This window comes from Rhinoderma darwinii, chromosome 2 (assembly GCF_050947455.1).
Source record: "Rhinoderma darwinii isolate aRhiDar2 chromosome 2, aRhiDar2.hap1, whole genome shotgun sequence".
Classification (NCBI taxonomy): Eukaryota; Metazoa; Chordata; class Amphibia; order Anura; family Rhinodermatidae; genus Rhinoderma; species Rhinoderma darwinii.
This window is the reverse complement of record NC_134688.1, coordinates 403,025,205-403,169,383: the sequence shown is the minus strand read 5'-3', so window position 1 is coordinate 403,169,383 and position 144,179 is coordinate 403,025,205. Positions and strand designations below refer to the sequence as shown.

Genomic DNA, 144,179 nt, shown 5'->3' with positions numbered 1-144,179 from the left:
AATACTGTGTCCTTAAAGGGGTTATAATATATTATATTATTAAATACTGTTATTATAATACTGTATGGGGGACACTAAAGAGGAATTATATAGTCTGTGGGGCACTAAAGGGGCATTATACTGTGTGGGGGCATTATACTTTTTATGGGGCATTTTTTCTATGATGGCGTGGGGCACCAAAAGATAATTTTGCATGGGGTGTCATCTACCCTAAGACCGGCCCTGGATGCGGGTCCTAGCTCTATCTCCAGAACGGGCCCCTAAACCCCGTTCTACCTCTCTGTGTTCCGGCTGATTTCCGACCATAGTAGTGAATGGCAGTTACGGAAGCAGCGTAGCATGCGAGTTACGCTGTTTCCGTAACTACTATTCAGTTCTATGGGACTTACGGTAACAGCGTAGCTCAGCAAGCTACCCTGTTTTCTTTTTCATGGTCGGAAATCACAAGAGTCAGCCACAACACAAAGAGGCAGAACGGGGTTTAGGGGGCCCGTTCTAAAGATAGATCTGGGATCCAGAGGTGGGACCCGCATCTATCTGACATTTATGACATATCCTGTGAATATATCATAAATGTTCTTGATGAAAAAAAACACCTTTAAGTCACCTGACCTCAATTCATGCTTTTAGTACAGGTCCTATCCCATGTCTACACTACAGCTAAATCTCTACATTTAGGCCTCAGATAAGTTTCTAAGACCTCACTCAGACAGCTGTCGCTCTACTTGGCTCCGTCCACCCTTTTTCTGCTCCTAAATATGAGTGAGTAGGGCGGACAGAGTCAAGTAGCGGATGAAGTGGCAGCAGCACGGTCTGAGTGAGGTTGGGCCGGGCCAAATGATCTCGCGGGCCGGACTTTTCCCACCCCTGCACTAGAAGCTGCATCTTTCCACCAGCACTGGGCACATTGTGACACCCATGGCTGCGGACCGTCGGGATTACTCACCCCCCGATGGCTGTGTCCCGTAGGGTGCGCACACAAGCTCATGCTTGGCCTTAAAGGACCAGCGCGCACACCTGAAAGGTATGTCAAATTAGCCCATGATCACCCTGGACTATAAGAAGGGCCCTGCCCCTTCCTTCATTTCCTGAGCTTTGTTGTGTTTACCCGTGTTAGTCTTTGCAAATGGTACCTTAGTGTTTTCCAGTTCCCAGTGTTCCCGTACCTGCTACCTGTATCCTGTATCCCGTGTTACCTTGTTCTTGTGCCATAGAGAGTTGGAGTCATGTTGTGCCGTATATCACGCCTGCTGTGTTACACCGCGCCTGGTGTCTGCCTGCTGTCAAGGTCCCATCCGACCTTAACCATCGCTACTGTCTGAATTTCCACAGGTACCCCTATTCAAACTATAGACATTGACTTGGTATCCTGTTGGCCAGCTGCTATCCCACTATGGCGGTACGGCCCAGTGGATCCACACACCCACCGTGACACACATTACTAACAATCACTAACATCAGGTGGTGCCATAACAATTATGTAACAGCAATATCTAAACACATTTGAAAAATTGTTATGTTTTGTATGGTCTAACAGAGAAAAGTCATATTTAAACATGAGATAACCCCTTTAAATATCCAGAAATTAAACTGTACCACAGAAACAAAATATGAGATGGAAGCGAAAATGAACTAACAGAAGACATGAGACACAGGTCACCACAAGGGGCTGCTCTGGCTTTGCCGGTGGGTGACAGAGGTTGCAGAAATGAAAATGTAACTTTAAGTTTAAACGCTGTGTGTACTTTCGAAGCCTAATTCTATTGCTCTAATATATCTAAAATAAAAAATAAGAAACAGCCTTTCTTTTAAAAAAAAAAAATCAAATCATTTTGCATCTACAGCAACCATGCAGACCTAGGTGTCTCCATGGTTACAGACTACATATTAACCCGGAGTGCAGTGTTCATCTTAGGGCTTATTCAGACAAACGTGTAATACGTCCGTGCTACGCGTGTGATTTTCACGCGCGTCGCAATGACCTATGTTAGTCTATGGGGCCGTTCAGACTGTCAGTGATTTTCACGCAGCGTGTGTCCGCTGCGTAAAACTCACGACATGTCTTATCTTTGGCCGTTTTTCGCGCATCACGCACCCATTGAAGTCAATAAGAGCGTGAAAATCACGCGCAACACACGGAAGCACTTCCGTGTGACGCGTGTGATTCGCGCAACAGCAGTAAAACCTATGAATGAAAACAGAAAAGCACCACGTGCTTTTCTGTTTACATACATACAGAGTGTCATAATGATGGGGGCTGCGCGAAAACCACGCAGCCACGCATCATATGCTGCTGACATAAGGAGCTGTTATGTATCTTTTGCGCACGCAAAACGCAGCGTTTTTTGCGTGCACAAAACGCACACGCTCGTGTGAATCCGGACTTATAGTCATGTCTTAGTCACTTCTTTCTGCCCCTTATTCTTCTGTCCGTTGGAAGACATATGGAGAGGCAAATGTCTGCAGAATCATACTTTGCAAGTTTTAATTTTTTTTTAATCAAGACTATTTGCAAATTAGCTTACATTTTTATTTAATGCAAAAGTGTACATTCCCTTTAAGGAATTTTTGGACTAAAAATACTGATGAAGACACTAGCTTATTCTCCCCAGCAAACTGAGCTTAGAGAATTTGACTGGGACAAAGAATTATTTGTGAATTATTTAAGATTAATGAGACTCCAGCTTGTTAATTAAAGGGTTATTCCCACCTTTAAAGTGACGATATATGTGTCAGATATGCCATAACTTTATAATTGGTGGAGATTTGATCTCTTAGACCCACACCAATCATGAGAATGAGGGGGTCTTAGCGCTGCCTTAGCACTGTGGCCCTTTCACTGTTTTTCCCCACTCATCGCCACCCAGCCACTCACTGTGCAGGGAACTGAAGCATGCCCCCTGCAGCATGCCCCATTCAAGTAAATGAAGCCGGCTGCAGTACCTTATACAGCTGGGTGGCTGGGAGCACCACTGTAGATAGAAAATTTGAAAGGGGATGCAGTGGTAAATCAGCTGCAGCCTCTTCATTTATCCAGCTAGAGATATGCAATCACTTTAAAAGATGGGAATAACCCTTTACAAACTGATCATTGTAATGCCAACAGTAACATTAACCCCTTCGCACACCACAATGTAACTGTACGTCTTGGTGAGGACAAGCTTCTCGCACCTCGACGTACAGTTACGTTGTAGCAATGTCGCAGTCACAGAAACAGTGCCCACGCCATCAGCAGCGGCTGCCGATGGTTGTCATAGCAGTTGGGTGCCTAACAACGGTCCCCAGGCCGTTTATGCCAAAGGTACGGCCTAATAGATTGCCTGTCCGTTTTACACGGACAGGCAATAATACTTTGGTATACTCAGTATACCAAAGCATTATAGTAGTGATCAAAAAATCACATAGTGAAGTACCTTAGTTGGATTTAAAAATAATTAAATAAAGTTTTAAAAAGTTAATTAAGAAAAAAAAAAGTGTTCACAGTAAAAATGAAATAAAACCATTTTTGTTCCATAAAGATATATCTACTTGGATATATAGATCCAAGTAGATTAAAGCTACAGATGTAGTAGTCGCCACCTTGACTGCCGTGGCTCGCTATGAAGGTATAGTAGCGTGCCTATGCTATTTGCATAGTGCGCCATTCATTCATTTTAAATTAAAACGGCCACGCTACGAAAATAGCGAAAAGTGTTGTTGCTTGCTACGCTATTAACGTAATGCACCTGTAGTCAATTTGGTGGCTGCTATATCTGTAGCTAAAGCTAGTTACATTTACTTTTAGGTGTCTAGGACTTCTTTATTTTCAGTGCAATATAGTGGGATTGGTAAATGAAAGGCGGTTAATAATTTCTCACTGATCTTTAGAAAGTTTTTCTCCATAAATGTGTTTTTATAAAACTCAAGTTAATAAAGCCGACGTTAATCGGGAATGGCATGACGTGACTGCTACCAAGCTGGCTTTCCACGTCTTTGATGACTCATATGAGGCAGACTGTTTGCTATGGATATCCTGCCTAACAACCACAGTCTTTTATATAGGGATGTGGTTGTCAGGCAGGGTATCCCTAGCAACCGACCTGTCTCAGATCAAGAGCAAAATTGGCACTGAAGTGTAGACAGATAACCTGCAAGGAAGCTTAGCAGTTCTCAAACCAGGTATTTCTCTATCTCTTACTGCCATAAGAATCAGGTTAATGTAAATATAATTTAAAGGGGTTGTCTGAGATAAAATGACTATGTGTTAATGCTTGTAATTTATTAATGTAAATACATTTGTAATATACTTTAATTTTCCAAATTGGCCCCGTGTCCAGATGCTGCTGTGGGGTACTTGACGGGTGACGTCACTCTCTCGCCGCTGTGTTGATCTTCAATTCTCTTCCGGGTATACGACGCGTCACTTGTGAAGTGCCGTGTATGGGCTGTTCTGTTGTACCGCCCATAACGTGCATGCCTGGTCCCTGCTGTTAACTCGAGAACAGCAGGGACCGCGCATGAGCGTTACGGGCTATACAGCAGAACAGCCCATACACGGCACATCACAAGTGACGTATCACATACCCAGAAAAGAATTGAAGATCAACACATCGGCCAGAGAGTGACGTCACCCGTCAAGTACCCCACAGCAGCATCTGGACACGGGGCCACTTTGGAAAATGTGAGTATATTACAAATGTATTTATATGAATAAATTACAAGCATTAACACATAGTCATTTTATCTCGGACAACCCCTTTACGGTTGGAGAACTTTTTTTAGGCTTATTCACAGGACATTTTGCCGTGATGCCGTGGTAATTGACATTAAACCGCGATTTGACCTCTCTGTGTGAGTAAGCTTCTTGTCATCTTCCTCCTACTTCTCTCAATATGTGTTCAGGGCACAGGATTTAAAAAAGAACTTGCTATCCTGTCTGAGGTCAGTGCGAATTAAGGCCGTTTCGCAGGGGCGTTGCTAGCATGGAGCCATCGGGACCCTTTCCCCGGATCTTCGGCCCTGTGTCCCGGATCCCCGGGCGACTGCCACATTCAGTGGTGCAGCCAGGGCCGCCATCAGGGGGGTATTAGGGGTACTACTGTAGGGGGCCCGGCCAAACTTAATTGAAAGGGGGGCCCGGCAACTGCCGCGACTTGCCTTTGGTAGAAAAAAACAGGCCCCTGCAATGGGGCCTGTTCTTTTCACCAAAACAATGTCGTGAGCTGCGGGCTCCCCTCTCGTCAAACACCGCCGTGAGCTGCGGGCCCCCCTCTCGTAAAACACCGCCGTGAAACACTGCCCGTTTGCGCGCGTGCGCTCAACCACAAAGGACCGCAGGCGCGTGCCGTCACGCGAACGACCCGGGCGCGCCGGCGCGCAACCTGCTCGTGCTCGCCGGCAAGAGGGAAGCGGTGCGCCTGCACCACAAGACTGGCAAGGACAGCCACACAGGGAGAGCGGCGCACAGACTAGTTACCTGCTGGCCCGCCTCCTCCACCTCCTCCACATCCTCCTCCTCCTCCACCTCCTCCTCCTCCAGAGCGTAGCTGTGTAAGGAGAGGGAGAGGAGTCCAGTTGTTGCGCGGCGGCAGGAGTTCTACGATCCCCGCCATTTTCTGGAGCCTGGAGGTGAAGGACTGGACATCTGGACCGAAGACATCGCCTGACGAGGACTGGAGTGGGAGCCAGCAGTTCTTCTGACACAGTGAGTAAAGTGTCTCAAAGTGCTGTTTAAGTATGGCCCTGTTCACACAGAGTATTTTGCAGGCCGAAAAAATCTGATTTTGACCTGCCCACACTATCTTGCCGCGTTTTTTGCTGCGTTTTTTGCCTGCGGCGATTGAGGACAGCAGACAAAAAACGCAGCGAAAAATGCATTTTCTGCCTTCCATTGATTTCGATGGGAGGTCAGAGGCAGAACTGCGGCAAGAAAGGACGTGCTGCTTAATTCTTTTTTCCGCGACTGGCTCCCATTGATTTCAGATTAAATCAATGGGAGGCGGTTTTGGAAGTTTTTTGGTGCTGATTCTGACGCAGTGTCTGAGTCAATATCAAGGCCCAAAAACTCTGTGAACTGGGCCTTACTGTTAGGGCTTATTCAGACGAACGTGTAATACATCCGTGCAATGTGCGTGATTTTCACGCTCCTCGCACGGACCCATGTTACTCTATGGGGCGGCCGTGCAGACTGTCAGTGATTTTCACGCAGCGTGTGTCCGCTGCGTAAAACTCACGACATGTCCTATATTTGTGCGTTGTTCGAGCATCACGCACCCATTGAAGTCAATGGGTGCGTGAAAATCACGCCCAGCACTTCCGCAGCAGTATAAACTATGAATGAAAACAGAAAAGCACCACGTGCTTTTCTGTTTACAAACATACAAACAGAGTGTCATAATGATGGCGGCTGCGCGAAAATCACGCAGCCACGCATCATAAGCTGCTGCTGGTGGTGAATAAACCAACATCTCCCCAACATTGAAGTCCTGGTGCCGTTACTTGTTCTTTGTTCCTGCTATATATATATATATATATATATATATATATACACACACATACATACATACATATACACGTACATACACACACACACATTTTGTTTTGGGGGGGGTGGACATGTTAATATTAGTACAAGGTTACTTACTGCTGGGGCCCTATATCTAAGTCTATCAGATTTGATACTGTCTGCTGGGGCCATGTATCTAAGCCTATGATGTTTGATACTGTATGCTGAGATAATGCATCCAATTCTATCCAGCAGTGTAGCTATAGGAGACTTAGTCTTATAGATATGCTATCTCCGATATGTATGTTAACTATTTTTTTTTCAGGGGGGAATATATGTCTCGGGGCTTGTGCCCCATATCTTTTAAGACCCTAGCAATGCCCCTGCCATTTTGTAGTAACACTCGCTCTGGACCATTGCCATGTGTCCATCTCAAAAAGTTATTGTTTGTTGGCAGAACATCTCCCCGTGTATCCCGAGGATGTTCTGCCGACAAGATGCAAACTGTATGGGAACCAACGATTGTACTATCGGTTGTTCATGGGCTTGGGATGGCTGGCTGAGGAAAAGTCCAACTTCACATCTAGGAGTTTACAGAGGGCTCTCCAGAATTTCGAGTTAAACTGAACCCCCTGATCAGACACGATATGAAGGTGTAGGCCATGTAAATGGAAGATATGCTGGATGAAGAGCTTTGCCAGTTGAGGAGCAGAAGGTATGCTGGTCAGCGGGATGATAGTGGAGCACAAATTGGAACCAGGTGAAGAACAGCGACCACCTGGCTTGACGGGGGTTCAGCCGTTGTGCCCACTGGAGATATGTAAGGTTCTTGTGGTCGGTGTATATCAGGATGGGGTGGTCTGCGCCCTCTAGCAGATGTCTCCACACCTCCAGAGCCAATTTAATGGCCAGTAAATCCCGATCCCCAATAGAGTAATTGCGCTCTGCGGAGGAAAAAAGTCTTGAGTAATAGCCACATATCACTGCCTTTCCTTAGAGGCCTCTCTGGGACAGAAGTGCACTTGCCCCAACAGTGTAAGCGTCCACCTCCAACGAGAACTGTCGAGAGATGTCAGGATGATGGAGGCTTGAGGCTGAGGTAAAGGTATTCTTAAGGCTATTAAATGCAGATTCTGCCTCTGGAGTCCACACCTTGGCGTTCACACCCTTCTTGGTAAGGGTAGAGATGGGAGCCGTCAATGATGAAAAGTTTGGGATAAACTGCTGGTAGAAGTTGGTGAATCCCAAAAAACGCTGTATGGACCATAGGCCCTGAAGACATGGCCATTCCAGGACAGACTCTAATTTCTGAGGATCCAACTTGAGACCTTAATTCAAGATGATGTAGCCCAGGAAGGGCAGGGAGTTTTTTCAAAGACGCACTTCTCCAGCTTGTCATACAGACGATTCTCCCAGTAGAGCTTGACTAACATGCCTCCGATGAGTCGTCGGATCTGAAGAGAAAATCAGAATATCATCGAGATAGACCACAACACAGACATAGAGAAGATCTCGGAAGATATCATAGAAAAACTCCTGGAAGACCGCAGGAGCATTACACAGACAGAAGGGCATCACCAGGTATTCGTAGTGCCCGTCTCGAGTGTAAAACGCCGTTTTCCACTTGTGATCTTCACGGATTCGGATCAAATTGTAAGCCCCACGCAAGACTAGTTTAGAAAAAATCTTGGCTCCTCGTATGCAGTCAAATAGTTCGGAAATTAGTGCCAATGGATATTTGTTCTGGACCGTGATTTGATTGAGACCACGGTGGTCAATGCATGGCCGAAGAGATCCGTCTTTTTTCTTGACATAGAAGAACTCGGCCCCGGCCGGGGAGGAGGATATTTGTATGAAACTCCTCTCCAGATTCTCCTTGATATAAGCCGACATAGCATAGACTTAGTCTCTGGCAAGGAGAGACGGTATACACGTCCACAGGGAGAGGACGAATTTGGAACCAGTTCAATGGGGCAGTCATAAGCCTGGTGTGGAGGAAGCGTCTCAGCCTCCTTCTCGCTGAAGACATCCGCAAACTGAGAGAAATGAGGGGGTAATCCTGCCAATGACTGAGGCAGAGGAGGCTGGACAGGATGGATCTGTAACAGACAGTGGCTGCGACATTTGGAGCCCCATTGGAGAACTTCTCCGGATTCCAGTCCAGGACTAGGGCATGTAGTCGGAGTCAAGGCAGGCCCAGTAGGACAGGATTGATGGCTTTAGGCAAAACAAGAAACTAAATTAGTTCAGAATGAAGGGCTCCAACTTGTAGCTTCAGAGTCTTGGTTTCAGATACGATCGGGTCGGGCAGAGGCAGTCCATTCACCGAGGCAACAGCCAAAGACGTCTCCAGAGGGACTGTGGGCAACTGGAGAAGATCCACTAGGTCTTTTTGGATGAAGTTTGCTGCGGACCCTGAGTCCAGATAGGCAGAGACCGGTGCGTCTTTTCAACACACACTATGGTCACGGGAATGTACAGTTTCGAGGAAAACTTCCTATTTAGCACCATTCCACCTAGGGTTGTCTCTCCAACCAATCCTAGGCATTGGATTTTTTTTTTGCTTCTGAGGGCACAAACGCACAACATGGCCTCCAAGGCTGCAATACAGACAAAGTTCCGAACTGTGTCTGCAGTGTTTCTCCTCGGCAGACAGTTTGAGATGGACTATTTGCGTAGACTCCTCTGATTGGACAATCGCCTGGGCAATCTCCTGGCCCGGTGAATCTCTTGAGACCGTTCCTGGATCCTTATGTCAATTCAGGTGGCTAGAAGGATGGTCTGAAGGTCTGAAGCGGCAAGCTCGTCTTTGATATCGGAGGAAAGACCTTGCCAGAATGTAGCCACTAAGGCCACTAAGGCTGTGTCCACTAAGGGACACAGCAGAATGGAGCAGAAGTGAGTGCTGGCGTCTCCTAGGGATCCATGATCCATGGCTGCGGCCGTCGGGGGGTGAGTAATCCCGACGGTCCACGGCCGTGGACGCTGCAATGACCTGTAGTGGATTTGTCAGCTTGAAATGCTGCCCTATGTAAGGACAGGGTATTACAGCTACAGGTCTGTACTCCTAGTCAAAACTGCAGTCTACTGTATTCACAAGGAGAGCGCTCCCCCGCCCCTCTCTGTGGTTACTGACAGGCCGCGGTGTATGCAGGTATATACAGCAGCCTGTCACTCACCAGCCTGAAAGGCTGGGGGAGAGCTCTCTGAAATTAATATAATGGACTCATCACTATGATTCCGCTGTATTTTTCCAAAAAAATACTTATTTACCATTAGGAAAAAAGATACCCTGTTTTCCGGCTACATAAATAAGGTTGGTAATAAAATATAACTTTTATTGGATACTTATAAACTAACAATAACCACACAATTAAAAGTAGCCAACGCTAGCTGACAGTAACTAGTTAGTATGGCATGTTGCCAAAATACGCTTGGTCGGAAACGACCTGGTGTGCGAGTGTTAGGACAGCTGCTGTGGAACGCTGTGCTACCGCTGACTCTATATATATTGATTTCCGTCTAGATATCCGCTAAGCGTTGAAATTAAAATGAAAAGAAAGCACCCCCCCCCCCGACATGTTTCGCTATCAACGTAGCGTCTTCAGGGGTTTAAATGGGGCTAATGAGGCTATATTCAGAGCCGGCCTTAGGTTGGATGGCGCCCTGTGCGGGATTCTCTATTGCTGCCCCCCACAAAACAAAAAAATTAACCACACACACATATATATATATATATATATATATATATATATATATATATATATATATATATATATATATATATGTATATAGACACGCACATACTGGAACATATATACTATACATACATAGAGGAACATATTTAGACATACAGGCAAATATACATACATATATATATATATATATATATATATATATATATATACACACACACACACAAACACACGAGGCATGTATACACACATAATGGGTCTGATACAAATACATATAGGTAAATATATGGGCATACAGGCCCAAATATACCCATGCAGGCACATATATACACAGAACAGATAGTTACCTGCAGTCCTATGTAACACCACAGATAACAGTGATAACTCTCGGAGTATAAATAATGCAGTAGATGTTACCTGCAGTCCTATGTAACACCACAGATAACACTCTGAGTACAGATAATGTAGTAGTGTTACCTGCAGTCCTATGTAACACCACAGATAACACATAATGATAACTCTGATCAGAGGCGTTGCTAGGTTCTCCAGCATCGGGGCAAAGATTCAGTTTGGCGCCCCCCCCCCCAACCTCTGTCCCGACATCTCCTTCCCCCTCACCGTGTTTGCTTTATCTACCAATCGACGTGTCATTTCTTTTCCACATTTCTTTTTATGTAACACGAGCATAAAAACATTTGTACTGTAATGGCAGGGGGTAGGGAGATGGACAAGTGAGCCCTAATCTACCCGCCACTCTGTCCCTGCCTACTTGCAACGACCCGCCCTAGGCGACGGGGTACAACTGGGCGGCGGTCCCTGCGCTCAGTAAGTGCACGACAAACACGACAAACATACAAAGGAACACAAGCAAGGAAAAGGGGCAGTTGCCCACGGCAACACCGTGAGCAACCAGAGTGGTGAACGAGCCGAGTCAAGCCAGGAGTGTGCGAGGTACAAAACAAAAAGCAGAAGAGTAGTCGGTAAGCCAGGGTCTGTATGGAGCAGGATCAAAAATAGCAGGAGCTGTAGCTGGGCCAGGAAACCACAAGGAAAGAATCACAAGCACCGAGGGACAGGAAGGGCAGGCTTAAATAGACCGAGGGCGGGAGCTAGCTGAGTCTGGCCAGGTTACGATAGGCTCTCCCACTCCTAAGACTGCCAGCCTGAATGGTGGAAGCAGGAGTCAGTCTCAGGGAAGTATTCTCAGGTGCTGACTGATTAGTTCTGGGAGTTAACCCCGAAGCTGTGCCTGGCAGATCCTTTACAGTACCCCCCCTTTTATGAGGGGCCACCGGACCCTTTCTAAGTGGACCTGGCTTACTGGGGAAACGCAGGTGGAACCTCCTGACCAATACCCCAGCGTGAACATCCCGGGCGGGTAACCAAGTCCTCTCCTCGGGCCTGTATCCTCTCCAATGGACCAGGTACTGGAGGGAGCCTTGGACCATCTTGCTGTCCACAATCCTAGTCACCTCGAATTCCACCCCCTCAGGGGTGAGGACGGGAACAGGAGGTCTCCTCGAGGGAGCCAAGGACGGGGAGCAGCGTTTGAGGAGGGAGGCATGAAACACGTCGTGTATCCGAAAAGACGGGGGTAACTCCAGCCGGAAGGAGACAGGATTGAGGACCTCAATGACCTTATACGGCCCAATAAACCGGGGAGCAAACTTCTTGGACGGAACCTTGAGACGCAAGTTCCTAGACGACAACCACACCAGATCCCCGACCATAAACAGGGGGTTAGCAGAACGTTTTTTATCAGCCTGAGTTTTTTGTACGCTCTGGGACACCTCTAGGTTTTTCTGAACCTGGGCCCAGACTGTGCACAGTTCCCGATGAATGACCTCTACCTCGGGATTGTTGGAACTACCAGGTGAAACGGAGGAGAACCGTGGATTAAACCCAAAATTACAAAAAAAAGGGGAGACCCCTGACGAGTTACTGACCCGGTTATTAAGGGAAAATTCGGCGAGGGGAATAAAAGAGACCCAATCAAATTGACAGTCAGAGACAAAACACCTTAAGTATTGTTCTAGAGATTGATTAGTCCTCTCCGTTTGGCCATTGGTTTCAGGATGGAAGGCAGAGGAGAAGGACAGATCAATCCCCAACTTCATACAGAAGGCTCTCCAAAACAATGAAACAAATTGTACCCCTCTGTCTGAAACAATATTGACAGGGACCCCATGGAGACGCAGGATGTGTTTGACAAACAAGGTAGCCAACGTTTTGGCGTTGGGTAGTTTCTTGAGGGGCACAAAGTGGCACATCTTACTGAAGCGGTCCACCACCACCACCCACACCACCGACTTGCCTTGGGATGGAGGCAAATCGGTGATAAAATCCATGGAGATATGTGTCCAAGGTCTCTGGGGAATGGGCAGCGAACGCAGTAAGCCCGCTGGTCGGGACCTGGGAGTCTTGGACCTAGCACAAACCTCACAAGCGGCGACGTAGGCCTTAACGTCTTTAGGCAACCCAGGCCACCAATAATTTCTGGTAATGAGGTGTTTGGTACCCAGGATGCCTGGATGGCCAGATAGTGCGGAGTCATGATTTTCCCTAAGTACCCTTAGCCGGAATTGCAGGGGAACAAACAGCTTGTTCTCAGGAAGGTTCCCGGGAAATGCACCTTGATCAGCAGCAATATCCGAGACTAAATCAGAATCGATCGAGGAAATGATTATACCTGGAGGCAAAATACAAACAGGATCTTCCTCCGAAGGAGGGCTGGCCATGAAGCTACGCGACAGTGCATCAGCCTTAATATTTTTAGACCCAGCCCTATAGGTAACCAAAAAATTGAATCTGGTAAAAAATAACGCCCATCGAGCTTGTCTCGGGTTTAGCCTCCGGGCAGATTCTAGGAAAACCAGATTCTTGTGGTCGGTAAGGACCGTTACCTGGTGCCTAGCCCCCTCCAGGAAGTGGCGCCACTCTTCAAATACCCATTTAATGGCTAAGAGTTCGCGGTTGCCAATATCATAGTTACTTTCAGTTGGCGAAAACTTCCTGGAGAAGTAGGCACAGGGGCGGAGATGGGTGAGGGACCTGGTACCCTGGGACAAGACAGCCCCCACTCCCACCTCAGATGCGTCAACTTCCACGATAAATGGCTCCATTTGGTTGGGCTGAACCAGCACCGGGGCCGAGACAAAGCACTTCTTAAGGACCTCAAAAGCCTGGACAGCCTCAGGAGGCCAGTGGAGGAGATCAGCACCTTTGCGAGTGAGGTCCGTAAGGGGCTTAGCGATGACCGAGAAGTTAGCAATAAATCTCCTGTAATAATTAGCGAACCCCAAAAAACACTGTAACGCCTTCAGGGAGGCAGGTTGGACCCATTCCGCCACAGCCTGAACCTTGGCAGGGTCCATGCGGAATTCATGAGGAGTGAGGATTTGACCCAAAAATGGAATCTCCTGTACCCCAAACACACATTTTTTGGTTTTGGCAAACAGTTTGTTTTCCCGAAGGACCTGGAGCACCTTCCTGACATGCTCAATGTGGGAGGACCAGTCCTTGGAAAACACCAGAATGTCATCAAGGTACACTACCAGAAAAATCCCCAGGTAATTTCTCAAAATCTCATTTATGAAATTCTGGAAGACAGCAGGGGCATTACACAACCCAAAGGGCATGACGAGGTATTCGAAATGGCCTTCGGGAGTGTTAAACGCAGTCTTCCACTCATCCCCCTCTTTGATGCGAATAAGGTTATACGCCCCCCGTAGATCCAATTTAGAAAACCATTGGGTCCCCTGAACCTGATTAAAGAGATCAGGAATCAAAGGAAGGGGATACTGGTTCCTTACCGTGACCTTATTCAGGCTAAGGTAGTCAATGCATGGCCTAAGACCACCATCCTTCTTCCCCACGAAGAAGAAGCCAGCACCTACCGGAGAAGAAGAGGGACGAATGTAACCCTTGGCCAGGGATTCCTGGATATACACTCTCATAGCTTCACGTTCGGGACAAGAAAGATTAAATATCCTACCCTTAGGAAGCTTAGCTCCTGGTACCAATTCGATAGCGCAATCGTATTCTCTATGAGGAGGTAACACTTCGGAGGCCTCCCTAGAGAAAACATCAGCGAAGTCCTGAACAAACTCGGGTAGCGTATTCGCCTCCTTAGGGGGAGAAATAGAATTAACAGAAAAACATGACGTACAACATTCATTACCCAATTTGGTTAGCTCCCCAGTATTCCAGTCAAACGTGGGATTATGCAACTGCAACCAGGGAAGACCTAGAACCAAATCGTACGATAATCCCTGCATCAACAGTACAGAGCATTGCTCCAAATGCATGGAGCCAACAAGGAGTTCAAAAACAGGGGTATGCTGTGTAAAATAACCATTAGCAAGAGGAGTGGAGTTGATACCCACTACCGGGACAGGTTTAGGCAAATCAATCAGAGGCATAGCAAGGGACATAGCAAATTCCACAGACATGATATTAGTAGAGGACCCTGAATCCACGAAGGCACTGCCGGTAGCAGACCTACCACCAAAAGAGACCTGAAAGGGAAGCAAGATCTTAGTACGTTTCATATTTACGGGAAATACCTGTGCGCCCAAGTGACCTCCCCGATGATCACTTAGACGCGGAAGTTCTCTGGCTGCCATCTTACGCTTAGGACAGTTGTTCACTTGATGCTTGTCGTCCCCACAGTAGAAGCAGAGACCATTCTTCTTGCGGAATTCTCTACGTTGTTGGGGGAACACGGAGGCCCCGAGTTGCATAGGTATCTCTGAATCTTTCGGGGAGGAATGAAGCAACGGAGCTTCGGGAGGCATCATGGGGGAGTCGGAGGAGAAAACACATAAACGTTCACGTTGTCGTTCCCTGAGACGTCGGTCAAGTCGTACCGCTAAAGCCATAACCTGGTCTAGGGAGTCAGAAGAGGGATAGCTAACTAGCAGGTCTTTCATGGCATTCGACAGACCCAACCTAAACTGGCACCTTAAGGCAGGGTCATTCCACCGAGAAGCTACGCACCACTTCCGAAAGTCAGAGCAATACTCCTCAACAGGTCTCTTACCCTGACTTAAGGTCACCAGCTGACTCTCGGCAAAGGCAGTCCTGTCAGTCTCGTCATAAATAAGTCTGAGTGCAGAAAAGAAACAATCAATGGAGGAAAGTTCAGGGGCGTCAGGAGCCAAGGAGAAGGCCCACTCTTGGGGCCCTTCCTGGAGCCGGGACATAATTATACCCACCCGCTGGCTCTCAGAACCTGAGGAATGAGGCTTTAAACGAAAATAAAGCCTACAACTCTCCCGAAAGGAGAGAAAAGCCCTCCGGTCCCCTGAGAACTGGTAGGGCAACTTGAGGTGGGGTTCAAGAGGTGCGGTGAGGGGAACTACCAGGGTAGCATCAGGCTGGTTGACCCTCTGAGCCAGGGCCTGGACCTGTAGGGAGAGACCCTGCATTTGCTGAGCCAGGGTCTCACGGGGATCCATAGTGGTGTCAGGGACCAGGGGTAGATTAGGTATGGGCTTGTGATTATGTAATGGCAGGGGGTAGGGAGACGGACAAGTGAGCCCTAATCTACCCGCCACTCTGTCCCTGCCTACTTGCAACGACCCGCCCTAGGCGACGGGGTACAACTGGGCGGCGGTCCCTGCGCTCAGTAAGTGCACGACAAACACGACAAACATACAAAGGAACACAAGCAAGGAAAAGGGGCAGTTGCCCACGGCAACACCGTGAGCAACCAGAGTGGTGAACGAGCCGAGTCAAGCCAGGAGTGTGCGAGGTACAAAACAAAAAGCAGAAGAGTAGTCGGTAAGCCAGGGTCTGTATGGAGCAGGATCAAAAATAGCAGGAGCTGTAGCTGGGCCAGGAAACCACAAGGAAAGAATCACAAGCACTGAGGGACAGGAAGGGCAGGCTTAAATAGACCGAGGGCGGGAGCTAGCTGAGTCTGGCCAGGTTATGATAGGCTCTCCCACTCCTAAGCCTGCCAGCCTGAATGGTGGAAGCAGGAGTCAGTCTCAGGGAAGTATTCTCAGGTGCTGACTGATTAGTTCTGGGAGTTAACCCCGAAGCTGTGCCTGGCAGATCCTTTACATGTACATTTTACAAGCAATATAGTTCTATACACAACACCAGAACCAAGCTCAGTACATATATACAGCAACAGAACCAAACTCAGTACATAAATACAGCCCCAGCACAAATACAGCTCAATTTAGTGCAACCCCTGCCGTATAGGTATGTACGGCGTAAAACTACAGCTCCCAGCATGGCCCGAACAATGATAAGGATATGCTGGAAGTTGCTGTTTCACAAAAAATAAATCCTATCAATTATACCACCCATCATCTCGCTGCAGATCATACAGTGTCTACAGTGCTGATTAGAGGCAGAATGAACATTTACATTAAGTGACTCACCGGTGACGTCTCAGATTCTAGTTATTTTTCTCCATCCGGTCCAGACCTCTATGATGACTTCTCCCGGTCACAGACCATTTAGCCCACCCCTGTATATAGCCCCCTGTAGATATAGCCCAGCCCTGTATATAGTGCTCCACGTATAGCCCAACCCTGTATATAACCCCCTGTAGATATAGCCCACCCCTGTATATAGTGCTCCACAGATAGCCCACCCCCTGTATATAGCCCCCTGTAGATATAGCCTACCCCTGTATATAGTGCTCCACAGAGAGCCCAACCCTGTATGTAGCCCCCCTGTAGATATAGCCCACCCCTGTATATAGTGCTCCACATATAGTCCACCCCTGTATATAGTGCTCCACATATAGTACACCCCTGTATATAGTGTTTCACAGATAGCCCACCCCTGTATATAGCCCCCCTGTACATATAGTCCACCCCTGTATATAGTGCTCCACTAGATAGTCCACCCCTACAGCTAAAAATTGTTTAATAAGGCTCCGTTCACATGTGCGTCTGGGCTCCGTTCAGGCAATCCATCTGAGCTTTTCGTCAGAACGGAACCCTGACTGAATCAATATTCGACTGCGCTTTTGATTCCGTCAAAATGACGGAACCCTTGCACAACGGAGACAAACGCAAAACATTTGCACCGGATCCGTCACCATTGAAATCAATGGTGATGCAAACGGAAACGTATGGTTTCCGTTTGTTTCAGTCAGGGCTCCATTCTGACGGAAAGCTCAGATGGACCGCCTGAACGTAGCCCTGACGCAGATGTGAACGAAGCCTTAAATGTAATTACAAAGTTGCACCAAACACACTGATTTTTATAGAAAAAATAAATAAATTCAAAGGAGTACATAGCTTTTCACGTAATCTGAACAGGGTTTAAAAGGGCAACAAATGGTAAATGTGCACTATGAAGGCACTGAATTCTGTGCCCATTTGACATTTATTAACACTTTAGTGCCTATCAGTGCCACCATGGTGCTCATTTGCCACTTGTTTCCCCTTTAGCTTCCTTCTGTTTGGTGGCCCCTTGATGCCGATTTGCCATTTACTGCCCCTGTAGCCTTTAGCATCTTTTGTCACAGAAGAACAATAACAGGGCAACAAAATGGCAAATGGGCATCAAGGGGGCACTGAATAGAAGGACACTAAAGGGTCAATAAGTGACAAATGAGCACCAAGGTGGCACTGGCTCCTCTGTCAATTTGCTATTACTGCCCTTTTTAAAACCCCATCAGTTCCCACATTCAAACAAAGTCCAGTCAGTGACTTACCTGCTGGGCTTCCGGCAAACGATTCCTGCTGGAGCCGCCCTGGAGAAAACGTTCCCTTGGTGTGTCCACCAGCCCTGGAAACAGACAGGAAGTGCGGTGTCTCCTCCCTGTCCTGCGTCCTGAATGATGTCATCACGCCTGTCTCGTCATTCAGGACGCAGGACAGGGTGAGCGGACGAGCGGTGGCCAGGGCGCGGGGCAGCCAGTACGAGGTCAGTGCAGGAAGTGAGTGGCACCTGACCCGCTGGCATCCTGAGTAGTGGCCATGGCGCGGGGCATGTATTCCCGGTGGCGCCCCCCTTACAGTGCGGTGGGCGGCGCCCTGTGCGACCGCACTGGTCACACGTACCTAAGGCCGGCCATGGCTGTATTTTTCCAGCATAGTACCCAAACAGCACAAAATGTATTGTGTAATTTTGGCTACTAGGAGATCACACCTGTAGCTGTAATATTCTGCACTTATATAGGACAACATATTCAGCAGACAGAACTACTTTAGGCTTCGTTCACATCTGCGTCAGGGTTACGTTCTGACGTTCTAAAGCCGTAGTTTATTCCGTCAAACAACGGAACCCTTGCACAAATTGTTTTTTTTTTGCATTTTCAAAACAAGACCTCAAACAGCTACAGCGAAATCTAAAACATTTCTGTTGTGTTTAATCCCAAAATAGGCTCTGTTATACCCTCAACACAGAAGATGGGAGAATCCAATGTGCAACATTTCGGCTAGTGTTTTGTGTGTGCAGGGATGGGGAAGGTAGAGGGCAGCCGTCCACCAGACACATGTTCCCGATACTGGCGTTTTACACTGAATTTGCGTCAAAGTTTAAATTATAATATCTGTGAAATGCATGTGTTTTCAAAGAAGAGAGGGGAGTAAGCCGCTGCCAGACCCTTTTGTTGAAATACAACATGCTCGATCCTTATTTAACACAACATCTGCCGTCAGGGGAGAGTCAAGAAGCTCTCAAAAAATGTGTATGGGCACTTTAACTCAAGCTGCCCTCAGATACATTATAGAAAAGAAAAATCTCAACTGCATAAAGTAACATAGACATAAATAAATGGAAAAATATTGCTTTAATAATGACGAAAATCACAAACATAAAAGGAAAGCCAATGTAATCTGTAATCAGACATTAATCAAGTCAGTTCACTTGAAGAGAGTAATATGCACCATCCCCTGGAGCGTACAAAATCTATAAAGAATCTTAATTAACCCCTTTCCTTAAGGGAAATTGGTAGTGCTTTGAAAATATATGACTTTTAAGTCTTTGCTCACATGGTAAAATGTAATAAAACAGGTTGTTTTTCCAGTGCTACTCAGAATTGTTTGTGCCTACGAACAGTAACCACATTAGCCTCGGTTTCCATGTTAATTTTTGGGATTTTCAGATAGTCGTTTAGCAGTTTATAACATGTCTATTAAAACCCATTATTCCTAAAACACATATTTTACTATATTAACTCTTGGCATGGAAGACTATTATGACATTTAAATCAAACATGCCATATTGTTTTTTAACAAAGAAGAACCCCGCTCTGGCCGGGGATGAGGATTTACAAATGAAACCCTTCTCCAGGTTCTCCTTAATGTAGGCCAAAGAGAAAAGAACCACGGCGCCACTTGGTGTGGATCAAAGAAGGTGGAGGTGAGAAATGGAGGAGATATATATGCTCACCGTGAGGTTAGGAGAGTTCAACGCTGGGGTCCACGGGGTAGCTGCTTCCAGATCCGAGCCGGTTACCGAGGTGACCACTTGGGTACGAGAGATGCAGGTAAAAACAAAAGGATCTAAGTTGGCGCTGCTGCTTAATGTGGACAAGGTAAAGATCCAGAGGTCAGATTTGAGTTTTGTAAACTGTTTAATTGCAACGCGTTTCAACGCCGAACTGGCGTTTTCATCAGGCATAAGGATACAGAAAAAAGACACATGCTTATATATGGCCAGTTCAGACTAAACAATTAGGTAAAAAACCGCGAAAATACTTCAGCAGGTCAAAGTTCAGATGGAACGATCTAATGCAATGTAAGTAATAGTTTTAATGCATGAATAAAAGGACAATTAAAAGTATATAAGTAATAAAAGACGGGATGTCACATCAAAGGTTGATTTTGGAACGGAGTAGATTAAAACATTGTGTAGTGTATACGGGACAGGCACCATTCTATTGGTTGAATCGTTAGTTAGTGTCATCGGGAGAGAGGGGTGAGTAAATTGTATCTGATTTTATTATTTGTTTGTTATGTTAGTTGTGTATTGTGTTTGGAAAGTAAACGATTCAGTATGATGGTTATATTGTTTACACGTTGCCTCGGAAACCAACTGTGTTACGGAAGCCGAAGCGCTCCACACGAAGATGGAACGCATGGTGAACCGCATCGCGCGAGGGATCGTTGAACTGCTCAAAGGGGACCATGAACAGAAAACGTATCTGCTAAAAAGAAAAGAAAAGGGGAGATCGGGCGGAGGGTGAGTAAACCGAAGTACCATACGTGGATATGGACAAAATGCCTGGGTTAGTATGGTAATTTGTTACTTGTGGGTGTTAGTTTGAGGGAACGCTGACCAGTATTACGGGGTAAGGATGGTACTGTTACGGTGGTCCATACCTGTATTCTTTAAAGGTAGGTTTCGATTATAATTATGACTTGTGTACTTCTTACAGGGGGATTGAATTTGAGATAAAAAACCGCAAATGGACAAATGGATTAATGTATAGTTGTTGCTAAAAGGACAGGATGAAGATTATTAGGGTGCTATTAGGAGATAGGATGTCTTGATATACGTTGTGTACTAATATACAGACAATTTCATTGGTCTATGTGAAATTGTCTGTATATTAGTACACAACGTATATCAAGACATCCTATCTCCTAATAGCACCCTAATAATCTTCATCCTGTCCTTTTAGCAAAAACTATACATTAATCCATTTGTCCATTTGCGGTTTTTTATCTCAAATTCAATCCCCCTGTAAGAAGTACACAAGTCATAATTATAATCGAAACCTACCTTTAAAGAATACAGGTATGGACCACCGTAACAGTACCATCCTTACCCCGTAATACTGGTCAGCGTTCCCTCAAACTAACACCCACAAGTAACAAATTACCATACTAACCAAGGCATTTTGTCCATATCCACGTATGGTACTTCGGTTTACTCACCCTCCGCCCGATCTTCCCTTTTCTTTTCTTTTTAGCAGATACGTTTTCTGTTCATGGTCCCCTTTGAGCAGTTCAACGATCCCTCGCGCGATGCGATTCACCATGCGTTCCATCTTCGTGTGGAGCGCTTCGGCTTCCGTAACACAGTTGGTTTCCGAGGCAACGTGTAAACAATATAACCATCATACTGAATCGTTTACTTTCCAAACACAATACACAACTAACATAACAAACAAATAATAAAATCAGATGCAATTTACTCACCCCTCTCTCCCGATGACACTAACTAACGATTCAAGCAATAGAATGGTGCCTGTCCCGTATACACTACACAATGTTTTAATCTACTCCGTTCCAAAATCAACCTTTGATGTGACATCCCGTCTTTTATTACTTATATACTTTTAATTGTCCTTTTATTCATGCATTAAAACTATTACTTACATTGCATTAGATCGTTCCATCTGAACTTTGACCTGCTGAAGTATTTTCGCGGTTTTTTACCTAATTGTTTAGTCTGAACTGGCCATATATAAGCATGTGTCTTTTTTCTGTATCCTTATGCCTGATGAAAACGCCAGTTCGGCGTTGAAACGCGTTGCAATTAAACAGTTTACAAAACTCAAATCTGACCTCTGGATCTTTACCTTGTCCACATTAAGCAGCAGCGCCAACTTAGATCCTTTTGTTTTTACCTGCATCTCTCTTAATGTAGGCCGAGATGGACTGGGTCTCTGGCAAGGAGAGAGGGTACACTCTACCACGATGAGGAGACGATTCAGGAACCAGGTCGATCGGACAGTCATATTCCCGGTGTGGCGGCAAGGTCTCAGCCTCCTTTTTGTTGAAGACATCAGAGAACATGGAGAAACAAGAAAGCAACCCTGGTTACGGACACAACTGGATCAGGCAATGGCAGTCCATCCACCGAGGCAATGATCACCGGCCTTTCAAGCGGGATAGTAGGCAACTGAAGGAGATCCACAAGGTCCTGGCAGATGAAGTTGGCTGCAGAGCCAGAGTCCAGGTAGGCAGAGACCGGATGGGACCTCTCGCCAGCAATGATGGTTACGGGAATGAATAGTTTGGAAGAGAGTTCTTGATTCAATGTGTTGACGCCCAGGAACTGGGGTTTTTTGGCTTGTGAGGGCACAGACGCACAACATGGCCAGCGAGGCCGCAATATAAGCAAAGTCCAGAGGTGCGCCCGCTCTGTTTCTCCTGGATCGATAATTTTAGTCGGTCTACTTGCATCGGGATCTCGGGCAAAACAATAGAAGCAGGCAAGAGGGGTTGCTGAAAGTTGGGCGCCAGTCTAGGTCGCCCACGCTCCTGATGAACCTCGTGAGATCTCTCCCTCGGCCTTATGTCTACTCGAGTGGCAAGCAGAATCAAGTTGTCCAAGGCAGGAGGCAGGTCTCGAGCGGCCAGTTCATCCTTGATCTCGGACGACAGGCCATGCCAATAGGATGCCACCAAGGCTTCATTGTTCCAGGATAGCTCTCCTGCCAGAGTCCAGAACTGGATCGTATACTCACCCACGGAGGTGTCCTCTTGGCGAAGGTTGAAGATGGCAGTGACTGCCAATGAGACTCACCCAAGCACCTCAAAAACAGTTCGGAATATTCGCACGAACCCCTGGAAATCTTGGGTCTCGGGTCCCTGACGTTCCCAGATAGGATTAGCCCATGCCAGGTCCTTACCAGTCAGGAGGGATATGATGAATGCGATCTTGGCTCCGTCCGACGGAAATTCTTGAGAGTGCAGGGTAAAATGAATGTGGCATTGGTTCAGAAACCCCCGACAAGCACTGGCGTCTCCATCGAACCGAGAGGGCAATGGCAGCGAGAACCGAGGATCCGGACAGGAACTGCCAGGAGGAGTAACAGGAGGATCGGCTTGAAGGACTTGCATAGAGGCAGGAAGAGAAGCAACTAGCGTCCCTAGCTGCTGCGCCATAGAGTCCACTGCCACAAGGAGCTGATCCTGCCTAGCTCGGAGATCCAGCAGGTCCACCTGCATGGCTTGGGAGGGTGCCAAGCCCTTGAATTGACCAGCGGAGTCCATGGCCAGAGCATACTGTCACGAGGCGGGGTGTGGACCCACTGGGCCGTTCCACGTAGTGGGATGGCAGCTGGTCAAACAGGTAAGTACAGAGTTCAATAGTTCAGCGAGGATACCTGAGGCATTTCGTAGGCAGTAGCGAGGCAGGCACGTCCAGGACCAGGCGGCGGGAAGATGTCAGGAGAGGCATAGCAAGTCAAGCGAGACTGTAGTGCAGCATGGCAACAGCACAGCACGGCACTAGAACTGGGTAGCACGGAAACAGGATACGGATACAGGAACAAGGTACAATGGGAAACTGGAAGACACTGGGAGACCATTAGCACGACAAACGCTCTGGCAAAGAGCAAGAGGGCAGAGCCCTTTTTATAGCCCAGGGCATCCTGGTCTAGATTGCAGACTTCCTGCAAAATGCACGCACTGGCCCTTTAAGACCGTGCATGCGCGGGCGTACGCACCCGCCGGAGATAGTCTCGATGTCCGGAAGTGAGTGCCAACGCCTCACAGGAGGACGGCGCTGCAAGCAGGTAAGATGTCCATGGCCACGGCCATCGAGGTTTAAAGCAGAACGACGGACCGTGGCCATAGACGTTACAGTTGGCCTTGGGATAGATGGCGCCCCATGCGAAATTATCTTTTGCCACTCCACCACCGTTATAAAAAAAAAAATGCAACATAAAAAAGTATAATGCCCCCCCACAGTCTAATGCCCTATATATTGCCCCTAAAAAGTATAATGCCCCTTTAGTGCCCCCCCATACAGTATAATATTAATATTTAATAATATATTATAACACCTTCAAGGACACAGTATTTTGTCCTCTAATTGTGCCCACACAGTATTATGCCCCCTAAGTGCCACACACAGTATATTGCCCCCTGTAGTACTCCTACACAGTATAATGTCTGCTTAGTGGCCCCCACACAGTATAATGCCCTATCCCCTGGCTGCCACACACAGCCCCCACTTGTAGATAGTGCCCCCTGTAGATTGTGCCATGCTGCCTCCCTATAGAAAGTGCCATACAGCCCCCCATCTGCCACTTGTAGACAGTGCTCCCAAACAACAACAAAAAATTGTACTCACCTAGGCCCCGTTCCAACGAGGAACTGAGCTGCTCCACGACAAGATCCTTGCGTATGCCGGCATTTAACCTGTAGCCTAGTACAGATTTTCCCAACCTTTTCGGACCCGAAGCATCACTGGAAAAATAACATTTCCTCAGGGCACCCCTACCAAAAATTGTTTAGAGAAAGACAGAAAACGGCTAAAAACAAGAACTACACTCATAGGGTATGTTCTTTTTTTTTTTTTTTTTTTTTTTAAACTTGTTTTATTGAAGAATTGTAGTACAAATGCAATTATACCATGCACAAAATACAGAAAATAAGGCAGAGATTGTGTGAGACATAACATATCAACCTTTCAAATAAAGGAGAAATATATACAAATAATCAAACAGTTATCATGTATCCAATAGCAATAATAATACCATTTTATGAAACAAATAGATCCACATCCCATTAGCTTCAATTGTGTGTCAAGGACCTACGGAGGTCATTATACCTGTGCGGGGTGTATTGAGTCATCGCAGAGGTACACCATGCATCCCATATCTTATAGAATTTATCAATTCATCCTCTCCGTCTATACATTATCCTTTCATACGGAATAATAGAATTCACAAGTGATTTCCATTTAGCCGCAGTGTGAGGGCGTAGGTCAATCCAGTGTAAAGCAATTGTTTTTCGTGCCATAAACAGTATCTCCCGAAGGAATATTTTCAAATAATGAGGCCAATGTTCATCCTGTAGAATACCAAACAAACAAACTTGTGGACTAACTGGGACTGGAATATGCAGAATTCCAGTAGCTACCCTAACTACTTCTTCCTAAAAAGAGGAAATATGTGGACATGCCCATATCATGTGCCAGAAGTCTGACCTTGGGAACCGGCACCTATGACATTCCGTGCTCGGGTATCTACCCATTTTGTGTAATCTAATAGGAGTAAGATAACTTTAATGAACTATCGATATTTGTATCATCCTATTATTAGCGGCTGGAGACACAAATAGCGGAGAGGATAAGATCTCTTCCCAATCCCCCTCCGTAAGGTCAGGTATCTGTGTAGTCCATTTGTCTTTTACCTGCAGGGGTGTACGAGCTAATTTGGCCAATATGAGAGATGTGTATATGGCAGATATCAAGCCTCTGGGACCTTGGGATCTAAAAATTCGTATCAGTGGAAATTGTGAGAATGTCGTGTCAGAGGAAGGGTATTGGGCTGTGAGAGTATGGAGCAATTGTAGGTATCTATAGAAGGCAGTCCTAGGTAGTGCAAAGTCAGACTGCAACTGTGTAAATGATTTAAGAATATTATCCTCATGCATATCCCCAATAGTGCATACCCCATGCTGAATCCAAAAGGAGGGGGCCAGAACATCTGACAGCTGAGTGAGAAGAGGGTTAAACTATAACGGCATATCCGGTTGTACATCAGAGTATCCATAAATGCTCTTCGCAACTAGCCATACCCGAAACGCCACCTTATGAATGGGCAACAAGTTTTTAATGGCATTCAGGGGTCCCTCCAATACTGGCCAAAAAGTGGTAATTTGCAGATGAAATGCCAGATGGTGTTCCTTATTTGGCAATGTCAAGTTGGCGACCCATACCATCAAATATCTTAATTGTCCCGCCAGATAATATAGGAAGAGGTCCGGCAAGGCTGCGCCTCCTAATGTTTTCGGACGCTGTAAGGTAGTTAGGCTGAGATTAGATCAATTGGAACCCCAAATAAATGCTGGAAATAAGGCATGTAGTTGCCTGAAAAATGTTTTAAACACCGCTGCGTGTTCGAGGACATATAGACATTTGGGAAGAATGACCATTTTAATTAAGTTGATTCTGCCGGTCACTGCCAGAGGAAGAGTGCTCCAGATCCTGAACTTAACCTTTACATAGTCCAATAGCGGTAATATATTAGCGACATGATCGTTCCCATGATCCCGATTGATAATGATACCCAAGTATTTACATGAGGAAACCACCCGTAAGCCATGCACAGAATCTGGCCATCCCACCCCCTGTAAGGGCATAAAAAAGGACTTAGTCCAGTTAATACGGAGTCCAGAGAACCTCCCAAATATCTCCAGAGTAGTAATCGCCAGAGGTAACGTTACATTTGGCTGAGACATAAAAAGAACCATATCGTCTGCATACAGGCCAATTCTATCCTCCCTGCCCCCAAACATATCCCTATATACTCAGTGTGTTGTCTTATACGGATAGCTAACGGTTCAATAGCAAGAGCAAAGAGCAACGGGGAAAGGGGACATTCCTGCCTAGTACCTCTCTGTAACCGGAAATATGGGGATAATGCGCCATTTACCAGAATTTGTGCCCTCGGCACCTTATATAGGAGCGAAATCCAACTAAGGAACTGTGGACTGAACCCTCTTCAAAGTCTCCAGCAGGTATACCCATTCAATGGAATCAAAGGCTTTCGCGGCGTCTAAAGACGCCATAGGCCAATCAGGCTTCATAGCTCCCCTATCTGGGTAAGGATCTGCACCCTCCTGATGTTATCGGAGGTAGACTTCCCTGGCATAAAGCCGGACTTGTCCTCATGAATAACTTGGGAAATAACTTTGTTAAGTCTGTTTGCCAAAATTTTGGTAAGTATTTTGTAGTCATTGTTTAATAACGATATCGGGCGATAGGAACCACACTCCAGAGGGTCTTTGTCGGATTTTAACAAGACAATAATAGTGGCATCATACATGCTATCTGGTAACCGACCCACACCAAGGGTATAAGAAAACATAACACATAGTGAGGGGATAAGATGGTCTGAGTATTTGTGATATACCTCTATAGGGATCCCATCAGGACCCAAAGCTTTCCCCTTTGATATACTTTTCAAGGCTTCTCGTATCTCCTCCTCAGTCACATCAGCTTCCAGGGCAGCTCTACCTTCTACACTCAACAACAACAACAACTCACAACAGTGTTGGGAACTAAATACCATCCATATAGGACATAAACTCCGACATATCATAACTGGATTTAGAGGCATATAGCTCCCTGTAAAACTGCACAAATGCTTCGGCTATGCCTTGGGAGTCCGTCAAGCAATCCCCAGAGTTAGTTTGAACTTTGAGAATAGCCGGGCTTTTAGAGTTTTGAAGGATTAAGTGGGCCAGGAGCTTGCTGGACTGGTTACCCAACTCATAATATGATTGCTTCGCAAAAAATATCCTCCTATTGGCCTTTTCCTGTAGCAACAATAGGTATTTCCGCCCCGTTTGCAGCCAGAGATCTTTATTTATGTCAGTGGGATCAGCAATGTATTTACCCTCTAGAGCTGTGCATTGCGTCTCCAACTCTACCTCAATTCTGGAAGAGCCTTTTTTTAAATAGGAAATAGTGGACCGAAGACACCCTCTAAGAATAGGCCTTCAGAGTATCCCATGCAATGCCGGAATTTTCAAATGTGCGATGTTCTAAAGTAAATACCTCCAGTTGATCAGGAATACTATCCTGAGGGCCAATCAGGGTCAACCAAAAGGCACTCTAGATTTCTAAGAGACAGATTCAACCAAAGGCACAATGAGAGCATTACCCACCATATAGTCTATGCGGGATAAGGAGTTTCTACCTAGGGAGTGACATCAATACACCTTAGTTCTTGGGTGTTTATAACGGTAAAGATCCGTCCATCCCATCTCAGCAAACAGTAAACCCAGTACAGATATTACGGAGGGTACTCGGTCCTGTGCATAAGAAGTGCTAAACCTATCCATGCTGCAGTCCACAACCATGTTAAAATCTCCCATGCCCAACACTTTATCAGTCGGATATGTTGCAGCAAAGGTGGCCGCCATATGCAGAATCTTTAGAGATGCTGGCGGAGGAATGTACATGCCCAATAAAACATAAGGAACATTTTCTATGAGAGCATACAGAAATACATATCTGCCCTCATTATCGGTTTTAGTATGAATAGCTTCCCATCTCACAGATTTGTGCACCAAAATGGACACGCCCCTCGAGTACGATGTGTGATATGAGTGGCTAGACCACTGGACCCAAGGCCTAAGAACAGTTTTCATTTTAGCAGGCGTTAAATGCGTCTCTTGGAGGCACAATATATGAGGGTTAACCTTACGAACGTGTCCATACAATACTGCTCTCTTCTGTGGACTGCCCATACCCCTCACATTCCACGACATTACAGTTAAAGAAGACATACATAAAATACAACTTCCACATGTAGGAGAGATCCATAATGCCTTAAATACATCAACAATCCCGCCTGTCGCAGAAGCGACTGATAAGTATTCGATGCAGCCCTTATGCGATTACATTTCTACATTAGTGGCATCATAACTGCCGTCACCCCAGGCACATTCCAACATAGAACCCAAAAGAACAAATTGTAAACAGTATAACAATACCGGCAATGCATGGAGATGCATGTTACATTACCGGAGCATGCCCAAAAACGTGGCATTTAGGTATACGGGGTAATACCCGCGCCATACAGCAACTTGTTAAGCTTTCATCGGTAAGGGGACGTGCGGTAGCCTCCCTAGGTATGGCAATCCACAAATCAAAGGACACAATAATGCGTACTGGCCAGTCAGTAGGTCTAACCGATCTTTGTCAGACCTAGTTCAGGTCACCATCAGAATGGAATGTTCCCAATGTCCTACGATCCATCATGGAAGTCTGGTGATCCAGAATAGACTAACATCCTCAGTTATCCTCACATTAAACGCCATCTGAGTGATCAGGTAGATTTAGTTCCGTAGAGGGGGCGCTTATTTCTCACCCAGTCATCAGCATCCTGTGGGGAGTTGAAGAAGACAGATCTTTCTCCAACTACAATTCGCAACCTTGCCGGATATGACATGGAGTATGGAATACCCAAATCTCTCAGGCATCTCTTAACAGCAAGGAATGTCACACATCTCTTCTGTAATTCAGCCGAAAAGTCAGAGAATATAGAGACTTTTGCCCCGTTACAGGTAATCTCCGGGAGCTTGTGTGTCAGGCGTAGAATCGTATCCCGGTCATTGCAATTTAGCATGCGGGCGAGCAACGGTCTGTTGGGTGCCCCCGGGGGCGGCGGTCTCCCCGGCACTCTATGAGCTCTTTCAACAGCAAAGGCTTGAGAAAATGGCACATCAGGGAGAAGATCTTTAATCCACTGCAGGACGAAGGCACTCTGGTACTGACCTTCAACCCTCTCCGGCATGCCGATTATCCGTATGTTATTATGGCGGAGCCTGTTTTACAGGTCATCAGTCTTCTGTTTCCACAATTTGGCAGCCGACTCCAGCAATGGCGCCCGGCAAGGATGCTGTCCTGTCCTCCACACCGGATACTCTGTCCTCCACGGGGGTAAAGCGTTCCCTCATGGCCTGCATGTCCTGTCTCATAAGGCCAATGTCGATCTTCACTAGCTCCAGCTTACCAGTAAGCAAGGTTTTGCAGGCTGCAATAGCTGTTAGTAGCTGGGATGTCATTTCTGACAGTGTGGGCTCCGGAGTTTCCTCTGCGGCTGTTTCAAGGCTGCCTGAGGATTCTCCTCCTTTAGAGCGTTGAGGCAGAGGAGGGAGGCCGCCATCTTTTCCCCGTGCAAAGCCTTGCAGCTTCTCCGCGACCGACTAACCTCTGGTGGGACTCATACTGGCTCCGGTAGTCACCCTCGACGTCTAGATCTTTTAGACGGTATTTTGAAAGCCGTAGGATGTCTGCAGGATAATGTTGGCACGGGTTCACTGCGGAGCTCCTAGATCATGCGACTGCTCCCGCTGCGCGCTAAGCCACGCCCCCCACTCATAGGGTATGTTCACACAGTATTTTTTGTAAGGCAAATAAAATATCTGCAGATTTTGAACTGACAGCGTTGTTTGACCTTTTTTATTTTGCGGTTTTTTTCAAGCCATTGAAGCGAATGCAAAAGACACAGGCAAAAAAGCAACAAACGAGTGCCACAGGTATTTTCTGCCTCCTATTAATTTCAATTGGAGCTCAGAGGTGGAAAACACTTGAAGACAATTAGCCCCTCACTCACAGTAAAATAAACATCAGCCCCCCACTCACATTAAAATGGGCATCAGTCCAGCACTCACATAATATGACCATCAGCCTGCCACTCACAGATTCCCCCTGTAGATAGTGCCACACAGCCCCCTGTAGATAGTGCAATACAGCCCCCTTGTAGGTAGTGCCAAACAGCCCCCTTGTAGGTAGTGCCACACAGCCCACTTGTAGGTAGGGCCACGAAGCCCCCTGTAGATAGTGCCACACAGCCCCCTTGTAGGTAGTGCCGCACAGCCTCCTGGTAGGTAGTGCCACACAGCCCCCTTGAAGGTAGTGTCACACAGCCCCCTTGTAGGTAGTGCCACACAGCCCACAGCCCTCTTGTAAATAGCACCCCACCTTTCTGTAGCTCCCTGAAGGAGCCACTGTAGCTCCCTGAAGGAGCGGAATCCCCTTGTGGCAGGGGATTCCGCTTCTGGAGAGCTCCGCTTGATGTCTCTGTCCATATATGGAGAGTGACATCAGGGGCAACTCCTGAAGCAGAATCCCCGTCCACAGCGTTGCCGACGCTGTGACCGGGGATTCCACTTCAGGAGAAGCTCCTATCGTCTGTGACCATTTATTGACAGTGACGTCACTGGCTTCTCCTGGAGTGGAATCCCCGGTCACAGAGTCGGCAACGCTGTGGACGGGGATTCCGCTTCATGAGTAGCCTCTGATGTCACTGTCCATATATGGACAGAGACATCAAGCGCTCCTTCAGGGAACTACGTTGGCGCTAGTAGGTAGCAAAGCATGGAGATACCTCCCTGCTCTGCTATAGTGTTCAATAGTATCTGCGTCCTAAGTACAAAAAATACTATTAAATGTGGCGTCGCTATAGCTGCCCGGTGTCGCAGCTAGCAGCCGCCACGGCTGCTACAGCGGTAGCGACGCCACTGAATGAAGAAGGGCGCTTCTGAAACAAGCAGTGGAAGGCAGCCAGCGCAGCGCCTCCTTCCACCTGCTGGAGTGATGCGCCCTGTGCAATGGCACAGGTCGCACACCCATTAGGCCGGCCCTGGGAACTCTGCCAGTGTAAAAGGATTCTTAGCTATACCTAAACGATACATTGCTGAATTTACTACAAATATATGTTAGGTACCATTATGACTTTCTTTTATCATACATGCATTAAATCTATTTAATTCTCATTTCACTTTATGTTATATAATTATATTAATCATCACATCCTTGAAAGCAGTGACAGTGGTTGCAAAAATTTAATTAAAAAATATAATACAAAAACTAGTCACAACCTCATGTCATTATAAAAACATTTTACACTAGGCATTGTGAATCATGCAGTTACATAATTAAACAGAGATCCTGCTCATACAAATCTTAAATAGGACAGACAATGTGCCAAGATTTATATTTATTGTTCTGCATAATTCATTTTAAAAAGTCCGTGATTATATGGGTTTAATCTCCCCGTTGCAGCATCACGCCCAGACAGACAGTCCCAAATGCTAAGCCCCGTTTATGGACCTATGGCATGGAATCTGTCTCTGTCCCAACATGACAAACTACTGGAAGAGAGTGATAGATTTAATTTTTTCTTATGAAAGTGTAACGCCGGCAGTGGGCCCCGCATCTGCCAGCTGTCCCCGCCGCTAGGTCTCGTAACTCCCTCGGCGCTTTGTGTCTTCTGCGGCTCGCTGTGGATAGGGGATGCATGTCTTTTGTAGAACAAACTATAGGCCGTTTTTTTTGGGGGGGCTATATGGCGTTATCTACAGGGGGGTCTGTATGGCGTTATCTACAGGGGGGTCTGTATGGCGTTATCTACAGGGGGTTCTGTATGGTGCTATCTACAGGGGGAGTTCTGTATGGTGCTATCTACAGGGGGGGTCTGTATGGCGTTATCTACAGGGGGTTCTATATGGCATTATCTACAGGGGGACTGTATGGCATTATCTACAGGGGATCTGTATGGCGTTATCTACACGGGGTGGATGTATGGCGTTATCTACAGGGGGTTGCTGTATGGCATTATCTATAGGGAGGGGGCTGTATGGCGTTATTTACAGGGCGGGCTGTATGGCGTTATCTACAGGGGGCTGTATGGCGTTATCTACAGGGGGGCTGTATGGCGTTATCTACCGTGGTCTGCATGGCGTTATCTACAGGGGGGATTTGGGGCTGTAAGACGTTATCTACAGGGGGGGCTGTGAGGCGTTATCTACAGGGGGCTGTGTATGGCGCTATCTACAGGGGGCTGTGTATGGTGCTATCTATAGGGGGGTGCTGTGTGGTGGAATCTATAGGGAGGCACTATTTACAAGGGGGGGGGTTGTGTGATACCCAGCGGAGGGGGGGCCCTAGTCAAAAGTTTGCTATCGGGCGCAGTCTTTCCTAGTTACGCCCCTGATGCTATGGTTTGTGATTACGGTCTGTTACCTGCCTACTCTGCTCAGCATTGGTTGCACATGCATATATGTACTTTATTCCACTGCCATTCCTGTGCATTTAACTCCTTAGTGTCTGCCAATAACTTACCTTGCTCAGAACTTGCTGCCTATTGCGGCTTTCCATTTAATCTTGCAATTTTAAAAGATTTGTGATTTTCATATACAATAAAGTTGTAATTTTGTATATTGTAACCTTGTGTGCTCATAATTTTTGTAGGTTGTAAGTTAGAGCGGGAGCCTGTCTGTCCTTAGACACTCGAGCACCCACTCCACTCAACACGGACAACGTAAAAAGTCAGCGCTATGAAATCAAGCCTGTTAGGGTATGTTCACATGGCAGCGTCCAATACGCCTGAAATACGGAGCTGTTTCCAGGCGAAAACAGCTCCTGAATTTCAGACGTAATTGCTCATACTCGCGTTTTTCGCGGCGTCAATTACGGACGTAATTGGAGCTGTTTTTCAATGGAGTCAATGAAAAACGTCTCCAATTACATCTCAAGAAGTGACATGCACTTCTTTGACGCGGGCGTCCTTTTACGCGCCGTCTTTTGACAGCGGCGTGTAAAAAAAAGCCTGTGTGCACAGAACATCGTAACCCCATTGTTTTCAATGGGCAGATGTTTGCCGACGGTTTGGAGCCGTATTTTCGGACGTAATTCGAGGCGTAAAACGCCCGAATTACGTCCGTAAATAGGGTGTGTGAACATACCCTAAGAGGTTAAAGGTGTTTTACTGACACGTGACCGCTGCAAACATTTATTGGCCACAGTGGTCACCTACAAAACATACTAACATTGCGACTGCGTCCAGTGAATGGTTGAAGCGGTCATATGCCAGTATGGCACTTCATCGCTGTAGCAATGTAAACAGAGACTGGCAGGGGACCACGAAACTCTTGGCGCTAGCATTGAGGGATTGACGGGTAACTATATGCATAAATATTATTTCTCATCTGTCTGGGGGAAGAGGGGTACAGTACTGAGGTTAAACACTGCCACACCTGAAAAGAAAATTTTAATTAATTAAGATATTTCATACAGATGTCAGAAAACAAACACCAAAACAAGATATATAGGTGTATTATCAGAGAATATGGTTGTATTTAACAACCAAAATTTACTGTTACATAAAGGGTGCAGATGGTTTAAAGTTTGAGGACATACAGAAGTCAACAACACATTTGACTGTAAATACCTTTGATCTTTAGAAACCAGCAATTGCTGCTGAACAGATGCCCTTGGGCACAAGCTACTGAGCAAACAGAAATTTGTATTGTGTATTTTGTTGTGTTTGCCATTTGTGTTTTACATGGTTTAGATTTTTGGGTCTAAATTTGCGAAACCAACAAATGCACACATGGGATACATGTAAATCACTTGCAAAAAGTTAGAAAGGAGCCCCATTTATATACATTGATCATTTCTCTTTAGATAAAAAGTTGCTTTAGAGCAGCAAGTGTTTTTGTAGTTGTATAAATTACGGCTGTCACATTGCCAGAGGGTAGTGCAGCACAACAAACAGGTTTCGTAAATTGTCCACGGTAAAAAAAATGCTTTGAAGATTTATTTGTTGTTATCTTTTCCTGTGTTTTATTATCTGCTCAGTAAATAACTCTCCCATCTGACATGTCATGGGATGTTTATTATCTATTAATTCCAATTGCATCCATTTAAAGACTTTTCAGGCACTTTACATAAATTATTAGACAGGCAAAAAAACAGCAATTTCCCTATATATTCTTATTAACAAAATCACCCTTTTCGACAATGAGTGAAAATAGAACAGGACAGCCAATGAAATCGCATATTCCTCATGCCTTCCTTAGAAGACCATTACCATACTATGGACAGTTAAATGATAGTGTATAGCTTGTGTCCAATTTCCAGAACAAAGTCTGTCGTAAATGGTGGACTATAGCTTGATGACATAAATTCAGGTCAATGTAGATAAATGTAAATTTATGCACCTGGGTACGAACAACCTGCATGCATCATATGTCCTAGGGGGAGCTACACTGGGGGAGTCACTTGTTGAGAAGGATCTAGGTGTACTTGTAGATCATAAACTAAATAACAGCATGCAGTGTCAATCAGCTGCTTCAAAGGCCAGCAAGATATTGTCATGTATTAAAAGAGGCATGGACGTAATATTACCACTGTACAAAGCATTAGTGAGGCCTCATCTAGAATATGCAGTTCAGTTCTGGGCTCCAGTTCATAGAAAGGATGCCCTAGAGTTGGAAAAAACACAAAGAAGAGCAACGAAGCTAATAAGGGGCATGGAGAATCTAAGTTATGAGGAAAGATTAAAAGAATTAAACCTATTTAGCCTTGAAAAAAGACCACTAAGGGGGGAAATGATTAATTTATATAAAAAATATTAATGGCACACACAAAAAATATGATGAAATCCTGTTCCATGTAAAACCCCCTCAAAAAACAAGGGGGCACTCCCTCCGTCTGGAGAAAAAAAAGGTTCAACCTGCGGAGGCAACAAGCCATCTTTACTGTGAGAACTGTGAATCTATGGAATAGTCACCGCAGGAGCTGGTCACAGCAGGGACAGTAGATGGCTTTAAAAAAGGCTTAGATAATTTCCTAGAACAAAAAAATATTAGCTCCTATGTGTAGAATTTTTTTTTACTTCCCCATCCCTTGGTTGAACTTGATGGACATGTGTCTTTTTTCAACCGTACAAACTATGTAACTATGTAACTATGTAACTATGTAACTATGTAACTATGTAACTATGTAACTATGTAACTGCAGGGAATCTGGAATAACCCTGTTCAATTTTCCGATTGCTTCCTTTCTTAGGGCACACTCACACTGCAAGGCATACCCTGGCCATCCCTCCTTTGCATGTACAGGTCCAGTCCCAGATTCCACTTGGCTTGTGGGATCAGTGGCGGCTGACGAATGGCAAGGAAAAACTTACCATGCTCATCCCTCCCCTGTCTGCCTAGACTTACCATGCCAGTCACCCCTTGTGGGACCAGCAGCCGCTGCCGAATGGCAAGGCAAGTCAAGGAACACCTGGCTCGTTCCTCCCTCACCTGCTCATGTCCATTCCCAGGTCCAAATCGATATAGCTCCAAAAACAAGTTTTACATTTATCTTATACTGTAGGCTTTACACACTGTCTCTGCACAGGAGTGATAATCATACAGGTAGAAAATAAACAAAAATGACCAGGGATATTTTTGGGTAGGACCCCTAACTTTCCCCTCATTTTATTATTACAATAATATTAATAATAATTATTAATATTATCATAATTAGAATAATAACTATTATTACTATTGTTGTTGTTATTACAGTGGTCCCTCAACATACAATATTAATTGGTCCCGGGACAACCATTATATGTTGAAACCAAAACCCTATGGAAAACTGGTAATTGCTGTCGAAGCCCCCACAATGTCCATTCGAAACGATAAAAAAGGTGGATTGAAGACAAATAAGCACAAAAATACAAATAAAGCATGTATTGTAAGTAATATAACAGCAAGAGGGAACAATGGAAACTGGATAATAATTGTCGAAACACGTTTTATTGGTGATACATTACATATAATGCAAAAAGATTTTCAAGAAAGGTAAAAATCTCAATAGATTGGCACGCAGGCCCCAGCATCTTAGTAACATAGCCTTAAAAATCATAGCCATCACAACAATCAAACTAAGAAACATTGGGGGTGTGTGAAGCAGTGTCGTATCTAAACTCTTAGGGGTTTAGGGTATCATGCACTGATTGGCTGAAAGGTAACATCCAATCAGCGCTTGTCCTGCCTGCACAGTACAAGGCACAAGCTTAAAGAGGCTCTGTCACCACATTATAAGTGGCCTATATTGTACATGATGTGATCGGCGCTGTAATGTAGATTACAGCAGTGTTTTTTTATTTAGAGTTAAGACTTATATTAGCTTTATGCTAATGAGTTTCTCAATGGACAACTGGGCGTGTTTTACTATATGACCAAGTGGGCGTTGTGGAGAGAAGTGTATGACGCTGACCAATCAGTGACCAATCAGTGTCATACACTTCTCTCCATTCATTTACACTGCAGATCGCAATATAGCTATATCGCTATGTGCAGTCACATAAACACACTATAACGCTACTCATGTGTCATGACAATGAATATACATTACCTCCAGCCAGGACGTGATGTGTATTCAGAATCCTGACCACTTCTGTAGCGTCTCTGTGATTTACAGCACAGTGAGATCTCGCTGTGAATGACAGCTTACACCACTCAAACGATGGAAAAATATAAGTTATGGCTCTCAGAATGTGGTGAAACTGAACAAATTATTTTTTTTTAACCAATAGTTTTTTCTTTGTAAAACAAGTAAAATATGAAATTTTTTCCTATTTTCTGTTGTCTAAAACCAGGGTGCGTCTTATAGTCAGGTGTGTCCTATAGTCTGAAAAATATGGGGGTTCTTTTGTACAACCAACTGGTTATGTCCAAGTTGCCAATAATGATGTAGTTGCCGGGGTCCAATTAGTGCTTTCCTTTACTGCATTGCTGAACCTCCTAAGGAGTGAAAGTGGGAAGAGATAGATAGATAGATAGATAGATAGATAGATAGATAGATAGATAGATAGATAGATAGATAGATAGATAGATAGATAGATAGATAGATAGATAGATACAGTGAAGGAAATAAGTATTTGATCCCTTGCTGATTTTGTAAGTTTGCCCACTGTCAAAGACATGAACAGTCTAGAATTTTTAGGCTAGGATAATTTTACCAGTGAGAGATAGATTATATATATAAAAAAAACAAAAAACTGAAAATCACATTGTCAAAATTATATACAGTGAAGGAAATAAGTATTTCATCCCTTGCTGATTTTGTAAGTTTGCCCACTGTCAAAGACATGAACAGTCTAAGATTTTTAGGCTAGGTTAATTTTACCAGTGAGAGATAGATTATCTAAAAAAAAAAAAAATGAAAATCACATAGTCAAAATTATATATATTTATTTGCATTGTGCACAGAGAAATAAGTATTTCATCCCTTTGGCAAACAAGACTTAATACTTGGTGGCAAAACCCTTGTTGGCAAGCACAGCAGTCAGACGTTTTTTGTAGTTGATGATGAGGTTTGCACACATGTTAGATGGAATTTTGGCCCACTCCTCTTTGCAGATCATCTGTAAATCATTAAGATTTTGAGGCTGCCGCTTGGCAACTCGGATCTTCAGCTCCCTCCATAAGTTTTCGATGGGATTAAGGTCTGGAGACTGGCTAGGCCACTCCATGACCTTAATGTGCTTCTTTTTGAGCCACTCCTTTGTTGCCTTGGCTCTATGTTTCGGGTCATTGTCGTGCTGGAAGACCCAGCCACGAGCCATTTTTAATGTCCTGGTGGAGGGAAGGAGGTTGTCACTCAGGATTTGATGGTACATGGCTCCATCCATTCTCCCATTGATGCGGTGAAGTAGTCCTGTGCCCTTAGCAGAGAAACACCCCCAAAACATAATGTTTCCACCTCCATGCTTGACAGTGGGGACGGTGTTCTTTGGGTCATAGACAGCATTTCTCTTCCTCCAAACACGGTGAGTTGAGTTAATGCCAAAGAGCTCAATTTTAGTCTCATCTGACCACAGCACCTTCTCCCAATCTCTCAGAATCATCCAGATGCTCATTTTCAAACTTCAGACGGGCCTGTACATGTGCCTTCTTGAGCAGGGGGACCTTGCGGGCACTGCAGGATTTTAATCCATTACAGCGTAATGTGTTACCAATGGTTTTCTTGGTAACTGTGGTCCCAGCTGCCTTGAGATCATTAACAAGCTCCCCCGTGTAGTTTTCGGCTGAGCTCTTACCTTCCTCAGGATCAAGGATACCCCACGAGGTGATATTTTGCATGGAGCCCCAGATCGATGTCGATTGACAGTCATTTTGTATGTCTTCCATTTTCTTACTATTGCACCAGTTGTCTCCTTCTCACCCAGCCTCTTACTTATGGTTTTGTAGCCCATTCCAGCCTTGTGCAGGTCTATGATCTTGTCCCTGACATCCTTAGAAATCTCTTTGGTCTTGCCCATGTTGTAGAGGTTAGAGTCAGACTGATTAATTGAGTCTGTGGACAGGAGTCTTTTATACAGGTGACCATATAAGACAGCTGTGTTTAATGCAGGCACCAAGTTGATTTGGAGCGTGTAACTGGTCTGGAGGAGGCTGAACTCTTAATGGTTGGTAGGGGATCAAATACTTATTTCTCTGTGCACAATGCAAATAAATATATATAATTTTGACTATGTGATTTTCTGTTTTTTTTTTATATAATCTATCTCTCACTGGTAAAATTAACCTAGCCTAAAAATTCTAGACTGTTCATGACTTTGACAGTGGGCAAACTTACAAAATCAGCAAGGGATCAAATACTTATTTCCTTCACTGTAGATAGATAGATAGATAGATAGATAGATAGATAGATAGATAGATAGATAGATAGATAGATAGATAGATAGATAGATAGATAGGAGATCAAAAAAAATAGGCAGCACTCCGTAGAATTAAAGCTACATTCTGGCGAGCGTGTCTGATTTGCGCGCGTAAAAAACGCAGCATTTTTCCTGAATTTCTTGTCCATGTGCTTTGCGTGTGGCATGCATTTTTCACGTCTGTGCAAGCACTTAATTTTTAAAATTTTTTTCATTTCTCTGCTTTTCAATGTATTTGATGCGTGAAACACGGACAGCGCACAGATGTCGTCAGTATGCTGTTCGTGGTTTTCATGCACCCATAGACTTCAAAGGGCGACTAAGTGCGTGAAAACACACCAATATAGGACATGCAGTGAGTTTCACACAACGGACACAAACTGCGTGAAAAACAACGCATGTGTGAATGGCCCCATTGAATTGCATGGATCTGTGTGCTGTGCGTGATTTCAACGCACAGCACACGGACGAGTATTATGTTCGCCGTAAGTGAAAAAAATCAAGGGTATTTTATTACCCTCAGTGCAACGTTTCAGCTCTGTCCACTAGAGCCTTTCTCAAGTTTGAAAAAGGTCCTATAGCAGGACGGAAACGTTGCAGCTGTTGACTGAATAAAACTACACGCTTTTTTGAACCATTGGAGTGCTGTGGGATTTCTTCTACTTATCTCTCATAATCCACGGATCTGGATTACCTGCTTGCACCCATTACCGTGGTGGAATTTGGTGCAGGGTGCTGCTTATCTCGATAGATAGATAGATAGATTAGATAGATAGATAGATAGATAGATAGATAGATAGATAGATAGATAGATAGATAGATAGATAGATAGATAGATAGATAGATAGATAGATAGATAGATAGATAGATAGATAGATAGATAGATAGATATGAGATAGATAGATAGATAGATAGATAGATAGATAGATAGATAGATAGATATAGATAGATAGATAGATGTGCTGATCAAACTTTTGTATTGTTTATGTGATTCATATATGTGGGGTTAGTGATTGCCTCCATTTTTTGATCTTGCACTCCTCCCATTCTGCCCTGGGTGATTTTAATTAGTTTAATGCTGGTTCCTACCATCCCCAGTTCTGGGTGTATGTGCAGCGTAGGTTCCCACCTCATAGAGGTCGCCTTGTCGTGGCAGGTGGGCTCACACAATTTAATAAAAATGTGCGCTAAGAACCTCACTATTTGTAAGTAGATTTAATAGTAATGCATATTTATTTATATTTAGTGGCTTAGGTGGCATTAGTGTTCGCAGTGTGCTGTCGCCATTTTCTTGTGTGCTAGATGCCTATACTGAGACAACCACTTTAATTTAGCTCCACACCAGAGCTTAACTTTAGTTGTATTTTATCATAAGACAGATGTGAAAACTTATTTGAAACTGCATCTCCACTAAAAAATTAAATTGTGCCGGTATTTAGGTTAGCTTTGGATTTGATGAACTGCTACGCTGTTTACATAAGGACGAAACATCTTTAAGAAAAATCAGAAGCTGCTGATGTTTAAACAGTCTTCTAGCCCGCACACGTTTTTTCCTTATATTTGAACTGGCGCAGCATTGTAAGTCATAGTGATCCTATTGTTGAGGCTTTCCCTGATGTAATTGCAGGAATCTTAACATTCCGCAGAGTCTTGCTGTGAAATTACTGGATACAGTTCCATTATTAAACTATCTCACTTTAGGTCTGTTAACTGTTCGGTATCAGAAGACCCCTAAAGCAAAGCAGGGACTATTTAAAGAAGCGTCTATCCATCCTATTCTTATAAATAATACTGGTTCTTAGGGATTGTAGGAATCCCACAAAGACCCAGTGTTTGTGTGTGGTACAAAAGCTCTAGAACAGCTGCTTAAAGCCACAGGATTGATGCCCTGTTCTTTTGATGTTCATGATACAGCATTAGTCCCCATTCACACCCGCATTTTGATTCATTTTATTGAGCCCAGGAAAACTGCTTGAGAATTTCCAGTTTCTTAAGATTATTGCGCTTTGTCTAAGCCTATTAAATGACTTATCCTTTATTGGTATAATAATATTAACACAATACCAAGTCATTTACAATTACCACTTCTATCAGTCTCAGAAAAGCTTTCAGTTTTAAGTGCAAATTTACATGGGTCCTCCTTTCTGAGATAGTTGTGTGTTTTAAAGAAAGAAAATTAAAACGGCAGTTTCCTATTGAAATCAATAAGGGAAAGAAGCCACCATAAACCAGGGATCGTGCACGCAAATGTTAAAAACACTCACCGTATGGGCAAAAACGCACTGTGGCTACAGCTCTAAACAAATGGGAATTCATAGCACTCTGTTAATTTATGTATAACATCTAACGTCTGATATATGTTATATGTAAAATAATGCACCAGACTAATGTCACCCAAATGCTGTGTGAACCACATCTAAATACCCTTTCACACAAGCACGCCCTAAGGTCACTTCTATCAGAAGTATGTGAGAGGAAACTGGATCACCTAATAGAAGCACATTCCAGGCAACACTGATAGGTCGAATTCATACGAACGTGGGGAAACTCGAATGTGTAAAAATGGCCGTTATTCATGTCCGAGTTGTCCCCGTGCAGGTCCCGTTTTCATGGATGCCCATAGTCTTGAATCTATCGAGAGATCGGTGAAAACTGAACAAAATAGGACACGTTCTATTTTTCAACGGACCCTTCACACGGTCTGTTGAAACAACAGCCGTATAAACGGCCCCATTGAAATACATGCGTGTGACGGCCATTGTTTTAACGGCCGTCACACGGACGTATGCCACGGTCGCCTGAATTCGGCCACACACTGTGTTATGTCTAGTGCAGGGCCTGAGGGGGCAGTGCATGACTTTTTGTTGTTTGAATCTCCACCTATTGCTCAGACCCCGCACGAGGCATAACACAGTGTATGGTTTCTACGGGTTATAATATTTGTGTGTGTATATATATATATATATATATATATATATATATATATATATAAATAAATGTGTGTGTTTGCATTTATATCCCTATTCTTTTAACTGAACATTATTTTTTTATATTCGCAAATTGCTTTTAACTCATATTGGCTGTATGAATGGTGTTTCTCCAGATTGTCCTGTCTTATTGGTAATGATTCTGCGTCGGAGGCTCCGTTACTTCCATCAAAGATTCCATTGTTTTTGTTGGACAAAATAGTGCAATCCATGAATGAGACTGAATGGAACCCTGATGGGCGCCGTTGGTTTCTGTCATGTAATGGTTCCAGAGCTCCTATGACATAGCAGAACACAGATGTTAATTATTCATTTATTAATATTTAAATCTAATCAATTACAATTTGACTTCCAAAAATGTCATACTTTTCCATATATTTCCATAACTTCATTTCTTGATTGGTTGGCTGCCAAACTGTGCGTGTATGATATAAAATTGACACCCATTCTTGATTAACGCAAATACATTTTAAAACTTTTCATTATTTGGTACCTTCATAATACATGGCTTTACACAAGTGTTTCAAGGAAAATTCTTTATTGTTCCAACCTGAGCCGATCATGCCACATTGCACTTGTTTATGTAGCCGTGTCATGGATGGGCTACTTTTCTTTCTAGACATGCAGTTGTGAAGTGTTGAACCACTTTAGTGAGGTCGAAAGGGATAGTGTGTGGTTTATAGGGTGGCTCCCTGTGCTGCTGAAGACAAACACTGACCTTTGTAGACTCACTGTGAGGTTAGAGGTTACTTGCAAAGCATTAGCCCCATTATCATAGCTATGTCAAAGGATTGGAACAGCTGAATTCCTGACCCTTGACATCTGCTTGATCCCTATCCTGATTAAAGTTAACACGGGGAAAGGGAGAGAAAATTATTTTGTCCCAGGCTGGAACAAAGCATATGAATGATGAATTATGGACTTCTATTGTCCTATAGATATGGTTAATTTTAGGGCATAGTAATTAGAAATGATATACAATGTGTTATTGTTATTATAATAAAGACTATTGTAAAGGGTTTTCAGCCATTTGTGTTATCTTTATAATCTGACACTTGTAAGGAAGTGAACTGTAGTTTACCTGGGGACATAAACCAGCTTGCCTTCACCCATCATGGTCAATCATCTACAACAGCCAAGGCTTCTCTTTCATGTTTCCTGCACTTGTCCAGTCAGGATGTTTACAGATAAACTGGACATGTGGCTCACTTCCATACTAAGGCCAATTTTTTGACGGCCCGGTAAACCTATTTTGGGCCGTTCTCCCAGCTGCACGGCTTCCTTAGAAGTCTACCGGCCCGTGTTAACCACGACTGTCACTTGGATGTGATCCGAGTGATGGTCGTGCTTTCTGCCGCTTGCTCGCTCTCTTCTCCTCTTCCTCACAGTGCAAAGTGCACGTGAGAAGGAGGAGATTTTTTTTGCTCCCTATAGGAGTGGAATCCCTAATCCCCAGCCACAGCGTTGCCGAAGCTGTGGCCGGGGATTCCTCACCAGGAGAAGTCCCTGACTTCACTGTCTATATATGGACAGTTACGTCAGGGACTTCAGAAGTGGAATCCCCAGTCACAGCCATCCCTGACACAGCTGTGGCCGGTGATTCCACTCCAGGAGAAGTCCCTAACGTCACTATATGGACAGTGACATCAGGGACTTCTCCTGGAGCGGAATCACGGGCCACTGTGGCCGGGGATTCCTCTTCAGGAGCAGGGGACCGCTCCAGGAGAAGTCCCTGACGTCACTGTCCATATATGGATAGTGAAGTCAGGAACTTCTCCTGGAGCGGTCCCCTACAGAGGCGCAATCTACAGGAAGGGGGGGTGCGATCTACGGAGAGGTGCCATATACGGGAGCTGTGCCACCTACAGGGGTGCTATGTACAAAGGGGCTGTGTGGCACTACCTACAGGGGGGCTGTGTGACACTACTTAGAGGGTGGCTGTGTGGCACTACCTAAGGGGGCTGTGGCTGTAACTACACAGGGCAGTGTGTGGCATTATCTACAGAGGGCAGTTTGTGGCAGTATCTACAGGGGGCTGTGGCAGTATCTACTGGGGGCTGTGTGGCATTATCTACAGAGGGCAGTGTGTGGCATTATCTACAGGGGGCTGTGGCAATATCTACCATGGTTGTGTCGCATTATCTACAGAGGGCTGTGTGTGTCATTATCTACAGAGGGAAGAGTGTGTCAAAAAATTGGTAAAAGAATTTAATTCGTTTTTAAAACGGACAGGGAAAAAAACTGATGCAAAACGGGTCAAAATTGTCTGTTAAAAACGGAAACACAGCCCGGAACGGAAAAAATGCCAAATGGATGCAAAATGGCCCAGAAAAACTGACCAAAACGGGCGTCTTTATCGGCTGACACTCGGACCCTGTCGTGTGTATAGAGCCTAATTTGATAGAAACTATGTACATCCTGTCCTACGACTGCCCATACACACTAAATTAATGTTGGCAAATCCCACCAAAATCGACCAGTGACAGGGGAAGCAAGGATCGGACACGTTGGATTCCTACATGCCTGATCCTTTGTTTTGCCGGGATAAGACACTTCTGGGGGGATAGCTCTCAGCCAAACAAACGTTCAGTCATTAGTTATCCTACGTGTATAGCGTTATATCAGAAAATTATCGGAGAACTTGCACAAACTCAATTTTTGGTGTTTTAATGGTCCTGAAGTTTAGACCATGATTTTGTATAAGGATCTACATTTTACCTCAGTGAAGGGGAAATGGGAATCTAGAAGACCTTCCCAGGCTAACTCCATTCCACTTCACTGCCATGTGAGGTGATATCTTATCCAGAATAACTGTTTAGTGGGTTCAGTTTTTAAAGAAGTCTTGAAAGGGATTTCCCACAAAGCACATTATCGCCTTTCCACATTTATCACCTATGTGGGCCCCATAAACATTGAATAACACGGCAGCGCACATGCGTGTCCACCACTCCATTCAAAAACCTTCTTACTGCGATGGTGCAGTGAGGTAGAATGGGACAACAATTCTAGTGATCGGTGGGGATCCCAGTAGTGGGCCCTCCTCAGTGATCATGCATTTATCACCTATTTGTTGGATTAGTGATAAATAAACATAGTGGGAAAACCCCTTTTAAGATATTCAGATTTAAAGGGATGTGTCATTGTGACAGATTTCCTTTAAATCTAGCTCAGACAATGGGGATGTCTATCGTCACCTGTCCTTGGTCCATTCCTTGAAAGATGATTAATATGTATTTCTTAGTCTTTAATAAACTGGCTATAGTTTGCAATAAGTCCACCGATAGATGTCGGCCAAACAACATTTGGCCTACAGGTATTTCTTCCGACTCTCCCATGAACGTGCGCGTTTGGATCAACTGAACGTTCAAGTTTATTTCAATGGGAAATGGAATAAGCTGCAACCAGACACTTCGGGCAGAATGTTATTTACCACAGAAATAAAGAATTGAGCAGGTTGAAATCTAATATGACTGAGCCTTTCCTTCTGTCAAACTGCTACCATACACATTAGTTTGTCTCATCAAGGCAATCTCTTTTTACACAAAGACGGCTTGGCAATCAACGATTCCCCCCCCCCCCCAGATCCAGCTTCATAAATTCCCAGCGATGAGCTATGACAGTTGTGGCTGTCCCTACATAGTATTACATACCAGTCATTCAAATAAATGGTCGACCGTGTAACAGGTGGCTGGGTCAAGTCCACCAGAGCAACCGTCGATCTAAGTCAGTGGCTCTCTGCTCTGGTTTATAGAGGAGGATTCTGAGTGGGGGATATGGACAGGAGTTAAAGGGATCCTGTCATCAACATCTTACCTGTCAAACTCGCCTGACCCCTCGATGGCCGCAGCTGTCCAGAGTTCGTTCCTGTTCTCTTCTTTCCTGAAGTCCTCCTCTGTCGGTAAATGTAGTCGTTTAAACTCTTCCCGCCTTTTATGGTAATTAGTTTTCCCTCTGGGACGCAGCTTCTTAACCCTGCCCACCGCCGGCACCTGTCCGGCCCTGACTGGCTAAGGAGCTGTCAATCAAAAAGAAGGAGGTGGAGTCCACTCTGAGACGCTGGAGGAATGAAAATCTGACTCTTTTCAGATGAAGATTTGACTCTTTTCTGCTCATTTGCATACGGCGTGGGACCACTGAAAAACGGAATACTAAAGTTACAGAGCTTACTTAGAACATAGTTATAGCTTAGATTACAATGATTTTTCACCTACTTTCACCAGGTATTGCTGGCTTTATAGCTAAAATGCTGGTGACAGGTTCCCTTTAACTTATTGAGACAACCAACTCTTTGGATAGTACAAAGAAAATATATTTATTTAAATGAGAAATAAAGTTTATTTCAGTTATGTGTAACAAGATACGAGTAGTGACAGTGAACTGTGAACATCAAAAAGATTCCCGATTGCATGAGAACTACACCACTTACATGTCAGTTTAAATTACTTTTTTGGGTGTAGTTCTTTGATTAACATAAGATGTAGCAAGGCGATAATTACCCTTAAGAAACATTACAGAAAGATATTTCTCTCATATTTCTCCGGTTACAACAGGTTATCAACTATCACTGGATAAGTCCTAACTGCTAGATTGATGGGGTCCTGCCACTTGGCTTTGCAGTTTTTGTCAGTTCCACAGACTTTGAATGGAATGGCAGGGTCCATATTCAATTGTGTTAGTACAGCAAAAAGGTGAGGGGATGGCGGCGCTCCTCCGAGACTATTATGAGGTGGTGAAGTGTAGATAGCCGGCTGCCACCCACTGCAGTCACTTGGTGCTAAATCCTTGGTACTTGGGACAAGGTGAGAGTCAGAAGGTGAAGAGAAAAAATGCAGTGTAATTACGGGTATCGAACGTTCCTGATCCTCTTCAGCCTGGCGCCGATACCCGTAATTACACTGCATTATTTCTCTTCACCTTCATATTCAATTGTGGCACCAATCAACTCCTCCTGGCCACGAGTTTCCTCTAGGTATCGGTAGGAGACCCAGCAGTCGGACCCCCCACCAATCTAACAGTTATCACCTACCAGTGACTTGCAGCCTTCAGTGCAGGGAGTTAACCCTTTCGCTAAATTACCCTAGACCAGCAGGGATGTTACTATCAATCCCTACACTACCCTAGACCGCCAGGGATATTACCTATCACCGCATGTTAAATTAAGACGTTTTCCAGAGAAATAACAGCAAACATATATTTTTTTAGTCATTATTTATTATAAGATATAAGTTGCAGGTATGCTTGTAGAAGTAGTTTTCCGCAGCAAATCCGACCCTTGTGAACATACCTTAACAGGTATCTGTAGAGGGGCGGACATACCACATGGTCCCATTGGGAAAGGTGGTCCTCTGTCATCTTAAAAGCAGCTTACCACTGTCTATTAGGTTTCATGTATGGGTCAGAAGTAAGAGAGACGTAAGGGGAATTGTTCTATGATGAGCTATTAGAGTACAAGGGGCCCATATACTGTACTTGCACAGGGGCTCTCTGCTGTGTATCTGTGGCCAATTTTATGCATAGGCAAAATGTACTGGGTTGTAGATATGTGAGTACATGAGCGTTAAAAGAAAATTAAGAGAAGTTAAAGTATCTTACATAGATGACCCCCTAGTGAGATTGAAACAAATGTAAAAAGTTAATATAACGTTGACAATTATAAAAAAAATTGTTGCCAATAAAAAAGTAAAAAAAAAGGTTTATTGAAAAAACATCACTGAACAATAAAAAGAAAACCCTGTATATATATACAAAGCAAGTAATTGGAACTGCACAGCAAGTAAGGCCTAAGTGGCGAGTGCTTGCTTTCATGCAAAAGACCACTTCATCTACAGCATAAATCCAATCCACAAATGTTAGGATATAATCCAATACGGAACTTTTATTTACCCAGTGTCCACTGAAGCAACGTTTCACCCTCTCAATGAGTGCATTTTTCAGCCTTTGGGAGGGTGAAACATTGCTTGAGCTGACACTGGGTGAATAAAAGATTTTTACTGGATTATATCCTAGAGTGCGGCTTCCATTTGTCGATATATATATATATATACACATACAGTCGAGTCACATTATTATGACCATCTCCTACTTTCGAGGTCGGCAGCGCACAGCCCATGAAGGAAGTGATGTGTCGTGGGCTGGCTTGGTGGGTATATAAGGTGGGCAATAGGCTGTCTGATGAGGAAAACAAATGTGCCTGAACGCACACAATACCCAGCTTTCCCAGCTAGCACAGCGTGTAGGTAAATATCTAATAATTTACTTTTATTAGGTATAACTAAAAAGATAGCAAAGTGGGACACACAACATATAAATTAAAAATAGCCAAAGTTGACCAGCAAGTAGGCATATAAAGAAGCGTGATCGTATTTAAGTATGTGGAGTGCACCTAAGCACTGGTGTAGCAGAACAGCGGCAGTTGTAGGTTATGCCGCTGATTCTAACAATATCATTGCTGGCCTAACTCTGAATTTAAATTGGCATAGAAGCCCCCCCCCCCCCCGACATGTTTCGCTACAAACGCAGCGTCCTCAGGGGTATAATGGGGATAATGAGCCTAATAGGCTGTCTGAACACATATCACTCATTGTTGCCATTTGTAAAAGGGGCGATTTATCAGATTTGCCAAAAGGGATGATTATTGGCTTTCGGCGCATAGGTGGCAGTATTTCTCAAACAGTGCAGTTTGTGAACTGTTCGCATGCTGCTGTGGTGAAAGTGTATCGTGAGTGGACAAATGGCACCATTGGGAGTAACCGACGTGGAAACTGCGGAGCACCACGTGCCATTGATGTGCGAGGTGAACGTCGGCTACAAAGGTGCGCGAGGGTTGTACACGCTACAGTGGAGCAACTCATCGTGAAAATCAACCAGGGGGCTACAAAATGTGTGTCTAAAACAACAGTTCAGCAAACCTTACTGCGTATGGGGCTCCGAAGCAGACGGATGGTCACTGCTCCTATGCTAACAAAGGCACTTTGGGAAAAAAAGGCTTAAAGAGGCTCTGTCACCAGATTTTGCAACCCCTATCTCCTATTGCAGCAGATCGGCGCTGCAATGGAGATAAGAGTAACGTTTTTTTTTTTTTTTTTTAAACGAGCATTTTTGGCCAAGTTATGACCATTTTTATATTTATGTAAATGAGGCTTTCTAAAGTACAACTGGGCGTGTTTAAAGTAAAAGTACAACTGGGCGTGTATTGTGTTCGTTACATCGGGGCGTTTTTACTACTTTTACTAGCTGGGCGTTCTGACGAGAAGTATCATCCACTTCTCTTCACAACGCCCAGCTTCTGGCAGATCACGCTGTGACGTCACTTCCTGCCCCAGGTCCTGCATCGTGTCGGACCAGCGAGGACACATCGGCACCAGAGGCTACAGTTGATTCTGCAGCAGCATCAGCGTTCAGTTGCTATCAGTGTGTGAAGAGTGGGAGAAGAGGGTTGCATTGACAATCCAACATATACTAATATGCCACAAACAGGAAGTTAATATCACCAACCATTCCCATTTTATTTAGGTGTATCCATATAAATGGCCCACTCTGTATATATATATAAATATATGACAGATCAGCTTTAAAAAAACAAAACAATAACGGAATTACTTTTTTTGTGCACGTTTTCCGCCTATAGTAAAAATGTATAGAAAATTAATTGTTGACTTTCGTGCACCGCAAAATGATGCAAAAAACACGACCCCATTCCCTAATTCACGATGGCCACTTTCTCTCTTGAATTTAATGGAGAAGTGAAAGCGATAGCGTGCAGCCCTCTTTATTGTAGTCTTTGGGAGTTATGGAAGAACTGCACCACTGGGTTCTTTACAACTCACCTCTTCATTCACTGTCATGGAGAAAGCAGCCCATGTAAATTGGGGAATGGGATCCTCATTCTCCAAGTTGTTGAAGGTCCTAAAGGTGGAACCCCGACATATCAGAGAATTATGGGATATCTTGTAGATATGCCATATATGTTGAGGATAGGAATATCCCTTAAAAGTGGTTTTCCATCTTTAAAGCATACTTAACTTTTTAGGTGACTATTCAGAATAAGCTGTCATATGTGTGTACATGAGGAATAACACTATTTCTGGCCATTATATGACTTGTATTCTGCATTTTTAACAGTTTTCCTCTCTGCAGACTCTCTAATTCTCAGTTTTCTCTGATCTAATGGGTGGACCCTAGCTGCTATCATGTCTTCTATACACTGCACCCATAGAAGAGGAGAAACCTGCTCTCCTATCTCTAGCATATATATGCTTCAGAAAGGCCCATGCTGGGGCGGAAATGTCGCACTTGCACTTTGCCACATGGGCGAATAAAAAAAAAATTTCAATCCAAATTTGAGATGTGGAGTGCTGCCTGTCTTTTGGATGTCTATTATATATATATATATATATATATATATATATATATATATATATATATATATAGACAAAAATAGAAAACAGCAGCACTCACAGCAAATACTTGTATGGGTGCCAAGCATGTAGTCCTGATCCACGGACTAAGTAATGTAATCAAGTTGAAAAAATCTTGCAGCACTCCAATAGACGAAAAAAATAGTAGTTTTATTCAGTCAACATAACAGAACTGTTATGTTGACGAAATAAAACGACTATTTTTTCATCTATTGGAGTGCTGCAAGATTTTTTCAACTTGATTATATATATATATATATATATATATATATATATATATATATATATATATATAAAAATAAAATCAGCAGCACTGGGGTGACATATAACTCTTACCAGCAGCCTTTGTCTCTCTCTCTCTCTCTCTCTCTCTCTGCTCCCTTCTCCTTCTCTCCCTCCCCTCTTCATAAACTTCTATGGGCAGCATGTCTTTATTTCTCTTGTTCTGCAGAGTCTGTGACTCTCTCTACTCCTACTCCGCCTCCCCTCTACATAGATTTCTTTGGGCAGCGTGTCTGTTTCTCTCTTACTCTGCCCCCTCTCCCTTCTCCATAGATTTCTATGGACAGCGTGTCTGTGTCTAAGTCACTCTGTGTCTGACTCACTCTGCTCCCCCTCCCCTCACTATAGACTTCCAATGGCAATAAGTGAGCCGGCATGTCCTCCACCTTTTGCAGTCAGTGTTTTCTCCTCTGTAACTAGGAACAGATTTTGCTTGACAACATGGGGTGGACAGCAAATTACAGGGAGACACCTAGTGGCAGTAACTCACACGGAATTTGCAAGGATAAAACAACTACATTTTAACAGTAAGTAAATTACAAAGTTGATAAATATATATATCAGGTATACTAGTAGATTAGCATAAATTGTATGAAAATGTAGTGTCCATTTAAAAAAAATGGGCTAAAACAAATGAGCACATATTCACTTTTAAAAAACCCCTGCCAGTGGACCATTGGTGTTGGAGTGGAGGGAGATTGAAAAGGTATTTGCCTATTTGTTACTTAAACGGTAACTAAACCTTCAACAAACTTCTGACATGTCATAGTGACATGTCAGAAGTTTGGATTGGTGGGGGTCCGAGCACTGAGACCCCCACCGATCACTTGAACAAATCGGCAGAAGCTGAGCTGTGGTTTCTGATCAGCTTTTCTCAGAAAGCCGACGTAGCAATGTACGGACTCAATAGAAAGTCTGTGAACCCGTACAAAATCTGATCAGAAACGAAGTGGCTCAGCGCTCACCTGAATGCTTCTGCCGCTTTGTTTTAGCGATCAGAGGGGGTCTCAGTGCTCGGACCCCCACCGATCAAAACTTCTGACATGTCACTATGACATGTCAGAAGTTTGTTGAAGGTTTAGTTACGTTTTAAGGCTATAAACCGCTGCCATCAGATTTTTTTTTAATAGATTCCGTCACCTCTCCTGACTGCTTTAGTAAATACTTGTACTGCTCATGAAATAACAATGCTGGAGCATCTTTTCTTAGAACTCTACGTTGTGCGGTTCCTTTGTTCTTCTAGAAAAGTATGAATAAATTGAGAACTGGGTTTTACCAGCTGGGGGTGTGTCCACAAACAGACTGTCAACATCCAATCAGTGCTGACAGAGTGAGCTGTGTAGGGACACACCCCTTTGACAAGGGAAATAGTAACACCCAATTGTCAATTTATTCTTAGATTACTAAGAGGAATAACAGAGGAACCACAAAATGCATATAAAAAAAGCTGCTCCAGACTTGGAATTTCCTGTGGAATACAAGTGTTTACAAAATTAGATGCGTCAGGAGGGTTGACAGGTCCTGTTTATATAAGACCCAAAGTGGTTGCATCCTTACCACCACATCCTATATTTCTTCTATCTGGTCCATTGGTTGTGACCCGGAGCATCGCCACCTGCAGGAGGAGATTTTAGAGATCCCTGGACACTTCTCAGTGATGAAGGGAGTCAGGAGCAGCATCCTGGATATAGATGATACATGTATTATGTGTTTCCTGACAAGCCCCATGCAGAGAGGAGGCTGAGCAGCAGGCAGGGGAGCTGCCATCTGTCGGCCAGGCTGCAGAGGGAGTCTGGGAGCCAGCAGAACCACATTCTCCAGTGAGGGGGGAGGGGATCGCCTGCAGCTGCTCCACCCTCACTTTGTGTCAGCAGGTAGGAGCACAGCAGCTCAGTGCCCGGGGAGGGAGGCTCAGTGTCCTGGGAAGCGTCCTTACTGAGCGCACCGAGCAGGGGGAGAGAAGTTGTGTACAGGGCGTCAGTCCACACATTGCTCGGCTGGGATTGGCTCAGGGAGATGTGAGTGGAGCTAGAAGGGGCCTGTGCTGTGTTTACTGAGGAGGGGGCACTGCCCGGCTACACACGGCCTCATCTACCTGTGCGCCCCGAGAGGAGGAGGGCACCGCGCCAGGCAATCACCGGGAGGTGTGTGGGGTCGCTGCTCTCCACGCTGCTGTGAGGATGCTGGACATGTACAAGGCTGAGCCGCCCTGGTTCTAAGAGGAGAGTAGTCAATGAATGGAAGTCTGAGCAGCTACTGAGGATTACGTGACAGTCCAGGCCATGGATGGGGGGCCCCTGCCCTGGGGGTAGCGGCTGGCACTGCTGGCACGCAGGGTTCCCGGGACTGGCTATGGATGCCTGCTGCTGGCTGCAGTATGACTAGAGCCCGGCTGCAGCTGGCATCCCTCTGGCTGCTGCTTCTGGTAACTCTGCAGGCGAGGCTGGCGCTAACTGAGCAGGGACACAAGCAAAAAGCCCTGGTCAAGGTTTACCCTCTGAGGATGGAGAGCCCAAACTTTACCGTGGAGGGGGTATTCGCCATGGTGGCCGATGTGGGCCCTGCCGAGGGCAGGTTGTTCCAGGTGAGTGTGACCTGGCCTCATGTGATGGGCCTGGCAGCGCCAGTGCCCACATGTTGTTACATGTATGTCAGCGGCGGTGTGTGCTGCCATGTTGTCAGAGGTGAGAACCTGTGCTGGCATAATAACTATGTAGTTACCAAAAATAACATGAAAGTAACCTCAAGTGCTTCTAATTACCATGTTCTGCTATAAAGGTAGTCGGCATTACGGGCACGCTGCCCATTCACCCAACCAGTTCTGTAAAATGACCCTATTATTACCTAAACCACGCCATCGCTTCAGAATAACTCCATGTACCTTGGACCATACAGTTAAACAATCTGGGCGATCACGTGGTGAAAATCCACAACCAAATGTCGGCTGCAATTAATATGAATAATCAATCAATGTCTAATTGAAAATTGACTGAGAATCCATTAGATCTTCGCTGATCTCATACCATTGTTTGGCGCTGCAGATATAACTATTATCATTCCAGTAAGTCCTATGGCCGCTTTACACAATCACTAGATCCTTCTGATGTGGAGATAAGGACGTACACCAAGCCAGGGAAAATGACCTTCATACAGCGCCGTATGAAGCGTACGACGGCAGATAACGCGGTCTCGTGTGACACGTTCCTCAAATACTGTTGAGAAATTTTTATGCAAATGTCTCCTGGATGAGACATTTTAGACCCCCATATTCAGATTTAATATTTCCTTTTGTTATTTGAACCCCAATGATATGTGTGAGAGCAGGACTTCTACGTGAAGCCAGGAAGCTATTAAAAAAATAAAATAAATGCTTATCAAGTCCTAGGCTCTGTTCACACTGGCGTTATTCGCTTTCTGTCAGGGTTTCCGGTATATTGACGGCAAGAATACCGCAGTCTACAGAGCTTATTCTAGCTGTCAAACATATAACCGGAAACCTGACGGACCCCATTGTAAATCAGTGGGACTCCACCGAATATGTTGGGCTCTATTCCATCATGGTCCCGTCCTAATAGTCATGGCTCCGATATGAAAGGAATCCCCGTCGCTGGTGTGAACAGAGCCTGAAGGATCTGCTAGCTCCTAGATTTCAGGTACAGGCTCCTGGGTTGTCACCATCCTGATAATCCTCAGATTTCAATTTTATGTTAATAAATCTTAGTCAAGATATAGTGAAAGTTGTAAAACATTCTATAATTTTCTAACATACTTTATTTCAATGCTTGTCTAAAATTAAAGGTATGTTCCACCTATATAGTCCCTTTCAGAAATATATTAGGCAACTGCATAAGTAGCAGCTGGGAATATATATATATATATATATATATATATATATACTCTATCTCCAGTATCCACTCAACAACTGTTGTGACAGATTAGAACTACTATATTATTGTGTCTTTTGTAACATTAAAATCTATAAATGACTGTATTTTATCACTTGTAAGGTAACACTCCACTTTTCTAACCGCCTTCAAGAACATGTTAGGTAGTTTCTTAAAGGGCTGTCCAGGGGTTAGCTGCTGTCTTCCAGAAACAGCGCCACAACTCTCCACAGGTTGTGTGTGGTAATGCAGCTCATCTCAATTCACTTCAATGGTTATGAGCTGCAAAACCAGATATAGGCCATGGACAGACACGGTGCTGTTTTTGGAAGAAAGCAAGCATGCTTCTCTAACTGTGGACAACCCCTTAAAGTAGCAACTCCAATATAATGTGATTTTCTGATATTTAGGGAGCCTGTGAATGCAGACCTAGTATATTCCTGAAAGTGGCCCCAAGGGTGTAGTATAAATAACCTAAAATAGGGTAGAATAATTTACTGAGAAGTCGTTTATACTGTACTAGGGCTGGACAACTTACTGTAGGCTTTAGGAGATTTTTGTTTTAGTGGCCAAATTATAGTATAAAAAATTTCATAGACATAGAAAGCAACTCAAAAAGTTAATATCCTATCTATCTATCTATCTATCTATCTATCTATCTATCTATCTATCTATCTATCTATCTATCTATCTATCTATCTATCTATCTATCTATCTATCTATCTATCTATCTATCTAATAGTACAGCAAATTCCTTCAAGCTGACATGTGATAATCCAATACTAGTTTCTGGTACAGAACTGTAATACAATGTGGATTTTCACTTGAGCAAACGACTAAGCAGAGATAACCCATATAAAAGACCTCTGGTTAAAAAAAACCCAATTCTGGTAAAGAAGAATATCCCCATTCATTGACAGCAAACTCCGCTAAATTCATTGCTTATTTGTGGAAAACACCAAAATTGTGAGAAAAATTGCCAAAATGACGAAATTTTCTAAATTTGAATGTATTCGCTTGTAAGACCGATAGTAATACTACACAAAATAGTTAGTAATTCACATTTCCAATATGTCTATGTTTAATCATTTTTTTGAACATAATTTTATTTTTCTAGGACGTCACAAGGCTTATCAATTTAGCAACAGTTTCTCACATTTTCAAGAATTTCAAAAGCCGATTTTTATAGGGTTCAGTTCTGAAGTGGCTTTAAGGGGTCTATATTTTGGGAAACCCCTATTTTAAAAACTGCACCACTCACAGTATTCAAAACCGCATTTAGAAAAGTTTCTTAACCCTTTAGGCGTTTCACAGGAATTGAAGCAAAGTGGAGGTGAAATTTACGGTTCATTTTTTTGTTGTTGCGGAAATTCAATTTGAATCCAGTTTTTCTGTAACACTGGAGGTTTTACCAGAAAACGCAACTCAATATTTACTGCCCCGATTCTGCAGTTTTAAGAAATCCCACATGTGGCCCTAGTGTGCTACTGGACTGAAACACAGGCCTCAGAATCAAAACAGCTCCTAGTGGATTTTGGGGCCTTCTTTTTATTAGACTATATTCTAGGCACCATGTGAGGTTTGAAAAAGTCTTGTGATGCCAAAACAAAGGAAAACTCCTCAAAAAAGACTATATTTTGGAAACTACACCCCACAAGGAATTTATCTAGGGGTGTAGTTAGCATTTTGACCCCACAGGTGTTCCATAGATTTTATTAGAATTGGACAGTGAAAATGAAAAATCACATTTTTTTCCAATAAGACATAGCTATAGTTCCAAATTTTTCATTTTCTCAACAAATAAAGGAGAAAAAGCACTCTAATATTTGTGATGCAACTTCTTCACAGTGGGGAAATACCCCATATGTGGTCATAAACTGCTGTTTGGATACACGGCAGGGTTGAGAAGGGAAGGAGCACCATTTGGCATTTGCAGCGCAGATTTTGCTGGATTGATTCCTGGGCGCCATATTGCATTTACAGAGCCCATGAGGTACCAGTACAGTAAAAACCCCTGAAATGTGACTCCATTTGGTAAACTACACCCCTTGAGCAATTAATCTAGGTGTGTAGTGAACATTTTGACCCCACAGGTTTTTGCTGAATTTATTAGAATTGGGAAGTGAAAATAAAAGATGTAGTTCTAGCCCTAAATTTTTCATTTTCACAAGGACTATAGGACCTATAGCACCTCAACGTTTGTAAAGCATTTTATCCCGACATAGGCAATAACCCACATGTGGTCATAAACTGCTATTTAGACACACAGCAAGGCTCTAAGGCCCCATGCACACGGCCGTGCCCGTAATCACAGCCCGCGGCCGGCCGACCGACTGCCACCCGTAGTTTTGGGCCGTGCTCCCAAACAAAGTATGGGAGCACGGCCCGCAAAATGCAAAAGAACGGACATGTTCCATAATTTTCTGAACATTTCTACGGCACGGACACCCATTCGCAGCGATATGGAAAGGTGTCCACGTTCAATGGAAGTGAATGTGTCAATTTTTGCGGACCGCAGTTGCGGTCCGCAAAAACTGAGGTTTTTTTACGGTCGTGTGCATGGGGCCTTAAGGGAAGGAGTGCCATTTAGTATTTGGAGTGGAGATTTTACAAGATTCGTTTTTTGACATCATGTTGCATTGAGCTATAGTACCAGTACTGTGGAACCCCTGAAATATGACCCCATTTTTGAAACTAGATCCATCAAGGAATTCATCTAGAAGTGTAGTGAGCAATTTGAAGCCACAAGTGTTTTGAAAAAATTAGTACACAATAGATGTTGCAGATAGAAAATTGCCATTTTCCACAGATATGCCTTTTCAGTGCCCAATGTGTTGTGCCCAGCTTGTACCAGCGGAGACACACAACCCATAAATTGTTAAACGGGTTCTCCAGAATACAGTAATACCCCATATCTGGTCATAAATTGCCGTTTGGGCACACTGTCCGGCTCAGTTGGACCACCATTTGGCTTTTGAAGCGCAGATTTTTCTTGGTGGGTTACTGGTATTTCAGCTTATAATGTGGGAGCATATGTAATCTGTGCGGAGCACATCAGGGTATATGTAAGCTGTGCGGAACACAGGGTATATGTATGCTGTGCGGAGCACATCAGGGTATATGTATGCTGTGCGGAGCACATCAGGGTATATGTATGCTGTGCGGAGCACATCAGGGTATATGTATGCTGTGCGGAGCACATCAGGGTATATGTATGCTGTGCGGAGCACATCAGGGTATATGTAATCTGTGCGGAACACATCAGGGTATATGTAATCTGTGCGGAACACGGTATATGTATGCTGTGCGGAGCACATCAGGGTATATGTATGCTGTGCGGAGTACATGAGGGTATATGTTAGCTGTGCGGAGCACATCAGGGGCATAATAGGATGATGTAATAATGGGGTGAATGAATAATAAAATTAATAATCCATGGATTGCTGTGGTCGCTGTGAAGCAATCCTTTATGCACAGGCCGGGTTTATTGAGTATTATACAAAATATCTGCGCTCACTTATTGCCTAATCTTTGACTTCTTCACTAGCCCTGTAAGCAGCACAAGGCCCTAAAGTTTCTTCATCTCCACTGCATCTACGGGGTCCACCTGTGGGGTCCAGCAAATGACGCTGTGGGGTTTTTAGTGAAAAACTACTGGACCTAAAAAAATTAGTCTGGTCCTTAATTTTGCATTATTGCGTTCTGAGAGTCATAACGTGTTATTTTTCCGTTGACTCTATTTAGGGGTATATGCGCTGCTTTTTTTTTATCACTATTTAATTTTTTGGGAGATGAGGAAACCAAAAACACGAATTCTAGCATTGTTTTGTTCTTTTTTACAGTGTTCACTGTGCAGTATAAACAACATGTTAAAGAGGCTCTGTCACCACATTATAAGTGCCCTATCTCCTATATAATGAGATCGGCGCTATAATGTAGGTGACAGCAGTGCTTTTTATTTATAAAAACGATCTATTTTTACCACTTTGAGCGATTTTATGCTAATGAGTTTCTTAATGCCCAAGTGGGCGTTGTACAGAGGAGTGTATGATGCTGACCAATCAGCGTCATACACTTCTCTCCATTCATTTACACTGCACTAGCTATATAGATATATCGTTATGTGCAGCTACATACACACACTATAACATTACTGCAGAGTACTGACAATGAATATACATTACCTCCAGCCAGGACTTGATGTGTATTCAGAATCCTGACACGTCTGAATCTTTTCTGTGAGATCTCCAGCAAGGCAAACGTAATCTCGCGAGATTACGATGTAAACGAGATTACGTTTGCCTTGCTGGTAATCTCACAGAAAAGATTCAGACGTGTCAGCATTCTGAATACACATCACGTCCTGGCTGGAGGTAATGTATATTCATTGTCAGGACACTGCAGTAACGATATAGTGTGTTTATGTGGCTGCACATAGCGATATAGCTATATCGCTAGTGCAGTGTAAATGAATGGAGAGAAGTGTATGACGCCGATTGGTCAGCATCATACATCCTGTACAACGCCCACTTGGTCTAAAGTAAAAACACGCCCACTTGGGCATTAAGAAACTAATTAGCATAAAGCTAAAAATCGCTCAAAGTGGTAAAAATAGATCGTTTTTCTAAATAGCATTACTGTCACCTACATTAAAGCGCCGATCTCCTTGTGTAGGAGAGAGGGCACTTATAATGTGGTGACAGAGTCTCTTTAACTTTTATTCTGCAGGTTGATACGATTACAGCGATATCAAATTTATATATTTTTTTTAAGTTTCACTACTTTCCCACAATAAAAATACTCCTCTAACAAAAATCATGTTTTAGTGTCCCCATTTTCTAACATCCATAACTTTTTTTTATTTTTCAGTTGATATCGCTGCGGGAGGGCTAGTTTTATGCGTGACGAACTGTAGTTTCTATTGGTACTATTTTCGGTTACTTGTAACTTTATGATCACTTTTTATTAAAAAAAAATTTGAGACAAGATGACCAAAAAATAAAATGCTGTAGTTGTTTATTTTTTTTTACGTTGTTCACCGTGCGGTAAAAATAATGTGATATTTTTATAGTTCAGGATGTCCCGAACGCGGCGACACCTATATTATATATATATATATAAAAATTATTTTTCATGTTTTTGTTTTTTTTCTAATTCTAAAGGACTTGATCATGGAAACATGCCGATTTTATTGTTTTTATTAGTTAAAACTTTTTATTTGCTTTTCGTTAACGTTAACTTTTTTTTTTTTTTTTTATTACACTTACCTGGGGACTTGAAGATCTGATCTTCTGATCCCTGGTACAATACACTGCACTACTTGTGCAGTGTATTGTAACTGTCATTCTTCATCTGACAGTTAGCCTATTAGGTCCTGCCTTGGGCAGGACCTAATAGGCTTCCATACCTGGGAAACCAGGAAGCCGTGGATAGGCTTCTTGGTTGCCATAGCAACCATCGCTACTCGCAGGGGGTGCGGTGGGGTACAGAGGGAGTCAACCACTTCAATGCGGCGGACGCCATTGACAGCTGCATTGAAGAGGTTAAACGGCGGCGATCGGCGGCAACTGCCATTGCAGCAGGCTGTCAGCTGTATATTACAGCTGACACCCAATGACGATGAAGGGCGCACAGCTCCTGTGCCCGCTTCATCTACAGCGTGTGACGGTACGCCCTATTGCGGGAATGCACTGTAAATCAGGACGAACAGTCACGCCCAATAGCGGGAAGGAGTTAAAGACTGAATTAGGACATTTCCTGCCATATTTTATACATGAGCCCCATTACGGTAAGAACAATACTGTACATTTATATGCAGTAAGTATAGTTTCCTTAGAATCCCATACACATGATCTCCACTGCTCTTTAATAAGCAGCAGAACCCTCTGTAATCCTGTCATTCCTATAATGAGGCACAGAATAACTGATTATACAGATTACTAAAATAAAATTGCCCACTGAATGCCAGCCTTATCATGCCACACAAGTGACTCTTTCTTCCAGTTTTAAGATTCTTTATTTTCATGTATAACACTAGGATGTATGTTAACTTTCTTTTCTTTAAATTCTATCTCCTGGGTAATTCAAGCCCCATAAAATAAGATTTTCTTTCATTATCTGGGCTTCATGTCACATTATTGACAAGTATCTGTGTATTCAAATAAACACATCTGTATTTGTAGTGGCAGATCTGTATAGATGATTGCCTGATGCTTAGGCACTGTTCACATCACGTTTTTTTGCATGTATGCCAGGAAAACTCCCAATCTATGGACTAAGCATGTCCTTTGGGCCTCATCAGCCTGATGAAGGCCAGAAGTGTTTCCTTTTGGCCTCCGTTGGACTGGTATACTGCAGTATATCATTTTTTTTTTGTATTACATATAGTGGGATCCCGTAAAGAAAGCATATTTTTTTTTTATTATGGTAGTCTATGGGTGATGTATGCCAGTCTTTGACATACATCACAGGTATCCATTAAACGTATAAGTCATGAGCTTTTCTAGAGATATATATATATATATATATATATATATATATATTAAACAGATTACATAATATCCCGTGGGTGACGGATGCCACTGTTAGGCGTCCGTCACAGTCTATGTTTAATGCATACATCGGGAGCTTTTCCCGACAAATATGCTAAATTTATGACAAACGTGATGTGAACAAGGCATTAAAGGTATGTGCACCTTTTAAAGGGAATCTGTCAGTAGATTTGACCCCCCATAAACTCTTAACACTACAAAATAAGTGATGGGGAAACAAGTTCAAACATCTCCACGTTTGCTATCATAAACCAAGTACTGTACACCGGAGAAAATGATCTTTTACTCACTCATGCTTCATATGCTAATGAATCATTAAGTGACCACTGGGTGGTCCTTCATCTGTGAAGTGTCCTGCCAAACCCCTCCTCTCATCTGTTGATTGATGTCTCCTGCCTCATGATGTCCTTTTGTAAAGATGTCGATCAGTACTGGAGGGATTGCCACCAATAACTCAGGAGACTTCACAGAAACATGGTCAATCTTTCATCTAAGTCACATTTTAAAGGGATTTTACAGGAACACAACATTTTTGAACTAATACTCTATGTAAATATTTAATAAAGTTACTAATATATAGTCTGTATTAAATCTGAACACTTTTCTTCCTGCTCTTAATCTGTCTTTTTTTTTTTCCGTAGGACAGTGCAAGAGCTGAAGAGGAGAGCGCGCATGTGCGCTCCCTCTAGCTCTTACACTGTCCGTAGCAGTGACACGCCCCCTTGCCAGTTCGGCGTACAAGACTGATCCTCTCGCAAGAGCTGAAGAGGATAGCGCGCATGCACTGTCCGTAGCTGATTGGACAGTGTCTCAGCCATAGTAACACGCCCGCTTGCCATTACACGCCCCATTGACAGTTCAGGGGGTTAATTAAATATCAGCCGCACCGATATCTAAATAACAGAGGAGGCCAGGGTTTGTGCGGCCCTGCCCATTACATGCTGCAATCAGCTGCATATGTATGGGGAGGGGAAAGGTTCTCTTTAATTCTTGTGAAACACCTAAAAGGTTAAGAAACTTTTTGAATACTTTGAGGGGTGCAGTTTTTAAAATGGGGTGATTTATGGGTGATTTCTAATATATAAGGCCCTCAAAACCACTTCAGATCTGAACTAGTCCATGAATAATTGCCTATTAAAATTTTCTTGAAAATGTGAGAAATTGCTGCTAAAGTTCTAAGACTTGTAACGTTCTAGAAAAATAAAAGGACATTCAAAAAATGATGCAAACATAAAGTAGACATGCGGGAAATGTTAACTAGTAACTATTTTGTGTGGTATTACTATCAATTTTACAAGCCGATGTGTTTAAATTTAGAAAAAAATTCTAATTTTTGCAAATTTTCTCTAAATTTTGGTGTTTCTCACAAATAAATATTGAATTTATCTACTACATTTTTTCACTAACATAAAGTCCAATATGTCACGAGAAAACCATTTCAGAACCACTTGGATAGGTAAAAGCATTCCAAAGTTATTACCACATAACGTGACACATGTCAGTTTTGAAAAATAAGGCTCTGTCCGGAAGGTCAAAAATGGCCCCAGCGGGAAGTGGTTAAATTGTGGTCAAAGGTAGTCTGAAATACTCATCAAAGACTCAGGCTACTGGTTTATTGCTCCTCCATGCTTTACCCTCTAGCTCTGCTTGTTCAGGTGGACTGACTGCTTTTCCCAAGCACAAGCTGCACTGGAAGTCAGTGTTTTGTTGGCTCTATTCCATTATAGCAAAAATAGAATAATTTTTAAAATACAAGTAACTAAACCATGTGAGGGGGAAAAAAAGTCTTCTCGGTGACAGCTGCACAAATACTGTGGCAAAGGATTGTTGGGGAACTTTAATATGGTTGTCCAGCCATTAAGTATAACTTTCATTGGCTAGATTAGAAACAATGAACAGTGTTTTCCATTAACATTCTGTTAAAAAAACAATCCAGTGACTATTTTGCTATTTACTTACATAATATGGCACCAACTGGTGTCTAGTACGTATAGCAACGTGCACATCCTCCTATTGAGCTGATTGCTGGTGGACACTCCGGCTCAGTCACTCTCCGCCGATCCAGTTCCCTGCATAGTGATGCTCTGTTCACTGCAAAGCAACCAATAGAAATAGCTTTCTGCTTGTCAGGGAAGGAGCAGAGTCTCTGCAGTAGCATGGCAGCATAACTGAGGAGACTCCTTCTTCTCAGCTTGTTAGGACCGTAAAGCTCTGCATTCTGAAAGCAGATATGAACCCAGCACATGCCCACTCAGCCCTTATTTTATTTAATTTTATTGTCATTGGTTTCTATCAGAGTTTATACTGTAGGGGTTCTACAGTTAATACATTCACTACTCTTGATCCCATGTTACCTATTTGCAGGAAAGTAATAAGGGCCTGAGTGGGAATAAGAATGATTCTGCTCAGAGCAGCAGCACAGGTTAGCGGCAGCACCAAGGGAGACACCGGGAAGAAAAAAAAAAAGGGTATTTTTATATGCTAGAAACACTGCCAATTACTTTATAAACGCTACTAAAGGGTTATTCCCATCTCACACATTTATGACATTTAGAGGATATGCCATAAATGTGTGATAGGTGCGGGTCCCAGCTCTGGTACCCACACCTATGTGGAGAATGGGAGTCCCCTGACCCCGACCCACCACGTGAGGAAGTTGGTAGTCTTTTTCCGTAACTCCCATAGAACAGAATAGAGACACGCACGCATGCGTGACAACCTCTCCACTTAGTCTCCGCCTAGATTCCGCCATAAATATCTGAAATAGGAATAACCCTTTAACACCATTTCTGCACTTTTGGTATGAAAATGTTTCATGGGATGTTAATCCTATTATGCATAACAAATTCTATAAAGTTCCAAATAAAAGTGTAAATGCCGAACACCATTCAGGATTGTGCTAGTGGGGTTTACATTGTTCTTTTCTTTTAAATAATGTGGTTTAGCTGCTTAGGCGGGATTCACACGACTGGGTCCCGCCCGAGCCCGAGTGTCGGCCGGTAAAATCGGCCATTTTGCATAAAGTTTTGCATCCGTTCCGGGCCGGGCAGATCTGGACAGTGACCTCAGCGGCAACTCCTGAAGGGGAATCCCCATGTGTTCGGGGATTCCGCTTCAGGAGTTTCCCTTGATGTCACTGCCCAGATATGGACAGAGACATCAAGCGCTCTGTCCAGGAGCGGAATCCCCGAAAACACGGGGATTCCGCTCCTTCAGGGAGCTAAAGTGGGGCTAGCACATAGCAGAGCGGGGAGATACCTCCCTGCTCTGCTATAGTGGCGTCGCTACAGTAGTAGCAGCAGCTGCTAGCGGCGCCATCGAAGGTGTCGCCGGGCCAGAGCGCTTTTAAAACCAGCAGGGGAAGGGAGCCAGCGCAGCGCTCCCTCCACCTGCTGTACACCCCGGCCCTGCCACACAGTGTACAGCGTACAGCCATTCGTCCGAATGGCATAAACTCGTCCTCCTCACATGCACTCTGCGCTGTGAGGAGGAGGAGATAGAGCGCAAGCGACGGAAAACCCGGCCATCACTCGGGACACATTCCGGTGATGGCCGTGTATTACCCGGCCCCATAGACTTCTATGGGAGCCGGGCGGATGGGTACCCGGCCGAAAATAGAGCATGTCCTATTTTTTGACGGCCGGTTTTCCCGGCCGTCAAAACATCGGTCGTGTGAATAGCCCCATTAGGGGTCTATTATTCCTAATGCAGCCGGGTGCCGGCCGATTTATAAACGGCCGGCACCCGGCTGGGAAACCCTGTCGTGTGAATGAGGCCTTAGTTCTCGCCATGTATGAAAATGTATGAACTATTGCCATATATCTCTATTTGTAGAAATCGGGAGAGCTTAGATATTTACATTATATATTTCTGCCAACGTTTTTCCAACCTCCTAGCTGAGGTGTTTACAGGTTATGATAGGCCCTAGTGCATACAGTCACGTAAACGCTGCAGGTCTTCTTACAGTTGGCGGTAGACATAATGGTTCTGATCTATAGATCCTTTTTGGACAACAAAGTATAGTACAATACAGGCGAATGATGCTTTCAAAACCCCATTGACATGTAGCATATTTTTCCGCTGCTTATTTGAGCGCATGCTGTGGTTTTTCAAATCCTCAACATGCCCATTATTTTGGTAAGTTTCGCCGCAGATTACACCCTCTGCAATGCAAAGGATAAAATGAATGGCAAATCCACAGCAAAATCAAAAATTGTAAAGCATATCCGAAAGATGTCTTTACTGGTGCTGAGTTTCATAAAGGAGTACGCAGAGCTGCAGTGTAAAGCATGGATGAGGAACAGAGCAGAAGCCTGACCCTCTGATGAAGCGGGACGTAAATATCAGACTATTTTGGACACCCATTAGACTATGGATGAATTACAGGAGCCAGGTAGCCAATGCACCTTGAAATGTATTACGGCACCTATGTTTTTGGGTTTCTCATAGAAAGTGGAGGAGTTGCACATAGTAACCATTAATGCCTTTGATAAACCATGTGTGAATAAGGCCTAAGAGAGGGAGAGAGAAGGAATTACAGTGAGCTTGTCAGTCCTGTAGCAGGTAATTGTATAATATTAGAAGAGGAACGCGGCTTCCTTATAAGAGACACGTAGTCGCTGTTTGCATTTGTCAGATTTCCGCTGTATTTCACACTTGGTGAGGTTTGTGGGCACCTTAATTACGTTAAACCCAGTGTACTGTGCACACGCAGGGATTGTTCCTGGCACTGATCAGTGCGGCACCAGTGGGTGAATATTTATGCCTTGTGTGAGGACTTGGCTGTGGGAGAGGGAGCAGGTGGGTAGTAAGGATGAGAGCTCGCTCTGTTATTGAAATGCATGCTTTTTATTATGTCATTAATGTTACAACATACAAGATTCAGGGAACTTCTCATTATCCAACTCAAGGCTTCCGACCCGTGTCAATGCCAAGGAAAACAGATCTGTTCACAGGGCAAGCTGTTTTTGCAGGCGCACAGTTTTATGGTATTTTCAAAGTGTTTATTGAATAAAGGAAAGTTTGTGAGGACATGTGTCACTTTCCCTCCACTTTTTGTGTTATTTCAGAAGTGTCAAACCTTATGCCTCATGCACACGACCGTGGTGCCACTCGGGCCTTTTTGACGGCATCCGAGTGGCACCTGTTAGTCTTCACGGACCGTTTCACTTTAGCGGGTGAATCGGGTCCGTGAAAAATGGTCCGATTCTCCGATCCGAGGAAAGATAGAACATGTCCTATCTTTCCTCGGATCACTGACGGGACTCGGACGGCACACGGTTGTGTGCACGAGTCCTTACGCCAAACTGTGGCATCATAGAGAAAGACACGTAGTCAGAAACCTGATTTACATCTAACCGAAATTGTCAATGGCTACGACCTTTTACAGAATACCAGGACTCTTTTTTATAGTTTAGGGCATTGTGGGGATTCTCAATCTAAATTTCTTACATATTGGAAATATTTAAAATTTGTTTTGTTTTTGTTTTTTTTTCTACAATCACGTTCGTTTTACTTTTGTCCTTTATTTTCTGGTCACTTCAGAATTGTAAAAATGAAGATCAACATAATAGATAATCGTAATTTCACAAACACAATAGGACTTTTGTGACTTTTTGTGTAGTGGTAAGGCTTCGTTCACATCTGCGTCAGAGCTCCGTTCCGGCGTTCTATCGGAGCTTTCCATCAGATAAGGGTTCCGTAGTTTTGATGGAATGAATAGCGCAGTCGACTACGGTATTGATTCTGTCAAAGCGACGCCCCTTAAACAACGGTGACAAACGGGAACCATCGGCATCGGATCCGTCACCATTTAAATAAATGGTGATGCAAACGGAAACCTGTGGTTTCCGTTTATTTCAGTCAGGGTTCCGTTCTGAAGCTCAGACGGAACGCCAGAGCGGAGCCCTGTCCAAGATTTGAACAAAGCCTAACTTATTGTATAACCTTTTCTGTGGCCTTCCGAAACATTTACTGGCACAGCTTAAAGGCTATGTAAACCTTTTAAAAGGCAAAACATTTTAAAATAAAAAGGTGTGTTTTGTGTAACTTTGTAAATACTTTTTTATTTAAAAAATAATTTTTACATTTTCTCTATACACATCAGCTGTAATCCGTCTGTCCCGCGGACCTGACGGGTTCAGTGACAGAGGGTCCTGCGTGACATGGGTCTCTTGACACACAGAATCCCCCTGTAAATGATCACATCTAAGTTATGAACATATATGTGGGACTGACGGATTCAGTGAATAGCGCCAAGTACAGCTGCTCTGTTTAGAGAATACAGAGCAGCTGTATCTAAAAAACGGAAAATAATTTTTAATAAAAAGTATTTACAGTTACACAAAACACACTGACACACCTTTTTTATAAGAAAAAAAATGTTTGCCTTTCAAAGGTTTACATAGCCTTTAAGTGCATAATAAACTCTGCAGTTTGAGTTCCTTTTTTTTTTTTTATAATTACTTTTTAGTTTTTAAAGGGTTAATGTAATGGGCGTCCGGTGCAAACTCTATGCTGGTGTTTGAATGGTTTACCCTGCTCGCTCTCTCTCTCCGGTTCAATTTGTTGGCTGGGTGGTAGAGCGTAAGAAAAACACTTTTTGTGGCTAGCTCTCTCGATTGTATCATTAGGTACACATAGTGCCCACTAGGTTAACCCGTTAATTACATTTTGTAGATTACCTTGTTTGAAGTGCATCATATTACTGAGAAAGGTGTTACCTTCATGCTGTGATGTAAAATGTTAGGGCTTTCAGTGCTCTAGACACTAATATTGTTGTTGAATAAGGACCTTGCGCAATATTTCCACTTCTAATTATTAAGAGGCTGTTTGTGCAGATTCTCCTAAACATAGCTGGGGCAAACCCATAAAGTAGTATGATCAATGTAGAAGAAATGGTGGTCCCAACTATACTAAACTCCACAATGCATAAAAATACATAATTTGTGTTTTAAAGAGGCTCTGTCACATTATAAGTGCCGTATCTCCTACATAAGGAGATCGGCGCTATAATGTAGGTGACAGCAGTGCTTTTTATTTAATAAAACGATCTGTTTTCACCATTTTAGTAGTGATTTTAGATTTATGCTAATGAGATGCTTAATGCCCAAGTGGGCGTATTTTTACTTTAGACCAAGTGGGCGTTGTACAGAGGAGTGTATGACGCTGACCAATCAACGTCATGCACTCCTCTCCATTCATTTAGGCAGCGCATAGGGATCCTGTTAGATCCTTATGTGCTGTCTTATACTAACACATTAACAATACTGAAGTGTTTAGACAGTGAATAGACATTCCACGAGATGTCTATTCACAATCTGTGCACTTTGTTACTGTTTTTGTGGTAGTTACAGCAGAGCAAAGCGTAATCTCGCTGTAACCTGTCATTTACCGCGTAATGTCGCGAGATTACGCTTCCTCTGCTGTAACTACCACAGACAGAGTAACGAAGTACAGAGATTGCGAATAGACATCCTGTGGAATGTCTATTCACTGTCTAAACACTTCAGTATCGTTACTTTGTTAGTATAAGACAGCGCATAGCGATCTAAAAGGATACCTATGCGCTCCCTAAATGAATGGAGAGGAGTGCATGAGGCTGATTGGTCAGCGTCATACACTCCTCTGTACAACGCCCACTTGGTCTAAAGTAAAAATACGCCCACTTGGGCATTAAGAAAGCTCATTAGCATAAATCTAAAATCGCTAATAAAGTGGTGAAAATAGATCGTTTTATTAAATAAAAAGCACTGCTGTCACCTACATTATAGCGCCGATCTCCTTATGTAGGAGATACGGGACTTATAATGTGGTGACGCAGACTCTTTAAAGCGACCCCCTTCCCCCCCCCCCCCCAGCCTTCCTATTAGGGCTCATTTATCTCAGTATATGTGTGCCAAATAACTAAAGTTCATAGTTTTCTGGTGGTTTAGTACTTGATCAGCACTCCATGCACTGACTTCCTGGTGAGCCTGTTACAGACTTGGGTGTATACACAGCAGCCAATGAAGAGGCAGAGCTGCAGTGGGGAGGAGCAGAGCGGCAGCCTAAACCAATGATGAGACTGAAGGTGTGTCTCAGACTCCATGTAGGTACAGTAGCTAAGCTGTAGTCACAGATTACATCTCTGCCCTAATGGAACAGTTTAAAAGCAGCCAAACAGCAAGCTGAGAAAAATAGCAACTATGTATCCCCTATAGGTACTGATTTAAATATAGTTTTTGTGATTAACATTGAAGTGTCACTTTAAATTGTTTGTCCCCCAAAAGAGTGGAGACATGAGCCATCTATGAACCCTGGCTACTGCCCATAAATATAATGTCAGTGTACTTCACCTCGGCCACAATAGTTTAGAATAAATACAGAATATGTGTTATAAACATCTTACGCGAGGTTGGGGCTATGTTAGCAACCTCAACATTGTATTGTCCTGACGCCATGGTGGGCCGCCTTGGATGCGATCAGAGTAATGGAACAACCATGGTTTTAGGTTATTCCACACAATGTTTCAACTACAAAGTTGCCCATGTAGCCTGAAGCATAAAGATAATAACAAGGTATCTGCCAGCAACACAGATTACGGTATGAAAGCAATCCAGAAGTTTGTTCTGAGGCCAATTTAAGGACTTGTCACAAAAGGTGGGGGAAAACAAAAATGTAAGGGCATGATAAAAAAAAAAAAAAGTTAAAGGGCATGTCCACTTTATGATTATTTTCAAAAAACAGTATTATATGCCACTTATTAATACAATGCTGTTAACAGATCAGCGCCCTTGTTTAGTACAGTCTTCTCCATAGACTGTATGGTGCTCTGGTCCTAATCATGGCCACTGATGGAGGGGCATGTAACCCGACATGTACATCAGCACTGAGTGGCCAACCCCTTTAATGTTTTGGTAGTACAACAGATGTCTACAGCACTCAGTCTCATTTACCATGTTAAGGTATTTAGAAAATGAGAAAAAGACTAATAAATCTTACTGTATTGGCTTCCTTCATAATTTGACTTTCATAGTGTTCCATATCTTTCCGTGTGCATATGAGTAACAAAGATATTAATGTATGCTGAATAATTTGGTAAATTACTAATGCCTGAGTAAAGTTCCCCTACTTTACCCATAATACTGATTTATACACTAGGAGACTATTTGCATAGACAAACTTTGGGTACGACAACGACGCTCAGGGATGGGAGGAAGGGGCTGAGCCCTTCTAATAGACCAGGGTGCTCTGGGAGCAATCAGCTCAATCTCCTACCTGCGTGGGCTTTGGCTTCGTAAGTCAGGATGAGCTAGTGAGAGCACCCTGGTGGTCACTGTGGAACAGGATGGCCGTATGTGCAGACATCTCTGGAGAGAAGGGTGCCGACTGGATGGAAGGAGTTTGTGGTCAGCGACCACGGACTTTACATAATGACACTGGTTGGAGCATCAATTGAATCACTAGGTTTTGGCATTTAGCTGAGAACACAGTATTGACCAGTGGTAGTTTTGGGATGAGTATTAGGGTAAAATTAAAAACGTCTGAAAATACGGAGCTGTTTTCAAGGGAAAACAGCTCCTGATTTCCAGCTGTTTTTTAATCAAACTCGCGTTTTTTACGGCCGTTTTTGGAGCTGTTTTTCTATAGAGTCAATGAAAAACGGCTCCCAAAACGGCTCAAGAAGTGACATGCACTTCTTTTTCATGGGCGTTCTTTTACGCGGCCGTTTTTAAAAACGGCCCGTCGGAACAGAACGCCAATATTTCCCATTGAAATCAATGGGCAGTTGTTTGTAGGCGTTCAACCCACATATTTTCGGGACGTTTACAGTTTATGGCCGTGTGAACATACCCTTTTTGGGCAGAGTTATGGTAGGACTTGAATCTAAAGAATTTGCCGCTGGGGCTTCTTCCGTGATTCAGTTATTATTGTGGCATTCAAATGCAGGGCTGCCAGGCACCCCTGGTATGGTATTTTGTAGTACGTTAGTGAATTACTGTAACTGCAATTCTCTAATATATAAGTAAAAGTGTAATAAGTGTAAAATAAATTAATGAGATGCGGTAAACCTGCAATGATTATGGGCACCAGTTATGATGGAAGTCCTCCTTCCTTTTAAAGATTGTGAAATTTTAAGTGTCCTTTATCAACACAAGTTAAGATTTCACGTTTGCATTCAGGACATTGGAAATCCTCCTAGACACAAGATACTAGTGAACGTTCTCTTCAATTATCCAGCAACATGATAGACTTTTTCTGATCTTGCAACCCTTGTGTCCTTAGGTCATTGAAACGTTTTGACCTTGATTTCTACGCTATGATCTCCTTGTGTTTTGATCTTGCCTACTTCATGCACCCTACATGCATTGGCACAACTGCTGTCCTATCCTCATTTTTTTTTTGTTCCATTTTTATTATGCCTAGTATTGATAAAGTGTATATATTTAGTCTTTGTCACTTTAAACAACAAAAAAATGTTTATTAGTCTAGAAAATGTGCCAATTCAGCAGTTTCTGATCCCACAGTTGTTAGTTGTTGAATAATTATAAAGTGGTTATATATTTTATTGTGTATGGCTTCAAACCAAACCCTTTGTCAGTAATGATCATCTCCAATGCAGGAAGATCAATCATCAGGGTGGATACGGAACACAGATGCTTTAATTTAAAGGAGTATTTCTGCGGGTGGATTCCTCTAAAATGCTTAATTTTTTTTTTTTTGTCATTGATTCCTCATTTGATGTGAAAACTGCAAATAAAGTGCTTTTTGCAGATGTAAAAAGGCAAAATTCCTATCGTGCTGGTTTAATATGCATGTGGCAGCTGCGGTCAGCAGGATTTTCCACTGCTAAAGGAAAATGTTCATTCTACTTCTGTTAAATGGGGACAGTTTTCAATGAATTTTACTTTACTGTAGTAGTTTTCTGACCCAATGTTTTTTAATTTTTGCTATAAACCCAGACAGGATAACCAATATGGTTATAGTGTGGTGGGATGAAAGGAACCAAATAGCCCAACTCTGAAGGTTTTCTCATGTCACCATTGCAAACCTTAAAAACAAATGAGTTATCCCTCATAAGCTAGTAGGTTGAGCTATGTAAATAAAAAAAATTTCACTCTTCTGGCCGCCTACGCAGTCAGAACCGCCGATGTATAGCACAGATACTTTCAAGTTGCATACATAAGTTTCAGGCCCCATAAGTAAAATATATAGAAACTATTGCTAGATCCCCACATTCTCCATGGAGCCAGAGTCCTACTGGATCCTCTGGTCTGTCCAGGCCCGAACACAATTATAAATAAAACAAATAAAAGTGCACATGTTTTTTATAGACAGAGCATGGGCTCTCAGAATAATTTCCTCTGGGGGCGCTCAAGGAACCCATCCAATAATGTATAGAGCCATGATGATGACGATGTGCTAATACCTTCGGTTGCAGTGCTATGATCAGTGTCAGGTGGGGGTGCCCAGGGCCCAGCCATGGGCTTGATTCTGGGTGCCCACCATACATCTACACGGATATATCAGGCTTGGTTCACATCTGCGCTGCCGATGTGGTAAAAGATGGTGCAAATCCCGCTTGGAATGGAATGGAATGGGAAAAAAAATAATCTGCAATTTTTTTTTTTCAGTATGCAATATCTGAAAATGTCCTATGTATAATAGTGATCCTCTAAATTATACAATCATAAAGTTAACAAATATTACAACTATACAAAGACTAAATATCACCATACTGGAAAAAAAATTGAATATCGAGGCCAATGATACTACTGTACAAGAGAAATAATACCTCCACACCATGACTACATATTACCACCACCAGTGTCTGAATAATACCCCCATACTCTTACTGAATAAAAATCACTATACAAAGACCAAGATTACCAGTATACAGTGACCATATAGTGGTAGATTCTAGTTTTACACTGGCGCTCTACAGACCATATAAGGAAATACAGTACAGTTATATCCAGTCACCCACAGGTAACATCTTCTGTGATCGGATTGATTAACTTTCCTTTTACATACCAGACTGCCATGACTCGTCTTTGCAGAATTAGCAGCGCAGATATCTGGCGCCTTGATTTTACCAGCACCCTCTCCACCTATTCCCAACCCTCAACACATTCCCTGCATCCATAGTGCCCCAGACGGTAATAATTCCCATTTTTGATGCCCCCCTTTTGTTCTTGACACAGTAGTAGTGCCCACCAAACAGTGATCGTGCCCCCTTTAGGCCCCGAACAGTAATAGTGCCCCCTGACACATTAATAATGTCCCCTTTTGTGCCACAACAGAGGAGTTAGGTCCTACATAAAGACCTTATGCGCAAATAAAAAAATGAAACTCGCCTAACTCCGTTCCCACGAAGAGATGCTGTTTCTGCTGCCCAGCGCAAGCAGACTGATGTAGTGACGTCATCGTGCCACCTGCGGCAGGACGTCATGCTGACGCCCTCCCAACCTTTTGTTGGCCACAGGCCTAAAATATCCTGTGGCTTCCCAGAGTAAGTGGCAGGGCAGGGAGACAATGACTCTCTGCTCCGCCTCAGCAATCCGGAGTGGCGCTCGCCGGGGGTTCTGGTTGGCCCCCTTGTGTGTCAGGAGGCTGCCGCAACAATCAGCTGTTCTCTTCCGCTAACAGAGGCGTCCTGGTTTCTCTTAGTGGAATAGAACAGCTGATCGCTGCATGCAGCAGAGGCCCACCGGGAAATTCATTGGCTCCCCAGTGGGCCAATCTGAGCCTGGCTACGATTTAGAAGTAGCAAACAAGGGGTGAAATGGACACATGACTGTCTCTGTTTGCATTCTGCTTCCAGTCCTACAGTGGTTAAGTTGCAGACAGTGATCCTGGGTAGTGGCAAGCCAACGATCCCCCCCTGACACTGGTTTTATAAACATTGTCCCGTATTCAGACTACTAAATTATGTCATTATGTACCATTTTTAAATTATGACTGGAAATGCTGATGTGCAAAGACGTGTGTGCAAAACACACACAGATTCCTACAAGATGTATATAATTTTTCTTTTCTCGTTGACATCGTATATACTTCTACATGAAGTAAATCTGTTTACAATTCTTCCTTTTGTTACAATGTGCCGTGCTTGGGAATTAAATAGGCTGTATTGCTTGTATGGTTTTAGCAAGATGAAATATTTAAAGATACATTATTTTATTAAAACTTATGACCTTGACATTTTTATTTCTGTGCACATATTTAGAACTAAAGGCATTTGGGATATAGTGATGGTCTTCCGTTTTTGCATCACCATTGATCTCAAAGGTGCCGGATACTTTGCTAATGGTTTCCGTTTGTCACCGTTGTGACGGGGTTCCGTTGTCTTAACAGAATCAATAGCGGAAACCTCAACGGAAAGACAACGCTGATGTGAACACAGCCTTAGATGATTTTTACGTCTCACTAGACTAGACCGTATCGAAAGTGTCTAGAAAAGGGGGCGTGGCTAGTATTGCCTTTAAAAATGCGGCAGATTTATTAATATTATGCACCATACTTATTGTCGCAATAAAATGGTGTAAAATACGCAAGCCATGAGGTGGCGTAAGGGAGGGGAAAAGTGTCCAAGATGTGCCAAATTTATCATACATCGGGTGCTACTGTGCTAAATTTGGTGCACTTTCTGCCTGTCGTCTCTAGTTTTATCATGTCTAACTTTAGCACAGTATTAATAAATCTCCCCCTTGCTATTCCTAATAATCCCACTAACTGATAGTGAGGTCAGCTTGAAATAGCTAGAACAGGGACAAATTGAGGAGATGGGCAAACAGGAAATACCCGAGGGCTGAGAAGCCCACAGACCTTCCACCCCTAGGAGATGACAAGGCCCACTGGTAAACCGTTGTGTGTAGTTGTCAGTGGAGCAGAATACCTTCCACTTTTGACACTCGCCCACTCGATCGGCTGAGCTTCTCATCTTAGAGGTCACTACGCCCTGGGTGTTTTGTAGTCCACCCCTGGCAAGGAACAATGTTTTGTATTCATTTGCACAGCATATATGTGTAATACAATTATCCTAGGTTTTGTCAAAGCGTGAAATCTTTTACATATGTAAATCTTTTATAAATGGCGTATTCATGTTTGACAGTGGTATCTCGGTGCAGCCACAAACGGCCATTTGCCTGTCTTCAAATCCTATGTGCCACTGACAAGAGTTATCATTTTTTTTAGAGATTGTAAGAGGAGCCCCAACAACCGGCTATGTATGGTCAACTTTAAGGGGGTTTTACACAGGATGATTATCAGGCAGACAAGCGTTCAACGAACGCTTGTTGCCGATAATTGCCCTGTGTAAACAGGGGGACGATCAGCGGATTAACGAGCAATCGCTCGATCTGCTTGTCGTACCGTTTAAACAAAGTAAAATATTATCGTTGTCGGCAGCACATCTCCCTGTGTAAACAAGGAGACGCGCTGCTGACATGATGATAATGTATGGGGACGAGCTAACGGACTGCTCCTCCCCATCAATAACTCTGTGACAGGAGCAAGCAAGCAAGCGCCGATCACTGATATCTTGTTGATCGGTGCTCGCTGCATCGGCCAGTGTAAAAGGGCCTTTAGTCTTGTGGTTCTTTCAGTCCTTTTAAGGCTGGGTTCACACGACCATGTTACGTCCGTAATGTACGGAACGTATTTCGGCCGGAAGACCCGGACCGAACACAGTGCAGGGAGCCGGGCTCCTAGCATCATAGTTATGTACGACGCTAGGAGTCCCTGTCTCGCTGCAGGACAACTGTCCCGTACTGTAATCATGATTACAGTACGGGACAGTAGTTCCACGGAGAGGCAGGGACTCCTAGCATCGTACATCACTATGATGCTTGGAGCCCGGCCCCCTGCAGTGTGTTCGGTCCGGGTCTTCCGGCCGAAATACGTTCCGTACATTACGGACGTAACATGGTCGTGTGAACCCAGCCTTAATGCTTAGCATTTTTTATTTTTATTACACCACAATTAACCTTCCTGGTCTGATCAGAGATTCATTATTTCCCATATACATCACCCTCTTTATGATGCCAACTTTGGCCTGTGAAATATTTTATGAATTTATTGAAGAATCCCATCTCTTAGAATAAAATTTAGCTTATTTTTTTGGTGTTTTTTACAGTATTTTTTTTTATGACTTAAGCTGGGAACATTTGATGGCTTTCAGAATGCTATGATATAACATGGTTGATTATTCTCGCTTCTACAGTTCTGTAACTATTAAATACAGCCCCGCTCTGACACAGCTGCATTGTAAGTAAGGCGTTTGAGCGGGGTTAAAGTAAGGGCAAAGCATTAGTAACTTATAAAACACAGTTTAAAGTAAATAAAAATGTCAGTACACGTCTAAGGATTAATATTATTAAACAACCCGTTTTGTAATCCGGATCCCTGTACACTCCAAAACTTGGAAAACCACCGGTGTGCTCCTTTAACAAAGACGAACACCTTACTTATAGGCTGTTTTTCTTAGGAAGTGTTGTTTTCTTCAGGTTATAACTGTAACAACTACAAAGCTTTCTATATGATTTCTTCATTTTACTTTTTTTTTTTTTTTGTTTAAACCCCCCAGAGATCTGATCCGTATCCGCTACTAATAAACATGACATGGTGATTATAAGCAGGATCTAAGTGGATTAATTTTGCCCTATTATTACTTGTGTCACTATCGTTCAGCACAACTTTATCTGCAGTGTTAAAATGTAGAGGACATTCCACATTTATCGTTATTGGACAAGGCCCCTGAAATATGACTGGGCTGCCTGACAACCCCATTGCGGTTCTATCAATGGTTTTGTATTTGTAAAGTAGAAACAACATTATTTGCATCAAGACTTTTCTGTAGTAGCATCCTGCTTTTATTTTTCTTACTTGGGAGTTTGAGTGTCATTAAGTTTTACAACCAATAACTGTAAATACTAAACCTGGGTCATTGCAGGAAACCTTGGCAGGTCTTTGATCTCGCCGGAGAAAATGCCTGCATAGCATATCCAATTCCTTCACAGCAAGAGATTATTACTAACAAAGGGCAGAATTTCAGATGTGTAAATCCTTAGCTACTGCTCATCATTTCGCTATGGAATGACCGACACATGATGATCACTGATATATATAAGTGTAGATTGCCTACAATAGTGTTCTAAACACGCAAATATTGTTCAAAAGAAATAATAACAGTCCTTTTATAAGTTTTTGCCTTTTACTAGTTTATTTACTGTCCTTATTCCATTTGGGTTTTCTTTAATTCATATATAGAGACAGAAGCATGGATTTTTGCATTAAGGAGGTGATGTAAATGACAATTACTGTAGTAAGGCAGCAAATGACTCAAATAGTTCCTAAACTCTAACCATTGTGTGCCAACACACATAATAAAACTAGGGTGATGGACACACGTAAGAAAATATTTCCGCATAGCACTCATACCAGCAGTCTGCTATCCTTGTTCTTCTGCTGCTTTTGGCCTTGAACTATGGGGTTGTTTGGAAAATCTAACGCTACTAGAGAAGACCAGAATGTAGCAAGGGTCTTAGCTTATTAGGAATTCTATTTTTGACTGGAAGAATTGTGTTAGTAGCATCTAGTCTTCATACATATTGTCATTACATTTAAACGCCAGTCTGGTGAGGTATTTTGGAATAACTAAGGCCTTGTTCACACTGCGGAAAGTTTGAAAAAACACGTAGGAATCAGTGGGAATTCCAAATGTAAAAAGCCTCCAATGGGAAACCACCGCATTTTTTAAACACGGTGGAATTTTGATTTGTCGGAATGGCAAACCGCCTTTCTGAAATAAAATAAATTCGGGCAAAAACAGCATCGGTTTTAGCTGCTCTGCGTGGTGATCCCTGGCAGTTTACCGACAATATAGTTTGCCGATGCTGTGTTTGGGCGGAAAACGTGTCAAGAAGTGACTTTTTTTTTTTTTTTTTTTCCTTCATCAAGGCGGTATGCATTTCCGCCTGCTGAAAATTCTGCTCCATCTGAGCAATAGGAGGCTTTTTACAAGCCGAATCTGTATGAATTTTCCACTGTGTGAACAAGGCCTTAGAAAATTTTAGTTCATGAACTCACGGGTGACCATGTTTTCTCGCCAAAAGAATTACTAACAGAACACGGAGTATACATTAAGAACTATAAGATACAAGCGCTCTATAGATCTCTTCTTTGTGTAAATCCCCCACGCATTCAATAGAGCTACTAAACGTTATGTTAAAATGGGCCTGTACTTTAATATTTGGGGTGAGTATAGGCTTAAAACAATGCCTAGTAACGATCCTCCTAAAATCTGGATTATAATTATAAAACTTGTGAAAAATGTTTCGGACAATGAGTGGCTGAATAGTCATATCACATCTCTTTTTTAGCAATATAAATGTCGCTCAATAATATGGTTTTGTTGCCTAATCCTCCGATTGAACATTAGAATTTGGCAATGAAAGACAGGCTGGTTCATGTAGCCGATGTATGTGTGATCGTGATCGCCAGAATTGGTAATGTAAGGTCTATGCTTTGTACATAGATCATCAACCCTTGTGGTTTTACCATTATGCTTGGTGGACAGTTACTACATAGCACCATATGATAAATTTTGGTTGTTTTGTATCAGAAATAGATACACAGTGCCGAACTATTATTCCCAATCATTGGGAGGAGAATGAGAGGAGTTGTAGCTTCAACAGTTGGCTTTCATATAATGCCAACTTTTGCTGGACATTTACTATCTCCATTTTAGACTTGAAGGGGAGGTCTAGTTTAGAAACCCATTTTCATGTACCCTGTTAGAGAATTCTGAGTTAATAGAGGGGGTACCATGTTCAGGATCTTCATCTCTTGGCCAAAGCGGAGAGCGGTTACAAAAAGCGTCTCTCACAGGATCAGTCCGGTCCTACATTACACAGATAACACATTGGTATGAATGGGCACTGTGTACTGCTTAATTTGTACTTTAACATTTACTGTGCCAGGTTTCCTCACAGATTACAGCTGATCGCTGAGGGGCCCAACGGGGGGACACACGGTGATCAGCTTAATGTTAAGGAACCCTTCTAATAAATTCTTTTAATCTACCTACATGCATAAATAAAAATAAACCTATCAATACATGCCCATCAAGTGTCCATGATGCGGTATCTAAAAAGTAATGGGACTTAGGCCAGGGCTACACCCAGACCTTTTGTAGCGCTACTGATTGATTTTAAATATTGAGCTACAACTGCAGTCCACATGAATACATTGAGTTGCATGCAATCTTGTGGACTGCAGCTGTCACTCGAGTTAAAATCAATACGTAGTACTACAAGAAGTCTAGGTACAACCCTGGCCTTAAAGTTCTGTAGCTTGTGGATTAAAGTCTATGTAAGCCTTCAAAAGCTATTTTTTTTTAATTTTATTTTTAATTAAAAAAAAAGGTCATTCAGTGTGTTTTGAACAGCTTTATAATTTAGTTTTTATTTTAAAAAAAATGTTACTTATTGAGATACAGCTGCTCTGTATATGGAGCAGCTGTATTGTGCGCGAAGTCCGTCACTAAACCTGTCAGTCACGCAGACCTGACGGGTACAGCATTCAACGTAAGATACAGCTGCTCTATATACAGGATACAGAGCAACTGTATCTCAATAAGTAAAATAAATTTTTCATAAAAACGAATTATAAAGTTGCACAAAACGACTGACATTTTTATTTAAAAATAAATAAATTGCTTTCAAAGGTTTACAGAGTGCTTTTAAATGTTTGGAAATAATATTTCCTTGTTATAATTCTGGTGCCTCTTGTCGTCTTTGAGGTAGAAGATCTGACACTGGAGAAAGGCAACTATTCTGATTACTAACTCCGTTTCCTGTGAATCAAGTAACCTGTAATTGATACGCACTCGTTTTACACTGTCCTCTCTTGATTTATATTGTTCATAGACCTATGCTATAAAGGGGGTGGGGTGGCGCTGCGCCAGGAGTATTAACTCCTTGTTTCCCAGTGCGGCCTGCAATATTATGATCTGAGAGTTGAAGAGCATTAGGTTGTGTTTCGGTTTAGTGCTAATAAGGGTCAATGAAGGGCAGAAACGGCAAAAAAAAAAAATCCTACCCTGACCTAGTTGTGCGTAAAGTTTACACTGTACATATGAGAAGTTGCTGGTTGATATACATGTCTGTACTCTCAATGTGCCCATGGCAAAATATCCACAGCTGCTAAACTTTTGTCCTTCTTTTTTTTTACTTTTTTTTTGTATATATTGTCAATTATATATTCATTACAGCACTGAAAAACGAAATACACCATACTTTTTTGTATTTTTTTATTTTTTTTTGTGGGGTCCTAACTTTTTATATATTCTCACACAACATGCTCAGGCTCTGTTGTTTTAGTACTTAGATGGGATGAGCAGTCTTTTATATTGCAGGAATTTGTGCGTCTTTGTTATTTCAAAGTCTGAATATGCTTTAAACTTTTTTCCTAATATATAGAACTATAAACCATTCCTCCCTTGTACGGGAGTATGACCTAGGGCATTAGCAGAATATGTATAATACCTCACCTATCAGCCCCTATTTGGCTGTTTTGGACCTGAGGCCCGGCCACAGACAAATTGACCTTGTTCAAAGGCTGATGGCTCTTTACTCCTAACCAGACGACTGGGTTCACCAGGCACGCTGGAACTTGAGTTCCACCATTGCTGATTTGCACTGCTGGTGACCTGAGCATTTGAAACTCACCACTGCCCCGTCGGTCAGCTTCCGTTTTTCTCTAGCCGATGACCTAGAAGAACTGTACTGAAGCTCCATAAGAGTCCTTTGCAGCCGTTTTGGACTGCTGATTATACTGTACCCGATAGGAGATATGTGAAGTATAACGTCATAGAGCTACACTTTTAACAAGTTCTCCTGAACTGTGTAAAGTTTATTGATCAGAGCGTAGGACTTTCCGATCACTCCCTGAGATCGAAACTAGGTAACCAAATTGTGTTCAATAAACTTTTTTACACTTCTGGACAGCTCCTTTAAGCATGTGCTGCCTCCCAGCTGGCATACCGTGTAGATATTAGGCTGGGTTTACACTGTGGGACGGATTTACTCAGACTGGCGTCTCGTACGCCAGTCTTAGTATGACGCCCGCAGCAGTAAGATGCAGAAAACTGGAGTAGAATAGATGATAAATTTCTGGACCATGAGGTAATGGAAGAAGGTGGCCTGGTCGTCTTTTTTTTTTTTTTTTCTTCTTTTACATAATGTGGACAGCTGTGTGCATCGCTAGCCTGGGGAAGAGATGACACCAGGATGCACTACGGGAAGAAGGCAAGCCGGCGGAGGCATGTGTGGTTCTCTGGGCAATATCCTGCTGGGAAACCTTGGGTCCTGGCATACCTATGATTGTTAGTTTGACATGTACCACCTATATAAACATTGTTGCAGACCAAGTACCCCCATTCCAGGACAAAGCTTTCAAGGTGTTGACTTGGCCTCCAAATTACCCCGATCTCAATCTGATCGTGCATCTGTGGGACGTGCTGGAAAAACAAGTGAGAGCCAAGCAGACCCCACCTCACAACTTACAGGACTTCAGGACCTGCCGCTAACGTCTTGGTGCCAGATACCACAGGACACCCTCAGAGGTCTTGTGGAGTCCATGCCTCGACAGGTTAGAACTGTTGGTAGTACGAAGGGACCTGCACAATATTACGCAGGTAGTTTTAATGTTATGGCTGATCAGTGGATCTCCCAAAATAAGATTTGTGACTCATTAGAAAACATGAGATATTTTCATATATGAGCCATAGGTCATTTGGTAAACCTCCTGAAAACCCATTTGATGCCTGACTCCTATAATCTTCTTCACAAATGTGTGTACAATACACTTCAGCTGTAAAAATCAAATCACTGTACAAAATATGCCTCTTTTCTGATGAACGGGTCATAAACGGGTGTATGTAGTAACAATTGCGCCTTTGCTCAGAACGCCGCTTTGGAGTACTCTGCAGTTTTCAGCTAATAGGTAATCTTTTTATGCCTCTTGCTTTTCCATGAAAGAACGAGCTGATAGCATTATCCCAGTTGTCATGAGAAAGTTGACTTACAACCTGGGATGTATTGTGATTTAGGAGTAGAGCTGGAGCAATACAGGTGTAATTTCCTCTACTGTCTTGCGTGGATGTATATGTACATAAAATCAATAATATTACAAATATGTTTTCTTTTAACTTGCACCACATCTTCACAAGAGCAAACAGTCGGGCACATTGTCAGTTTGTTCTGCTACCAATGTGCTACTAGTCATAGGCAACACTCATTAAAGGGCAACTAAACTTTTAACATGTTATTTGACTGGTGGGGGTTGAGTACTGTGACCCCCACCGATCAGTAAAAGGAAGCAGCAGAATCGCTCAAGTGATCGCTGTGCCGCTTCTTTTCTGATCGGCTTTCCTTGGAAAGCCGAGCGAGCAGTGTACAGGCTCATAGGCTTTCTATTAAGCCGGTACACCGCTCCAAGGAAAGCGATCAGGGACGAAACGGCACAGTACTCACTCGAGCGATTCTGCCGCTTCGTTTTAGCAACTGGTGGGGGTGTCCGTACTCGGTTCTCCACCGATCAAAACTTCTGACATGTCAAAAGTTCTTTCATTTTATAGAGTAACAAACTTTTAAGTAATCCCTATTTATTTAGAATATACCAATGGCTGTCTTCATCATGGGTAGCTTGTACAATACGAGGTCTTTTTTTTTTTTTTCTCTCAAATTGTCTTTCCATTAATCCTTATTGTCTTTTTAAAGGGGTTTCTTAGAGTAATATTTTATGCCTCCTTTTTTTTTTTAATAGGATCTGATCATCCGTACGATCCCAAGGGCAGAGCAGCTCCATCACTAGGTGGTTTCTACAACCTTCATTCGTTTCAATGAGCTGAGAACAGCTTGCCCATTGTTCAATGTCCCAAGAGGTCAGACCCACACCAATAGGTCATAAAACATTGTCATGGGTAAACCCTTTTAAACCGCATCCCAAACGTGTGTGCGTGTATATATAGATATCTATAGTGTGTATATGTATGTATGAGTCATATATATATATATATATATATATGTGTGTGTGTATAATATATATTATACATAAACGACATGGTCGTTAACCGAAAGAAATGGATGCCTGAAAGTAAGAGTGAAATTTCAGTCCCACTTTCTTTTGTTTGTTTTTGTGGGTGTTTTTGATGTGGTAGGCTTCTTTCAAATTCTTTCAGCGTACCCTGAGGACAGTAAGGCTCCTAGAGGAAACCGCGAATATTAAAAAAAAAAAATCTTATCTGCGTAATATTTGAATGAGATGAGATGTTTTTTATTAATCCGTCTGTTTTCTCCTTCACTTCAGCACGGGGAACTGTTATTAAATAGGAACACGTAGAAGCTGCGAGGCAGGACATGACCTTTCTCTGCATTACCACTCTCCTGCTATAATGGAAGGCTAATATACTTCAGAGGCACCGCTCATTTTGCCTTCAAAACACGCCCTGGGAACAACTTCTTCTTTTTTTTTTTTTTTTTTTTATTACAACTGGAACAAAAGAAATAGTTTTATAACCATGCTACGTGCAGCTGCTGGCAGGAATGATAAAAGGGAGCGTGTGGGTTGGGGGAGAGTGAGGGAGACTTGAGATAATTCCTTACTTCACAGTAGAGACCTGCAGAACTTTGTTCATTGAACTGTACTGCAAGGTGAAGAAATGCTGGAGCTACTAGATCCATGTAGACATGTGGGGAGGCATGTTGGGATATGCAGACACGGAGGAATTCTGTGCGCGGCGCTCTATTCACAAACACATAGACATGAAGAGGCAACACTTTGTATTTATTCTTTAACAACTTAGACAATTAAATATGTTAACATTAAACTTGGTATTACATCTTTCCATTTTACGAAGCACATCTTTTATAGAGAGAGTACTTCATCCTAACGGGAAAAAATCACTGTGAGTTGATCTGTTTCTGGAAAAACTGGATGACCACCAACGTAGCCGCCATTAGCGCTTCCATAATGGTTACCTCCGTTGGGCAGCTGTGATAGTGGCATAATAAAATGTCATCGAATATTCAATGGAATTAGATATAACGAAGGGTCCTTTTACACGTGAGGATATATTGGTAAAAAAGAGCACCAAACAAAAATATTGTGAGTCGTTAAAGGGGTTGTCCAGTCATAAGAAATTGATGGCCTATCCATGTCTGCGATTCACAGTGTGAGGTGTGGCAGAAATGAAGAGGAAGCAGCGCTGGTATGAGCGCCACGGCCCCTTCAAAACAGCTGGTGCCAAGAATCGGACCCCCACCGATCAGATGTTGATGGCCTAGCCTGAGGATGGGGCATTCATTTCTTATGACTGGACAACCCCATTAATGTTAGAAAGCCCGAAAAACGGCTGAAAACACTACGTGTGCACATACCCTTACTAGTCAGCGGACATTACAAAAGCTGGTTTGTTTGCTATGAATTCTTGGTAATGTACTTGGCGCAGTCATCATTATTTGATCAGTGACTATACTGATATATATCTTTTATTCACATGATTATATGGTACATAATGACCAATAGAAGTCTTAAAAGGTTTATGGGACTAGTTGTCACAATTTTTGGAGGTTTCCTTTGTGGAAGGTTGTATCTCCTGCAGTCGCTGTTAAAGAGGCTCTGTCACCAGATTTTGCAACCCTATCTGCTATTGCAGCAGATAGGCGCTGCAATGTAGATTACAGTAACGTTTTTATTTTTAAAAAACGAGCATTTTTGGCCAAGTTATGACCATTTTTGTATTTATGCAAATGAGGCTTGCAAAAGTACAACTGGGCGTGTTTAAAGTAAAAGTACAACTGGGCGTGTATTATGTGCGTACATCGGGGCGTGTTTACTACTATTACTAGCTGGGCGTTCTGATGAGAAGTATCATCCACTTCTCTTCAGAACGCCCAGCTTCTGGCAGTGCAGACACAGTGTGTTCTCGAGAGATCTCGCTGTGACGTCACTCACAGGTCCTGCATCGTGTCGGCACCAGAGGCTACAGTTGATTCTGCAGCAGCATCAGCGTTTGCAGGTAAGTAGCTACATCGATTTACCTGCAAACGCCGATGCTGCTGCAGAATCATCTGTAGCCTCTGGTGCCGATGTGTCCTCGCTCTTCTGACACGATGCAGGACCTGTGAGTGACGACACAGCGTGATCTCTTGAGAACACTGCTGTGTCTGCACTGCCAGAAGCTGGGCGTTCTGAAGAGAAGTGGATGATACTTCTCATCAGAACGCCCAGCTAGTAAAAGAAGTAAAAACGCCCCGATGTGCGCACATAATACACGCCCAGTTGTACTTTTACTTTAAACACGCCCAGTTGTACTTTTGCAAGCCTCATTTGCATAAATACGAAAATGGTCATAACATGGCCAAAAATGCTCGTTTTTAAAAAATAAAAACGTTACTGTAATCTACATTGCAGCGCCGATCTGCTGCAATAGCAGATAGGGGTTGCAAAATCTGGTGACAGAGCCTCTTTAAGTTACCACGGTTAAGTTCATTACTATAGTCATGTTGTCTTTTAGCACATGTCCAAGTGACACCATTTCTGCCCATTTAAACCACACAAGAATGAAGGGCACATATATAAAGTTATTTTACTTTTTGTCCAAAGGTTTTGTAAAAGTCAGTATAAGCCTCTTCATCCAAATAATAAAACCTACAAAGCAAATTTTCTTCCTTTTCTAAGGGATTATTCAGACTAGTTTGTCCGTTTTGCATCCAAATTTTTTAATAATCGTGTGAAGGTCCGTGTTGCGTCCGTCTGCACTCTGTGTCCATCTTTTTACTTCAGTTTGTAATCCTATTATTTTTTGTTTCGCATTCGTAACAAAAACAGAAGGGACACTTTATTTTCTCCTGGTAACAGATCCTGCAAAAATTGACCGCTGACGGATGGTAACCATGTGCTGTCCATTATTTTTGGGTCCTTATTAACATGAATGAAGGAGTCTAGGGTGCAAAATTGATAAAAGTAGTGCATGCTGTGATTTCTTCGGGGGGAAAAAACGGACGTATGAATGGGACATTGGTTATTATGGGTCCACGTGCCGTCCTTTGGAGACAGACCGAACACAGACCTAAAATACGCTCGTTTGAATAAGTCCACAGTTTATCCCTAGGGCCCCATGCACACGAACGTGCTTTTGCGGCAGCAATTCCCCCGAAAATCCACGGGAGAATTGCGGTCCCGTTCATTTCTATGGGCCCATGCACATGACCGTGGTTTCCACGGTCCGTGCATGGCCCAGGAGCCTGGATCGCAGAAAGAACGGACATGTCTTATTACGGCCGTGTTCTGTGGTCCAGGCTCATAGAAAATAATGGACGCGGCCATGTGCACGGCCCGCGATTTGCGGGTGTCACTCCGCGGCCGGCCGACCTGAAAATCACGGCTGTGCACATGGCTACGGTCGAGTGCATGAGGTCTTTAGAGTGGTTTTATGCCAGACACGCTCTTCTCTTTATAACTACAGAGAAAAGTAAATGCATATTCACTAGTATAAAACCATATATTTCCTTTATATCATAGTAAAGTGCAGAGGAGAATATTTGGGTCCCCATTTAAAGTCTGGGAACGAAAACGCAAAATAGACAATATATAAGAAAAAGACCGACACTCCGAGGGGAAAGAAGGGAATGGGGATTTTGGGGAAAAAGAAGGGAATGGCCAAGCACACACGCCTATAAGAGAGTAAAGGCTTTACCTAAGTCAACCATTTTGATCCTCCGTGGTCCCGTCAAGAAGTTGGGATTCCACAATCTCATAGTAAGGGAGTATTGATACCAGGAGGACCATGTGCTTTTTTTAAAGAATTCTTCACGGTCTTGAAGTTTAGAGGCACATTTTTTTTGTTGACCGTTAATTATCCAGGAGAGTTTATCATGGAAACCTATAGAAATCCATCTATGAGTAGTCTTTGGGTTGTCCAGGATTCGCTGCCCCAGAAGCGCCTTCCAAGGGGTTTTGCGTAATTTAACGTTTGTCATCAAGTAAAATTAGTGAATATATCCATTTTAGATTTTAGGGTCAACTTTACATGTGTCAGAAAAAATCTCTGACTGTAAATTCGCTCCATTCATCTGAATGGAACTTGCAGAAATGATTACACCTGCTGCAGAAAGAACCACATTGAGATGTATGAAAATGATTTTCAGTCGAGAAACTTCTGCAACAAATCTGCTGCGTGTGAACGAATTCTTAGGGTATGTTCACACATCTTAACAAATTTACGTCTGAAATTACGAAGCTGTTTTCAGGTGAAAACAGCTCCTGAATTTCAGACATTTTTGCAAGTACTCGCGTTTTTCGTGGTGTCCATTACGGATGTCATTGGAGCTGTTTTTCAATGGAGTCCATCAAAAACGGCTCCAAAAACGTCCTGAGAAGTGACAGGCACTTCTTTGACGCAGGCGTCTTTTTACGAGCCGTCTTTTGACAGCGACGCGTAAAATTACACCTCGTCTCAACAGAACATCGTAACACCCATTGCAAGCAATGGGCAGATGTTTGTAGGCGTAATGGAGCCGTTTTTCAGGCGTAATTCGGGGCGTAAAATGCTCGAATTACGTCTGAAAACAGGCCGTGTGAACATACCCTAAAAGAACAAAAAATACCAGTCACAACTCTGATCGTAAATTGAATTTTACAGATGATTTAACTGCGTTTTGTCGTCATAAGTCAGATATTTAAGGAGACCCTGAACTTCAACTCTATCTAATGTAGATTTACCATGCGGTTAAATGCAGACTACTGTCCCCTGCCTTCTGTTCTTCAGTAAGCAAATTGACTAAAATGCCTGCTCCCATGATCACTACTTTTATGTCCCGTATCTCCAGTTCTGAGAACATCTAGAAACATTGACATAAATTACTGAATTATGTTTAGGAGAGCCTTTTATAAGCTGTGAACTTCAGGGTTTATTGCCCCTTGAACTGTCCTTTTAATTCATCGTTCACTATATTAATACTGTTTTGACATAAGCGTATGGGAAATATTTTTCAGAATATTAAGGGTTAAATAGACTTTTCGTCATGTACCATTCTGGAGCTTCATAACTGTACACTGGGAGAATTACTGAAGTGAGAACAGACTGGTGGAGCTAATTTGTGTTTTGCTTGGTTGGCACCGTTTTCAAAGACGTAAACCTGACTAGGCTTGGATCCCCATTACACAATGCCAGCGCTCATGAAGCCATTCGAGTGGAGGCTTTTTTCTTTTAAGTTTCATGTGCTACAGTACAGCCTCCAAAAGCCAAGATTATGGAAAATTTGATCAATTTTCCTCCATTTTCCATGCGTGGGAGTTGTTAAATAATATCACACGTTTAAAAGGACACTTATTAAATGGAACAGATCATAATTAGAACTAGATTAAAGGCATTGTTAAAAATAACACGTTCACAACGTAACCACATTACTGATTTATGAGGCAGCAACTTGTTAACCAGGGATATACCGAAACTGCTGCAGGTACGCTGCCAACCATCTGTGATTTCACTGTTCACACGTTCTGCAACCCCGAAAACTCCCTCAGAAGGCAGGAACGTGTCATATTCTATATAGCCAGAGAAATGGAACATTTTGACTTTTAACAGCTAAGAATCTGATGTCGCCCAATGTCTTGCAGGAATATCATCACTGAATGGGACCGGTGGTAGTTTAATTTTCATGTTCTACATACAATCTTGTAGATTCACTTGGGTCCTTTTTTAATTTTTTTGTGAATTACTTAAACTAGCTTTTCCACCAAAATAATAAAACCTGCATATTAAGAATGATCCTCTTTTCTTGGTTTACCCAGTGTTTCCCTTGTTGGAGCAGCAGTTTGTGCTTCGGAGCTGCTCTTCCTACTTTATATGGGGACATGACGTTGAAACCCTAGACAAAAAGACCTCTCTGTAGTCACCTGGTCACATCTACCGTCTATCTACTTGCATTATACACTAGAGGAATGTGTTTCCACATGATGGCCATACAATCACACTTTGAGCGAAGAATGCATACTCCTCTTAAGGGTATATTCACACGTGACAGGTTTGTTGCAGACGTTTCTGCGAATGTGGTTTTCAGCATCCGGCACATGGATTTCTGAAAGCCACATTTAGATGAATCGGACAGTCACAGAATTTTCTGCATTAATTCTGCTGCATGTGAATATACCCTTAGGGTAACCACACAACCGTTTATTTTCAATAAAGGTCACATCCCGGGAAGACGTTATAATAATGTGGTTTTGTGTTTTTTGTTTTTTTATAGTGCACCATAAAGAAAACTGTTATATCAAGCTTTAAATAAACTTGAAATGTTCTTAGTAGGAGCAGTAAACCTAAAGCCTCCAGCTTACCTAAGTGTGTACAAGGAACTGCTAATGTCATAACATACTTATTGAATAACTGACGGTGCATAAATACAATGAATATAGGTCTTTATAGTAGTACGTTCTAAAAAAAAAGGCAGCGATTTCCGTAAATGGTGAATATGAGGTAGACTGATTTTTCGTTAATTTTAGGACACTATAGTTGGCTACTAACGCGTTGCATTGAGTTGCACGATCCACAGTTCCCTGGTAGAGCCAGCAGCTTTATCACCACATCTGTGCCACAGCTTACTACAAGCACCAACATCTCTAGTGCCACCCATGAGGTTGTGTGGTACAGCTGGTTGCAGCAACCAGAACTCCTGAGCAAAATAGTTCAGTCCATTTTTTTTCCCGCCATTTCTAGATCTACTCCTTGCGTATTGAATAAAAGCTTTCATTTTGACAAATGTATCATTTTGCTTTTGTAAAGGTCTGTGGTTGATTCTGCTGAGGACATTACTGTGTGTTTGAGGCCTGGCCTACATGTCGACGTGCTGTTGCCTGTATATTTCTAAGACCTTGGGTCATTGCCAAATTGAACCGCACATATTGTTCAGCTCTGTGTTGGTGAATGGGCTGCAGTGATGGTCCTGACTTTTTCTAGTTTATATCTTTGTCTATAACAAAGTTGGCAGCGAGCAGAGAGGAGATTTCAATAGGACAAGGGACTGACTGTAATCCAATTTCTGGCCAGGCTGTATTTGCATGTTAATGGGTCATGTTAAATTGTCCGGACATAACACACACACGGACGCACTAAAGAACGCAATACTGTTAGTGGAAATGTATTACGAAATTGCTATGTATATAAAGTTACGTACCTCATATACAAGCGTGGGTTCAATGTAGCCCGTTTGTCCCTAAGAACGTAACATAGCCTAGGCATATTATCATTAACCAACCGTATAGATAACGCACAATCATCAGGTTTCATTGTCCTGTCAGGATTTTTATAAGATGGCGGACACTGACAACCCTTTAGTGACGACTCATTCAAAATCAAGGATCTTCTATAAGAGGTTTTTTGTCATTGTCGAGTTTAAAGAGAAACACTAAACAGATGAGGAAATGGGTTTCTTTTACATTTTCAGTCACATTTAGGCCTTCTATCTAAAAATTGGGAATTCTATTGAGCTGTTTATTAGTTATATCCGTTTCTCAGAAAGCTGGGTGACAGTCACTGGATGTCCTGTATGAAAACTAGTGCAGACAAGAACAACCAATCTGATGACACTTTAAGGCTATGTTCACACGGAGTATTTTGCAGGAGGAATATCTGCCTCAAAATTCCGTTTGGAAGTTTGAGGCAGATTTTCCTCTCCCTGCACGCCGATTTTCGCGGAGTTTTTCGCCCACTGCCATTGAGCGCCGCGGGCATAAAACACCGCGAAATACGCTTTCTCTGCCTCCCATTGAAGTCAATGGGAGGTCAGAGGCGGAAACGCCCGAAGATAGGGCATGTCGCTTTTTCCCGCGAGGCAGTTTTACGGCTCGCGGGAAAAAGACGCCAACGCCTCCCATTGAAATCAATGGGAGGCATTTTCGGGCCGTTTTTGCCGAGTTTTGCGACGCGGTTTCCGCGTCAAAAAAAACGTCAAAATACTCCGTGTGAACATAGCCTAAAGATGCCCATACACATTAGATGATAGTAGTCCGCCTTGCCAACTATCTACTGTGTATGGGGTCTCCCAACTCTCCCCAGACGGCAGATAGTGGCGGAAATAAAGGTCCTTGATCCGGCAAACGAGCATTCATATAAAAACTTGTTCCCGATTGTTGCCCCGTTTAAACGGGGCAACAATCAGCTGATCAGCCTACGAGCGAGCCTGTTCATTGGCTGATCTGCTCGTTTATGCGGCCAATAAAATGATCGCTAGTCGGCGGCACATATCTCTGTGTAAACAGGGAGATGTCATGCCGACATGATGGAAACGCTTGGGGATGGACGACCGGTATGGGTCTGTGTAAGAGTACCTTAAGGGCTCATTCAGACAAGTGTGCTCCTCGTCCGTGTTCTGTAAATAACGCACATAACACGGACCCATTCATTTCAATGGGACTATTCAGACATGCGTGAGTTTTCACGCAGTGAGTGTCCGTTGCGTGAAACTCACTGCAAGTCCTATATTGGCTAGTGTTTGCGCACCTAGTCACCCATTGACCTCTATGGGTGCGTGAAAACCACGGACAGCACACGGACAACATCCATGTGCTGTCCGTGTTTCGCACATCAGTTGAAATAGAAATGCAGAGAAATAGAAAAGTGCTTGCACGGATGTGAAAAACGCATGACACACGCAAAGCACACTGATGCCAATACACAACACACATGGATGCCAATACACCACGCACACTGATGCAATACGGACATGAAGTGTAGAAAAGAAACGCTGCATTTTTTACGTGCGCAAATCGTACATGTACGTCTGAATGTAACCTAAGAATCAGGCATGTTTCATGTTTATTTCAACATGCCTGATGTGGAATATAATCTATGTAAAGTGAATGGGCACCTTACAAACTGCAATCTTTTAAAGATCCACATATGAATAACGGTTAAACTGGGTTGTACGGGATTTAAAAAAAAAAAAATCGCTTCTTTCTTGCAGAAATCGCGTCACACCTGTCCATGGGTTGTCTGGTATCGCAGCTCTGCTCCATTGAAGTGAATGGGCCTGAGCTGCAATACTTCATACAACCTGTGGACAGGTGTGGCGCTGTTTTTAAAAGGTGTGGTTTTCTAATCCGGTACAAACACTTACTTACGTTTTTGATTAGTTTTCCAGTGTTCATTTAGATAATGTCTGTGTGAATAACACGGTCTTATACTAGGGATCTAATACTTCCCTTCTCCAGTGGAAATGAGCAAGAGTCTCTACATGACATTAGTCATTCAGGACTTTAAGAAGCTGAGTAACACCCCCTATGGCAGCTGTAATGGCTGCCCTCTTGTCACCCAGTCTTCCCAGAATTGCATGTAACCACTATATGGCTTAAAAGAACCATAAAGACATTTTTAAGAGAAAAGAGTCCGCGCTCAAGTTTTTTCAGTTGCGCTACATCAAAACCAGCAGTGATGCAACATTCATAGCATGTTTAACCAGTCATTGCATCAGAAAGCTTCGCAGAGGCTACACCAATGCCAGTTTAATGCTAGGATCGCCTGCCAAGCTTTGTTTTTATCGCCTGTGTATATGAGGCCTTACGTTTATTCATTAACTACTGCATTATACTATGTGGAAGGTTCATTAGGAAGTGACTGGCCCATTATTGTTCTAGGCCGCTTCATCTAGCTACAGCCTTTATGTTGGCATGACTTTATCTTTTATACCTTGTCTAGTAGAAGAAGTAACATATTAAAACCAAAGCTTCGCACATGTTTACAGGGCGCAGAATCCTCCCTCTGCTGCTTTTCTGCGGCTCCCCTGCTCACTCCTTTTATCAGCATGTTGGCTTCTGTGAGAATGTGCCACGGGTGTGTAAGAATTTCGGCTCGCAGCCAAGACACACACGGCCAGCAATCGTTAACTCTGCTCTGCAAAGAGTTCAAACAGCACTAAAGGGGCCGACAGTTAATACAAGATGGAAAGAGCGAGAGGGAGGTCACTGCCGAGTGCTGCAAAATCTCAGCTCCTGCCCGGTCACATACATATTCCTCTGACTTTATTTTTTTTAATCTATGTTCATTAAATCTTGCATTCATTTTAATGCGGTTGGTATTGGGCTAAACGGCAAAGATAATTTCCTTTTCCTATAATTATTGTTTTACACTTTTATTTTTTACAGATCATATTGAATCTACCTATAACCTAAACTAAAAAAAATGAAAGGAAAGACTTCTATGTCTCCTCTTTTCTGTATCCACTCCTTGCTTTGGCTTAAAAAGACACATCGAAAACCACATCGTATGAACCTGGCCTAAATCTGGCCATACAATAGAGATTTTGGCCGTCCGAAGGCAGATTTAGGCTTTTTTCACACTAGCGTTAATATGAGTTGACCTCTCTCCCGTCAGAGGAAGAGAGGATCGAAAGATTAAACCGAAAGCAATTGGTTCTGTTGGAATTGCCATTGATTTCAATAGTCATTATTTTGTTTCAGTTGCTTTCCGTCGCTAGGTTTCCGTTTTTGTTTTTTTTCTCGGAAACCAAAGTTCTGCAGACTGCACTTTTTCTTCCGTCAAAAAAAAACGGAAACCTAGCGAACGGAGACAAATGGAAAGCAAGTGAAACAAAAAAATGACCATTGAAATCAATAGTAATTCTAACGGAACCGTTGCTTTCTGTTTTTAATGTTTCGATCCTCTCTTCCACTGACGAAAGAGAGGTAAACGTATACTAACGCTAGTGTGAACTTAGCCTAAGGCGTTTTCTGCCAGTGGCTTTTTGTGACACGAGCGAGCAAGACCGACGCTGACTGAAGGCAGATATCGGTGGAAAAGTTGATCTGCACTTGTTTTTTGTTTTTTTTTGGTAGTTGACTGGTTCAGTCTTTGGAAAGTCGTTCAATGCAAATAACAGATTTGCATTCCATCAATAGAAGCCGCAGATCAAGGCAGAGCGTGATTGGTCCAGAATGACCACCTTCACAGACCAACCGTGTCCGACAAGTCATTCATAAAACGACGATGTGAAACCGGTTCATAAAATTGCCTTCCGAAATCCCTAATGTATGGCCAGCTTAACATATTCCAACAGGAACTGATGCTCAATAGGTTTTTATCTCCTGGGAGTCTGATCAACTAATACAACTATTCAATGTCGTTCTTCAATATCCATATAGACAGAGCAATATTTGTAGATGGTTTTATTTTTTATGTGAATGGCTGCACAACTATTATGTACATGTTCTATACTTTTGTACATTACATAGAATTTTTTGTTTCTGAATAGTCCAGTTGTACGTTCTAGGTTACTTAAAAGAAAGCTGCCACCCTTCCATCTTCACTCCAGACAAACCGGGCACGTAACCTGGGGCATTCATGTTCCACATTGCTGCAAATATGTTCTCTGCAATGGTTAAAGGACTTAATGGTTTTTGAGTTTTTTGCCCAAAATTTTGTGTCCATTTAAAGTAGGTTATGAAGCAATTAAACCTTTTATTGGCACTGCTTTAATTATTTTTTACGGCAAACCTAGATATTGCGCGTACTATCAATAAAGTATGATATGAAAATGATACGATTTGTACTATAAAAAGCAATTTTTGTGTGATTTTACAGTTTGTATCGTATTTTTCCGTGTCTATAAATGTGTAAAGGCCGAGTTTGAATATCTAAGAAGTAGTAGAATTCGGCCATCAAGACGTCGAGGAGAATCTTTGCTAGTTGGACAATGGCATTTGCTTGTATTTACTATGACTATGTCGGTGTGGTATAATATAGAGTTCACGGGTTGGGGCAGATATTCCTGACTGAAATTCAATGGTATTTTTTGCCCTAAGTTAAGAAAGGAGACCAGAAGCTACGCAAATTTTGTCTTTTTTTAGAGCAAGAACCACAATCTTGTTTCCTTTTATTCAAAAATTCTGAGAACAAAATAGTTCTGTCAATGGTAGAGAAGTCTGTTCTTTTTAGTAATAGATCTTGTGTGTCAGACAGGAAGAATTCAGCCCAGTCTTGTTGTAGACTGTATTTTTTGCCATCTAATGTTAGAAAATGCCTTAGAGGGTTATTCCAGATTCAGTAGATACGTCACTGCTTTTTAATTTAAAATAATTGTTTCCTGAATTTGCTAACATGGCATTTTTGGCTTACTTACTCATTTTTACAGCTAGTTTTCAGGTGCAGTCTTTTTTTTTTTTTTTTTTCCTTTTTATGTTCCGATACAGTGGAAATGCAGATAATGATAATTTGGTTAAAGTTGGTCACACACCTGGGTGGCACCATCATCAATATGCTTTTTTATCCTTACTTATATGTGTGCGTCCATTCCTATCGTGCCACAGAATAGAAATATTTATTGCTCTAGATGATTCCGTGCAGAGCTGACCTAAAAAAGTGGCGCTATATGAAGTTGGTATAGGACATTCCTGCATGAAGTGTCCATTGTTATAGAAAATAGGGCCCTGGGCAACAAGCCAAGTAGCCTACCTCACTAGCTATTTTTATCCTTCCTTTTTTTTTTTTTTTTTTTTAATTCAGCCGACTAAATGATGTCATATAGCCCTATAATGCCAAGATAATACTGCCATATAAAGCCCACATAAGACCATCAAATCGTTCCCACATAATTCTGAAATTGAATTCCCAAATCCTACCACCATACACCGTTCGAAACTTAATTAAATTAAGTAAATTAATAGTATTGGGTATTCTTCGTTTGCTCATGGGGTTCCCATTCGATGCCATTGACAAACGATTAGTTTGCCCACTCCTAACACCGGCCCTGTCTACATGCCCTAGGTTTCTGTTTTATGTATCAGGGTTGAGTGTTGCATGTGTGTGTATGTGCATGTTTGGAACATGTGTAACGCTATACATTCCTTTTATGTATGTTGGGCCATGATTCCCCTCCCCCTCTCATCTAGCTATATTGATTTTGTAACTTAGGAGCCACTTATTATCCTTTTGACTTTTTCTTTCTCTTGTATTGAGCATTGATTTAGGACAGATCTGATTTTTCGTGGTTTATAAGCGGACTGTTCAGTGCGAGATATATGCCAACTTGCGAATATCTATCTATACTATGTACATTAGTTCCCTGGGTAGAAATAGTTATGCTAAAAGATACAACTTTTTTGAGAGCTAGTCATCGCTTTTCTCCTGTACTATAGTAACATTGTATTGGCGGCGTACATCGGAACTTGCCCTAATAATTCTTTGGCTGATTGGAATTACAGAGTAGGGCTGGCCTGCTTGCCTTCATACTATATACAGAGAGAAGACTTTTTGTGGGGCCCGCTGGGATGATGGTATGTTTATCTGTGCATCTGTGTCCTTCTATCTTCAGACTAAATATTGTTCTCCTTCTCTAAGTACACAGACATTCCTTGTGGCTGGATTGGAGTGAGCGCTGGAGCCAGGAGCACAATTATTATATTCTCATAAGCAGGTTCTTGATGTTTAGAACGTCTGGGGACATTCCTATCTTCTTCTATCTCCTTCATTTCCTCCATCGAGCCCCTCAAACCAGATACCTGATATTGTTCATCTCCTTGCAAATATTTACCTTGCGCTCTCTCCTTGTTTGCCCACCGATCTCATTTCACTTGTCACTTTTTTTTCTGTAGCTTTCGGGCTGTATGGATATTGTTCAGTGTGGTATAAGACTGCATTTTTTTTCCTAAGCTGCTTATCAGATGCTCTCCGTAAAGCTTATTTTTTTTAATGCTATGCCAAGCAAAGCAGAGGTATTGTCCATGGAAGACGGGAACACAATGGGAGCGGTTTTTGTTTTTTTTACACATCAACCAGTGTTTATAAGTTGGAATTTATATCTGGCTCTCGTAAGATTTAACATTTTTAGAGCAGTGAATGACTCCCATTAAATTCCACTCACACCCTCTCTGACGATCACAGGTCCTCAATATAGGCCGCCCAAAAGTTGGCCGAGCTAAGGTCCCATTACCAACCTCTACCACCACTCCGGCAGCCTTTTAGGTGAAGTAGGGTTCAATTCTTGAACGAAGGCTGAGCTTCACTCAAAGTTTGGTTTATGGCCAGGACGGGTCTGATACCTCGATTTTATAAGAGCGTCTTATAGATACCAAGAGTTCTTAGCAACCTGCCTGAAATGAGACACTAATGAATATGTTCTGATCTTATCTCTTGACTGTTCTTTCGTCTCACAAGATGGCTGCCTCTGCTGTATGTCGGCAACATAACTCAACTGACTAGTTGTGACAAGTAATTAAAAAATAGTTCTCTTAAAATAAAGAAATTGAAAGATGTTTCTTATGTAACATAGAGGATGTCACATTCACATATTTTTAAATGCAAATGGTTTTTTTCTAAAGTCTTTATTTGTTAAAACTGAAAGTTCTGACAAAGTTGTGAACCAGTAAAATGAGATTTGATTATCCATCACTGACACTTATTCTATTCTATCACCTAAATGAACACCGCGGCAGGGGAACAGAATATGTGTCGTCATCCTTTCCCCTTCTGAGCACACATACAAAAGACAAACCAACATAAATTTTCTTCCACAATCCGGCATTGGGTGACGGCAATCGCCTTCCTCGTGGCAGCCGTGAGTGGAAGTACTTTAGGCACATGTGAATATATAACTACAGGCATGTCTATGTGGGTGACCACACCGGGGCTCCACAAGTACATACAGAATTGTTGTTGTCACCCATGGGCTTTGATATCTTTTGCTAAGCTGGAACCAAAATATATACAGGTCAGAGATTAGCAAACCGTTTTTCTAAAACATTATTCATTAAGGAGTCTAAGAGCCTTTTTTTTCCATCAAAGTTTTGCTTTCATCGCTGTAATTTTATATAATCTTGTAAATCATTTTATGGAGTTCTTACAAGTGTCTTTTTCTCTTTTAGTTTCATCCGCTGTCTCTTTGCAACGCCAGTGATGATGACCCGCCAAAAACTGAATTCATTTCCATTGTGAAACTGGAGAGCCCAGAACGTTCCCCACAACCGTGCCTATCCCTGGCAAGCAAGGTAAAGTGTCTTTGTAACATGAATCATGTCAAACCCTGTCCCCAAGATCTCAACGGACCACTACTACGGGGGTTCGTGCTTCTGTACGTGCTGCTTGTTTGACAGGGTCAATCCATGTCTTCCTATCAATTTTTCCCACTTACCCATCCATACGGAACACTTGTATAGATGGGTGGCAGGTAAACAAGCAATTCTTCCTTTGTTCCCAAGATCCGTTCTTGGAGTGGCCATACATGTAAGATTGCTGCCCCAGCTAACAGATACGTCCCCTGACTTCCCCATAAACCTCAATTCGTAGAGCAATCATGTTTACTGAGACCTCTGACAACGCTTATTTCCCAGGGGTACAAAGAATTATTATGTTGAAATCCACCAAACCCGATCCTCGTTGTCCCCTTTGTTTTTAGGGCACAGCCAGACTTCTCCCATACACATTAGATTATTAGTAGGATGTGTTGACATTTATCTAGTTTGTATGCCTAGCCTTGCGGGCAGTTTTAACATAGGTTGTATTCGCATATGACCACTACATAAACTCTTACTTTAGACATGTTGATGTTAAATCATGGAGCCTCCTAAATGATTGTTTATAGAATACGGGAAGAATGGCAAAATCTGAACCAATTCTTTTAGGGACATTGTAGAATATAGAGACATCCCCATGAGGAATTAGTAGCATAGTGTCCAGGGTAATGATGCGGCACGGTCTCCCTGGGTACTTTTTTCATCCTGCTTTTGATCAAACACGTGGCTGCTGACCTCTGACCGTGCACCTGAAGTAGTGGAATGCAGTGGGGGTAGTAGTAGTAAAAAAAACATCTGTTCCCCCCCCCCCCCTCTTTTGTGTATGTACTGCAATTCTCTACACTGCACTCAGATGGGAATTTTGGTTAGATAATTCCCCCTGACAATTATTTGGAGTTTGCGAGTAATACTCCCATCATTGTGCCTGGACTGTAGAAAAGTTTAACCTGAGAAAACTTTTAGCTGGACTTGAATATTTTTTAAAAATTCGTTGATCCTCCCAAAATATCTAATGCCTTTTTTATTCCATTTCTGGTTAGCCTGTGCAGGTGTTCATGACAAGATTCCTTCCACTCGAGTACCTGCGATTCATAGACATTAGATATTTGTTGGCAAATCGAGACCATTTTGTTAAGATCTGCTGACAGTCTAATGTCTATAGTGAGCCAAAAGTAGCTCCTTTGACCTCCCAATAATACAGTTATGGTCTTGAGATATGGACCTCTAAGGCCGGATTCACACGAGCGTGTTTGGTCTGTGATATATGGACCGTATGCCGGCAGTATTTCCCGGACCGAACACACTGCAGAGAGCCGGGCTCTTATAGTCATAGTTATCTATGACACTAGGCGTCTCTGCCTCGCTGCGGGAAAACTGTCCCGTACTGTAATAAAGTTTTCAGTACGGGACAGTTTTACGCAGCGAGGCAGGGACTTCTAGCGTCATAGATAACTATGACGATAGGAGCCCGGCTCCCTGCAGTATGTTCGGTCCGGGAAATACTGCCGGTATACGGTCCGTATATCACGGACCGAACACGCTTGTGTGAATGTGGCTTTAGTTTTGTACCAGTATCTTACATCTGATATCAGTCCTGTAAGGGGTGTGGTTATTTCACCATTGCCCTGACATACAGGTATGGATATGTTCACACGGGCTATTTTCAGACGTTTTTCGGGCCATGAACGCCCTGAAAAACAGCTAAAAATGCGGGGGCTCAACGCCTCCAAACATCTGCCTATTGAGATTTCAACGGGAAAAATGGCGTTCCGTTCTCACGGAGCGTTTTTTACACGGCCGTTTTCAAAAACGGCAGCGTAAAAAAAGCCTCGTAAAAAGAAGTGCATGTCACTTCTTGAGCCGTTCTTGGAGCCGTTTTTCATTGACGCAATAGAAAAACGGCTCCAAAAACTGCCGTAAAAAACGCAAATTGCTTCAAAAACGGCTGAAAACCAGAGGCTGTTTTGCATTTTCAGACTTTATTTGTTAAGCGTATGAACATACCCTAACGCTTCGTTCACATCTGTGTTGGGACTCAATTTATGGGTTCCATCTGACATTTTTGTAAGGGGAACCCATGAACGGAATCCAGACTAAAACCATAGGTTTCTGTTTGCATCACCATTGATTTCACTGATCCGGTACACATGGTTTCCGTTTGTCACCGTTGTGTAAGGTTTTCATCATTTTGACGGAATCAATACTGTAGTAGACTGGACTATTCATTCCATCAAAACGAATGAACCCTTACACAACGGGGACAAACGGAAACCATTTGCATCGAATCCGTCACCATTGAAATCAATGGTGATGCAAACGGAAACCTTTGGATTCCGTTAATGGGCTCCCTTGACGGAAAGCTCCGACGAAACCCATGAACGGAGTCGCGACGTAGATGTGAACGAAGCCTTACAACAAAAGCATCCAACTTGTGTAGGACTGGATCAAGGCCTACAGCAGAGTCCTGATCTGGCACACTATTTCTAAGATAAATGTGCAGTTTCCAACACACTTAAAGGGATCCATTATAAAATAGGAACCAGATAGATAAACAAAGTGTTCCTACCAAAACCACCTTTTTATGTCTAACAATGTAGACATTATGATGGGCGAACCAATATTTATTTGTTAAAATCACTTGGAACAAGTAAAATAGTGTAAGGAGCTTGCCACTCCAGCATCGATACACTGCATGTTCATAAACAATAACTCAACTCACAAAACGTGCACCTTCAATGGGCTTCGATATTGAGCGTTTTGTGAAAGAAATGATGTGTATAGGGATTTGTGCAATGACATATAATATAATAGCACATGGTGCCGGCTTAGTTAAGGTTCCCTAGATGTTTCTTTTGAGAATATGATACCTAAAAGTGTGCCACTCCGCTCTGACTCCTCACCCTCCTTTCTCTCCAATCCCTTTCTTTTCCTTTGTACTCTGGTATCTGCCCTCCAGTAATCTCATGGTTCTTATTTCAGGTTCGGCTTGCAGGGGAGAGGGGTTCTCGAGCTATAATCTTCGATATTAGTGACGATGAGCATGCTGCGTTGCAGGTAATTCTAGCACTTTATACTTTGTGAAATCTGTATACCAACTTTTTGTATCTGTAGGCTATTTAAAAATGTTCTCTTCTGCTACATGAAAAGCAAATCCCCAGTTCCTCTTATTAAGGCTCAATTCCATCAGTATATGTTTGCCATTAATATGATAATAAAATAGTAGTATTTACTTATATGCTTGCTCTAATTGAAATTTGCTCTCCATGCTCTGAGCTGCAGTGTAAAGCATGGGTGAAGGACTGAGCAGCCGCCAAAACCTCTGATGATACAGGAAGCCGATTTCACTCGCACTCCCATCAGACGATGCAGCACACTTCAGTCAATAAATATAGTTCTACTGAACAAAGCTATTGAGCGGCCGACACTGAAGTAATAAATAGGTCAGGATTACTCATAGGGAGTTACATATCCTATTGTAAGGCCACAACTGAAAATCTCCACTTGGACTTTATCTCTATAGTTAACTTCATTATCCTGCAATACTATTTGCCTATTGTCCATGTGGTTAAAGGCTATGGAAACCTTTTTTAATTTTTTTTTTTAATTATTATTTTTATTAAATCAACGTGGTTTGTAAGCACTTTTTTTATTGACTTTTATTTTTTTTTAAATTTACTTTTTGCCATACAGCTTCAATCTATCCTGTATATGTACCCCTCATGCACGAGACCGTGTGCGCCGCCCGAGTCCCGTCAGTGATCCGAGGAAAGATAGAACATGTCTTCTCTTTCCTCGGATTGGAGAATCAGGTCAGTTTTCACGGACCCGATTCACCCGCTAAAGTGAATGGGTCCGTGAAGACGATCGGGTGCCACTCGGATGCAGTTAAAAACGGCCCAAGTGGCACAACGGTAGTGTGCATGAGGGGGTTGGAAGCTGTATTGTTTTCTCTCAGCCAATTTTGTCAGTTCTGCTTAACTGACAAACTTAGATGTGATCGTTATAAGCTGGATTCTGTGTGTCAGAGACACGTAAGACCCGTTCTCAGCCGGGCCATCAGTTCAGCAAAACTGACGGAATCGGCTGAGAGAGAACGATACAGCTTCTATATATGGACGCGGTAACGTAAAAAGGAAAAACATTTTTATATAAAAGTCAAATAAAAAGTGCTTAAAATCACAGAAGTCATTGATTTAATAAAAAAAAAATTCAAATGTTTTCATAGCCTTTAGTTTACGAATGATTCTCCCTTAAATATAAAAAAAAACTAAAAAAAACTCACTAGTAAATCTAGATCTCTGAGCTGTGCCCTTTCTGTTGAACCATTTCTAAGTTCTATTAGAGAGCGAGCTGGGTGTCCTAACATTATGGTCACCATTACAGATTTCACAGGGTTTGTCTCTTAGATTTTCATAGTTACCATTATACATTCCTTGATCTCATATTACTGCATCACTTATCAGATTTACCATTGACGATTCTAGGAAAGCTGAGTAACAACTTCTTGGGTAATAGTGGAGTTTTCTATTTTAGGAGAAAATGCTCTTTAAATCAGCAAACCTCTAAATACACTGTTCATCTGACACATGATTTGTTGGGTCCCATAGCGTTTATATGAGTGTTTTACCTTTTGTAACTAGACTTATTTTAGTTATATCTGTCATCGGGAAAAGTTACGTATCGAAATCTCTAAATTTGGAAGTTTTGGGAAAAATAAGGCCGTATACACACAAGGGCAGCTTTTTATACTGTTGTGAATTACTAGGTATTACAATGTATTAAATGGGATTTTACATGTCATCTAAACTGTGACTTTCATACAATTCTTAATGGAATATTACAGATGTAAAAGTGCAAATACACTGAAACATGCTTAACAACTCCAAAAGAACCTAATAAGAGAACAGATCAACTAAGAAAGGAGGAATAAACCGTAAAGGGAGAAAAAAAAGGGTGGGGGTTTATAAATAAATAGTATATGTGGAAATTGTATGAGCCAATTCTTATCTGTGGGCAGGAACTGTCCTTCAGATTCGCTAGCGTGGACAAGAAAATAGCAGATCCTCTTTATCAGAACCAAAAAAAATTTTTTATTTTTTCTAAAAAGGGTAGATCTGTACAATGTTTGACATGTATGTATGACGATGTGGAGTTTGGCAATATCTTACAGTATTGATTTTCCTATATCTTAGCTACAACAACCCGCTGATCTAAATCCACCTGTGGTCCTCGTACAAGGCCGTGATGCAGAACGGCTGATGAACCTTGTGCACAACAACACTGAAGCTAATGTGAAGATTGAGGTTCAGGAGCCATTGAAGCTGGTGAGGCTGGTGTATATGGGGTTGATATGAGGGTAGGGGATAGGGTTGAACTTTGTTTGAAGTAAGCCATTTCCATACAGTTACAGAAGGGTTTCCGGTACTCATAAAAGATTTCCCTTTTTATAGATTGTCCATGACGTCTGGATTTTGGCCACGGTGGTTGGAACAATGTTCATCATTGTGATCTACTCTGTGTTTCGACTCCGTTGCAAGCAAACTACAGCACAGGTAATGGACCTCTGAAAGGGAGTTACTTGCTCTGTACAGAAGAAGGATTCGGCATTGATAAATAGCCCAATATTATATGTAATACATGATGCACACAAAGATTGGGACTGTACACTTTCACGGAACACAAACCTTCCCACGTCCCAATCTCCACCTTACCCACCTTCTTCTTTGGTATCCTAAAGACCTACTACCTATTGTAATTTGGGGATAAAATATTACAAGGGTTTGGGCAATGGGCAAACCATCATTCTACTATGTATCTGCTCTTTTTGTAGGATTCTGTACAGCAACAGACTGCGCTGGCCATAAGTCGCCTTGGTACGAGAAAATATCAGTCACGTGTAGCAAGAGATCATCATAGGAGTTCAAATGGTTGTCAAGTAGAAACTGGCAGTACCAGCAGCTCTATACCTGTGTGTGCCATATGTCTGGATGAGTTTTCGGATGGACAGGTAATTCGTTTACAACGTTGATGAGTTTGGGCAAATATGACGTCCAACACATCCTGCAGTCTTTGTCTTCTGTTTTGGTAGGCAGCAATGTTGGGGAAATGTATTAAGACTGCAGTCTTAACAAAAATAAAAATTGGCATAAAGTGAGACACGTTTACTAAAAGGAAAAAGCCTCTTAATAAATGTGTTGCATTTTTCGGCAAAGCCATGTGCTACAATTATGGAAATTACTTAAATTGTATTTAAAAAAAAAAAAAAATTGTTGGACTTGCAAGGAGCAATGTCTCTCTTGGACTTTTTCGTTGTAGGATTTGCGGATTTTACCTTGTTGCCATGAGTATCACCTGGATTGTGTGGATCCTTGGCTGAGGGATAATCGCACCTGTCCCCTCTGTATGTTTGACATCCTGGGTAAGTTTGCACATATTGTTGGATGATGAACTTGCAACACTGTGAGTTAGTGGGAGCGTCAGCTGCTATCCATGAATGATATAGAATTGGCTATAGCTCCCCTCCAATTTTGCTTCTAGAAAATATTAACTTTGCTCTTTACTTGTTTGTGCAATGACAAAATCGTAAGCAATAAAATCAAATGAAGTGCTATAGATCTCAAGGACTCTCGGTTTTGCGGGGTTACTGTGGCTCGTGACTGTATTCATAAGTAACTGCTAATGCAAACTGCTATCATTTCATGTAGAGTACTTCTATAAAAGTTTTTATATTATGGCTTTCTTGTATGAAAAAGAAATTCAGACTAAGAAGCTGTAAAACGAAAATGTTCAATTCTGAATTTTCCATTCTCTATGGTGATAGGATACATTTTAATACATTATTAGCTAGATTTTGTGTTTGTAGTTCCAGTCATCCCATCAAAGTAATAGGTTGCAGCACTAACAGTTTTGGCTTTCTATGTTTACAGCGGAACCGAACACTACTTCACATCCTCCACCAATAAGACCTCCCTCACATCCACAGTTTTGGAGGCGATATCCAGGAACTGCTCACTTCCAGTATCCCCCTCATACTCATGCGGCTCCATTAATATATCCCCCACTGAACAATAGTATATTTTTGTCTCGCTCCCCATATACTCTTGGTACTGGACTTCAATGGGAAGCAGCAGTGCCTCGCGCTCACCGTCGTACACCAGAGGGACCCAGGGAAGTTGGAATTTCTCCACTCTGTCAGGTGTCCAGTGGATATTTACCCGATGACCCAGGCAGTGATAGCAGCTCAGGTCCTTTTAATGGCTCCTCCAGTGAGAATTGTACGGATGTCAGTCTACGTTGCTTACAAGGATCCTCCTCCTCCTCTTCTTGCCACAGCTCTCAGAGCAACCCAGGAGACTCACCACCTCCAGCACTTGCCTCTATTATTCTACCTCAGAATGATCTCCCAGGATTCAAATCTGTTGTGCCTACCCAAAGTTCTTACGCCAGCCATTTTCACTACCACCAGCACCGACATCACCACTACAAACGGCAACAACCCAATTCATCTCACCCCCAAAGACCGAAACGAAGACCTCGACCTTCTAGGGGAGAGGCAAGGACAGATCTTGGGAGTCATAGGGAGCACAGGTCAGCTAATGGCCATTGTGGGGAATCTAGATCTCTATTGACTCGAAAAGAGCTAAGAACTCATTCATCAAGAAACCACCTTGATTCAAGGATTAGCAGGGAAACTGTGAGGCACAGCCAGTCCTCGCCTCAATCTGCATCATCAGCGCATGAGCAAAATGTACCTGAAGCCCCAATGTCTTCCAGGGGTCATAGGAGTGAACCTCCAAGTAGAAGTCATCGGAAGAAAAGATCATCTGCACAGGTGCATCTTCCTCCTTATAGCACCCGCCACTTGAACACAAGCAATGGTGCGCAGCACTGTGAAAGAGTCCATCCACTCTGGACAGATGGAGCCAGACTACCACATACAAGAGTGAACACACATCGGGAAAACACCGCAATGATGCACTTGTACCACCCTCCTCATCACACTAATCACAGCCAAGGTAAGTCACATCAACTAGGGAAACGAAAGTATTCCAAATGTAAGCTCACATTGGTAAATTCCTCATTTCTATTGCATCTTGTCACTGCTATACTTTTATTTGCTTTTTTACTCTAAACTTGTTTGTAATTGTACCATTTGTTTGGCCCGCTCAGTCTTTTTATGTGTTCAATGGCCAATTTACTGGCATCAGCGGACATGCCCCATTTCAGTAACTGATCCATCTGTACAGCGCTGGCAGCCGCGTGTGGGTCTTGGTTCTCCACCAAGAGTTGGCCTGTAGTTGACTAGTAAGCCAGCTTAGTTCAGCTACATAGTTGAACTTTTGTTAAAATAGAGCATATCTGCTAACACAAGTATATTAAGAAATGGCTATAAAGCAGATTCCTAACATATTTGAAGGCTGCAGCTTTATTAGACTTGAATACTCTTCATGGCGACAGTAATACGATGTCCTGTTCTTGCGTCCCGCTAAAGCCCCGTTTACAAATCACTTCTGCAAGAGAACATTGTTACGTATAGAGAATCAATTTTCAACAATGATAAACTATATTTCTTTGCTATTATTATTATTATAAATGCTTGGAATTTTTTTTAATTGTAGCGATAATTGGTATGTATTAACCGGCCTGAACGGAGACATAACACCCTGCAAATGCTTGAATCTTTAGACTTTTTTTTTTCTTTAACTTTTTTATTTTCTTGGTTTTTTTGCTTTTTTTCCCTCTAGGTGCTGGTACTGAAGAGATTGAAGCTGTATGTGAACACGCAGTGTAAAACTTCAGGCATTACAACCATGTATGGCATGATCCACCAGTGCAGGCTCCGGTGATGGGGACTTAAAGTCCCCAGCACGCTGCCTCTGTATCCAAGCTTCCAGATTTTCCCTTAGCCTCCGCGGTCACAAAACACCCGTTTCATCTCCATAGAATCTGTGCAGCTGCTAACAGAGCCGAGAACATCTGTGCATGTGAGTTTACCCTTCCGGTTCTTAAGCCTGATGAGAAAGGTCTAATACATCGATCGGTTTTTCTATGTATATTCATTTCGTGCCTCGTTGTTTTGCCAAGAACTTCATACAGCTTAGTAAAATTGAATAAGATATGCTGCCTAAAAGAAACGAAAGGGTTAATAACAGATATTATTTATACAATGCTCCATATAGATATTTTATTTTTTATCAGTTGATAGAAAGTAAGCAGATTTTGGCAGCTTCCAAAAACCAGATGCAGTTCGCTGCCGTGATGTAAATTGAGTAAGCACGTTTTCAGAATAGTTTATTACAGGAGTAGGTGCCGTATAATGATCCAGCTGTTTAACCAAACCACAAGCCAATAACTATAATAAAGGGGATCCTCAAGATCATTTGCGCTCACTCTAAATCTATATGCCTTTTTGCTGTACTGGAATTCTGCTTTCCATGTGCAGAATTCTTGGTGAGTTTGTGGCAGGTTATGTTTTAACACACCAACCAATCCATCTGAACAAGCAGAGCTGCTGTGTAAAGGAGGATGGCGGGACAGAACAGCAGTCTGCGCCTGTGATGAGACAAGAGGTGGAGTTTGAACTTCCTCAGACTCCCTTTAGAAAATGCAGTTAAGCTGGAGTCCGTGATCACTGCTCCACCCTAATAGAGCAAAGCTAAAAAGCAGCTAACATTGGAGACGTTTTTTTTAAAATAAAAAATATATAATATATAGAGAGCGAGAGTCCTTCTCAATGAATTAGAATATCATCAAAACGTAAATTTACTTCAGTAATTCAATGCAAAAAGCAAAACTTATATATTATATAGATTCATTACACACAGAGTGATCCATTTCCAGCATTTTTTTCTTTTAATGTTGATGATTATGGGTAACCGTTAATGAAAACCCAAAATTTAGTGTCTGAGAAAATAGATTTTTAATACCACAATGTTGGCCTACTGAAAAGTATGTACAGTATCTGCCCTCAATACTTGGTCGGGGCTCCTTCTGCATGAATTACTGCATCAATGCGGCGTGGCATGGGGGCGATCAGCCTGTGGCACTGCTGAGGTGTTATGGGAGCCCAGGTTGCTTTATCGGCCTTCAGCTCGTCTGCATTGTTGGGTCTGGTGTCTCTCATCTTCCTCTTGACAATACCCCATAGATTCTCTATGGGGTTTAGGTCAGGTGAGTTTGCTGGTCAATCAAGCACAGTGACACTGTGGTTATTAAACCAGGTGTTGGTACTTTTGGCAGTGTGGGCAGGTGCCAAGTCCCGCTGGAAAATGAAATCAGCATCTCCATAAAGCTTGTCAGCAGAGGGAAGCATGAAGTGCTCAAAAATTTCCTGCTAGACGTCTGCGCTGACTCTGGACTTGATATAACACAGTGGACCAACACAGTTGCTCAGCGGTCCAAAGTCCTGTTTTCAGATGAATGTAAATTTTGCATTTCATTTGGAAATGAAGGTCCCAGAATCTGGAGAAAGAGTGGAGAGGCATCGATCTAAGTTGCTTGCGGTCCTGTGTGAAGTTTCCACAGTCAGTGATGGTTTGGGGGGCCATGTCATCTGCTGGTGTTGGTCCGCTGTGTTATATCAAGTCCAGAGTCAGCGCAGCCGTCTACATTAAACATTAACAGAAAAAATGCTGGAAATGAATCTATAGAATGAGTTTCAGTTTTTGAATTGAATTACTGAAATAAATTAACTTTTTGGTATTCTAATTAATTGAGAAGGACGTGTGTGTGTGTGTATAATACATCTACATTACATATATGTTCGTATTGGTGAATGCTTGCTTATTTTTTATTATATATAAATATATACACTCCTCAACATTGAAATTGCAACACCAAGCAGGGCAAGCCGTAAGGTTATACAAACTCAAACCTCAATAATCAGATCAAGTGGTGTGGGATGATTGTGCGATCCCTCCTGTTTGTCAACGTGCCAGTTATTGCCACTTGTTGCAAACGGAGAGGGTGCAGAATGCTTGAACTGAGAGACCTTGGTTTTTCACTCTGGCAGATCGCTACGCGCCTAGGCCGAGATGTCAGCACTGTTCAACATTACGTGTCCCGGAGGTTGCAAGAACGACAACTAATGGGAATGACAGAGGTGTGCAGAGGGGAACCTCTGCAGGAACGGATCGCCTGATTGGAAGAATGGGGCGTAGTGATCCATTCTGTACTGCAAGTGAAATTGGACGTCCCATCCCAAGGGCGGCAAACCGTGTCGACAAACCATCATAAGGCGTCCAGCTACAGGTGTTCCATTGACGACACGCCACCGCTCGCAAATCCTATCATTATGCACAGCAAAATGGCAATGGAGATTGGAATAGAGGTCTATCCTCTTCAGCAATGAGTCCCGCTTTTATCTTGGACGCAATGATAGCCGGAGATCGGTCTGGAAACCATGTGGGCAACGCCATGAAGAGGCCTTCACAAGGTAACGTCACACTGGTCCTACTCCCGGGATTATGGTGTGGTGTGGCATATTGTATGATAGCCAGAGCCCTCTAGTCTTCATTTAAGGTACACTAACCGTTCAGCGTTACATTGATTTGGTTGTGGAACCAGTGGTACGGCCATTTCTCCAAAGTGTCCCAGAAGGCGTTTTTCAACAGGACAATTCCAGGCCGCATGTTGCTCATGCTACAGTGAGCAGGCTGTGTGGCCTGCTGCATCACCGGACTTGTCTCCCATCGAGCACATCTGGGACGTAATTGGTCAGCAATTGCGAAGGGAGCTGCCAGCAGCCAATCTTGATGAGTTACGTGCCCAAGTGCATTCAGCGTGGCATAACATTCCTCAGACCATTAATAACCTCATTGATAGCATGCCAAGACGTATAAGTGCGTGTATTTCTGCACATGGTGCTCATACTCGATACTGAATAAATCAAGATGTTTGGAATATTTTGTTTTTAATTTTTTTATCATTTGCATATCAGTAACATGTTTATCGATCCTGTGATTTCCACAATTCCAAAACATTTCCTTCTTGGTGTTGCAATTTCAATGTTGAGGTATATATATATTCTGCAGCTGGTTTTTTTTCTACAAAACTGTGCCACTTTTGTCCATGGACTGTCTGTTATTGCACCGTCATTAACTTGTATTGTTAATGCCTATTTCTTGTAATCCTAATTTTTATTTATTCTACTTGTATTGTCTTGTAGAATTTCCTCTGATAAGACCTTACAGAGCTCTGTTCCTTACTCTAGAAGAGTGCCGGATGCAGCTTCTCACAGACCACCTCTGTCACTTTAAAAACATTGATCCACAAGCACCATCCTTTACAACTTATTAAAGGAGAATTTATCTGCGAGAAAAACCTAACCAGGATTGCTCTGTGACTACCCTTGTGTGAACCTGAGTAGGAGGACATCCTCTTGGAGATATCCAGTGCATACCATTCAAAGTTTTTCTCCAGGACTGAACCATTCCATTGGAAATAGAATGTTGAGAACATACGGCTAAATTGCCGATGCAATATATACTGTATTCTATCAAATTCACTGGACACTAGGTGTTAACAATGATTTTAATTTGCACTTAATGATTCACTTTTATAGAATAGACTGAAAGCCGATTTTGGCCTTAAACCATTACTGAAACCTTATCTGTGATATGGCAGCTGTTGTGTTTGTAGTCTGAGATTCCAGGAATTGGGTACCTGATTGGTAACTTCCCCACAAATGACATTTCTCGGGTACTGCCAGTTAATCCCAGCTCTACATCACGAGACTAAGAAACTTTGTAAGTTAAATTCTACTTTCTGTGCCTCATGTCCCAAAAGAACTGATTGTAAGCTCTTGTGCCTCTTTATGCCTTGTAAAAAAATTGTATAAAAAATATATGCTTTGTGTATTTGTAAAACGTTTATATTTATGAGACAGAATGTGGTTCATTGAAGAACTAATGAAGATAATTTTCCTATGGATTTATGTCTTGCTCGTCATTTATTGTGATGCAAATAATACATAAGAATTGGTATAGAGTAAAACAATAATGTTGTCCATGGCTACTAATCACATATTTGCCTTTCTTTTTGGTTGTTTTTTATCTGGTTTTATTGAAAATTTTCAATATAGGCAAGAAAAATAATCATAGGTAGCAGAATAGAGTAAGTACCACGTAGGGTACAGGCTTCTTAACCACCCTACATAGATACGATAAAAAATAAATATCAATATACAGTATGAAGTAGAGGTCAGGCCAGAGCGCAAAATGGGAAAATGTTGCCTATTTGAGGGGCGTTTAACAAACCGATATACACAATACAAGGGTACAAATACTGCTGTGTAGAAGTCCAGTGAGAGCGAATTGATATTGAATGGCAAACCTATTCCCTCGATAGTAGAGGGGAAGCAGCATTGTGCGAAGGAATTTGTGTCTGGCATTAGATTCTCAACTGTAGAGTTACTCAAAGAGAAAAAGTTGAGTTTTTTGACCCAATTGGTGTATTGAGAGGGTTTCAGAGTCCTTTCTATTTTAATGGAATAAAGACCTTGGTTGCTTGTATAAGCTTAGATAATCAGAGCAGTTTTGGGTTGGTCTAAAACCCAAGTAAGGTACCCAAAGTAAAACTTTCAGAAATAAGAGAGATGAGTTTATGACCGATGTATTTTATTTCTCTCTTGACTGCCTCCCAGAAGGTGACAATTCTCGGGCAATAAGAGACTCAGGCGCAGCCAGGAATCTCCAGCAAAGGTTTGTTAACTATTTTTTTTTAAAATACAGGTGTCCGCTGTGAGTAGTTTTAAATGAACTTTCTTGAATTCTCCCACAATAGGCGAAACCATGTGAGTTTGACAGGATAGTTTTAATATCTAATTCTAAAATTGCCTATCCAATTCACTTTCCCATTCCCTCACTCAATACGTTTTTGTACTGGAACCCTAAAGTAAGTAAATGTTAGATTAAGCGCGAGGGTAGTAGTTATTTGAAGTTTCTTAAATTAGTTTAAGGGCTGATTCAGACTAACACGTTTTGCGTCCGTGCCGGCCAAATGGTTTTCACGCGGCTCGCGCGGACCTAGAGAAGTCTATGGGGCAGTGCAGACAGTCCGTGAGTTTTGCGCAGCGTTAGTCCGCTGCGTAAAACTCGCGACATGTTCTATGTGTCGGCGTTTTTCGCGCATCACGCACCCATTGAAGTCAATGGGTGCGTGAAAATCACGCATGCCCCACGGAAGCACTTCCGTGGGACAATCGTTGTTCACGCAATAACAGTAAAAGAATGAATGTAAACAGAAAAGCACCACGTGCTTTTCTGTTTACAAACATCCAAACGGAGTGTCATAAAGATGGCGGCTGCGCGAAAAGCACGCAGCTGCGCATCCATATGAACAGGGCACACGGAGCTGTCAAGTGCCTTTTTCGCACGCAAAACACCGCGGTTTTTTCGTTCGCAAAAACGTCACGTTTGTCTGCATCAACCCTACAGGCTATGTTCACCTTTTGAAAACTTTTTTTTTTAATTCGGCATCCGTGTGTTTGGTGCAACTTTTTATTAAATATTTTTTACTTGTTGAGATAAAGCTGCTTTGTATCCTGTATACAGAGCAGCTGTATGTAGCACTGAAAATTGTATCCATCAGGTCAGTGACACTGATGGGTTCAGTGTCTGCGGGTCAGACACGCAGGATCGAGCTGTTACTGATCACGTCTAAGTTCATAACTTATATGGGATTGAGAACAGGTGGATCAGGACCCATTGTCACTGAACCCGTCTGTCCCGCTGACCTGACGGATTCAGGACTCCACGCAAGGTACATCTGCTTTGTATCCTTCAGAGCAGCTGTATCTCAAAAAGTAAAAAACTTAATTAGAAAGTTGCACCAAATACACTGATACACATTTTTATAAAACACACTTTTTTTCAAAGATGTACATATCCTTTAAGGTCCTAAGCGGCAGTTTTATATTGCGTAGAAAATTTCTGTAGACTTGTTGGAAAAGGCCACGTACAAATGTTGGAAAAGAATCTTCTAGGAACTAAATTTCCGAAGTCTACATGTATAGGAGAAAGTGCACGACGTTTGCGTTAACGTGAGCAATGGTTTTTTGGGTACAATATAGGTTTTTATTATATACTTCCGACCCATCCAAGAAGTGAATTGAAGTCTTATGTTGGAAATCACTTTTTTAAGATTTGGGCCAGTCAATGGCGTCTATGCCTCTGTCGGCCATGAACTTCTTACACACTCGGGACACGTGAGATGGGGCATTGTCCTGGACCAAGAAGAATGCAGGGCTCACTTCAACAGCGTAAGTTCTGTCAAAGGCTCTGAGAATTTCATCCCCGTACCTAACAGCAGTCGGTACAATTTGATAACACGTGGAGGTTTGTACGACCCTCCAAGCATATGCCTCCCCAGACCATCACTGACCCACCGCCAGACCACTCATTCTGGATGATTTTGCAGGCAGCATAACGTTCTCCATGGCATCTCCAGACTCCTTCACGTCTGCCACATGTGCTCAGTCTGAACCTGCTTTCATCTGTGAAGAGAATGAGGCATTGATTGGGACCTGCCAATTCTGGTGAATGCCAATCGAGCTGAATGGTGCTGGGCTGTGAGCACAGGTCCCACTACAGGATGTCAAGCCCTCATGAAGTCCGTGTCTGACAGTACAGTCAGAAACATGCACACCAGTAGCTATTTTCAGGTCATTTTTTTAGGGCTCTGGCTGTGCTCTATCTGGACCTTCTTGATCAAAGAAGCAGAAACCGGTCCTGCTGATCGGTTAATGCCCTTCTACGGCCCTGTCTGGCTCTCCTCGTTTATTGGCCTGTGTCCTAGTATCTGCTCCTCGCTCTTGTGACTGCTGGGAGATGTGTCTTCTTGAAACAGCACGTATGGATGTACCATCCTGGAGGAGCTGGATTACCGGTGCAAGCTGAATGGGCTGCAGGTACTGCCTCATGCTACCAGTAGTGACGACACTGGAAAAACCATTCCCTGAAAACTTGCTGATGCCTGGCCAGTGCACCTGTTGTCACTTTCATTTGCACCAAAGCAAATGAAATTACAATCGCTTATGCTTCCTTACTGGACAGATTGCTATACCTGAAGTTTAAATGACATGGGGTAAGGCCCCCCTGCACAGGGCCGTGCCCGTAATCTCGGGCTCTGGCAGCCGCGAACAGCCACCCGCATTTTCGGCCCGTGCTCTCCCATACAAAGTATGGGAGCACGGTCCGTAAAAAGCAGAAGATAGGACATGTCCTATCTTTTGCGGACACAGGATGTGCAGAAGAAAAAGTTGCAGTATTCGGGACACGGTGCCTGACAGGTAAGTGTTCAAAATGAAGTATTTTTCAGTAGATTTTATTTGTAACAGATACTACGTGTTTCAGGACCGGAGAGGAAGAGACCTGTCCAGTCCTCAAACGCGTAGTATCTATTACAAATAAAATCTACTGAAAAATACTTTGTTTTGAACACTTACCTGTCAGGCGCCGTGTCCCGGATACTGCAACTTTTTCTTCTCCACATCCTGTGTTCGATCTCCCCGGGAACAGATTTTTCTCCCGTGGGATAGCAGCAGGTGGAAGCCGACACCTACAACGATCACTAACAATTGAGTGTATCAGCTCACCTCTCTGCTCACACTGTCCCCCGTTCCTTACAATATTACCTTAGAGGAGCGCCGTTGTCCTCCTCCTCTTTCCTTTTTCTCTATCTTTTCCGGAGGCTTTCTACGGCCCAGACCCCTACCCACAAATATACGGGAAGATGTCCGTGGTCAAGAGAAATGAATGGGCCTGTAATTGCGGACCATAATTATGGTCCGCAATTACGGATAAAATCTACGGTCGTGTGCATGAGGCCCTTATACTGTGATGCTTGTATGTTCCCTTAATTTTTTCGAGCACTGTATATTAGATAAAGTGGAATATTATTTTAAAGGCACTAAAATCATTTCAAGGTACGTAATGCACTTTTTAAGCTCGAGCATTTTCCAGCACAAGCCACAAACTTTCATTTTTGGAAATACTTACAAGACTAATTTAATGAGAAGTAAAGACCAGAAAATGGGTTTCCTAACTTTGCAGGTCACAAAAGTAGAAAATAATGGTGACAGAACATTTTGACTTGGTGGCTATGTACTAGTGAATATATCCATAGGGACCCTAATAAACATTGGGCAGGTTTACTACTGTTTCTGAGTCTAGAAAGTGTTGGAAATGCAGCAAATTTGGAAAAGTGGTCCGAAAAAGGAGGGGGGTAGTTTAGCAGAAAGGGGTGTGGCTTAAGATGCATAATGTGAACTAAAAATGCGCCAAAAACTCACAAAATAAGCAAAATCAAAAGTAGTATAAGAAAGAGATAATTGTCTAACAGGTCACGCAAGATGCGACAGAATTATCATGGAGCATGCACCAGTGTGAAAAATTTGGTGCATTTTGCGCCTGCCTGGTCTAACTTTACGCTGTCTAAGGGTATGTTCACACGCTTAACAAAAAACGTCTGAAAATACAAAGCTGATTTCAGAGAAAACCGTCTGATTTTCAGGCGTATTTGAAGCTGAAAATGAAATTTGGACCTTCTTTTGAGGCTTCTTTTCAGGTGTTTTTTGAGGCGTTTTTCATAGTGTTCAATGGAAAATCAGCTCCAAAAAACGCCTCAAGAAGTGACATGCTATTTATTTTTATGGAGCGTCTTTTTACGTTCCGTTTTTTAAACAGGCGTAAAAAGATGCCCTGTATGAACTACGTGCTGTTTTTCCCATTGATTTCAATGGGCAGATGTTTGTATGCATTCAGCTTTCGTTTTTTCAGGCGTTTTTCGAGGCGTAAACGTCCCGAAATATACCTGAAAACTGCGTGTGAACATACCCTAACTATGAGGGTATGGTCAAATGCACAAGTAAAAACGACTGAAAATTACAGAGCTGTTTTCAAGGGAAAACAGCCTCTGATTTTCAGCCGTTTTTTAAACCAAAAAACGTTTTTTGAGGCTTTTCTTTAGATGTTTTTGGAGCTGTTTTTTATTGACCCTATGAAAAATAGCTCCAAAAAAGGCCCAAGAAGTGACATGCTCCTTCTTACGTGGCATATTTTTACTTGTCGCTTTTTAAAATAGCGGCGTAATAAAAACGCCCCGTCTGAACAAAATGCAGTTTTTCCCATTGATAACAATGGGAAGCTGTACATCGGCGTTTCACTAGCGGTTTCCAAGGCTTATTTTGAGGCGTTGATGCCCCGAAACACGCCTGAAAACACTGCGTGTGAACATACCCTTAGACAGCATTAGTAAATATGGGCCATTCAACATAAAGGAATGAACCTGTCATCAACATGTCTAGGCAACGTGATATTCAGGTGTGTGTGTGCGTGCGTGTGTGTTCACACAACCTATTTTTAGCTGTTTTTCGAGCCGTAAACGCCAAGCATCTGCTTTTTTATTTCAATGGTAAAAACGGCGTTACGTTTCCAAGGGGCATTTTTTACGTGGCCGTTTTTAAAAACGGCCTCGTAAAAAGAAGTGCATGTCACTCCTTGAGCTGTTTTTGGAGCCGTTTTTCATTGACTCAATAGAAAAATGGACGTAAAAAAAACGCTAGTTGCTTAAAAAAATGTTTTCTTAAAACTTAAAATACGTTTTCTCTGGAAAACAGCTCCGTATTTTCAGCCGTCTTTTGTTAAGCGTGTGAACATAGCCTTAATCAGGTGACTAAAGTTGCCACATTAGATAAAAGTCAAACAATTTCAGCCAACCATCATTTAAAAAAAATTAGCACAAACAATTTCTCGCCTCAGCGGACCACAGACTTCTGTCTGCCGAAAATGTGATTGAGCAGGTTGGAAAATTTTGTCCGAAACTACATGTGCATGACATGATCCACCGAACCCGGCCAATCATTTGTCACTTTGCACCAGCAAATGAACTCCCAGATCGTCTAGTTTAGACTCTACTGTTGCTGGTGGGTTCATTTGTATAAACGATCCCACAGGGAAATGAATTGGCCGCACTGCACATGTGTTCTCTCTTTGCGGACGCTGACATGTAGATCTACAATTTCAATTGGATGGCAAATTAAATCCTTTCATTGCTAATGGCCACGCAGTAAACCGCCATAAGCTGCATAACCATGAGGCCATTAACAATGATGGTGCTTTTTCCTGCTCCCAATTTGCAAACTACGCCGATTTACGTGTTGGCGGTTTCAGCAGCATCGTGGACGCAGCTTGGCCTCTGTGCGTCTGCAAAGTGAGAACCCAGCCTTAGTCTATGTTCACACAGGGTGTATGTGCTGCGTAAAAACACACCACGTATCCACTCTGTGCGCCACAGGGAATTCCGTCCGGAATGTCCGCTGCGGAAAACTGCACATAAAGTTTCAGACATATGGAGCCATGGCAACACGTCCTTCCACCGTCCTGCAGCCTGGTCTCCTGGGATGATGTTTCATCCCTATCACAGGCTGCAGCAGTCACATAGGATGAAACATCATCCCCGGGGGACGGCTTGGACGAAGAAGCATAGAATTCTTGAAGTATAGGATTTTTTATTATTTTTTCGAGATGCATTTTTTGCAGCGGAATCGCTGCTTTTCCGCTGCAAAAAAAGCAACCTCTGCTATTTGTTGCGGATTTTACCTCCCCATTGAATTCAATGCAGAAAACCCGCAACAAATAAGCAGCGATTACGCAAATACAATTGACATGCTGCAGATTTTTTATAAAAACACACCGCAGGTTAATTTCTGAGCATTTTTCCGCTTCAAATCTCATCTACTCTGCTGCTACTGTATTATGCTGTAGATTTTCCACAACGAAATCCATTGTGAAAATCCACAGCATTTACGCTACATGTGAACTTAAAATGCTTTCTAGGATTATAAAAAAAAAAACTTCTGTTTTTCTCCCGAAATAGCACTACGTGTCTGGTACAGCAGCTTCGCCCCATACACTTGAATGAATTTAAGAATTAAGCTTTATCTACATAAAGCCCTTTTGAAAATGAGTAATATTCACCAGAGAGCAATGGCGTAACTACCGCTATAGCAGCTGTAGTGGCTGCTACGGGGCCCGCAGCCGGAGGCTCCGCTAGCAGCTGCTATGACTGCTACAACGCGACGCCACTGAAAGGGTTGTTCCTACAAAAGACATGCATCCCATATCCACAGGATAATTTTATCTTTGTTTTTAGGTGTGAAAATGTTGGAAAAGTGAGGAGCCGAAGACATCTGAGAGGCAAATTCTGCAGAAATGGGTCATGAAATCTTGACCGGATGGAGAAGAAAAGAGGAAAAATAACTACTAGACTCTGAGAAGTTGTCACCTGTGAGTCCCTGGATTTATAGAGAATCTGTCACCTCTCCTAACCTGTTTATTATAGGAAGAAGTCTTTGTGCAGTCCAGGGCTGATAGACAAATGGGTGTTACCATTCCCCTTGTCACGAGGATGTGTCTCTGCACAGTGTGATACTGTCAGTATGTAGGGACATCCCTTTGACAAAGGGAATCGTAACACCCATTTGTTAATGCTTGCACAAAAGGTAGTGTTAACAATAGTTACGGTGCGGCGGTGGAGAAGGGGGGCCCATTTTTGGGGAACAGCCCCAGTTCTATGGTCTACTTAATATGCCACTGAGTGTAGAGCGTGGAGACGTGTCTCAGACTTGCAGACAACGATCTCCATATAAAAGTCTCATAAAGCGGTGGCCTTCTTGGATACCAGAAAACGGGGACCGGAAGTCGGGACGGAGCCAGGAACAAGCAGGAGATGGCCACCAGTTATGTTAGCTATAATTTTGCAGTTTATAGTAAGGGTATGTTCACACATACATGTCCGTTACGGCTGAAATCACTGAGCTGTTTTCAGGAGAAAACAGCTCCGCAAATTCAGACGTAATGGCAAGTGCAGGCGCTTTTCATGCGTCCATTACGGACGTAATTGGAACTGTTTTTCCATGAAGTCAATGGAAAATGGCTCCAATTACGTCTCAAGAAGTGACAGGCACTTCTTTGACGCAGGCGTCTTTTTTTACACGCCGTCTTTTGACAGCGGTGCGTAAAAAAAAATGACCGTCGGCACAGAACATCGTATAGCCCATTCAAATGAATGAGCAGATGTTTGCTGCCGCTTTGGAGCCGTATTTTCGGACGTAATTCGGGGCTAAAACGAAACTTAGTTTTGTTTTTGACTGGAGGGTTGCTTTAACCTGGTCCTATCTGAATCTTATGTGCGACCCTTTGATGGAGTCAAGGGTCATATTTTATGCCCCCACACTATGTCAACATGGTGTTTTACCCTTTACAGTACTGAAAAAAAAGTTTATAGAATTTTATTGATATGATGTACCTTATACTGTATAGAATGCAAATAAAACAGGTGCAATGAAACATGAATTACCATTGGACAATAAAAACTATATTGCAGATTTGAAAATACATGTCGCCTTTTCTGCTGAATAGTTTGTTAAAGTGCGTGCAGGTCGCTAGGACAGCGCTGTATTTGAACTTTCATGATTTAATAGCATTCGTTTTAAGTACATTTTCCTGCTCTTATCATAATACATAATCCTCCACAATTAACTGTTTGCCTATCTCCCTTTATCTCGTTTTAACTTGGGACTTTAAACCGGAGATTATGGTTTAACTAAGGTTTTCCAGCACACATTACACAGTGCACACTGTTTAGAGACTGTTCTTTTGATCTTGGCTTGGGGGCTTTCACCACGTGTGCTGTATGACCCCTGAGTCCTGGGGATTTTTTTCTGGCTTAGGTGCAAGGGCAGAGCGATGTGATTCTACTATTTAACATTTAGAGGTTTTCTCTTGTAGATTTATTAACTGTAGGTTTTTCCCATAGATAGAGATAGAACACCATGCTGTTAATAAGTACACAGTGGCATGATTGTATGTGGAATAAACAATACATGTTTTATAATATACATATGTCACTACCTAAGGACCTTGACCTCACCCTCTAAATTGTCTTTAATGCCCAAGTAACAGTTACCTTGAATAACTTTTTTATATTACATATACTCTTGCAATTGTTTGGTATATGAGACTTTTCATACATGAAAGGGGGAAATCTAGAAATCTATACAAAATATATAGTACCAGAACTACAATAGTAAAATAGTGAGACATTTTACCATGTTTTTTTCATCCCATCGTATTTTCCGTGTAAAGATTACGTTTATTACATGCATTAATTGCATACAATCCGATCCCCCCCCCCCCCCCCAAGTGCATCAGTGACCAGTGCATCCATTACTCTGCCTTCCATTATTGTTTAAATCAAGTTTGTATGTTAATCAATTTTTTTAAGAACTTTTAGTGGTTTATGTTTAATTTTCTATATCCTCATCTATATAAAAAAAATAATCTTGAAATCTTGCACCTCATAATAGACTGACACTTCCTGTTCTGTAGAGATCACTTCTCAGCAGTCATTTCATTATCATCACAGGCAGGAGGATTACAATGAAAGGTAACACCTCTATATAGATAACGCGATATCCACCATTCACAATAGGTGATGGACACAGCTCCCCTTCTATCCCTTCCTACATAGTGACCTCTGCACAGGTCACAGAGCATGCCTAGAAAACTCTGCTATAGAACTCAATGGGTCAGCTCCAGACTATTGTTTCCTATGGTCCATGTGGCTGCTTTAAAGCATATCTCTAAATGCTGTTAACAACTGCTCAGTCAAGATGACTGCTCCAATAAACAAAAAAGATCAAAACAGAATATGTTTCAGTATCTGGTTTTAATTAGTAAAAAAAAAAAATAGGTGCTAAATTTCAGATTGGTAAAAGACTGACCGCTGGGTTCCCCTAAATGTTAGATATACAATTCCACCCATTTAAAGGGGTATTCCCTTCTTATAAAGTGATGGCATATCGCTAAGATATGCCATCACTTTATGATCATTAGGGGTCCAAACTCTGGGACCTCCACCAACACTGGGAATGGAGTGGTCGCAGTGCTGATTTAGCACTGCGTCTCCTTTACTCTGCACATCGGTGCCCCAGACACCCACTTTTCAGGGTACGTTTGTACGGCCCCATTAAAGTGGATGGGACTGGTTGCGGTTTCCTGTACTGCCAGGAAGCCAGGCGCATCAATATACAAGAAGATGACACGGATCTAATTCAGCGTTGCAGCCCCTTTATTCTTAGAATCGGTGGGGGTCCAACCTCTGGGATCATAAAGTGATGTCATAGCTTAGCAGTATGCTATCTCTTTATAAGATGGGAATACTCCTTTAAGGCTGATCATTTAAGAGGGAACTAGGGGCAGGGATCCCCCATTCTAATGATCAGAGAGGTTCCTCCGGTCTAACATTTAAATCATATAATTGTTATTTGTGGGAAATTCCATTTAAAACTGAACCATTCTGAAACTTTTCCTTTGAGTGTAACCTACTGAAAAGCAGATTTCAAAATGTACGCATACCGATATCATTTTGTACATCATCTGTCAAATCCATTATCCATTTATTTTAATTACTAAACAAATAATGATAATTGTGAAAGATTTATTTTATTATATGACCTCAAGCTATAACATCCTGACAGAGCCCCAAGTAAGTTAAAATATTTTTGCACAAAAATTCCATCAAAATGAATGGATTAGGAAAGAACGTAAACAAAATCATTACTGTGTTTAACGACTAATGCAACTATTCCATAACTGGCAGACAACCATGGAGAAGAACTATGTGCAAACAAGCTACAGCTACACTTATTCACTTTGGACAAGTACTTAATATATATATGAGACAAACTCAAGGATATGGCACCCACCATCCACCCTTATTTACAGTTCTGCATAAAACACTGTATGTCTACAAGTAGATATTGTGAAATGTACCAGCATCACTATGAGTCAGTGGTGTTGCTAGGGTCTTAAAAAATCAAATAAATAAATTTTTACATAATATCGGAGATAGCATATCTATAAGACTAAGGCCTTATTCACACGACAGTGAAAAAAAATGTCCATTTAAAACTGATCAACTGTCAGTTTTTCATGCCCATTTTGCATCAGTTTGTCTCTAAATTTTCATCCATTTCAAGTCCATCTGTCCGTTTTTAATGTCCGTTTGACATCCATTTTGCATCAGTTTTTCATGGCCGTTAAAAAAACTGATGAATTTCATTGGTCAGGCTTTTTTTGTCCCAACCCCCTGAAAACAACCAAAGGAAGGTCACATGTTCACCTAGACACTATTTACAGCCTCCCTGTAGATGATGCCACACGCCCCCTGTATATGATGCCACACGCCCCCTGTATATGATGCCACACGCCCCCTGTAGATGATGCCACACGCCTCCCTGTACATGCCACACGCCTCCCTGTAGATGATGCCACACGCCTCTCTGTAGATGATGGGGGCACGCCCCCTGTAGATGATGCCACACGCCTCCCTGTAGATGATGCAACACCAGCCTCCCTGTAGATCGTGCCACACCAGCCTCCCTGTAGATCGTGCCACACCAGCCTCCCTGTAGATCGTGCCACACCAGCCTCCCTGTAGATCGTGCCACACCAGCCTCCCTGTAGATCGTGCCACACCAGCCTCCCTGTAGATCGTGCCACACCAGCCTCCCTGTAGATCGTGCCACACCAGCCTCCCTGTAGATCGTGCCACACCAGCCTCCTTGAAGATGCCACACCAGCCTCCCTGTAGATGCCACACCAGCCTCCCTGTAGATGCCACACCAGCCTCCCTGTAGATGCCACACCAGCCTCCTTGTAGATGCCACACCAGCCTCCTTGTAGATGCCACACCAGCCTCCTTGTAGATGCCACACCAGCCTCCTTGTAGATGCCACACCAGCCTCCTTGTAGATGCCACACCAGCCTCCCTGTAGATGCCACACCAGCCTCCCTGTAGATGCCACACCAGCCTCCCTGTAGATGCCACACCAACCTGCCTGTAGATGCCACACCAACCTGCCTGTAGATGCCACACCAGCCTCCCTGTAGATGCCACACCAACCTGCCTGTAGATGCCACACCAGCCTGCCTGTAGATGCCACACCAGCCTGCCTATAGATCATGCAACATACTCACGAGAGCAGCGCCGTCTCTCCTCTTCTTCACTTGTGGTCACTCATCTGCACGGGATCTGGCAAGGCAGCGCGACGGGGCAATGACGTCATCGAGGCGCCTTCAAACCCGAGTGACCACAGACGAGTGACCACACCTGAAGAAGCACCGCAAACGTGAGTATGCCAACGATAGCCAGCAAGGGAACTAGTAGTTCCCTTGCCAATCCCCATGTAACAGATCCGTTTTTAACGGTTGTTACATGTATTGACAGCCGTTAAAAACGGATCCATTGACTTCTATGGGGGCCGTCAGGCCGTTAAAACGGCCAAAAATAGGACATGTCCTATTTTTTGACGGCCATTATTCACGGGCCGTTAAAAAAACGGCCGTGTGAATGCACCCATAGAATATCATTGTTCTGAAAACGGCCATGTGAAAGCCGTTAAAAGGACGGCCATCACATGGCCGTTTTTCACTGTCGTGTGAAAGAGGCCTAAGGCTCCTATAGCTACATGGCTGGATAGAATTGGATGCATTGCCTCAGCAGACAGTATCACACATGATAGGCTTAGATACATGGCCCCAGCAGACAGTATCACACATGATAGTCTTAGGGCTCATTCAGACTAGCTTGATTCTCGTCCGTGTATTGTGTGTTGAAACAACGCACAGCACACAGACCCATTGATATCAGTGGTATCATCTTTATCATGGGTAACGGGAAGAGCGGAGTACGATCCAGTACCCGACCATTTGCAGTGATGGTCGGGTACTGGGGCGATTGCAGGCTGGTATTATTAGGCTGGGAAAGGACAAAAACAATGGGGTCATCTCACCCTGGTAATGCCAGCCTGCTGCTGCTATGTTGTATCTGGCTAGTTATGAAAAATGGGGGGGGACCGCATGATTTTCCATTTAAAAAAAATTGGGTCCCCCCCCCCCATTTTTGATAACCAGCCAGATACAACATAGCAGCAGCAGGCTAGTATTACTAGGGTGGGAAGGCCCACTGTTTTTGGGCTTTCCCAGCCTAATAATACCAGCCTGCGGTCGCCTGATGGGATGACAAATGGTGAACTATTGTTGTAGTGAGCTTTTATTTGCAGGAGTGTTGCCCTTCAGATATCCGTAAGGTTGTTCCATAACTCCTAAATTTCTATTGGATGACAGCTGAGTAGAAGTTTTTCTGAATAGACTCTTGGAATTGTTGTTGTATTCATTTGCACTCGTTCGTCCCCTTCTAACACCCGTAAAAGTCACTCTGATCATGTTTTGCCTATACTAAAGTAAAATGAAACAAAAATAGCCATCGATCTTGTAACACGACCTGATATAGTATGCAGTCAGGTGACTCAGGTGATGGTCAGGGTGAAAACATAGATAGACAGATTGTGTTGTTCATAGTAGTATTTTGTTTAGGATTTTTGATTCTTCTGTACTGGCATGAGCCATAAATAAATCATGTTGTATCCTTGTATAATTGTACAAACTTAGAGAGCATTATGCTTCCTATAAGTTTGTTTACTTTGATTGAACTTTTCTATGTCTCTCCCATGTAGACATTTATATTAGAACAAACATCCTCCTCAGCACACAGAATGCAATACTTTCCCCATGACTTGTAGGAATATTGCATGCCTCAGACATCAAAGGTTTGGCCTCTTTCTTAGTATCAATTTCCCTTTGCTTTTGGTCAGCTGTAAAAAAAAAATACTAAAAAAAGCATGGGGAAGAACTCAATTTGCAATATGATAATAACGTTCCCCGTAGCAAACACGAATATAGTACTCTCATGCCCTCAGTCGTTATATGAATAGGTGAATGTCTGTCATTATTATGTTTTATATATATATATATATATATATATATATATATATATATATATTAGTCCTCAATGAATTAGAATATCATCAAAAAGTTCATTTATTTCAGTAATTCAATTAAAAAAGTGAAACTCATATATTATATAGATCCATTACACACAGAGTATTCTATTTCCAGCATTTTTTTCTTTTAATGTTGATGATTATGGGTAACAGTTCATGAAAACCCAAAATTTAGTGTCTCAGAAAATTTGAATATTATATAAGCCCAATTTCAAAAATGATTTTTAATACCGCAATGTTGGCCTACAGAAAAGTATGTACAGTATATGCACTCAATCGGGGCTCCTTCTGCATGAATTACTTCATCAATGCGGCGTGACATGGAGGCGATCAGCCTGTGGCACTGCTGAGGTGTTATCAATGCGGCGTGGCATGGAGGCGATCAGCCTGTGGCACTGCTGAGGTGTTATCAATGCGGCGTGGCATGGAGGCGATCAGCCTGTGGCACTGCTGAGGTGTTATCAATGCGGCGTGGCATGGAGGCGATCAGCCTGTGGCACTGCTGAGGTGTTATGGAAGCACAGGTTGATCTGATTTCGGCCTTCAGCTCATCTGCATTGTTGGGTCTGGTGTCTCATCTTCCTCTTAACAATACCCCTTAGATTAGATTGATGCCTCTCCACTCTCCCTCCAGATTCTGGAACCTTGACTTCCAAATGAAATGCAAAATTTACTTTCATCTGAAAACAGGACTTTGGACCACTGAGCAGCAGTGTTGATCAATGTGTTATATGAAGTCCAGAGTCAATGCTGCCGTCTACCAAGAAATTTACCATATCAAATCACATGCATTGCCAACGGAAAGTTAGTAGATTCTGTCAGGATTTAGGCGCGGTTTTAACGTGTGAATACGGCCTAAATGTATCACCTAAGTATTACTAATATATGCTACCATTATTTGATCTGGAGAACATCTGTTGTACAGAAGAATTGAATATATACTTGCAGTAAAGCACACAAAGGTAGTGGCCTCAGGCCGCAGAATTGTGGAGGCAGAAAACTGTAGGGAAATGATTTACTGAATAACTTACTCCATTCACAATTCCTGTTGACATTAACCCCTACCCCACCCCCTTCACTATCAAAAATCTAAGATGATTGTCTCAATCTCAATATTTAAAAAAAAAAATACTTGTACCCGAACCTGTAGCCCATGCAAGACTAGAAGTTGAACATTAATGCCTATAGACTACACCTGTTGTTGCAGCTAAAAAATTAACAAGAATTGTTTCATTAAATCACTAGTTCTTGGGGAAACATGTGTCTACAGGTACTAGTGGTAGCGAAAGTCCCATTCTGTTAATAAAAATAGATTTGTTGTTGTAGTTTTAATTTTTTTAATTTTTGGCTGTGCCGGAATGCAGAAAAGGGCCGCCATAATAACTATCCAACTTTAATGGTAACAAGTTTTTGGATACAAGTGTCATAGTTGAGATATCTACTAAGGATATGCCATGGTTACATTAAAAAAAAAATGATTGTGCCTGGAGCCGTGTGAGTAGTAATGAGTCATTGTAGAGTATGTATCTGGAAATTTGTATGGACAAGTGATAAGTGAAATCAGTGTATTTCCTGCATGTTCCCATGAATGCTGGTTGTGTGTGAGCCACAGGCAGAGACTTCTACAGTGAAGGAGATTTTACAAATCTATCATACAAAGATGTAATATAGCGCCCTCTGCTGGAAATGTAACTGGTATTACCTTAAAAAAAAAAAAAGTTATGAATTATATTGTGTGAATATTTCTATGAGCAGAAAACAAACTTTGAAGCATACCAGAATAATAAAAATAATACATTTATATCACTATTAGCTAATGTAGTACTGCGGGATTACTAAAATATAGAAATATACTGAGGTCTCCTTACAAAGGTCTTGTCTTTTTATCAACTCTTCTATTATTTTAAATGTGTCATTTTCTGACTTTGACTCCACATCTGAATATTTTGCTTGCTGTGTATGCTCTTAGGGCTTGTTCACATCAGCATTCAGTTTCCGTTGATGGGTTCGTCTGCGCTATTGAATCCGTCAAAAAAACGGAAACCTTATGGAACGGAGACAAACGGAAACCATTCGCAACGGAAGCATTAACATTTAAATCAATGGTAATGCAAACGGAAGCTGTGGTTTCCTTTTGCCATTCCATAAATGGGTTCCTCCGATGGAAAGCTCTGACGGAACCCATCATCAAGAACCGAACACTGATGTGAACACACCATTATTCCTTCATTTTCTGACTGATGTTTTCAGTTACACTCCAATTTGTACCGGTTAGGTTATACTTATTCTGTATACTTAAAGATGGCCTGTCACTAGTTCAGTAAAGCCCAATATCCTCCCTCATATAAAGCCCGATATCCTCCCTCATATCATAAGTGCTGTCAGTGTAATTTGTATCACAATCCGATTTTTACTTTCCGAGCAATTAGACATTTTCTTATAATGCTAATTAGACTATATTAGCTAAAAGGGCGGTGATGCTGAGGCTTCTCTGGGGGCGGTGTTTGTGTTGGCTGTCTGACGCTGTCCTATCAGCATCATGCAGCTTCTCCCCTTCCCTGAACAGTACTTTAAAAACCTACTGGAATTTCTGTGGCTGAAGGTTGTTTTACAGTCATTGGACCAACATCACATGGTAACAAGAAATTTGGTAGGCGTTCATGTAAAATCTGTGTACTCCATTTGCGTTAAGATTAGGGGCAAAAAATTGTTTGAGAAATCATGTTGGGTGGTTCCCATGATGGTTAGGTAAAAGCAAATTGAATGGTTCAAATGACCGTTCATTAAGAAAAAGATTAGATGTAGCAAAGTGTTTGGTACCTGAAAAGGAGTGAAAACTAGTCGACAAGTTCAATTGAGGCTAGAGGTGGTCTTCATTGGAAAGAGTTGGTAGCAGGAAAAAAAAATTAGTTGTCCCCAATAAAACATGAAATAAAATATATTTGTTTCTTGCAAACATAAGTAAGGTACACTGGGTAGGAGGGTGAAGGTGGACACCAAAACACCTCAAAAGGACCAACTCTTTACATGTTTCCTATGGAGACCACCTACCCTTTAACACAGAGCATCTACACGTTTGTTTCTGATTTTAAAAAAAGTCTGCCCTTACCACTTTCCTCATATGTAGATAATCCACATCACTTTCTAAAACACATACAGTTAGGTCCAGAATTAATTGGACAGTGACACAAGTTTTGGCATTTTAGCTGTTTACCAAAACATATTGAATATACAGTTATATAATCAATATGGATTTAAAGTGCAGAATCTAGGCTTTAATTTGAGGGTATTCACATCCTAATATGAGGAAGGGTTTAGGAATTACAACTCTTTAATATGTAGCTGCCTTTTTTTCAAGGGACCAAAGGTAATTGGACAAATTATCTCAAAAGCTATTTAATGGGCTGCATGGGTTATTCCCTCATTAATCCATCATCAAATAAGCAGGTAAAAGGTCTGGAGTTGATTCCAGGTGTGGCATTTGCATTTGGAAGCTGTTGCTGTGAACCCACAACATGAGGTCAAAGGCTGAAAAAAATGAAGAAATCCATCAGAGATATAGCACAAATGTTAGGAGTGGCCAGTATAGAGTTTACTTGAAAAAACAAAAAGAGCGTGCTGGTGATCTCGTGAACTCCAAAAGGCCTGGATGTCCACAGAAGACAACAGTGGTGGATGATCGCAGAATCCTTTCCATGGTGAAGAAAAACCCCTTCACAACATCTACCCAAGTGAAGAACACTCTCCTGGAAGTAGGTGCATCAGTATCTAAGTCTACCATAAAGACTTCATGAGAGCAAATACAGAGGGTTCACCACAAGGTGCAAACCATTAATCAGCCTCAAAAATAGAAAAGCCAGATTAGACTTTGCCAGACAACATCTAAAGAAGCCAGTCCTGTTCTGGAACAACATGAAACTAAGATCAATCTGTACCAGAATGATTGGAGGAAGAAAGTATGGAGAAGGCTTGGAACGGATCATGATCCAAAGCACACCACATCCTCTGTAAAACATGGAGGAGGCAGTGTGATGGCATGGGCATGCATGGCTGCCAAAGGCACTGGGTCACTAGTGTTTATTGATGATGTGACTGAAGACAGAAGCAGCCGGATGAATTCTGAAGTGTTCAGGGATTTACTTTCTGATCAGACTCAACCAAATGCAGCAAGGTTGATTGGATGTCGCTTCACAGTACAGATGGACAATGACCCAAAACATACTGCGAAAGCAACCCAGGAGTTTTTTAAGGCAAATAAGTGGAATATTCTGCAATGGCCAAGTCAATCACCAGGTCTCAACCCGATCGAGCTGCATTTCACCTGCTTAAGACAAAACTTAAGGCAGAAAGACCCACAAACAAGCAACAACTGAAGACAGCTGCAGTAAAGGCCTGGCAAAGCATCACAAAGGGGGAAACCCAGCGTTTGGTGATGTCCATGGATTCCAGACTTCAGGCAGTCATTGCTTCCAAAGGATTCTCTACAAAGTAGTAAAAAAAACATTATTTTTATGGTAATGTTAATTTGTCCAATTACTTTTGCGCCCCTGAAATGAGGAGGCTGTGTAGAAAAATGGTGGCAATTCCTAAACGTTTCACAGGATATTTTTGTTCAACCCCTTGAATTAAACCTGAAAGTCTACACCTCAATTGCATCTCAGTTTTTTCATTTCAAATCCAATGTGGTGGCATGCAGAGCCCAAATCATGAAGATTGTGTCACTGTCCAAACAATTCTGGACCTAACTGTAGGTGGATCACGCACCTTGCCTTCCAAGGTGTAAACACATTTTATTGAGAAATACCCTTTTAGGCTGAATTCACAAACATCATTTACTCACATTTTCGGTGGCTTTTTGCTGTGGCCAGATGTTACTTTAAAGGCTATGTGCACCTTTGAAATAGTTTTTTATTAATAAAAAAATGTGTGTTTGGTGCAACTTTATAAATACTTTTTATTAAAACAAATTTTTACTTTTTCAAATACAGCTGCTTTTTATGCTGTATACATACCGAGCAGCTGTATCTTGCGCGGAGACCTGAATCCATCAGGTCAGCGGAACGGGTTCAGTGTCAGCGGGTCCTGCGTGTCTGACCTGTTATTGATCAAATCTAAGTTATTAACTCAGATGTGATCGGTAACAGCTCGATCCTGCGTGTCAGAGCCTTGCAGTACCCGCTGACACTGAACCCGTCAGTGCCAGTGACCTGATACAGGATTCAACGCAAGATACAGCTGCTCTGTATACAAAGCAGCTGTATCTCAAAAAGTAAAAATAATTTTTAATAAAAAGTATTTAGAAAACAAAAACACACTGATAGACATATATATATATAATATATATATATATATATAATTTATTTATTTTTCGTAATTATTTTTTTTTGTTTAAATATATAAACAAAAAAAATGATTTCAAAGGTTTACATAGCCTTTAAATATGGTAAAATAAGAGAAAGCCTACCTACACAGCGATTTGGTGTTTTTTTTGTAGAATTTTGGGGTTCAGTTGTGATTTTTTAAAACGCAGCATGGTATGAGTATGGTGTTTTCTTGTTGTATTTTTCCCATAGGTTTTTCTATAGGACTTCAAAAAATGCCAGGAAAAACACAAATACAAAATCACACGAAAAAAAATGCCAGGCAAAAACCCTAGGGCTGCATGGTAAAATGTGGCAGAATAACATTATTATTCTGCGGGCATGTATTGTGGGCATATGGTTGTAAGCTGAGAACTAATTTTATTATTCGCTACGCAGACAGGTGTGTGATAAGATTCACAGTTAATTTAAAAGCGGAGGAGCCCTGGCTTCTGGCAACATTCTGTCTTTACTAGGTCACGCTGTGCTAGTAGCATTTTTCTGCCACAGACATGGGTGGAACAAGACAATGTTTCATTCTTCCCACCTGCGCTTAAAACACATTTCTACAAAGAAGCAGCGTGACACCAGAGGCTGAGATAACTTTGCACTATTGCCTGCAGTCTCACCTTTGATTTCTTTGATGTTCTTTTATGAGAATGTTATTCACACGTGTATATGCATTTGCACACATACATATTACTTACGTGGCATTGTAACAATTCTTGGTTATATGTAGAGGCCTATGCTTTAAAGTCAAGGAAACATACTCCATAGCTACATAGAGCAGCATATATTTTACAGCGGCCATATTCAGTCATAAATTTAGAACATGACGAAGCTTTTATAAATGGCAGCAAGAACTAAACACAAAGTAATTGTTTCATGCCCTCCAGTCTAACACCTCTCCCAAGCTTTCCCTGTATCAATAAACAGCGGCCGAAAAGGAAGAAAATTCATAATGAAAGCTAAAACTCATTTACACATAAAAGACAACCATCAATCATTCTCGTATCATCTTTCTGGTACTGCCCTTTACCTCTATCTACTATTAAACTCTGCAATTTCCCATAGCTGTCATTTGAGAATGAATGTGAGAAAAAACAAAAGATATGAAGTTTCCATATTGCATGTCAAATGCCTTTATCTAAAACATTGAGTCTGTATATAAAAGGCAATTCAATATTTACCGCTATATCAAAGAGATTTATATTATGTGAGCTCTTGTAGCATTTTTCTTGTAAGGGGTTATAGCATTATAGCATGATTAAAGCATTATTTTTTTACACCCCGAAATGGAAAAAAAATATATATATGTTAGTAACACATAGAAAACGTTTCTCTGTGTTCAAAATACTCCACAACATCCAAATGGTATGGAAAATAATGTAGAGGCATTGCTGCCCTCATTGTATTAGATTTTCTTTCCCATTTCTATCTATCTATCTATCTATCGAATCTAAACGAATAGGCAGCACAACACAGGTTCCAATTCAGTGAAAAAGGTTTATTCACCCATACGTCAGTGCAACGTTTCAGCCCATATGGGCCTTTCTCAATGCTATCTATCTATCTATCTATCTATCCAGGTGCGTAACTAGGAAAGACTGGGCCCCATAGCAAAATCTTGACCGGGTGCCACAAGCAGCCCCCCTTATAAATAGTGCCCCCTGTAGAATGTGCCATACAGCCCCCCTGTAGACAGTGCTATATAGCCCCGCCTATAGACAGTGTCACACCCCATTTGTAGATAGCGCCCCCACCTCCCCCTTGTAGATAATGCTATACAGCCCCCGTGTAGATATCGCCATAAAGCCCCCACTGTATATAGCGCTATACTGCTCCCACTGTATATAGTGCCACACAGCCCCCCTCCCTTGTATATAGTGCCACACAGCCCCCCCTTAGTAGATAGTGCACCACCGCCCCCCCCTTAGCAGATAGTGCACCACAGCCCCCCCCTTAGTAGATAGTGCCACACACAGACCCCTGTAGATTGCGCCACACTCAGCCCCCTGTAGATAGAGCCGCAGCCCTCCCCCTTGTAAATAGTGCCATACAGTTCCCCATGTGTATAGTGCAACAGCTCCCCCTTGTGAATAATGCCACACAGCTCCCCCTTGTGTATAGTGCCACACAGCACCCCCCTTCTGTATAGTGCCACAAGGCAATGGTGTATTCGAGAAAGTTTTATCAGCCAGGGAGATGTCACACACACAGAAAGGTGGGTTTGGAGGCAGGACTATGTGACTCTTCCCCATGACCCTCTAATGAGTAATTAGCATATAGTGTGCAGCGTTTTAAAAGTGGATTTTAACGATTTTGCTGCATCTGAAAAAAACATACAAGGGAATGCTTGGAAATATTGTAAGGTCATGCATTACCGCATGGTGGCGGTTCGAGGGGTTAAAACTACCTGACAGATTCCCATTAAATATACAGTGAATTGAGAACAATTCCATCTGCCCTGCAATTTTATTATAAATATATCCTATATAATTACAGATCAAGAACCAAGATCAGTACATATATAGAGTACCACAACCAAGCTCAGTACATAAACACAGCACTAGGACCAAGCTCACCAGAACCAAGCTCAGTACATATATACAGCACTAGAACAAAGCTCAGTACATAAATACAGCACTAGAACCAACCCATACATATATACAGCACCAGAACCAACCTCAGTACATAAATATAGCACCAGAACCAACCTCAGTACATAAATACAGCACTAGAACAAAGCTCAGTACATAAATACATCCCCAGAACCAAGCTCAGTACATATATACCTCCCCAGAACCAAGCTCAGTACATAAATACATCCCCGGAACCAAGCTCAGTGTCACGTTGGGTTCGTGGACCCACTGGGCCGTACCGCCTTGGCGGTATGGCAGCTGGCCAACAGGGCACAGGTAACAGTCTATAGTTCGTATAGGGTACCTGTGAGAGCTCAGACAGTAGCAAGGCAGGCTTGGCTGGGACTAGGCAGCAGGCAGACGTCAGGCGTGGTGTAGCAGGACAGGCGTGGTATGCAGCACAGCACGACTACAGCTTAGCACGGCACTTGACCAGGATAGCACGGGATACAGGATACAGGTATGGGAAACACTGGGAACTGGAAGACACTAGGAGACCATTTGCATAAACAAACTTTGGGTACGACAACAACGCTCAGGCATGGGAGGAAGGGGCTGGGCCCTTCTTATAGCCCAGGGTGCTCTGGGAGCAATCATCTCAATCTCCCACCTGCGTGCGCTTTGGCTTTTTAAGTCTGGACTGAGCTTGTGAGCGCACCCTGATGGTCACTATGGAACAGGACGGCTGTATGTGCAGACATCTCTGGAGAGAAGGGTGTCGACTGGATGGAAGGAGTTCGTGGTCAGCGACCATGGATGTTACAGTATCCCCCCTCTTACGCCCCCTCCTCTTGGGACCAGAGCGAGAGAGAAACCTCTTAATGAGGGTAGGAGCATTGAGATTCCCTTCTGGTTCCCAGGACCTCTCTTCTGGACCAAACCCCTTCCAATCTACTAAATAAAAGGTTTCTCCTCTTACTTTTTAATTGTCCAGGATCCCCTTAACCTCAAAGGTGTCTGAAGGAGCTAGGAGTCTTGGTAAAGCGGTTCAGAACCACCGGCTTCAGGAGGGAGACATGGAAGGAGTTGCGGATCTTGAGGGTAGGAGCCAGCCAAAGCTTGTAGGCGACAGGGTTGATCTGCTGTAGGATCTCGAAGGATCCAAGGAACCTGGGAGCAAATTTGTATGATGGCACCCTCAGTCGAATATTCCTGGAGGACAGCCAGAACTTCGTGCCAGGGAGAAACTGAGGAGGTTCTCTTCGCCTCGTGTCCGTCTTCCGTTTCATGCGGTCGACCGCCAGCAGGATGGAGGATCGAGTCTGCTGCCAGATCTGCAGAAAGTCCCTAAAAGCAGTGTCAGCTGCTGGTACCTCAAACGTATCAGGCACCGGGAGAGGAATTTGTGTGTGTTGGCCATAGACAATAAAGAACAGTGTATTCCTTGTGGACTCGCTGGTGTGATTATTGTATGAGAATTCAGCCCATGGGAGCAACTGCACCCAGTCATCATGCTGCTTGGAGATGAAGTGGCATAGGTAGTTCTCCAAGATCTGATTGATCCTCTCAACCTGACCATTGGACTGAGGATGGTAGGCAGAGGAAAAGTCCAACTTTACACCTAGGAGTCCGCAGAGGGCTCTCCAGAACCTCGAGATGAACTGAACCCCCCGATCAGATACAATATTCTACGGCAAGCCGTGCAGACGGAAGATGTGTTGGGTAAAAAGCTTGGCCAGTTGAGGAGCAGAAGGAAGACTGGTCAGAGGAACGAAGTGGGCCATCTTCGAAAATCGATCCACCACCCCCCAGACAGTACTGCATCCAGCAGAGAGAGGCAGGTCAGTGATAAAGTCCATAGCTATATGCTGCCAGGGAGCATCGGGCACAGGCAATGGCTGGAGCAGGCCAGCAGGTCTGGAATGAGCGACCTTGTTAGCACACACAGTGAGCAGGAAGAAACAAAGTCCATAATGTCCTTGGGCGGCGTGGGCCACCAGAAATGATGGGCAATCAGATCCTGAGTCTTACGGGTCCTCGCTTGACCTGCCAGTCTAGATGAGTGTCCCCAGCGGAGGATTCTTCCTCTGTCAGCCAGGCGCACAGAAGTCCTGCCTGGAGGAATGTCCCCAACTTGCAGGGGGTTGACAGAGACAATACAAGATGGATCAATAATGTTCTGTGGAATTTCCATGGTGACTTCTGTCTCGAAAGACCTGTACAAGGCATTGGCCCTCAAGTTTTTGTCAGCCGGGCGATAATGGAGCTCAAACTGGAACCTGGTAAAGAACAGCGACCAAGACCTGACGAGGATTCAACCTTTGGGCCGTCTGGAGATATGGTGAGATTCTTGTGGTCCGTAAAAATTAGGATGGAATGAGCTGCGCCCTCTAGTAGATGTCTCCACTCCTCCAGGGCCAATTTGATGGCCAGTAACTCCCGATCCCCAATCGAGTAGTTGCGTTCTGCGGAAGAGAAGTGCTTAGAGAAATATCCACATACCATAGACTTGCCCTTGGAACCTCTCTGGAACAGGAATGCACCAACCCCGACAGAGAAGGCGTCCACCTCCAACGAGAACTGTAGAGAAACATCTGGATGATGGAGGATAGAGGTTGATGCGAAGGCACTCTTCAGGCTATTGAATGCAGACTCTGCCTCAGGAGTCTACACCTTGGCGTTCATGCCCTTCTTGGTGAGGTTAGAGATAGGAGATGTCAGTGAGGAGAAGTTTGGAATGAACTGTCTGTAAAAATTGGCAAATCCCAGAAAGCGCTGTATGGCCCTCAAGCCTTGAAGGTGTTGCCATTCCAGGACAGACCTTACCTTTTCAGGACCCATCTCGAGACCTCGATTCGAGACGATGTAGCCCAGGAAGGGTAGAGCATCTTTCTCAAACACGCACTTCTCCAACTTAGCGTACAGACGATTCTCCCTTAACTGCAGCAAAACTTGACGGACATGTCTCTGATAAGTCATAGGATCTGGAGAAAAAAATCAAGATGTCATCAAGATAGAGTACTACACAAACATAGAGGAGGTAATGGAAGATGTTATTAATGAACTCCTGGAAGACCGTGGGAGCATTACACAGGCCGAAGGGCATTACTAGTTATTCATAGTGTCCATGACGGTTGTTAAATGCAGTCTTCCATTCGTCACCCCGGCGAATATGGATTAGATTGTAAGCCCCACGCAGGTCTAGTTTGGAAAAAATCTTGGCACCACGTATACGATCAAATAGTTCTGAGATCAATGGCAATGGATACTTATATTTAAGCGTGATCTGGTTGAAACCCCGGTAGTCGATACAGGGACGCAGAGTACGAACCTTTTTCTTGACGAAGAAGAACCCGGCTCCTGCCGGGGAGGAAGATTTACATATGAAGCTCCGCTCCAAGTTCTCTTTAACATAGGCGGACATGGACAGAGTCTCTGGTAAGGAGAGAGGATATACACTACCACAGGGAAGGGATGCACCAGGAATCAGCTTGATAGGACAGTCATACACCCGGTGTGGGGGCAGCGTCTCCGCCTCCATCTTGCTGAAGCCGTCCAAAAATGCAGCATAATGACCAGGCAATACTGCCAATGACTGAGGCAGAGGAGGCTGAGCCAAACAAATCTGTCCCAGGCAACGGTCGTGACACTCGGGACCCCACTGGAGAACCTCTCCAGAGTTCCAGTCCAGGACTGGGGCATGTAATCGGAGCCAAGCAGGCCCAGCAGCACGGGGTTAATGGCCTTGGACAAGACAAAGAACGATAACAGCTCGGAGTGGAGAGCTCCCACTTGGAGCCTCAGCGGCTTGGTCATAGCTATAACTGAGTCTGGCAGAGGTAGTCCATTTAGCGATGCAACCGTCAACAGCCTCTCCAGAGGGGTAGTGGGTAATTGAAGAAGATCCACCAGGTATCTATAAATGAAATTAGCAGCGGATCCAGAGTCCAGATACGCAGAGAATCGATGCGTTTTCTCGCCGGACACTATGGTCACGGGTATGGACAATTTAGACGGAAGTCCTTTTTTACCCAAGGTTGTCTCTCCTAGCAACCCTAGCCTTTAGTACTTTTGGGTGATACAAACGCACAAGACGGCCTCCGAGGCCGCAATATAGACAGAGTCCCGAAGTGCGTATGCGTTGTTTCTCCTGGGTGGATAGCTTACACTGGTCCATCCTCACAGACTCCTTAGGAGGATCGGCACCTGAGGACAGCAGAGGTTGCTGCAAGGGTGGGACCAGACCAGGAAGGCCTCCCTCCCGACGAGCTTCTTGGAGCCGTTCTCGGATCCTCATATCAATCCGGGCAGACAGAAGGATGAGGTCATCCAGGGTAGACGGTAGATCTCGAGCGGCAAGTTTGTCCTTAATCTTAGGAGACAGTCCCTGCCAGAATGTAGCCAACAGGGCCTCATTGTTCCACAACAGTTCTCACGCTAGGGTGCGGAAGTGGATGGCGTACTCTCCCACGGAGGTGTCTTCTTGGCGTAGGTTTAGCAAGGAAGCCGCTGCAGATGAGACTCGTCCAGGCTCCTCAAACACCATGCGAAATGTCCGGAGGAAGCCCTGGAAGTCACGGATCTCTGGTCCTTGTCTCTCCCAGATAGGATTTGCCCATGCAAGAGTGTTGCCAGTGAGGAGAGAGATGATGAAAGCGACCCTTGCGCCATCAGACGAAAATGCCTTTGCATGCAGGCTGAAGTGGATCTGGCACTGGTTCAAAAATCCACGACAGGTATCTGCGTCTCCATCATAGCGGTCAGGAAGTGGCAAAGAAAAACGGGGATCAACACTGCCAAGAGGTGTAGTCTGAGGATCAACGCTGCCAGGAGGTGTAGTAGGGGGAACGGCAGCTTGTGCCTCCTGCCAACGTGCGAGAATGTTCAAGGCCTGGAGGAGTTGGTCCTGTCGAGACCGGAGGTCCAGCATATCCGCCCGCATCTCTTGTGACGTCATCTTGGTCTTGGATCGACCAGCAGGGTCCATGGCCTGAGCCTACTGTCACGTTGGGTTCATGGACCCACTGGGCCGTACTGCCATGGCAGTATGGCAGCTGACCAACAGGGCACAGGTAACAGTCTATAGTTCGTATAGGGTACCTGTGGCAGCTCGGACAGTAGCAAGGCAGGCTCGGCTGGGACTAGGCAGCAGGCAGACGTCAGGCGTGGTGTAGCAGGACAGGCGTGGTATGCAGCACAGCACGACTACAGCTCAGCATGTGACTTGACCAGGATAGCACAAGATACAGAATACAGGTACGGGAAACACTGGGAACTGGAAAACACCAGGAGACCATTTGAATAGACAAACTTTGGGTACAACAACAACGCTCAGGCATGGGAGGAAGGGGCTGGGCCCTTTTTATAGGCCAGGGTGCCCTGGGAGGAATCAGCTCAATCTCCCACCTGCGTGCACTTTGTTTTCTTAAGTCTGGACTGAGCTCGCGAGCGCACCCTGGTGGTCACTGTGGTACAGGACGGCCGTATGTGCAGACATCTCTGGAGAGAAGGGCGACGACTGGATGGAAGGAGTTCGTGGTCCGCAACCACGGACGTTACACTCATTACATATATACATCCCCAGTACCAAACTCATTACATACAGCACCAAAACCAATCTCATACGTATATACAGCACCAGAACAAAGTTCAGTCCATACACACAGCATCAGAACCAAGATCAGTACATATATACAACACCAGAACAAATACAGCTCAATTTAGTGCAACCCCGCCGTATAGGTTTGTACGGCATAAAACTACAGCTCCCAGCATGGCCCGAACAATGGCGAGGATATGCTGGGAGATGCTGTTTCACCAAAAAAAATCATACCACCCATCATCTCGCTGCAGATCATACAGTGATTACAGTACTGATTAGAGGCAGAATAAACTTTTACATCGAGTGACTCACAGGTGACGTCTGAGATTCAAGTTCTTTTCTTCTCCCTCCGGTCCAAACATCTATGATGGATTTCTCCCGGCCATGGCCCATTTCTGCAGTTTTCCACTCATATATCTTCAGCTTCTCACTTTTAAAACATTTCTGCACCTATAAACGAAGTTAAAATTCTCAACACTTCTAAATATAATAAAGCGCCATCCACTACACCTCTAACTATAATAGCGCCATACACTGTGTCCCTGATTATAATAGCACCATGCCCTGCATCTCTAATTATAATAGCGCCATACACTGTGTCCCTAATTATAATAGTACTATACACTGTCACACACACACCGTGCCCCCATAGCCCCCTGTAGATAGTGACCCCCCCATAGAGCCTCTGTAGATAGTGCCCACATATGGATTCCAGAGCTGCAAGGCAATAGTGCTAACCACTGAGCCACCGTGCTGCCCTACATATAGCTTCCTCTATAGATAGTTCTCCACATGTAGCTCAACTCTGTAGATAGTCTCATATATATCTCCCCCTGTATATAGTGTCCCACATATAGCCCACCCCTGTAGACAGTGCCCTACATAGAGCCACCCTGTAGCTAGTGCCCCACAAGTAACCCACCCCTGTATATAGTGTCCCACATATAGCCTGCCCCTAAAGAAAGTGCCCTAAAAGTAGCTCCCCTATAGATAGCGCTCTACATATAGCCCACCCCTGTATAGTGTCTCACATATAGCTCCCCCTGTATATAGTGCCCCACATATAGACCCCCCTGTAGATAGTGGCCCACTTATAGATAATGGATTTGAAGAAAAGCTGCAGCACTCAGATATCCAAAAAAGTATTGGTCTTTATTCACCAAACAGTAAAAACTACTGTTTTTAATCTTTGGTGAATAAAGACCAATACTTTTTTGGATATCTGAGTGCTGCAGCTTTTCTTCAAATCCATTGTGTGCAAGTTGTCCCGTTGGACCTGGGGCAGTTGTGCTGCGTGCACTATCCCTGACCAGGGATTATCTACCTTGTTTTCCTCAAAAGGAACCCCTTTGGCTGTGCTGCTGATTTCTCCACTTATAGATAATGCAACTTTACATACTCACATGATCCCGTTCCCGCGCAGTCCGATGGCAATGCAGACCTGCTCTCTTCTGAGCAAGTCTGCTGGAGCTGAACTACGCATCGTTCAATGACACTGATTGGCGGGGCAGAATGACTTGCCCCGTCAATCAGCACCTTTCAAGCACGGAAGCAGCACGATGATGTAATCACGCCGCTAGCGTCGTTGAAAGACGCTGATTGGCGGGGCAAGTCATTTTGCCCCGCCAATCAATGTCATTGAACGACGGACATTCAGCACTAATGCATGCATTTGGCTGTCGCTAGCACCGGGCCCCCTCCGGTGCTAGCGACGCCTACAGGCATGAGAGGGCCTGTGTCGCCCGGACCATACTTGTTGGAGGCTCGGTGGCGCGGGCTCCGTAGTAGCGGTGCTACCGCTGTAGGACCTGTAACGGCTGCTAGCGGCGCCATCGGGCATATGGGGGGGGCATGTCGGCTGGCGGGCCCCATAGCAGCCGCTACGGCTGCTACTTTGGTAGTTACGCCACGGTATCTATCATCTATCTATCTCAGAGTTTCCCAACCTTTTCAGACTCGAGGCACTCCTGGAAAAAAAAAATCCTCAGGGAACCCCTTCCCAAAAATTGTTTACAAAAAGACTTAAAACAAGCACTACACTCTTAGGGCATGTTCACACGCTGTGTTTTCAGCCATTTTTTTTTCGAGGCATAAACGCCTGAAAACAACGGAAGCTGAGCACCTCCAATTACCTGTCCATTGATTTTAATGGGAAAAACAGCGTTTCGTTCAGACGGGGCGTTTTTTTACGCGGACGTTTGAAAAAACGACATGTAAAAAAAAGCCATGTAAAAAGAAGCGCATGTCACTTTTTGAGCCGTGTTTGGAGCCATTTTTTATTGTGTAAATAGAAAAACAGCTCCAAAAACGGCTCCAAAAAACGCATCAAAAGACACTTGATGCCTTGAAAACAGCTCCATATTTTACAGCCATTTTTACCTTAGCGTGTGAACATAGCCTAAGGGTATGTTCAAACAGCGTTTTTGTAAGACACAAAAAATCGGCCTCAAAATTCATTTTGAATTGACGGCATTTGATGCTTTTTTGTCACTTTTTTTGCAGTGGTTTTTGCCCGTGTTTTTTTTTTAAGCTGTTGCACAAAACCACAGGCAAAAAAGCACTCCAAACGAGTGCCGCACGTTTTTTCGGCCCAAAGACCATCAGCCCCCTCTCACAGTAAAATGACCATCAGCCCCCCACTCACAGTAAAATTACCATCAGCCCCCCACTCACAGTAAAATGACCATCAGCCCCCACTCACAGTAAAATAACCATCAGCCCTCTACTTATAGTAAAATGATCATAAGCCCCCCATTCACAGTATAATGACCATCAGCCGCCCACTCACAGTAAAATGACCATCAACCCCCTCTCACACTAAAATAACCATCAGCCCTCTACTTATAGTAAAATGATCATAAGCCCCCCACTCACAGTATAATGACCATCAGCCGCCCACTCACAGTAAAATGACCATCAGCCCCCTCTCACAGTAAAATAACCATCAGCCCTCTACTTATAGTAAAATGATCATAAGCCCCCCACTTACAGTATAATGACCATCAGCCGCCCACTCACAGTAAAATGACCATCAGCCCCCACTAACAGTATAATGACCATCAGCCCCCACTCACAGTAAAATGGCCATCAGCCCCCTACTCACAGAATAATGACAATCAGCCCCCCAGTAAAGTGACCATCAGCCCCCCCAGTAAAGTGACCATAACAGCGGCACTCTGGTTGGGAACCACTGATCTATACATATAAATGTAAGGTTATGCACTTAGGCCGAGGAAACTAATTTTACAAATATGCAGTAAATATGCCTATCCTTAGGATAGGTCATCAATATCAGATCGGTGGGGGTCCGACTTCTGGCACCCCCACCGATCAGTTGACTGAAGGGGCCACGGCCTTCGTTGTCGCAGCCTCTTCATAGTTTACCAGGCACAGCCCCATGCACTGTGCCTGGGATTGCAGTTCTCCGCAGCCTGGTCCCTTTCTCCTGAATCAGACCGTTACTGCCATCCCAGGCACACCCGCTACAGCAGTGTATGGCGATGTGCCTGGTAAACTATGAAGAGGTTGCGGCCCTTTCAAGTCAGCTAAGTCAGACCCCCACCAATCTGATATTGATGACCTATCTTAAAGGGAATGTGTTGCCAGAAAAACATGTTTTTTTTTTTTTAATGAAACATTTAGTGTGTAGGTGATTAAACATTGTTATAATTTTTTTTATTTTTTTCACGAGTCAGGAAATATTATAAATTAGATTCTAATTTATAATATTTCCCATTGCTGGTCACAAGATGGAGCTATTCCCAAAATTGCAGCATTGCAAAATTGGGTAAAAAGCCCTCGCTCTAGTGAGCTCTCAGCATCCCCCCCTCCTTTATCCTGGCTAGTGCCGGGATAAACGAGGGGTTTGAACGGTCTAACCTCCTACACTGTGTGTCGCCATTTTTTGAGCTAACACACAGTGTAGTAGGTTTACATACAGTAGTAAACTTACACAAACACGAACATACATTGAAATCTCTTACCTGCTCCTGCCGCCGCGGCTCCCTCCGGCCCGTCCGCTCCGTCTGCTGCCGCTGGTCCAAGTGCACAAGTCCGGAAGCCGCGACCGGAAGTAGTAATCTTACTGTCCGGCCGCGACTTCCGGTCCACAGGAAAATGGCGCCGGACGGCGCCAATTTCAAATTGGACTGTGTGGGAGCGGCGCATGCGCAGTTCCCACACAGACGGCGTACACAGAAGTGGATGGGACGGGAGCCGTTCGCAGTCCCTATGGGACTGTGGCTGCCATATTCCATGTCTGTATGTGTCGTTAATCGACACATACAGAAATGGAACAAAAAATGGCAGCCCCCATAGGGAAGAAAAAGTGTAAAAATAAGAAAAAGTAAAACACAAACACACAAATAAATATAAACGTTTTTAATAAAGCACTAACATCTTTAACATATGAAAAAAAAAATTGTGATGACTCTGTTCCTTTAAGGATAGTCCAAAGAAGAAGAAAAGGCAGCACATCCAATATAAAGGGAATTTATTCACCCACAAATGCGACATTTCAGCCCAAGGGGCCTTTCTCAAGCATAGGCTGAACGTCGCATTTATGGGTGAATAAATTCCCTTTATTTTGCATGTGCTGCGTTTTCTTCTACTATGGACTCTACTAAGGGACTTTGGACCAAGTTCTGTTGTGGTGATTGGTTCATTGACAACTTCAAGGAGGGCCTTGATGCCTTTCTTGAAAAATATAATATTACAAGCTATGAGTACTAGACTGGAGATGGGACGTTGATGCAGAGATTTATTCTGATTTGCTATATTTGGAGTCAGGGAGGAAGTTTTCCCCTAATGAGGCAATTGGCATCAATCTCATGGGGGTTATGCCTTCCTCTGGATTAACACGGTAGGATTATAGGTTGGACTTGATGGACCTGTGTCTTTTTTCAACTTTGTATCTATACTAGGAAGAGAAAATACCATTGTTTTTAAACTATTCTGATTAGAAAACATTTAAAATCAATCTCCGATACTCCAGAATATTTTTTTTTAACTGGCTTGGTGGTCTGGATACTTGTATTGATTTGTTTCAATCCCCTTGCTGCCCTGCAACATAATAGTACGTTGTAGTAAGTGAGTCATTGACACAAACTGCTGTACTATTACATTGTGGTGATGCTATTGACGCAGAAGCTGTGCCCACATCATCAGCAGCAGGTGCAGGCTCTTACAAACATCCAGCTGTAACAGCTGGGATTGGAAATAACTTAGATTCCGACCATTCAACCCCTTAGATGCTACTGTCAATAGGGCATGCCTAAGGCAGGACCTAATAGGTTGAATACAGTACAGCAGTATTGCAATGTATTATAGAATCGATTGAAGAATCGCAAGTTTAAAGAGGCTCTGTCACCAGATTTTGCAACCCCTATCTGCTATTGCAGCAGATCGGCGCTGCAATGTAGATTACAGTAACGTTTTTATTTTTTAAAAACGAGCATTTTTGGCCAAGTTATGACCATTTTTGTAGTTATGCA

The 144,179-nt window shown here is 43.0% G+C and overlaps 1 protein-coding gene and 1 long non-coding RNA gene across 2 annotated transcripts; one reads left to right on the top strand and one right to left on the bottom strand.

The window, feature by feature from the left end:
* Positions 1 to 40,013: 40,013 nt before the first annotated feature.
* LOC142743371 (uncharacterized) lies at positions 40,014 to 52,911 on the bottom strand. The gene is made up of 3 exons (XR_012881550.1): positions 52,317 to 52,911; positions 45,874 to 46,193; positions 40,014 to 42,337 (listed from the first exon to the last, which is right to left on the bottom strand). It is a non-coding gene; the product is annotated as an uncharacterized LOC142743371 (long non-coding RNA).
* Positions 52,230 to 111,172, top strand: RNF43 (ring finger protein 43). The gene is made up of 10 exons (XM_075854093.1): positions 52,230 to 53,343; positions 98,092 to 98,214; positions 101,218 to 101,292; positions 103,431 to 103,562; positions 103,689 to 103,790; positions 104,069 to 104,245; positions 104,554 to 104,656; positions 105,165 to 106,253; positions 106,983 to 107,222; positions 110,405 to 111,172. The coding sequence occupies exons 1-9, from the start codon at positions 53,116 to 53,118 to the stop codon at positions 107,027 to 107,029; spliced, it is 2,076 nt and encodes a 691-aa protein (XP_075710208.1). The 5' UTR covers positions 52,230 to 53,115; the 3' UTR covers positions 107,030 to 107,222; positions 110,405 to 111,172.
* Positions 111,173 to 144,179: the final 33,007 nt, after the last annotated feature.

Coding starts and splice junctions, on each gene's coding strand:
- RNF43 (XM_075854093.1), top strand. CDS start 53,116: ATGCCTGCTGCTGGCTGCAGTATGACTAGAGCCCGGCTGCAGCTGGCA. Junction 101,293..103,430: donor ATGAGCATGCTGCGTTGCAG/GTAATTCTAGCA, acceptor CCTATATCTTAG/CTACAACAACCCGCTGATCT. Junction 103,791..104,068: donor GCAAGCAAACTACAGCACAG/GTAATGGACCTC, acceptor CTCTTTTTGTAG/GATTCTGTACAGCAACAGAC.